This window comes from Nyctibius grandis, chromosome 12 (genome assembly GCF_013368605.1).
Source record: "Nyctibius grandis isolate bNycGra1 chromosome 12, bNycGra1.pri, whole genome shotgun sequence".
Taxonomy (NCBI): Eukaryota; Metazoa; Chordata; class Aves; order Nyctibiiformes; family Nyctibiidae; genus Nyctibius; species Nyctibius grandis.
In genome coordinates, this window is record NC_090669.1 from 781,874 (window position 1) to 903,769 (window position 121,896).

The following is a 121,896-nucleotide window of genomic DNA, read 5'->3' on the forward strand; positions in this document are numbered from 1 at the left end:
TTCGTGAGAATTTTAAAGAATGATGGGTTTGGCAGCCAAAATTATGTCACCTTTTTCACAGTATGTTTGCCTTCTCATCCTGAGGAAGTTACTAGGCAGGTTCTTGAACACTTGTGTGTGAATCTTTTAGTATAAAAATATGCATGATGAGCTCAGCCTCTGAAACCATATTATACTTTCATAAATATGATTTCAAGACCTTCCTGCAAGAAAAGGAATGTTCTGTGTCATAACTGAGCCTGTTTGTACTTGGAGCTTCATTCTCCTCCTGCATTTGTGTAAAGTCAAAACCCTTTATGTCACATGGAGCTACACTAGCAGAAGTAGTCTGAGAGGGGAATCAGACCCTGTAGCTTTACAGAGACAAAGAATAACAGAATCCCTCAATAACCAGAGTAAAGAAAGGAGCAAAAATGTGTGAGAAGAAGAAAGCGAAAGAGATGTTGAGAGAAGACAGTGGTGGAGCAGAAGAGGTGGAAGGCAAAGACATATGCCAAAAACTAAGCAATGACAGAGCAAAATATTACAGAAGTAAGTTTGAGCTGTGATGGGTAAAACTCAAATTGCTTCCAGGTACAGTAGATAAATTGAGAGGATTGCAAAGATGGGAAAGAATGAAACTTAGAAATCAAGGGACAGCTATTACATCCCATCTATGTACTTCTTAAATCTTGAATACCACAAAATTCCGGCAATTTAATATCTCAGATAAATTCAGGGAAGCAAAATTATGTTACCTGCTTCTTCTAGGGGCTTTCATTTGATCAGAGCAGGCTGGTGTCTATGTGTATTGCAGAGCTGCTGAGATGTGTCATGACAGCATGTGTATGCGATGTTATGACAGTCAGCTGATGCCATCATCGTGGGTAATTTAAGTAACATTAAATACAAGAAGTCAGACAACTGAAAAAGCTTCAGGATGTTGGTGGGAGGAGGAAGTACCCCTCCCTGTGACCTCTCCTTACCTTACTTTTTAAGGTCAAAGTGAGAGAGGAATCATCAGTGTCTATGTATTGGACTAAAGCACAGCACAAACTAAGGTTGATACTTTGTCGCCTCTCATGTAGAAACTCAGTTACCATGTAGGATTATAGTATGACTTGCTTTCTTATTTGTGCTTGTTATCAAGTAATCAGAAACGCTGGCAGGGTTTTTGGCTGTCTTAAGATCCCTTGATGAGACAACTGGCTTCAGTGGAGCCAGAAGCTCACTATAATCGTGACCGAAGGATCTTGAGTGCACACGTAAAGCTCAGGCATGCGGTGTGCACGCTTCTGAGAGCAGAGCTTTCTGTGTCGTGGTGTCCGGCTGATAGAAGGCACATGTCCTTCACCCACATCCCCAGGCTTTCTGATGCTGCTTAGATCATTCCTTTCCCTCTTGGAACTTTGACTCAACAAATTTGCATTTCCTAATTAGTTAACTTGCCTGCGGAAGTGGGAGTTCTTATTTGTAAGTAACGTCGTACTGTATCTTTGATATAAGCTTTTGCAACCCCTTTGTTGTGCAAATACGGGCAGATAACTCAAGTAAACCAATTGGCTTCAGTAGGATTATCATAAGAGAGTTAAGTGCTACGTCATATGAATAAATACTGCTCTCCAAGAGACAGATTCTGCAGTCCAGCACAACTTTATTTTTTGAAGAAAAAGGGGTAGCAGCACAAGTCAGTCATTAAACCAAGGAGATAATAACTTTCGAGTTCAGTTCATCTGCAAATGTGAGAGATTCAGCAATAGTATTAACAATACACCGTATTCGTATTTACATCTCCAAGTATCATTCATTTCCATGTGGAGGAAGGGAGGAGGATAGTGTCACGTTTTGCAGACAGGAGAACAGCCACAGAAGAAGTGAAAGGGATTTAGGGTAACCAAGCATCCTATGGGAAGGGTCTTCTGGCTTCCAGCTTCTAGCCAAGGGTCTCTTAGCCAGAAGGCAGCGATGTCAGCAGGGACTCTGGCTAGCGTGTACAATGGATTTCAAAATCGTTTAAGCACCTACTAAAAAAGGAGCATTGAAGTGATAAGATAAGCCAGATGCTATAGCTGGTGTTGCAAACAGCATTTTTTGACAACCAAAATGAAACCAGAAGCATTTCTAGAACTCTTCAATATTTTTTCCCCAGCTGTCATTCACTGTGTGAATCTGTTATTATGCCAGAGTGGATTCAGCAATTTCCAAGGCATTTTTAATCACTGTGTGGTTTTGCTGCTAAGTGGAAAGTCACAGGTAAATCAGCAGTAGGCATTTGATGAAGGTTTCTTGTTTTAAGGAGTGGGGCCATGTTGCTAAAACTTTTTATGATTTAGATTGGAATACTGCCAAAACTGTTGGTGTTTCTTGCATCTGGAGTTCCCTAGATGGCAATTTACTGTTGGTTTTGTTTAAAATTGTGGGAAAATTGTAATTGTGATAACTGCCTTCAGCAAGAAATTAAGGAAACTAATGATGACTCTGCAGAATTGTGTATCTGCAGTAAATTCCAAAGGGGTGAGATTTCTCAAACTTGTGGTGTCTCAGGGTGACTGTGATGATGTGAGTAGAAAACTCACATGTATTTTTATTTCATTCACATCCACTCACATGAGGCGGATGAAAGAAAAGTACTGTGTTCATTCTTGAGCGGGAGACCCTTTCCTACCTGTAAAGTACTTGAGCTGCTGAGCAAAACAATGAATCTTTTCCACAGTATAAAACATTAAACATCAGTGATTTCCTTTTTCTTACGTCTCACCATTCACAGTAAATATCCTAGGGAGATGTTGGAAATTATGCTCTTCCAGTTAAGTTGCATGCGCTCCAGCTCCATTCAGCAAAAGGCTGCTCAATGCCCAGAGACAAAAAACATCTAATGAATCAATCTTTGTGCACAGAAGAAAGCTTTTTTTTTTCTTAAGAAATTACGTAAAAGCTAGAAACTGATGACCTGTTTAAAAGGAAGGTTTGGGGGTGGGGTGCTCTATGAGCTTCACTCTCTAAATGATGTTGGGCTTTTTTTCTGAGCTGTCCAGGACATTTCCAGTAAAAGCAGGCTAAAATTTGCAAATTTTACCCCTGTAAAGAAAAGGTTATTCTTTGTCTTTTGGACTCAAATAAACAATTACATTATCTGACTACAGATATTTTTAGTATTTTTCTCTTTATATCCTGATAATCTTTTTCTTCATTCTAGGTTCTCACTCTTATTCACCTTACTCTGGAGAGTTTTATTAAGTGAGTGAGTTACTGAAAAAAAAGGGCAACATTACTTATTTCTCAAGATCTAGAATAAGAGCTTGAATTCTGAATTGCAGGGAGAGTAGGTTTGTATCAACTCACTTATGTGTAATCAGTAAGTTACCAAAACATGAATGCTACCGATTTCTTCACTGCCTTCATTAAGATTTCTTGTATCTGGCTTTTTTTCCCCCCCTTTATCTGCCATGTCGCCTATACCAGTGACCCAGGATCACTAGCTGGCGAGGATGGCAGTCATCTGCATTTCGTGTTTTCAACTGCCTGTGCTCTTTGAACCATGGTTTCAGTGTTACCAGCATTAGTCCAGCCCTTCATCCATCAGCATTAGCTGAGCAGAATGCTGATGTTCCAGGGTTCTTATGAAACAAAATCTCCCTTTGCTTTGTCAGAGTGTGAATGCTCCTCTTGGCCCGTGGCTTGCTGTCTTTGGCCAGCAGAATCTCTGAGTATCTTAAATCTGATTGCCTCTTGGCTGCTGCTTTTCATTTCTGGACCGTGGATATCTGCTCAGGCTGTCCCACGTTTTCGAGGCATGCTAGAATAGGGAAAGATCCAAACTGTTTCTTCTCTGGTTACATACGGGAAGTGAAATCTAACAGCACCTTGCTGGAGCACACTGCGTCATGTCAAAAAGTAGAGAATTATAGCTTGTGAAGAGGGTTTTTTCATCCTTCAATGTAAACAAATGCTATAAAAATGTCATGTTACACTGAATACATACTGAGAATTTGGCTAATGTAATGTGATTATAGTCAGAATTAGCACACCAAAGATGCTATGCCCCAGTGGGAAAGACTATTAGTATAATAACAACTAGGAGGTCCACGAGGAGCAGAGCAAAACCAGAGCTTCTTGCTTGCATTCCTGACATCTTTGGGAGACAGAGAGGTAGCTGCTGTGGATGAGAGGAGATCATCTAAGAGGTGGGCTGACAGCAGCATTATCTGAGCTGCTGAAAGGCTGCCTGTGGAGTCCTGCAGGATCCACCCTCTCTACCCACTATCACTTGCCAGACCAGACAAACGATCCCAGGTGGTGGGAGCTTGCAAAGCATGTGGGGAGAGTTTGAGATATTAATCCCTGGAGTGAAAGGATTAAGGGGATGATGCAGTTCATTTTGAACATCCTATCTGGAAGAAGCCCAGTGATTCACGGTGTGGGGGAATGTGAAGAAGAGACAAGACAGGCAGCTTGCATCGTCTGACAGTTGAGTGGCTCTGTAGTTCTGAGAACATCCTGTCACAGTGTATCCTCAAACCTGACAGCTTTTCTCTTTCAGGCATGGACCACACTTTGATCCTGTAAAGTTTATCTTGGTTTTCATGAAACACCCCTCTAAGTGGCCAGTAGTGTATCTCATTGCCGGTAAGTCAGCAGCGTGCAAGTGTCATCAGCTAAACATCCAGGAATGTTATATTCAAAAGTGACAAAACCCTGTGAGATATTTTAAAAGCAAATGTATTTTCTCTGGACCCTGTGGCGTGTACTCAGTGGCAGGCTTTATCACACAAACCCAGATGTGGATTTTTTGGCAGGGTTTTAACCTCTTTAGCAGAGACTGCCTATCTTTTGATTTTCTCGTTTTCTTATAATCCTGTATTTACAAGCAGAGCTAGTAAAATAACAGAAAAAGCACATTCAGTGAGGAAGGTTTGGCAAACCCAGAGTAATCTCGTTGAGATGAGTGGTGGCTTTAGACCTCACTTTCAAAATATGGAGTTCAAAAATCTATCTCCTTCTCACAGAATTTCAGGGCCAAATATCTCCATGGCATAAATAGATGTAAATCCACTCCAGAAAGTGCAGTTATATCTGTTCACCCACGATGATTTTTTTTTGGTTGATAGCACCTTTCAATATTACATTTAGCAGTCCTTAAAGGGATTGAAACCCTCTTTAATTGATGCTTCAGTGCTTTTCTTCTCTTTTGACTAATGGTCTCCATCCTGGAGCCTCTGAGTGCATTAAGTAATGTGTCGTATACATTTTACCTTCCCCTTATGTCCTTGCGTGCAACACAGAGTTGTTTCTCTGCTTCATTTCTAAATGCCCACAATTTATAGCTTTCCAGTAGAAATGTCAGACTGAACAACAGTCATTTTTACTTCAGGTGAAACATGATGGAGTTTGTGGTTCCTAACGAGCTCATTCCACAGACCAAGGCTCAGCTCTGCGACAGTTCTTAGATGCCTGACTCTGTTAGGAGGTAATTATCAACGGGACATGAGGTACCAAAGAGGAACTTCACAGCTCTGTAGCTATGGCTTATTGGTTTCCTGTAGGGATGAGCTTTGTTCACGTGGTAGAAAATTTTGTTCCAAACAGAACCAAGTGAAGGAGATGAGAATCTCCACCAGGTGAGACCTGCTGGTGTGTCTCAGCAGAGACAGTTCAGGCCAATGTCAGAATGACTGGTGAACTGGGATGCACCTGGGAACTTCTTGGTGCCCACAGCAGTTTGTTGCCCCTTTTCCACCAAGGGTGAAAACACAGAGATGCTTAGCATATCTGCAATGTTAGTGATGTGAAATGTGTGAGTCAGATCTTGAAGATAACAGTCTAATGCAATTGCTTAAATTGCAGCAGGTTGTCTATAACTTCCTTTGCATTCAAGCTTTGGATTTAAACATTAGGAATAATTTTATTACAGAGCATTGTACCGTGTCTGGGATGGAGTTAACTTTCTTCATAGCAACCTGTATGGTGCTCTGCTTTGCATTTGTGGCTAAAACTGTTGATAATGCACCAGTGTTTTAACTGTTGCAGAATAGTGCTTGCACAGTGGCAAGGCTTTCTCTGCTCCCTCCTCCAGTGAGTAGGCTGGGGGTGGGCAAGAGATGGAGAAGGGACATGGCTGGAACAGCAGACCAGGGGTATTCCATACCATATGATATTGTGCTCAGGGAAAGGAGGTGGAAGGGGGACTTTTGTGGTCATGGCATTTGTCTTCTCAGGCCATGGTTACGCGTGCTGAGACCCTGCTTCCCAGGCAGTGACTGGACATCTGCCTGCTGATGGGAAGTAGTGAATGAATTCCTCTTTTTGCTTTTGCTTTCCCTATTAAACTTTATCTGTGAGTCTTTTCACCTTCCTTCTGTTTTCTCCCCCTCCTGCAGGAGAGGGGAGTGAGCAAGAGGCTGGGTGGGTGTTTGGCTGCTGGCTGAGGTCAACCCATCGCAAGCACTAGAAAACAGACACTTAGCCCCTGTTCCTAATACACATTGCTCATCTTGTTTCCCTGCATGAGGATACATTTTTATTGCAGAATGTTCTTCTACTTTTAAATTTTCCCTTGCTTTCAGTTTCCTTCCAAATACTTAGTTGAGGAGGTAATGGCATCATCACAGTTCGCTCTGACTGTCCGCACCAAAACAGTTAGCTATTTCTGCAAAGCTGATTAGGAATTACACCCTTAAAAACATTGAATTTAAATTAGCATTTAGGTTTCAGAGTTAACGTCTAATGGAAACCCAGCCTCCTCAGATGTCAGAGAGGTGGTATTGATTCCCCTCCCTAATTCAGCAGGCTGGTGCAAAAAGGTTTGAAGAGCCACTCCTGGACTACACAGACAACTTTACAGAAGCAGTTTAAAACTGTAGATTAGATTCATATAGATTCTCTGCCCAGCTTTTTCATCTGATGCCAATGCATCATCCACAGAAGGTTCCTTACAAGAGACGTCTGACCTCCCCAGGTGGATGGCTTAGCAGCTGGCTGTGAATATGCTTTGTCTTATTTGCAGTCTCATCACTTCACTGCATCAGTTCTAGGTAACCTCTTCTGAGCCCGTCGGCTTCAGCTCCATAAGTGCAGCTCCCAACTTGCAGCAGCCTGATTGATGATCCCCAAAGGAGTTTTAGGTTGCCATTGCTACCAGACAGTTCAGCCTAGCCCAGCCTCTGAGCATACACACCAATGGTGTCTTCACACCAGTGTATAATAGCGTTATTTCTTGATTTTTTTTTGTTATTTTTTTAAATTTTATCTTATTATTTCATTCTTTTCAACTTCTCTCATGCCTGCGCTTCCTGCAGATTTTATAGAAAGGTATTTTTAAAAGATGGGTGAACTGATTCCTTATTGATTGTGCTTGCTCTGTTTAATGATGGGTGTTTCTAGCAGAATCCATCTTTTTAATCCAGCTCTTTGCCACAGAATACACTGAGCGGAACACAATGCCTTTAAGGCATCATATATTTGTAAAGAACATTAGTAATGCAGTGAGGTAGATCAGCTTCATACATTCATTTGAAGATTAGGGTCTAAATTTAGATTTATTCCCCAATAAGAAGGGTTTTGTGGCCTCAGTTTCAATAGCTGTTTCAATCCAAAACTACCACAGAAGTTGGTGCAATGACAAGGCTTTGATTTGGAGCCTGGGATTGAATGGTATGTTAGAAGCTACACCGCCAGCCTTTAGGGGAAATGCATGGCAGAAATTCCTTGCATGCTTGTCTTTGGTCTCTGTCCAGCCCTTCTGTGAGCTCTCAATTTCACCAAATTCCCCTTGATTTATGGCATAAAGCCAAGCTGTCCCTGGATAATGTAATAACAAACCATTTGTGTCCTTCGTAGGTTCGTGGTGCTGAAAGCACAGGCTTGGTGTTGCAGCCTCTTAACTTTCTTTCACTGTAACATTCCCTGCTGTCGTGGTCTGTAGAGTGAAAGCCATAACTCCAGGTGAGAGATTTGTTTCGGGCTAGAAGTGTTACCCTGATCTACCGTCAGCCCAGCAGCACGATGGCAACATGTCCCAGAACTGATGTGATTGTCACTGTACAAAAGCTGCTCTACTATCTTTAACACTCAAAATTACAAACATTTAAAAGTAAATGAGGCAGACTTGCTAAGTAACTCTTGTGTAGCTTATGAGCAGGTCTTGTGCAGCATGCAAAGCATAAGGGGTCAGTTCTTGAAGGCATTCTGTCTTTCTATATTAAGTGTAATAATCTCTGCCCCTCGTATATGTGTAGCCTCCAACAGGGAAAATGGTAATGAGTTTGCATACCAAGGAGACATTAAATCCCAATTCCCCTTCAGTAATGTGTAATGTCAACAGAAGCCTTTGATGAATGCAGCTTCTTCTTAATTAGATGCTTGAGCAGGATATTATTAATCCATTTATCTCAAATTCTAATTGTACCATGAATTGCTCGCTGTTTTATGCCTAAGTTTATGATCATAGTTTATTCCTAGAACCTTTGCAGAGTCATACTCATAAAGGAATGTATTTCTGGCAACTTGAATTGTTGTATTCTTATTTGTATTACTTTCTTCAATATGTGTGTGTAAATATTCTGTAAGCCTCACTCCATCAGCCAGGGGTATCCTGCAACACAGCAATTCAGCAATTGCAGCTATATGCCATTTCCATGGTAGTGACATCTGACCTTTAAAAAAATGGATTTTGGCACCAGTAAGGGGAACCAGCTGATTATCGTGGCAAAAGCTGGTCTTTATGTACCAGAATTACTGAGTGGGCATGATCTGGGGACATGCCAGCTTTCAAATGTGTATTAAAACCATAAGCTTAGGTTGTGATACTAATGTATAATTACTAACAATCCTGTAGGCCTAAAAATCAGTCCTAGGAGATTCAGGGCAAGCCAGTCCATTTGCTAAAAGAGCATGTAGTTGCCTGGATGACACACATTTGCCTGGATACAGCCAAGGATTCTTTTGAAAACATCCTCATAGCAGGCAGAAGCTTTTTTTCCTTTGAACATGTTGAATTGGCCTAGTTGGCAATTCATGGTGTATACTGCAATGGCTCCATCTGCTGAAACAACTCATAAATCACTAGAAACTTCAGAAAGTTGCAGCAAATGTGATTCTTTCTCCTATAGTATGTGCTGTTAATGCCCGCTGTGTTTCTGTGTCTAGGGTGGGCTGCTTAAGAATAGACTGAGAACACGTTGCAGTTTCTTTGCGTGTACATGTGCCCACACAACAGAGGGATGAGATCGACAGGCACGTGGCTGACAATCAGTCGAGTGGAATAATAAATGATCATTAGTGAAGGCACTTTCTCAGTGTCCCTCTTTTTGTATGGGCTGTTGTGTAGGGATTGAAAGGTTTAAATGGTACTGGGAAGTAGGGCTTGAAAGGTTTAAATGGTACTGGGAAGAGAGAAAGGTATTAGAGTGAGGGGGTTTTTTCTGCTGTGTTCTATGGTTTTAACTATCTATACTGGCTGCTATTAAAAAATACAAACCAACCCTACCACAGTTACTTCCTATTCTAAATACAGTGGCAGGTGATAGCTCTTCTGGCACCTATGGGCTCACGTGTTGTCAAACGATTGCTTTGCAGTGGTGTTCCTGATGTCCTAGCTGACAACATGTCCCAGTTGTCCTTTCCAGTGCAGAGTGTGTTTCTCGTTAAGGTCCCTGTATCTCAGTGCTGAATGAATTCAGACTGGGATGAGACTGGCTGCTCCCATCCTTTCAGTTCTGGGAGGACCCTTCATGACAGAGGCTGTATCTATGTTGACATGCAACTGGGCTGAGTTTAGTTCCAAGTATGTATAAAATATACATTATACATGCACAGCTGAGTATCATTGCATCTCGTTTTAGACAAGAGAATAGTTTGTAGATGTCTATTTCGGATGCAGCTGGCAGGCTGTATAAACAGAGATATCTGCTATCTGATTAGCAAACATAGAGGAGCTTCCTGCACTGTCTGCACTTAGGAAGCTACGCTAACTTGGTGTGTTATCTCCTGCTTCACTTTGATTTTCTTCTTTCTCTGGAGGGCTTCTGACCTTGTTTGTGTATCTCATCATTACCCTGAAACTGTTCTCCTACTCCCAGGCGAACGGATGGCATAGGGAGGGGAGCACCAAGTCTGTCAGAGGAACTGCCAGGACACAAAGTCAGAACATCCCAGAACCCTTCCGTCAGTGTGACTGGCAGAAGACATTAAAAATTATGATCTATTTATGTGTGGGCTGAGCTCAGAACTGGGATTTCTGCACCCTGCAGTTTTCTGAACCCCTCCCAGTTCCTCCAGGGATGTAGTTTGTGCCTCAGAGAAAGTCAGTTCTCTCTTTTTCAGTTTCCCTATCAGTGGAGAGAGCCTTTGGGCCATGTAGACATCTCTTGCCTCACCAAGACTGGAAGGATCAATTAACCTGTACATTTCAAGGCATAAATTGCTATGCAGGGCCAGACCCTGCATCAGCGCATCAAAGGGAGGTTTTATGATTGACTTTGAGGGGAGGAGGGCTGTGGTCCAAGTGCCTACGAATGGACAAACCTCACAGTGATGGGGCAAGTTAATGCATAAATTCGTTCCCCTCTCTCCCCCAAACCTCTCTGTTTGCTTTTCTTATTAACTTAATAATATTCCTGCTCAATCTTCAGGCTCAATTTTCTCCTGAGCATTGTTTGTTCCTGCCAGAGCTCTTCTGCTTGAAAAAGTCACTTTGATTCGTTCTGTGCTCTTGACTTGGAACTACTAGGACTCATCCGATCTGGTGAGTCAGAGTAAGTTCCTCTGCCTCTGCCTTTGTGGACTGAGTGAAGCAGAAGCTCCACAGAAAACAGACATGGGATCATATAAGTAAAGATTGGGCAAAGCGTATGAACAATGTGCCTGATTCAAGCTGGATAACTAATTCAGTATAAAAACATGCCTTTTTTGCCATGAAGGCGTAGCCTTAATGGGGAATAATGGCTAAAAATATTTCAGTTCCTCTCTGCCTTTGACAAATTTGAAAGCAGTGTTAAGCTGATGCTGAGCTTGTTTGAATACCACACTGCCTGCTTCTTTATAGTCTTATTTATTCTGCTTTTTAACCTCTCTCCTCTCCTCTTTTTAGAACATATGAATCTTTTTTAATGTAGTACACAATCTTGCAAGAAAATCCTGCCTTCTGGTTATACTACTAGTATTTTGTGAGGCACATAATCTCAAAGGGGAGTTTTTTTTATGACAGGATCTCCTTCCAAATTAGCCCAAGAATGACAGAGTCAGATCCAGGCTTCCCATACTGTCTGCATGTGGCACTGAAAAAGTCATTTATGCCAGAAGCCAAAGAGGTACCTAAGTGCCTAACTCACAGCTGAAACCTTAGAGACAAGAGGAAATGATGCTGAGCAGGAGCTCATAGTCAAATGCCAAAACACAATTAAACACCATTAAGAATTTGTGCAACAGCCTGGCTGCCCTTCTGTGCCCGATTTGTAAGAAAGGGTCAGCACCATTGTCCTAATTCCCAGGTGGGTTAAGAAGGTTCACCAGTTAGAGACTGTGGGGGCTCAGAGTCTGGGGTGGTGGAAGGGCCCATTGAATCCCAGAAGACAGAGGGAAGGGATCCCTGACCCAGTTTGCTGGAGGCTGCCCAGGGATCAAAGCAAAAGCAGAAGGGGATAAAATATTCATGCTGATGCCATCACCTTGACTTCATGCGAAGTTCACTGCTGCAATATCAGCTGTTCCTGGTTATGTAACAGCGTTTGTGGCCTCACATTCACCTGATCCCTATGATGCCTTTTATGCTTTTTGTTCGCAGCAGAACATTCCAGCCATCACTCCAGGAAGAATGAAAGAGGACAGTCAGAGCAGATCACATACCCAGTGAACCTGAAAGTGAAAGGTAACTAACTGTTCATCCTTTTACAGCGATTACCTCTTCTCTGTCAGCAGAATAGGATTTTTATAACAAATGCTACATCAAGTTGCTGAGATAGGCTAGCAAGTGGGTAGCTTCTGCTTCCACCAAAGGCACAATTGCTTTAATAATCTCTCAGATGTGACATTATTCCTTCAAAATCAAACCTTTGTTGGAAATTACTGGTTTTAGAAGTGACCTAAGATTGCCATCTTCAAGCTTGATGTTGTATATTTGGCAGCACTTCAGGTGTAAGAAGTACTGCTGTTTCCTCCTGTCTGGTCTTTTTTGTGTGTATGTGTCTTTCACTAGGCAATGGAGGCACAGAAAAAATTTTTCAAATGGGAAGCATTTTTATAAAAGCACAAGTGTTGGTGGCTAGTGAGTATTCCAGGGCACATGAAGTTCCTGGCAACATTTGCAGACACGTTTCTGTATCATCCCTTTTTGGTGGCTGATAAAATTAATTTGTATCTTTGAAAAATCCCTTCACTTGGACTCCTTGGGTGTTTATTAAAAATCCCCAAACTCTTCATGATGAGTTTCACATGTGATGCGTGTCGCACAAGCAAGCCAGTCTGTTTTGTAGAGGACTAGTAATAGTGCCTGCACACTGTACAGCTGTGCAAGAGTGCTCTTTGATCTACTGGTGCAGAGATAAGGCCCTGCTAAGAGGCTGTGTTTGCCTTAGAAGCTCTCTTTGATGGCTTCTCTCATTTATGAGAGTTGAGCTCTGTGTCTGCCGAATTCCACGGAACAAACACCGTATCAGCTGTGTAGCATGAGACTTTGGGGTGCTGTACCCTTGCACATTGCAAAAGGTTTTGTACCAAATGTGACAAGGCGGCAGGCAGTCCAAGTTACAAACGCAGTGAATTTTATCTGCCATGCAGTGCAATTTGTGCCTATGAGGCTCTTTTAGCTTTGTCCTTAGATCCAGGTTATAAATTTGATGAGTGCATGAGCACCCAGGATATGCAAAAAAAGAGAACAAATTCTTCACTGCTCCACCCTTTAATATCAAGAACATTCTCACTGACTTCAACAAGCCAGCAATCACTCTGTGTCAATACAGTGTAGATACTATTTTCTCTGTCCATCTCATTCAGCGTCACCCCATCAACGCGGAGGTCCTGCACTTGGCGTCATCTGCATCTCATTCTGTTTACTACCACATTATTAGTTCTGAAGGGAAGTTTAAAGTCCCTGTTCTTCTTTTTACATGAGATTAACTTACGATAGGGATTCAGTGATGTGCTGGTCATGGTTCTGTGCAGTCACAAGAGGAGTACATGCCCCATGGGCTGGGAATGGTCTTCACAAAGCCCGAGGCTCTACTTAAGATTGGTATATCTACGTGAGTTTCAACAACGCAGTGACTCCCATCTGTTTCCCAGCTACAGCTAGTGAAACCATGACAAGGTATGCACTGATATAGCACCCAGAACTCCATGGAACAAGCTGGGGTCTGAATGTTAGAGCAGGTTGGTTTTTCACTAGACTTTACACAAGAAAACCATGTGGTATTTCCCTTCTTTCCTCCCAGACGTGTACTACTTTCTGCTAGCCCCCACACTTTGCTACCACCTGAATTTCCCAAGAAATTCACAGTGCAGACACAGCTATATCAGCTATATATATCATTAAGAGGGTCCTAGTAGTGGTAAGAAAATGACACTGCACTTAAACCTGTCAACTTCTGAAACTCTCCTTGGATAGTAACACTTCTTGTATTGAGCCATGAGATTCATAACAAGGTTGACATTGCTCCCTTGGATGCTGACATTACAATTGTCTGACAAATATTGCCTTATCACACAGGCGTATCTCTCCTGATGTTTGACAAAAAGTGGGACGCTATTTCTGATATTACAAAACTATTTTCTTAAGTCTGCAGGGCCCTGAAGGAGTAAACAGATGTGCTACAGACTGTATGTGCACTCTGCTAAAAATGCAGCAATCACCAGAGCTGTCTGCGGTTTCCTTATGTCTAAGTCCAATGGTGATGCAATTATGCTGTGAAATAATGAAAATTTCAGACATCACACTGTGGTATTTTGCTAATCGTGGGGATTTCACACAGTCCTTTCTAATCCCCCTCCCCTTTTTCAGGATATTTGAGTGGAAGGTGATATTTGATCATCATGGATTAACCTTTAAAGGGGCTCTTGAAGAATCTGGCAGTTTCATAGAGTTGATATTAAGTGTGTGGGACTCTTTCACCTCCTGTTAATGAACAAGACCTGGTCTAGCAGCTCATCACAGATCCCTTGGCCCAGCCAGGCAAGGCTGAGCATGGTCCATTGTCAGTGCAGGCAGTGTGCATGGTGAATGCTCTGAAACACTGACAGTGAGAAGAGTCCTTGCGCTGAGATGTTGGCATCTTGTGTCAGAGGGAGTAATGTGCTGGGATGCTTGCCAGCCTCCGAGACCTTCACAGGATGGCTGCAGCATAAGCAATTTCAATGTCAGTTAATTACACTTGAAGACATTGTGGTGGTTGTGGTATCTAAACACAAAATAGATGGAGGTATGGGGTGATGCCTCAGGACATGGTGACTTTAGTGTGAGGGAATCAGTGAAGGTCTTTGAAGTCTCTTCTTGTTTTCTTTGCAGATATTTCTCTTTCATCTCATGCTGGTGCTATTTCAACAGGTTTTGGGGTTTTTGTTTAATGTTAAAACCGAGGGATTCAGTTGTCACACATCACAAGGACTGCGGGGATGCAGTTCTTAGCATCTAATATCATAGGAAAGTTGTGGCTGACCTACACCACTTTATTCTCCTAACCACCTCTGCAACTACCTTAATGCTTATGTACTGCAGAAGTGGCTCACTTTATCATGTCTGTGCTTAGCCTCATCTCTTTAAACACAGCAGCTACCCCCACAGATGATGATTCCAGTGTCTACTCAGTGTAAAGAAAGGAAAGGGAAGGCACTGCCTGCTAGATTATAGCCTGCTAGATGACACTTTGCATCTCTGGGTCTAAATTTTCTCTTCTCTGTGAAAGGCTGTAACTTTTTAAGGTACTTTAGGATCTGCAGAAAAGTTGTAGCTGTGTTAATACAAAGAATTTTTTCCCATGCTGCCCATGGCAGTTTCCCAGCAGCTGTCACCTGGTTTGTCCAGGATCCCCTGCAGAATTTCTCCAGCACCCTTTCTGCCAGCAGCGTGGGCAACCGAGAACAGTAAAGGAATATTTGTTCAAAGATTTTGGAGGGCATCAAGTATACTTTTCATGCCAGTATAAGCATGATACTGTTCTCATAAAGCCCTTGTTGTAATGAAGCACTTAAATAGCTACCCCCACAAGCTGTTCACCTCAGCTGGCAGATTTTCACACTAGAGGATGTGCTGTGGATGCTCTTCTCTGTTAACACATCCCAACAGAAGTCTTTTGTGCCTTTCTGTCCCAGGTAGAGAAGACTGGAGGACTTTGTCCTGTTGCCATTGGCCTGTCCTGCTTACACAAAGGGGTTTCAATGGTGAAGGCTTTACAGGTGCCACCCATGGGTTATCTGCTGGCTGTTTGCCAGTGCCAGCATCCCATCAGTCCCTATGGGCTCATATGCTGCAGAGGCTGCAGCTGTGTTTTCTCATCGTAGCAGACACAAAATAATGAGTCACTTTACAGAGCCTTCCAATCAAAACTGTGTGTACCTTAATTGCTCTCTATTTTTTCTTTCAGTGGATTTTACCAAATATACATGAATCAGTGAAGCTTATAAATGCGAGCAAATAATGCCAGTTTATTTTCTTTAAGCATATTTCACTTCATATTATTGCTAGAGGTAATGTTCTAGTTTGGTTTATTTATTTCTGCAGGAAATAAATATTCTGCCTTGCTTGCAGAATACATCTTGAAACTAGCAGTAAGGTCAATCTGCACGCTTTTTGTTGAACAGCTAGTCTGGTGTATGTTTCTTAGAGAGTTCACCTTGCAACACAAAGCAAAGGAGGTCAGGAATGCAAGCATGTTCGTTCTGTTGCCTTCCAAACACTGTCAAATACCATTCATTGCCCTTCATGGTGGCATTACTGAAATGCCTTCATCCAAAATACCAACATCAAAACCAGTGGATTTCATGGAGTCTCTGCTTGGTGTCTCTTGTGAGAACCATTACTTGTAGGGTGTTTCATCAGTTTTGACAAGGGGGGGTGAATAAAAAGGGCTTGAAGAGGTATCAGCGCTTTGCACTAGAAAGGCTTTTTTGGAGAAGAGGATTTTGCAGTATTTCCTAAAATCTGCCCTGGAACTTAATTCCCTAGCTGGACAGTATTTAATTTCCAGCTCTTCTCTGGCTCCTTTTTGGGCTGTTTTCTCCTGGAAGTGTAACTCTTTGGCGGTTTGGGGATGAAAATGCACTATCTGATACAGGAGTATTGTATGCATCGTGATGATCCTAAGGAACGAGATGTTAAGCTGGGCAGTGGTGGCCTGCACTGGCTGGAACACATGCCCCACATTCACAGCCAGCTTCGTGCAGTGACTTGTGGTGACACAGCCCAGAAGAGAGGAACACACAGATTCTGGACTGATAAGAAGAAACAGCATTTCTCAGAGCTGGAGAGAAAGTTCCAGCACTATTTAGCAGCCATGTCCCTTCTCCAAACACTTGTGCAGGAAGAACCATCCCATCTGGGGATCCCCAGCAGGGGAACAGCTGAGGGAGCTGGGGGTGTTTAGCCTGGAGAAGAGGAGGCTCAGAGGTGACCTTAGTGCAGTCTACAACTACCTGAAGGGAGGTTGTAGTGGAGTGGGAGTCGGCCTCTTCTCCCAGGCAACTAGCGATAGGACAAGAGGACACAGCCTCAAGCTTCGCCAGGGGAGGTTCAAGTTGGACATTAGGAAGCATTTCTTCTCAGCAAGGGTCATTAGGCATTGGAAGGGGCTGCCCAGGGAGGTGGTGGAGTCACCATCTCTGGAGGGGTTTAAGAAAAGACTGGACAAGGCACTTAGTGCCCTGGTCTAGTTGCCATGGTGGTGTCAGAGCAATGGTTGGACTCGATGATCCCAGAGGGCTCTTCCAACCTGATTGATTCTGTGATCCCTGAGGGAACCGTGTATGTTATTTTCTTCTTCCCTGTTTTTAGTCTACCCACTTCAGTCATGTCATTTGCCCTGTGCAAAGCCTCTCAGCAGTTCCCCAGCTGCTGGCACCATTCTTTGTGGGTCTGCAACCATTGCACGGTAATTTATGAACAAAGCTGCTGCTCAGGAGGAGTAAGGGATCTTCTGCTGCTGCACCTCTAAGCCCTAGTGACCTTTATGGCTGTTGATTGCCCTCCCAATCATTTGTATTATTTTAAGTGGACTTGGGCCCAGACTCAACAACCAATTTAATCTCCGAACTTCCTGCTGAAATTAGTGGGCTGCAAGATTCATATTGACTTTAGTGGGATTTATCTCTTGTGATTCATTCATTGCTCTTTTCTGGATCTGAACCTTTTCTGCTCTATCCAACGTGCACAGGGAACGAGCGCAGCTCTGCCGTCTCTGCTTGTTGCACAGTGCTCTTTGCACACCCTTCAGACTGTTAATTTCCATGGTATTTGTGAAAGAGTGTTAATAGCAAGGATTCTGCTGGGGGCCTGGCTTTGAAGGACGGCATTCAGACTGCATGCTCTGTGGGGCTGCCAGACACTGACCTCTCATGTGGCAGCTTCCCTGGATAAGCCTCCATCACCTGCTATCCCCATCACACCGTGAAACACTAGTCACCGGGAGGACTAATTTATAGGTGGCCTGGATAGAGCCCTTACACATCTGTCCGGACTCAAGGTATTTCCAGCTTTTACACCCAGATGTGAAGACAGAAATAACTGGCACTCAAGGTTTGCAGTTTGCCTTGGAGAGCTGTAGATCTTCAGTGAACAAGTCTTGTTAATTTTGGGGAAGCAGCTGCCACCATTGGTTTGGATGTTTTTACCCCACTGCCTCGTACACCGCTGTCAAGACATCAGAATTGATTTGCATTTGTGTGCCCTAACGTGCAGATGGAATTCAAAGGAGCTGAGAGTCTCGTTATAGGTATGTTTTCACAGCTAGGTTTCATCTGATTTCCTTTGCTGCTGCCTGCTTTTCTGCTGTGCACGTACAGTGAATCATAAGGCCAACAAAACCCAGACCTTTCGTTGTGTGAAGGTTGAGCCAGGTGCTGCTGGCTGCGTGTCCATGGGCAGGTTTTCTGAGAGCATAGTCAATGACAGTGTCAGGTAAAACCTTGGCTGACATCAGTGTTTCTCTTACAGCAGCCACCCTAGTGCATGTTTGCTTGAACAGTGCAAAGTGCACCTTGACATTGCACCCTGGTGTCTTTAGTTATTTTCCTTGCCCCAACACAATTCTTCAGCGTGCTCCAGAGTGGATTGCGATAGCAAAGATACCTAATGCTCTTTTCTGAGGGCTGCGGGGAGCGGCTTTTACCATTTGTTGCTTTCTCGAACTATTAGTTTTACACTGAGGGTCTGGCAGATATTTTCTGTCTGCAGCTTACCTAGCTTTTTCCTTAGCTCTAGCTCAGTTTCTTCCTTTACTCTGCCTGAGACATGCAGCAGAGGACCCTGCCCAGCCCTGCAAAGGGCAACACCCTTCCCAGTGTTGCAGTTTGATTTTATTGGCATTTTCCCCTTGTCTGAAGGATTTTCCTGCTCCCATGTTCCTGCTGAAAAACTAGGTGGTGTTTATCACTCGTCTAATCGTGGCAAGTTTTCAGTGCCTCTCCTTGTTTGCTTCCTTGCAGTTTTGCACTGTTTAACCTTTTAATGACACCTTTCACTTTTTTGCTTTGTGCCAGGATATCACAGGATCCAACAATGGCTGTTAAAGTCATTTTCCAAATGGGTAGTTTGTCATGGCATTAGCCCTTGTGCCTTAGAACACGCGCCTTGTGTTAAAAATGCCCTTTCTGCCCTTCCTTTTTTTTATTTTTGCCAATGCCAAGATCTTTCCCTGTTTAGCCTAGGAGCAGAAAATTGCAAAACCCTCCAGTGTATTCTTAGGAGACAGCAGGCATATCAACACAGCGAGGTGCAGACAGCGACGTGCCTGCCCCAGCCATGCCCGAAGCCTGCCAGACACGCGCCACTTCCAGTTAATCCTGCATTACGCAGTGCTGAGCTCAAGCTAATGTCACCTCTTGGCTCACACTGGCTCTAACTTCAAAGTTTGCCCTGCTTTGGGTAGGAGGCCAAGCCCAGGGACCTCCAAATTATTCCATGATTCATTGCCACGCTTACATGGCTGTATGACTCCCGGGGAGAAGGTGGCTTGTGTAGACGCTCAGATCATTATCTAAGCATGGGCAATCTCTGAAAAGAAGGTTCAAAAAATCACCCAGGCAATTCCTGTCTGATCCAGAGATGTGTCAGGGGAATGACTGAATTTCCTGGAAGCCTGACTTTAAAGCCCAAAGGCCCAATGCCTCCATCTACTTTTCCTGTGAAACCGTTTATAAAATGGGTTTTATACTATATCTTATATTCCCCTGCTTGTATCACCAGTACTGACATACAAGTAGTATGTTTAGTCTTGTATAACAGTGTCCATGCTGGGTGAGTAATATTGGTATAGTTCATGATAATTAAAGTGTTACAGCTTTTGTATGCAGGCAAGGTTTGGGTTGATGATACTCACTGAAGGTAATGCTGTGTTTAATGCACTCGCATTTCTGTACTAGAGGTCCTGGGTGGATGTGTTTGCCGTTATCCAGTTCACGTAATGAGGGCTCCTCTACTTAAAATAACAAATAGCACACACATTTGCCATCACCACAGGGCATCCCCTCTCGTTCGTGCCTGGAGAAGGGGGCTGAGGAACATGAGCAGAGAGCAAAGCTATCTTAGTTAGCCTTGTTCCCTGAAGGACTCTCTGTTTCTCATGCTCTCCATTCCAAAATTATCTCATTACACACCATAGACCCACATAGCTTTGCAATTTACTCTTAGTACCTTGCCCTCTATTGCTCTGTGAACTTATTTATATCGGAACCATTTTTCTTTGTCATCTTTTATATTAATGTCATATTTAAAAGCTTCTTGTGGTGCTTGGCCTGCAAATGGATACTTTAAATCAAGCCGAGGTAAATCTCTCTATAAGAACAGTTACTCTGGAAAGGGCACATTTAGATTAGATTATATTCAAACTGTGCTGAAGGAGTAGAATTGAACCAAGAGGGAAAGATTATTTTTATTGCCTGTTTCTCCTGTAAGCAGCAGATCATTTCATCTGGCTCACTTTTTTTTTATTGGTACTTTCACTCCTGCCTCAATTGCCTTGCAGAATTGCTGCTATTTGGAGACTGGGAATTTTACCTAGACTGGTGTCTTTCTGGTAAGGTGCCTTTCACCTCTTGCAAAAAAAGTGTGCTGCTGTGTTGTTTGGAGTAAGACCTAGGTGACATGTTCTAGGGTTATTGAGAACTGTAAATCAGTTTTCAAACAAGAACACTGATTAGCTGGTACGGGTCTAATTGAACACTGATTAGCTGGTACAGGTCTAATTGAACACTGTTTAGCTGGGACAGGTCTAATTTGACAGATCTCTAGCATGACTGAATGCTGTCTCAGAATTTAACAAGTCAGGTTCAGTGGGTAATACACATTCAGCAAAAGCAAGATAAGAAAAACAAAGTCATACGCCGTGTGTATCATCATCTATCTCACATTTAAGATTGTCATTTACATTGCTATGAAGAAGACAGTAAAGATTACTGACAGGGTGACAATGACTTCATGCCTGTTGTGGTATAAATGACTGCAACTATATACATTGTTCACATTAGGAGTAAGCATTAACTTTTACTGTCATTACTGTTTCTTCAGAAACAGACACTCAATTTACACAGTAAGGTATGGACAAGATCCAAAAATATCAAATCTTTACCTGTTTTAGCTGAGTGTATAATCCTGCACCTAATACTATTTTAGCCTCTGTTTCTTGTTTCCATTAGCACACCCATACAAGGAGATGGATCTGTGAAAAAAGGTACCAGAAGATTCTAAATGAAGTTTATATTTTTAGCTTTTGCTGGATTTTCTGTAATGTGAGCTCCTTTTTCAGTGCCATTGGCTAAGAAAAGCTAGACATCTTGGTATCACTAACAGATGACAAGGAGTCAGCAGCTGAACAAAAATGAGTGTATGTATGTTCAACTATTGATTCCTTGACTAGAACTGAAGTCATTCAGAAGCCTGCTGTGCTTCACATTGGGAAAAAACACTTCTGATTGATTGATAGGAAGTTTTTTTTTTTAAAAGTGAGACAACACTTTCTCAAAAATTCATTTTGGTCTCCCTTGTTGTCTATTTGATTTTGAAATGTTTATTTAATTTTCAAATGAACAGTTGCATCTTCTTTAGGGGTAGCTGAATTCATAACACTTTTATACTTTAGCCAGTAAAACTCCATTAATATATGTTGATACTATTTGCACATATATGTATAGACATATATTATGTATTTATACATTCTTTAGATACATATTTACCATGTATAGCACTAATTACTCTATTGAAAAAGCATATTAAAAAGTTAAACGTTGATGGCACAGAAGTTCTAATGTGGGTTGCCACAGAGAACAGGAACATGTATTGCCCTAAAAGGGAAACAGGATCTGCAATCACAGAATCACAGAATCACAGAATGTCAGGGATTGGAAGGGACCTCGAAAGATCATCTAGTCCAATCCCCCTGACAGAGTAGGATTGCCTAGACCATATCACACAGGAGCACATCCAGGAGGGTTTTGAATGTCTCCAGAGAAGGAGACTCCACAACCTCTCTGGGCAGCCTGTGCCAGTGTTCGGTCACCCTCACCGTAAAGAAGTTTTTCCTCATATTTATGTGGAACCTCCTGTGTTCCAGCTTGCACCCATTGCCCCTTGTCCTGTCAAGGGATGTCACTGAGAAGAGCCTGGCTCCATCCTCATGACACTTGCCCTTTACATACTTATAAACATTAATGAGGTCACCCCTCAGTCTCCTCTTCTCCAAGCTAAAGAGACCCAGCTCCCTCAGCCTCTCCTCATAAGGGAGATGTTCCACGCCCTTAATCATCTTCGTGGCTCTGCGCTGGACTCTCTCTAGCAGTTCCCTGTCCTTCTTGAACTGAGGGGCCCAGAACTGGACACAATATTCCAGATGCGGCCTCACCAGGGCAGAGTAGAGGGGGAGGAGAACCTCTCTTGACCTGCTAACCACACCCCTTCTAATCCACCCCAGGATGCCATTGGCCTTCTTGGCCACAAGGGCACATTGCTGGCTCATGGTCATCCTGCTGTCCACTAGGACCCCCAGGTCCCTTTCCCCTACGCTGCTCTCCAACAGGTCTGTCCCCAACTTATACTGGTACATGGAGTTGTTCTGGCCCAGATGCAGGACTCTACACTTGCTCTTGTTATATTTCATTAAATTTCTCCCCGCCCAACTCTCCAGCCTGTCCAGGTCTCTCTGAATGGCTGCGCAGCCTTCCGTTGTGTCAGCCACTCCTCCCAGTTTGGTGTCATCAGCGAACTTGCTGACAGTGCACTCTATTCCCTCATCCAAGTCATTAATGAATATATTGAATAGAACTGGTCCCAGTACCAACCCTTGAGGGACTCCACTAGATACAGGCCTCCAGCTGAACTCTGTCCCATTGACCACCACTCTCTAGCTTCTTTCCTTCAGCCAGTTCACAATCCACCTCACTACCCGATCATCCAGACCACAAAATGCATTAAAGGAATGGGTTTTAACCCGATATATACATATATGGATATTTACGTAAGATGTGATGTTAATAAAGTTGATTTTGATCTCTCAAGTAGTGTCACATTAGTCAAGAATACAGCCCTTTGCTTTCAAACATCGTTAAAAAACTGTAAAATGCATTCAAGCTTATTAATACTTAATGTTGATATTGTAGTATTGCTTTGTATGAAAAATAAAAATCAACTACACCTGCAGCAGGTGATACGTCAGGGCAGGGTGCAGGTCAGGCCTGCCCCGCTCCCCCACTGTGGCGGCAGCGGTAAGGGCAGACACGGGACAGGGAGCCCTGTGCCGAGGCAGCGCTGGTCAGTGGGATGCTGCGCAGCACGGTGTAGGCTGTGTCATTGTTGTTCGCTCATTTTCCGAGGTGCAGCGAGGAGCTTTGTGTCCTTGCCGTATCCTCTAAGCCAAAAAGATATCAGGTGTTAGTGTCTGCTCTCCGGGGATGGTCGCTACTAAAGCACTCTCCAGCTGGCTGGCAAGGACTGGTTTTTAAAAATAACCGAAACATAGGAGGTTACCAACTCCATTAACCCCGGGATGTGTCATTATCCCTAGAACAACAATCATTTTTATGAGATAAATTACAGCTTTGACAACAATATATTTTAGAAAATAATGAGTTGGGCCCTAAAAGTCATGAAGCTGGCTTAGAAGTCATAGATTTTTTTTTTCAGCAGGTCTTAGATTTTTTAAATATTTTTCTGATGTCTAATTCTTAACAATTTTTAAGTTTTCAAAAAGTACTAAATTTTTTTTCCCCTGTGCTGAAACATGGCTCCAGAGCTGGGGCTTTAAGGAAGCCAGTAAATATTGGAAGATGAAAACATGCCCCAGTCTTCTAAATCCTGACTGTTAATTATTAAGAAAGTATAAATTAAAGGTAAGTTTCTGATACAGGAACAGCATCTAAGAGAACTGCAAGATTACAGTCCCCAGAGTACAATCAGGAGATGCTGCTTGGATGCTTCATCCTCTTTCACCGCTGAAAGCGTTGTCAAGGAAGACGAAACGTTTATATTCTGGCAGAGTCAATGACAAGGCACCGTGCGGTGGTACCTCTCATCTAGCAGACATCCGTCACCTTCACTGACCAGCCATTCCAGTTCTCTCAGACTGCTGCAGCTGTGAAAGGGAAGCTGGGACTGGTGCCATTTAAATTACAGGCTCTGGAACCTTCCGCTCTGCAGCGACAGCACTGAACGTGCGTCACAGCTCGGGCGCATCGTCAGCCAGGTGTGGAGCCTGCGGAGAGACGTTTCCTTTTGTCCTCCTGGGAAGCACCTACAGCTGGCAGCTAATCTCCATCACACTTTCCAGCACCTGATTTTGCTGAAATCTGAAGCTGCCAGTTTTTAGGGGCTTTCTCTTGGTACCCAGGACTTCAGTCAGGTTTTCATAGCTAAGCCTGATACACCTTCATGGCTGACAAGGGCCAAAACTTATTTATTAGCTGTAAGTTAGGTGATTTGCCACATCAACACTGTAGCTGTTATCTTGTGTTTGAGGTCACGGTCTCTAAACTCTAAACCTGGAAAAAATATGGGATACCGCTATAGGAACACTGACATACCAATTGGCCTGGTTTGCAACAAACAGCGGTGTTGCCTTCATTTCTGGCTCCAAGGGTGGCCGGGAATCCAGCACGCTTACAGGAAGGTTTTCAGCTGTGCTGTGATAACCAGCACACATGCAATTCGATTTTTAATGCGCCTTTACCTCACCATGGGGAAGGATGTCCCTCCAGTAGGACGGGTGCGTGTTTTCTCTGGAGCTGTGTAATGAAGCCTGGTTTTACTCCTCCTCTTGCAGGAACACGGACTCACTCTTGCAGTTGTGGTCCAGGTGGAATACCCCAGCCCACAGATGGTACGACACTGGCTTCTGCACACTCCAGTTAACGTGCTCTGTGTTTGGAAGATTAAACACTGCTGCTGGGAAATCATTAACATTCATCATCATCATCATCATCACCTTTTTTGAAGGATTAGCTTGCTATGGCTATGTCTGTCTGTCTCCTGTATGGCTCTGAAAGTTTGGCTGGCTTGAAACTTAACTCAGAGGCATTGTAATTAAACCTTGACGTTTGAAGTAATTAATGAGCAAGCTCTACATTTTAGCATGGTCTCGAAGGCACAGCAGGGCGCTGACAGAAATGAAATAACTTTGTTAATTTAAAAGCGTCAAAGTTTCTGTAAGCATGTGGTTTCTTCTGCTGGGAGCAAGCTCTTCAGAAATAGTGCTGTAGCCCCAGTAATCTAAATCTCGGCCCTTCTCTAAGGAGGGGTCGAAGAGGGGAGTCCCACTGCAGGAAACTGAGGGCAGGAGTTAGTATTCCCCATCAGGGAACACATCTTACATCACCAGCTTTGCTCCTTCACCCCAAACTCAGGTCCCGGAAGCCCAGGCTGTGAGCATCTCCAGGAACTGTCTAGGAAGGAGGCAGATTCCAAACCACTGCTTAATATTTCAGCTGCAAACTGGATCTTGTTTACATCCATAAATAGCCAGAATGTGTTTCTTTCCATCAGTTCATCATCACATGCAGATTCAGAAATGAGTAAGGAATGATCATGTGTTTTAGCCCAAAAGCATCCAGGAGAGAGACACGGTCACCTGGTGACAGCCAGTGAGTGGGTACACAAGTCAGGATCGCTGCTGATGAGGTGACCTTAGTGCAGTCTACAACTACCTGAAGGGAGGTTGTAGCGCAGTGGGAGTCGGACCCTTCTCCCAGGCAACTAGCGATAGGACAAGAGGACACAGCCTCAAGCTTCGCCAGGGGAGGGTCAGGTTGGACATTAGGAAGCACTTCTTCTCAGCAAGGGTCATTAGGCATTGGAAGGGGCTGCCCAGGGAGGTGGTGGAGTCACCATCTCTGGAGGGGTTTAAGAAAAGCCTGGACATGGCACTTAGTGCCATGGTCTAGTTGACAGGGTGGTGTCAGAGCAATGGTTGGACTCGATGATCCCAGAGGGCTCTTCCAACCTGATTGGTTCTGTGATTCTGTGGTTTACTGCTTGAGCACTGTTGAAACGGCAGCAGCGTAAATACCAAGCCTTTTAAGTGAAGAGGTCAGGACTGGCAGTATCTGTGATGCTCTGATGACGACTCACCCCCTACAAAGTCACAAGCATTTTGTGGAGGACTCTTGTGTCAATCTCTTGGCGATAAGAGCTTTTGCTGAGCTGAGAAAAGTAGTTCATAAAATCAGGCTCCTGCGGCCAATAAATTGGAAGCCAAATAAATGGCCTCAGATATTTTCATGGCATCCAGTAAGTACTCAGCGCTCAGGAAAACCAGAAGTTACTTGTTTTCAGCGCCCTCAGTATGGACAGAGAGCCTAACTTAAGAAGTCCATTTTTTAAGTTCTCCTCCTCCTGCATTAATAGATTTCTGATGTGTGCAGAGTAAAAGATGCAAAGGAGGGGTTAAAACAGATCCAGTATCAAAGCACATGGGTCTGGGCAGCGTGTGAAGGCTCAGTGCATCCTCCTCCCTAGCTCCATCACTCAATGCCAAGGCCTTAGAAATGAACCGTGTTTCCACAGGTCACCTAAGCTTGTGAGATGCTCCCCTCACTCATTTGTGTGTGCATTTGAAGCGACTCCTTCGGCTTTGGTGGGCTGATTCATATAAACCACGTTATCTTGTTCTGTGTGGTTAATCCTGATGTTAATGACACAACAGCAGTGCACTGGGAACAATTTATCAAGCTTCTTCCCGTTTTTCTGTGCTCTGTAAACAGACACGTCTACAAGCCCTCACTGCATCACGGTTCTAACGAGCGGCAGGCCTGGCTGGCTGCGTTCCTTCTCTCGGTGAGGTAGGTCACAGCAGCAGCCGTCCTGGTCGTAGCCGTGACCTCTCGTTCATGTCAGCTCACAGCTTTATGTGAAGCAGCCAAGATTTTGAGATTTCCTCTGGCTGCCTACAGATCCCAACCTAAGCTGGGCGCCGTGTGCTGAGACCGGCATCTAGACCAAAGGGATAAGGTTTGGGGTTACGAGTTAGCTTGCAAAGGGTTTTAAATACTGATGTGAGTTCTAGTGAGAGGAGTCACATTGCAAAATAACACTTGAGCTGATTAGATTAGCACTCCTGCTTGTATTAGCAGTGCTGAGTGGCCGGGTCCCCACTGCATTAGTAGCTTGAGTGCTTGCAGTTCTTGACCTCCTGCCCATGCTGACAATCTGCTAGCTTGGGTTCAAAGTAAGCTTTGGATTAAGCTAGAAATGTCAATGGTTCGAGGAGAGACCTTTAGCTGACCTTTGAAGAACATTTTTCGTTTCCTAGGACCTAGGAAACCATAGCTGGGAAAGAGCATGGGGTCAGTTCCAAGGTAAGTATGGCTGAAGGGAAGTGGCACTGCGGCGGTTCAGCACCTGTGGATAGGCTGGGCCGGACTCTGCCTCCCACTGCAAAGGATCTGGTACCCAACAGGCAGAGCTGTTTGTACAAGTATCTGTGCACTGCATCTTGGCCCTCAGCTTTCTGTCACAGGCCATTGCAAACTATCGCATTAGTCATTGGATGCTCTATCAGTCGTTCATGTCTTCAGGCATCCTGCAGCTTTACAGGTGGTAGAACAGCCCAGTTCCCACAGGGATTAGGAATATGTCACACAAGAAAGTTTAGGGAGCTCTCATATCCTCACATCGATGAGGCAGGATAGCTGGATGTAGGCAGGGATGAAGGCAGAAACTGGAAGAGCCATCGGTCTGTATGGCATCTCCTTCTAAGACAGAAGAATTCGTAGCACAGATTACACCATCACTTCAACCAACACCATTGCTTTGTGACTTCCAGCTGTTTCTCTGGGGAAGCCCTGGGAAGCCCGTAGTGCCCAATCCAAGGCAGGGACTGGAGCGTTAAGGAGACTTCTCTTTGTATGCTCCTGATCCTTGCTGTTTGATGGGACCATCAGAAAAACAGATGAACAAACCTGGAAAAATCATACTTAGGACAGGTGTCCTGGCTGGCCAGCTCGGCTTTGCTCCACTTGGTGGAAACAGTGCCATACACTAGTGGCCTGGCTGAAGCTGTGAATCTCACAGAATCACAGAATCAATCAGGTTGGAAGAGCCCTCTGGGATCATCGAGTCCAACCATTGCCCTGACACCACCCTGTCAACTAGACCAGGGCACTAAGTGCCATGTCCAGGCTTTTCTTAAATCCCTCCAGAGATGGTGACTCCACCACCTCCCTGGGCAGCCCCTTCCAATGGCTAATGACCCTTGCTGAGAAGAAATGCTTCCTAATGTCCAACCTGAACCTCCCCTGGCGAAGCTTGAGGCTGTGTCCTCTTGTCCTATCGCTGGTTGCCTGGGAGAAGAGGCCGACTCCCACTGCGCTACAACCTCCCTTCAGGTAGTTGTAGGCTGCACTAAGGTCATCTCTGAGCCTCCTCTTCTCCAGGCTAAACACCCCCAGCTCCCTCAGCCATTCCTCGTAGGTCAGACCCTCCAGACCCTTCACAAGCTTGGTCGCCCTCCTCTGGACTCGCTCCAACACCTCAACAATCTCAAGGCTTTCTTTCCCCTTTTGAATTCCTTTTAACTTAAGTTTCACTCCAATATGAAGAAAACCTGTCAATGAAGTCCCACTAGTACTGGGTCCTTCATGCTCACTCAGCTATGCCTCACCTGCTGTTGTACAGAGCCAATACAACACATAATCACACAGGACGGTGCATGTCCAACTCTTGATCTTGTCTTTTTGTCCATGTTTGCAAGTCCATCAGGAAGGCACTTCCTCATTCTCTGGAGGCTTTGCCTAACATCTAGAGCCAGCGGCGAGGTGAGAAAACATAAATCAGATCTTTGTGCCATTTATACCTGAACTTCCAGTCTCAGCAAGTGAGACCAGAGCCAGAAGGGTTTTGGAACCAGCCCAGCGAGGGTGTACTAGGTCACCGGATCCACAATGAGCCTGCCACTAATTCAAAAGCTTTTGAGCATTGTCTGGGGACAGATTTCCTCAGTGTAACGCTGTCAAACAGTGATGACTTCTGAGTGCAATACCTGTGACTGTCTGTAACCCTTCCCATCTCATCTCTTCCAGCCTTTAAAAATAATTTCAAACTCTTTCCATTCCCATGATGCCTGTACATTTGGCACCTCTTGGCTCTGTGGGAAGGGAAAGACCCTTTCTTTCTCCTTTCTGTGCTAGCCTGGTAAGATTTTAGCATTAATGAGGTTTTAAATTGTTTTATTATGAAGCACACAGACACAGGGCCCTTTGGCAAGGGCACCCTTTAGAAATAAATTGAGTCATCATCCTTGTAATAGAAAAGCTGATTCCATATGGATCTGTCCTCCAGTTAAGGACATGCACATCCCTTAGGGAATGGTATTACCAACTGACCAGACTTTGCTAGTAACTGCTGTTTGCTTTTCCTGAGAGATCCCACTGTCCCGCCTGTGGAAATGGCTTTTTGATGGCCACTACAGTAACATGCTCATGTGGGATCAGCCTGGTCCTGAGCCCTCCTCTAACGGTGCTGCTGTACTTCCAGGACTACTACATCATCCACTGCTAGAAGGACTCAGCTTGGAGACTGTTTGTCCTCTAACCTGCCCAGAACCTAGTTCACAGAATCACAGAATCACAGAATGTCAGGGATTGGAAGGGACCTCGAAAGATCATCTAGTCCAATCCCCCTGCCGGAGCAGGATTGCCTAGACCATATCACACAGGAACGCGTCCAGGCGGGTTTTGAATGTCTCCAGAGAAGGAGACTCCACAACCTCTCTGGGCAGCCTGTGCCAGTGTTCGGTCACACTCACTGTAAAGAAGTTTTTCCTCATATTTATGTGGAACCTCCTGTGTTCCAGCTTGCACCCATTGCCCCTTGTCCTGTCAAGGGATGTCACTGAGAAGAGCCTGGCTCCATCCTCATGACACTTGCCCTTTACATATTTATAAACATTAATGAGGTCACCCCTCAGCCTCCTCTTCTCCAAGCTAAAGAGACCCAGCTCCCTCAACCTCTCCTCATAAGGGAGATGTTCCACCCCTTTAATCAACTTCGTGGCTCTGCGCTGGACTCTCTCTAGCAGTTCCCTGTTGCCCTCTACTTTCTGCCTTCCTTTCTACACAAACGTAGCTGGCAATACAACCCCAGCTTTGAAGTACCCTTATCCTTAGTATGGAAGAACCTACCAAAGCTGTAAAACTCCCATCTGGCTACAGAGAGGAAAATAAAGAATTGCAGGTTGGTCTCTGTCCATAGCGAAGGTGAGGGAGTCGAGCAGAGTTGTGGGAGCTGTAAGGATCTGTGTCTTGGTCACTTCTTGTGTGTAAGTGGCTGAAGGTGGCTGATACCTGCTCTGACATAAAGCCTCCCAGTGAAACGTTAGCCCACTGACACGTGTAAGCAAATCTGAGCCAGCACAGGGGGTTTATCCTGGATCAGCTCTTTGCACCATTGTTATCACGTTGAATAAAGGCCTCCTCAGACAGTTCGTCTTCTGCCTTGGCTTTCTTAATACCTTCCCTCTCTTTTTATTTCCTGTCCTCTGTTCTTATTGGGAGGGAGGGATTTCGTGTGGAGTAGGACTGGAAGGGATTTTAAGGGTCCGCTGATTCCAGTGTCCTTCGAAAGGTATTGAGCCAATTCACAAAATATCTCTTGGGTCACTTGGTGCCCTCTCTGTCACCAGGCTGCTCCATGCAAACTCCAGCCAAATGGCTCCACTGAGCTGCTACAGCTCTTGCACCAGGGCACCATGGGTCACACCAGGGTGTGTGCCCTGCCACAGCTGCTGCAGGCACCACCCTCAACGGCCTTTGTGTGTGCTTTGATAAAAAAGCAAGGTTCCCTTCCTGAGATGTGTTCAAGCCATGGAGCTGGCTAAGCGAGCCGTGCAGCAGATCTCCTGTGCAATAGCTCTGCTTGCCTGGAGTCATTCACTGCCAACCGCCCAGTCCCAGGCCACCTTCTCTGAAGATGGCAACCACCATCATCTCTGGGTGTTAGATGGGTTTGCTCACGCGTGCTCGCTGTCTGTTGAAATGAATTCAACCAAGAGGAACGTGCTAGTGGCCTCATTCTGCCATGCGTGCTGGTACCTGACCCATCCAGGCCGTGCATACATTCACCTTGGGAGCCTCCGTTGCAGCTGCTGCCTCCAGCACAGAACCAAAAACGTCTGTCACGGCACTGGAATTCTTACAGGATTACTCGCAGGTGGTTCAAATCTTGCCTTGGAGACAAATCTTCAAGACAAGATTTGTCTCCAAGACTAGTTTTGAACCACCTGTGAGTAATCCTGTAAGACTTGAAGGCACCAATGGCCAAAAGTTGCTTTCTCACAGAGTTCCTCAGCAAGGACAAGGTGCATCATTCCTCCTGGGTACCCAGACAGAAGGGCTGTCACCAGAAGCCAGGAGTCAGGACCTCACCAGAACCAGGAGTCAGGACCTCAGCGCTAAGGCCGGCAGCAAGGGGAGCAGTGTGATCTGGAGACAAAAGGAGAAGCACAAAATGCCAAGGAGATGACTTAAGAGACATGTCATTGCACAGCACGGAACTGGGCGCTCGGCTCTCAAACATCTCACTGCGCTTTGGTAACACGAGCTTTAATCAAAGCCTTCGCACTGGCGGTGGGGCAAGTACCACACAGCGTTTGTTTTTCTAGGTGGGAACCGAATGAACGTGTCTCAAAGGCTGCGAAGGTCGCGCTGTACAGACTGGTTTGGCTGGGTTGGTGTTTTATTGCAGTCAATAGATTTTTATCAGATGCTTTTACTTGTTAAATTTTCCTTGGTAGTGGGAACAATCCAGCAAATAATATAAATGATGGAGACACGCAGCCAAGGAGATGGCTTGTTTGGCTGGATTCCCCTCCCGCACAAGGGAGGCTTTGTGCGAGCCCGCAGAAGCGCCATGTTCAGCTTGCTGTGGGCAGAGCTGGAGGCAGGCTTCGGGCTTTGTCTCTCCGCAGAGTTGGGCCGGCTTCATTAACCACGGGGCTTAAAACTCATTAGTTCCGAGGTTGCGGTCAGGCTGCTGGGAGGCTGCGGTTCCTTGCGAGGGGTGCCTGTCTCCCAACAGCAGTGGCGAGGAGGCAGCTGGTCCTTTGGGCAAAGGAAGAGGCTCGGGGAGGGTCCCAACATCGCTGGCCTCGGGGAGGGTCCTGCGCTGCCTGTGAGAGCTGCCATGGGGTCATGCTGCTTTGGCAGTGCTGACCTTCTTGAGACCTGCAAAGCAGGAAGGGACCAGCATCACAAAACTGTCCGACCCACAGCTCATGAGTCAAGGACATGGTTCCACCAGCACCTGGTCTCATGCAAGTTGGCTTTGACCGCTGTGGATCCAGATAGCATGAAGTGATGCTCGCAGTGAGTTGGGTGCCAGGCACCTCTGGCCCAGGCAGTGCCACTGTCAGCTGCCAGGGTCACCTTTGGAAACATTCTGTGACACCAGCATCACGTTGGAACAGCCCAGCTGGTGATCAGGGACCAGCCTGGCAGTGGCACCCCCATAGGGAGACACACAGAAAGGAAGCTCCAGGGCAGGACAGGCTGTCCCAGGCAGAAACCACCCAGCAGCGCCCAGGGCAGGAGGAGCTGTGCCTCAGAGATCCTTCCTGTGCAGGCAGGTCGTCAGCTCAGCTCTGGGGCTGATCGATGCATTTTCCAGCTGTGAAAGAACTGGCCTGGGTTCCTCAGGCTGTAACTCTTTGCTCCCTTTGCAGAATAAATGTTTGACTGCTTGGCTTGCACTGCAGATGCACAGGAGCAACGCCATGAACGCATGTGGGGCAGCAAAGGGCTAACGCACACCAGGGGCTGGGACGGGCTCTGCTTCCAACCCTGCAATGGCAGAGACCTGATCTCTAGGAGGAGGGTGAAAAAGAGAACACGTGGGATCCCAGCATGGAGTTAGTGCACAGCTGTGAGGAGGGATGGATGAAAACCTCCAGGAAGGGAAAAAAAATACTCCTTGCCTTTGTGCTTCAGAAAAGCAGTGCTGGGCTGTGCCGCACAGATTGAGGCCATCGGCAGCTCCATTCCAGCGCTGACCGTCAGCGCAGCTCGATCCACCCTTCGTGTCCCTACATCATGGCATAATAAATACAGACACAGCCCTCAAAACCCAGACTGGAGCTGTGGTTACCTCTGAATCACCATGTACTCGTGGAGAAGCAAAGCAAAGATAAATTGTATAAAAAAGAAACACTTTCTAAATACAGTGGATCTGAAGGGGATGCATGTAAAAATTTCTGGAACAATGTTTCTCCTGCTCCCTCCTAGTGGATTAAGATCTATTTTTAAACACAAAAACAGGTATAAAAGGGTCATTGACACAGTTTTTGTAAATAGTAACAATAAAATTTAATAAATTATTTATTTTTCTTCCGATTGAGAAGCAATTAGCCAGGGACAGCTCGCCAAAAGTCTATGGACTACACTGACTGCTCACCTGAGCTGGCCGACAGCAGAACATTTCTGTTACTCAGTTAGTTTGTTACAATCCTCCTTTCTGTATCCTTTAGACTGAGCCACTGCAGGAGGATTTTGATCAGCTCCATAAGGAATATAAAACACTGCTGGAAACCCACAGAGAGACTGCGGGAGAGCGAGACAACCGCGCTGAACTCCAGCGAGTCGGGCACAACCGCACGCACTGGCCCCACAGGGCAAAGCTTTCAGGTGCCAAACACACTCCGCAGCGGTTTGCTCAAGGCAGCTCATCTTCAAACACTTCACCACGGTGCATTTCTCACCTGCGATGCCCCATTTTCTCCTGGGCTTTTAGGCCCAACAGACAGGAGCTTGCAGCGTTGTCCATTTTGCCTCAGACATCTTAGGAGACGAACGAGCTGGCTGGAGATCTGCATCTACCGTCAGGCTCCTGGGGGGATTCACACAAAACCAGGGTGCGTTGTCCCCTTCTAGCAGCTCGGTGGGTTTTTGCTGTTGCAGAGGTGATTCCTGGTGGAGCTGACTGGTGGGGCTGTCTGGCTGAGGGCAAGACCAGCAAAGCAGCTGGCAGATGTGCTTCTGGAAGGAACAGGACCAGGAGCTCTGAAAGAGAGAAACATCTTCCCTGGATGGGTATGTGCAAGTGTCCCCGTTCAGCCCGCACCCAGGGCTAAACAATAACCGGTTCTATCACCCGGTGTCCCCTCCCCGACTGAGAAAGGGAATTGGGAAAAGGAGGGAGACTGGGTTGAAAGTTAAACAGATTTAATAAAATAAGAAAACCAATATTGATACTAATACAAAAGACACAAAGTTATACTTAGCTCATAGAGTGGTGGCAAGTCCCTCCAGGGATAGGGAGGAGAAGGGAGGAGAAGGGAGGAGAAGGGAGGAGAAGGGAGGAGAAGGGAGCAGGAATGCCAGCAGCATCCTGCGAGCTGCTGCAGTGACGGGGAGCTCACAGAGTGGCTGGTGCCCGCATCCTGCTGCCTGGGCACCGCGGCAGCATCAGGGTGCTGAGCAGGGCAGGCAGCACATTGGCAGGGGTGTGATGGAGCAGGCAGAGTGCAGCAGGAAGAGGCCCACGGAGAGCAGGTGGGAGCTGGGAATGGTCCCATTGGGTCTCCCTGTGTCCCTGCCCGCTGCCAGGGCGCTTGGGACATGCACCCAGCGACGTGCCCCCTGTTTCCCTGCAGCCTGCGGGATCCAGGCCAGCCCATCCCCCTGGAGATCGGTGCAGGAGTTTGTGGCCACGGATCAGTTCCCGTGGGTGGTGGCACTGCAGGACACGCAGCGCAACCTCCTGGCCTTCGGCTGCATCCTGAATGAGCGCTGGATCCTCAGCGCTGCACCCAGCCTGCGGAGCAGGTCTGTGCCCTGTGAGGGGCCCTGTGTCACCCTGGGCAAAGCTTGGGAATCAGCAGGGATAACACCACCTCCCCGTGCTCTGGAGGGTCCTGTCGCCGCCCAGCACCTGGGCGAGCATCCTTCAGTCAGAGCAGGGGCGGGCAGTTTGCCCCAGGCTTTTCCTTGCACCCAGTCCCCTCCGTCCCCCACCACCGGCAGCAGGTGCTGGCCTTGGTTGGGCTGGGTGCCATGAAGAGGTGACAGAAGGACCAGCCCCAGTATCTGGTCAGCTCTGTCATCCCCCACGAGGACTTTCACGAGGTGACGCTCTATAACAATGTCGCTCTGCTCAGGCCAGCCACCCCACTGGGGTTCAGCAGTGTCATTCAGCCCATCTGCTTCCCCCACGGGAGCCTCTCTGCCACCGACCTCATGAACTGCTGGGTCTCTCCATCCCATCGCAGGTAACCCCCAGCTCCTGCGGCAAAGGGCTCCCTCCGGCAGGGCGGAGAGCCGCCTTCCCACTCCCTCCTGCCCACAGCCCCAATGGGACAAAGGGGAACAGGGCTTGTCCTGGGACAAAGAAGAACCCACTGGTCACCCATCCCTGTTTTTTGAAGGCCAGGCGCTGTCCAGAGCCACAGGCTCACGGTGGTCCGTCGGCCAGGCAGGGGAAAGTGCTGCAGCGACTTCCTGAGGATGGTCTCTGTGGTGGACGTGGATCCCTGCCCACTGAAAAGGATCGCTGCAACCCCATGCTGCAGCCTCAGGGACGCCGACGAAGTGGCAGGCTGTTTGGTAAGGGACAGAGTGCCAACCCAGACTGGGCAGACCTTTAGCCAAACCACCTCCTCCCTGTTCTGCTCGTCTCCGACTCCAGGCTGGGAGAGCAGCCAAAACACTTGTTGGGCTTCTCCTGCTCAGGCCTTACAGGAAAAGATCCCTTCCATGCAGCTTGCAAATAGCAGGCGTGGGAGGCTGAACGTGGGACTCCCGTCTCTGCAGGAGCTGTGGGCTCCTGCTCCCTGCACCTCTCCTGCTGCCAGGGCCTCCAAAGGGCTGTTGGTGTGGCCAGGGTCAAAGATGCTCAGGAGGCAAAACGCAGAGGGATTCCTTGTGGTACGTACCACAGGATCATTGCTAGTTGCCTGGGAGAAGAGGCCAACTCCCACCTCGCTACACTCTCCTTTCAGGCAGTTGTAGAGATAGTGAGCGAGAAGGTCTCCCCTCAGCCTTCTTTTCTCCAGGCTAAACAATCCCAGCTCCCTCAGCCGCTCCTCCCAGGACATACCCTCTACACCCTTCACCAGCTTTGTTGCCCTTGATAAAGGCCCGCACTGGTGCGATCTGCCCTCCTCTCACCCTGGTGAAGCCCACAGCCACCAAGAGCGATGGCAGAAGGGGCACTGCCGAGACACAACCCTGCCTTTTTTGTCTCTCAAAAGGGTGATGCTGGCAACCCCGTCACGTGCCAGATTAGAGGGACTGAGAAATGGGTCCTGAAAGGTGTTCTCAGTGAGGACAGCATGAGGTGCTACGGACCATTCCTGTACCTTTTGCAATCAGAAAGCCTGCTTGGTTCACGCACGCCACGTTGAAATGATTTGCCCTATATGCTCACACTGCTCTGCTCTCTTCTATTGTCGGTTCACACTCAGAGATGTTGAACTCCATCTCCCAGGGAACCCTCTCTGGTTCCTCCTGCATTAAGTGATCACTTGCCCAGAGAGAAAGGACAGTTCCTGTGAACGTGTCAGATTTAATCACCAGAGAACAACTGCTTGTGGTGATGGAGTGAGGCAGGGGCACACCCAGAGCTTCCCTGGTGGAAGCCAGCACATGCTGGGACAGACCAAAGGGATGGCCTCACAACAGAGCCATGGGTTTCTTTATTATTTCATGCAGGAGTGGTTTCATCTCACTGCAGCTTGCAGGGTGCTACATTCACCCGCTTGACAGCAAACTTCCCCACAGGGTTGGCTCCTTCTGCAGCTTCCACTGCCCGCCTTGCAGCATCAGACATGCCTAGTGCTGGTTACCAGACTTCTTGATCTGGTTCCATGCTCTGCGGTAACTTTTCAAGGACATCTGCAAGACGAGAAAGGAGAAGGCCTTAATATGTTCAGTCAGCAGTGATATGTTGTGGAGAAAGCTGCAAGGCTGGAATCTAGCCTGGCCTGAGCTGCTGCCCCTTCATCCCCCCCTGCTCCCACCTGAGATCGGTGCTTGTGGCATGCTGAGGAGAGCTCCTGCAGGTCTACACCAGCTTTGGTTGCTCCCCTGAATGCCACAGGAAGCCTGGAGACCCCACACAACAGCACTGTATAGAAACCTACGGCCCCTTGCATGGCAGCAGGCCACACAAGCCCTGTCCATTGCAGACTGGGATGCTGGGGGGGCTAAGTGCTGGACAGGCGCAAGTCCAGAGCCCTTTCCAGCCCAGCCACAGCGAAGCCCATCTCCACTCGAGGATGAGCATGATGTCAAGGTGCAGGACCACACTGTCTGTCCCATCTAACCCAGCCACTTCTGTCCCCACGCTGCTGCGCACACAGACATCCTGCACGGGGCAGGGGTACCGACATGTCCTGCTACCTCCAGGCTTTGACTATGCTCCTCTATGTTATCTCTCCATCTCCTCCCAGGCTACAGGAGTTGGGGCAGGAGAAGAGTCAAAGATATTCTTGCAACTTTGCCATGAACTCATGTTTGGATCTTGGCAAGCCTCTCCTTATCAGGGAAGAGTCAAGACACAAGTCAGTAAGAAATGTTTGAGATCATCAGAGAGGACTACAAACACTGAGGAGCCATCAAGGGTGCTGGAAAAGGCTGGTGCAGGTTGCACACGCGGAGCCAGAAACGTATCGGGCTGCCGTACGTCCCCTTCTCCTCACACACACGACAGGTTTCAGTAGAGCAACAGCCCGATGGTGCTTCCTGTCAAATTACAAGCTGTGTCCTTGCCTTGGCTTCCCGCTTGAGCTCAGTCATTAAAATTCAGCCTCCGTCCTCGGGGTAGGGAGCGATTGCTGCTCCAGAGCCTCCGGCTCTGCCAGGCACCGGAGAAACAGCCACGCGAGAACCCTCACGCAGCTTCCCGGTGGGTCAGGAGCCAGCACTCCAGTCCCCAGGGTGGCTGCAGGTGGGCAGGCACAGATGTGGCTCCACCGGGACCCAGTGCCCATCTGGCACTTGTCCGGCCTCCTGCACACCCAGCCCAGTCTCACCTCGGCAGCTGCCACCTTCCTCTCCCAAACCTTGACGCTCTTTTCGAGCTCAGCAACATCCATCTTCTTCTGCACGTAACTCAGCACAGGAGGGGCGTTGTAGTCTGAGAGCAGCTTCCGCAGCCGCAAATTCTTGCGCTCAGCTTCAGCTCGTTGCTGTCGGAGGAATAGGGACAGAGGGCAAGGAGATCCCAGGGAGATGTCCCTCTGCCAGCTGGTGGCCAGCCCTCCAGGGAAGCTGGCAGGCAGGATAAATTCAACCCCCGGCACTGCAGGGGAGCAGTGGGCTGCATCCACCGGTGCCTCCACCCCTGCCAGGCAGCACTGCTAGGGAGCCCCTTGAACCCGCTTCCCAAAGCTGTGGTGTCCCCACCAGGCTAGGCGTCCCCAGGCTGGTATGACAGCAGTGCTGTTTCCCCCTGAGGAGGACACTGCTGATGAAAAGTTCAAGGAAACAGAATTTCAAGAAGCCAGTGCCAGGTCCCTGTGGAGCCAGGGCCAAAATCCACAAGATGGTCTGTTCTGCAAGCCTGGCCGTGCTCACTGGCACTGGCAGGAGCCCCGGGACTTGCTCAGACCCGGAAAGGCACACAGGTATCCAGCTCATTGCTGGGCCTTGGATGGGCATCAGTATCCCACACACCACAGAAAGTACCTCAAGAGAGTCCTCCCAAGGGAAGTCTCAGGGCCTCCCAAATCGCTCCCTTACCTCCTCCACCAGAGCAATTTCTCTTTCAGTTTTCTCCAGCAGCTCCTTCTTCTGGGAGATCTCTTTCGTCAGAGACTTGGACGTTTCCATGGCGTCTTGCAGCTTACTCTGCAACATGAGAGCAGGACAGCATCAGCGGGCGCAGCAGTAGCTCCCAGCTGCCTGCAAAGCCACCCCTCTACTCCTCCAGCTTGGTCTGGTGTGGGAGCTTTGCTCCCAAGGGAGCTCTGCGGCACCGCTCGTCCCCTGCAGAAGGCAGCATCATGCCCTGCTCACGCAGCTACTGCTTCGTTACGTCCTCTGTGTCACGCTGCAGCACAGCCCACGGCACAGCAGCCGGGGTTCAGGACTGACCCAGGAGAGAAGCAAACACACCCACTGATGAGAGCAGGGACTCAGGGCGACTGCAGCTCATGGCATCTTTTCAAATGTCACAGGTTATGTAAAAAAAATGTCTTTTCCTGGGCAAGTCAGCACCAAAGCTCTTTCCTACTGGAATTTTCCCTTGGGGTGTAAAATAACCACGCTGCAAAGCATGAATCCCATCGTCAGGCTGCAGCCGAACACGAATGAGGGCATTGCTGCTTTTGGTGTGTCAGGCAAACCTCCCAACTGAACAGTCAGTGGGAAGGCAGAGGGTGTTCAGCATCCTCTGACTGAGAAAGGGAAGGATGCAAGAGCTGTTAATCACCTTGTGTGTGACCCTCGGAACCAGGAGAAAGGCAAAACAGAGGTGCTGGGAAGTTTACTTACTTTATAGAAGTTGAGGACCTGGAAAACCTTCCCTGAGGTCAGTCTTAGGTGTGACAGCTCCTGCTTCTTATTATCAATTATCTCCTTGTATTGGGCATTTTTAATCTGCAGCCTCTGCAAACGGACCTCACGGGATATTTCTCCCACCTGCTCCTTCTGCAAACCCCAAGAGAGCAGAGCTGTAGGTTGCTGGCCAAAGCTGCATCCCAAGTAAGAGTGCTTTGCTCTGTGGGAAAAGCAGCCACTTCAGCCTGGCTCCAAACCTGGGGCTCGGGAAGGAATGCGAGACACAGCGTGCCACTGAGCCTGTGCCCCGTGTCCTAGCTCACAGGGTCCAAGCAGTGCAGACAGGTCCCCTCTGGCGAGGCTCCTGCCATGCCAGCAGCAGCAGTTGCCCAGGGAACTGCTCTGATCCACCATACATCTTTTCCAGGGCACAAAGAGATCTGCCAGCTTCCACTCTGTGAGACTGCTGGTCTCATCCCATGCACGCAGACACGTGCCAGGTCTACGCAGATGACAGTGCCCTTTGACAAAGGCAGCAGCCCAGGAGCAAACGAGGAAGGGGAGGTGGAGGAAGGCCACACACCTCTACACAGAGCAGGCCCTGTGTCTACACTGAGCGGTATCCTTTCATTCTTCAAGGGGCCATCTAGTCCCTGCTTCTCCTAAGCTGCCACACGCACCTGCCTGAGCTGCTGCTGAAGCTGCTTCTTGTAACCCTTGAGGAAAAAATTTTCTGCGCGCAACCTCTCTGCCAGCAGACCCTAAAGAAAGACAGCAGATTATAGTGGAACAGGAGAGCCCGGGAGGAGAAAGAGCACCCGGACCCCACTCCTTACGGTGCAATTCCCCTTCATCTCATCCACACTGCAGCCTTCACTACTGGCTTAGAAAGGAACCCAGCGAGAAATGCTGCTCGGCATCGCCCTGCCCCAAACGCGGGGGCTTGGCCACGTGCTTCCCCAGGCTCCGCGAAGGGCCCTGCACTGTCTGTGCTCACAGCTGTGCTGCAGCTCAGCGGCCTGAGGAGCACCTGGGCTACTCACCAACTGACAAGTGTGACAAGGGCTGTCCCAAACGACTTGCTAAGACAGTCTGCAAACATGGCGTAGGCCACACAGGAGTATGGGAACTAGGATTTTCCCTAGCCACCATACTTGTCAGATGACAGACCAGCCTCAGAATTTGCCATGATGCACTGACCCTCTGGCGGTTCCTCTTCTCCATGTATCTCAGCAGCTTCTCAGGCGCCGTGATAGTCCCTTTCTTGTTGGAGATGGTGCTGACAAAGTACTCAAAGTCACTGGTGGCTTTCTTAGCATCAGTCGACCAAATATCTGCTTCTTCTATGCGTGCCTGTAGAAATAAAGTCACGTAACAGTCAAGAGGTGCTAACTTCCCTTATTCAAACAGCTTTGGGAACACAGAACACCAGAAAGGACCAGGCATGCTCTCTGCTGGTGTTACTAGCATTTCTCCTGTAGGAGCACTGAGTTTCACCCTGTGCAGTCCAGGGCACGTGGTGCAGGCTCACAGAGCGCTGCTACTTCACTGACTCAAAAAGAACAACAAAAAACCTCTCACGTGCCTGAGCTTCAATACCTGTCACTCCATCCTGACCTACAAACATCGCCAGTCTGACTAAGCCAACACAAGATAAATTACCACGCTGTGGCCACACGAGAGGGATGGGCTGCCCGCCTGCTTCACCTCTCCTGGCCACTGCAGGCAGCGTCAGTGGTCTGAACCGAATGCAGAGGCCTCTCCTTCCCCAAAAGCTCCTGAGCATCCTGGCTAGAAGGAAGTCTTGGTTGGCAGCCAGCACAGAGAGCAGGCAGAGATGGTTATACAGCCGGCCCCAAGGAGCCTTCAAGAGGAACACAGTCTTGGAGGCTCAGAGGAGGATGCTCTGAAGAAATCCCAGAGACAGTGGAATCACAGAATCATTTTGGTTGGAAAGGACCATTAAGATCATCAAGCCCAACCGTTAACCCAGCACTGCCAAGCCCACCACTAACCCGTGTCCCTCAGCACCACATCTACACATCTTTTAAATCCCCCCAGGGATGGGGAATCCACCACTGCCCTGGGCAGCCTGTTCCAATGTTTGATAACCCTTTTGGTGAAGAAATTTTTCCTGATATCCAATCTGAAAAAAGGAAAGGCAGACCCCAGAGAGGACTGCGTGGAGCCCACCCAAATCAGGAAGCTTCTGCAAGCTGCTAGAATGAAAAATACGTCTGGCACAAAGGGCACACCTTCAAGAAGCTGACAAAAAGATTTTTCTTTCGAGCACTGACTTCTTCATCTCACACAGCAGATCTGAGCTTCTCTACCTAAAAATCTTCCCCTTGCCTGTATTATTATTAGTTCCTGCCATAAGATCCACCTTTAGAGACTGGGCACCTCTGGTCTCTGTTGGTGTACTCGCCTTCGAGAAAGGGGTGAGAGGACAGTTCTGGCTCCCACTCTCAACTCAGGACCGCTCACAGCAATGCTCTGCTATGAACAGCCCTCACCAAGCAAGTCTGTCTCACTGCCCGAGGGATGGCGTGTTGAAAGAGGTGTGAAAAGTAACAGGACTGTCTGACACCTAGGTGATCATAAGGGTCCTGGAGAGCCATACCTCGAGGTCCTGCAAGGTCTGCTCCATGTCCTCCTTCATCCTCCGAATCTCTTTCTTCGTCTCAGTCAGCTCCCGGTCAGCCAACTCACATTTCTCCGCCACTGACAGGCCTGCAAAATAGTCCGTCGACCTGTGCAACTTGGACTTGAACCTGACACGTGTCTGCAACAACCAAGGAACAATGAAGATGCTGTTAGAAAGCCAGCACTGGCCAACTGTTGCTGCATATTCCTGTATTCCAAAAGAAAATAATCTCAATGGTCATGTCAGCGGGATTCCAGCTTACAGCAAGGACAAGGAGGCCTCTCCAGAGCAGAGGTAACCTCAGGGCCACACCTGGGCTGACCCCATCTGTCCTCCCATCCACCTACAAAGCACTTTCAGGTCAATTCAACAGGCAAATCCAGGGCTAGAGGTTAAAGCCAATGTGATGGCTTTATGTGGGCACGTAAAATACCTCCTCGTAGCAAAGATGCTAATTGTTGTATAGGACAAATGAGGTCTCCTACCACTGCCTGGGTCAGATGCCCTGAGGAGCTGAGCTTACTGAGCACGGGCAGGCTGGAGTGTGCTCTCGGAAGAACTGACACCACTGGGGAGCAATTCCCAGCGCTGTGGGGACACAGTGAGGCAGGCACTGCTTTGCAGAGGGCAAGTGCCCACCTGGCCAAAGGCAAAGTTTCGAAGGGCTTAGTCTGGGACTAACCAGAAAGCGGCTACTTTGGGCTCAGGCAGGCAATAAACCCCAGTGCAGGACGCTGGCTGAAAGGAGCTCCACCGCAAAGGGTCTAGAGCTTCTGTTCACTCTGTCTCTGGTGAAAAGGCGACATTCAGGCCAGGAGGTAAAAATCTGCTCCAAAAGCCTGTTCATGGGTCCAGTAAGAAGGAAGAGAGCAACGTGCACTCAGCGGAGGTACCCAAGTGTGGATGCACACAGGTCTGAGCCCACGTGAATTTCCCCAGGGTGGAGGAGAGGAGAAGAGCGTCCCGTCACAGACCTGGCACAGCCTTGGGCAAGTCAACTCTTCTTCCAGATAACAAGTGACAGGATGAGAGGAAATGGCCTCAAGTTGTGCCAGGGGAGGTTTAGGTTGGAGATCAGGGACAATTTCTTCCCCGAAAGGGTTGTCAAGCACTGGCACAGGCTGCCCAGGGCAGTGGTGGAGTCCCCATCCCTGAAGGGATTTAAAAGCCGTGTAGATGTGGTGCTGAGGGACATGGGTTAGTGGTGGCCTTGGCAGTGCTGGGTTAACGGTTGGACTTGTTGATCTTAAAGGTCCTTTCCAACCAAAATTATTCTATGATTCTAAGTCTCCTTGTTTCTTGGCACCAGCCTCCCTATTTGTTTAACTTCTACTTCAAATTATGCTGTGTGGGGGTTAACTCATTCCAAATCTCCCTGGCACTGCTGTTCAGGAGAACACAGTGCTGTCACGCAGGGAAGAGACAGCATCAGCTGGAGAAGGAGAAGTGAGAAGGCAGCCTGGCCTTTACACCGAGCACAGGAACGACAAGGCAGCCCAAGCCTACAACACCAGCAGCACCTTTTGCAAGCAGGTGTTGAGGTTAAGGGGTAATCACTGCGAAGGCCAAGGGCAGAGGGCTGTTGGGGGACTCTTCATCCCATTTCAAACTGGGGAGCTCGCCTGCTGACCTCCTGTCACATGAGCGCTGAGACAGGGAGGCCGGGGGGGCTGCAGAGGGAGGAAGGGTCATGGCTCTGTGCGGTAAGGCGGCAGCCAGACCCGAACACGGCCGCTGCCCTGGCTCCAGAGCAGTACCCGTGCCAGTACCCGTGCCAGCAGTACCTGTGTCACCGGTGGGAGCGACGAGCTGCTCGGTTCCAACTTACGGCACCATTTCTCGAACAATTCCACCTCCGTCTGGAGCAGGGCGTTGGCGTGGCTGCAAGGAGGGAGGAGAGGGTCAGGCTGAGCCCCCAGCACTGCCTCGGGGAGCGGCTGGGCCAGAGCAGGGGTCTGCAGGGCACGGGCCACCCCAAGCGGGGCAGCAGGGCCCGTGGTCACACTGGCCGGACACCGGGGCTTGGCCAGACCTGCTCCGTCCCCCACCCGAAGCAGCCGGCAGAGCCCCGGGCACCGGCTCCTCCCGGGGGCCTGGGGTGGGAGGGCAGCCAGCCTGGCTCCGGGCCCCAACCACGGCGAGGCAGCACCCATGGCCCAGCGGGACCACCGGGGCCTCTGGGGATGGTGCCCAGAGCGGGGGGCAGCCGGGGCACCCTGCCCGGCCCGGCCTCGCCGGGGTTAAGGCCCAGCGGCGCCCCCGGCCCCGGCCCGGCCCCGCCGGGGTTAAGGCCCCGCGGCGCCCCCGGCCCCGGCCCGGCCCCGCAGCCCTCCCAGGGCCCCGCAGCCCGAGGACCCCCAGCCCCGCCCGGCCGCCGGTACCGGGCCTCCTGCAGCCTCTCCCGGAGCTCCGGCAGCGGCAGCGCCGCCAGTCCCAGCACCGCCATGGCCGTCTCCTAGCAACGGCCGGGGGGCACGAGCGGGAGCATGGCGGGGGCACGGGGATGAGGCACGGGATACGGGGGCGGCACGGGCTGGCATGGGATATGCGGGCAGGAGACATGGGACATGGGGGGACACGGGCCCAGGGGGACATGGGGACACATAGGACACAGGGGGACACAGGGGGACATGGGGACGGGGGGCACGGAGGACACAGGGACAGGGGGCATGGGGGCACAGGGACTTGGGACATGGGGGGACATGGGATGTGAGGCACGGGATATGGGGACACATGGGGACAGGAGACATGGGGGGGACACAGGAACACAGGGACACAGGAAAGCTGGAGAGGGGCTTTTGACAAGGGCATGGAGTGACAGGACGAGGGGGAACGGTTTTAAACTGAAAGAGGGGAGATTGAGATGAGATATTAGGAAGAAATTCTTTGCTGTGAGGGTGGTGAGACCCTGGCCCAGGTTGCCCAGAGAAGCTGTGGCTGCCCCCTCCCTGGCAGTGTTCAAGGAGCTTTGTGGGGGTGTGGAGTGTCATTTCTAAGTGTCCGTGATGCTGGATCCAGAGCACAGCACAGTGATGTCCCCTGACTTCCCTGTGCTGGATGCTCAGGACCAATGGTGGCGGGTGGCAGGTCTGTTTAAACGTGCATCTCTCCCCCCGAAAGCTGGTGATGTGGCCAATGATGTGTCTCCACGGCTTTTCTGGGATGAGGGATACAAGTCAACCTAATTATACAAACAGGAGAAAAATCAATGCCTTGGCAATGCTGGTCCTATTTCTGGCCATAACATGTCAAAACTCATCTTCAAAATGCATCTTGATTCATAACTATGTCCGATCCATGGGAGCAACCAGGCTTCCTGGCCTCGTTGGGTACAGAGATGAACACCCCCCATTGCAGGATCTTCATCACATACAGAACTCAATGCCAGAAATTAAGCGTTTCGAGATGAGGAGGAGAGGACAGGATGTGTGTGACACAGCCTGGAAGTCCACTTTGCATGCAGGGTGGGACAGGAATCCCATGAAAAAGCTTACGTGGGGTCATGAATTAAAACCTGTGGTAAAAGCAGTGCTTGTGTGAGCTTTTTCATTAAGACCACAGAGATAATTATAACACCAGACTGTCGGTCTCTGCATTGGCCCACGTTTTGTGGTGCTCCAACCTGAGACAGACAGTATTTTATCATTCGGTAGGATGGGGAGAGGCCACTGAGTGACCCAGGGGAGCCAGGTTGAGGGAGGTGATTCTGCCCCTCTGCTCTGCTCTTGTGCAGTGCTGCGTCCCCCTCTGGGGCCCCCAACATCAGAAGGACACGGAGCTGTTGGAGCGAGTCCAGAGGAGGCCACAGAGATGCTCAGAGGGCTGGAGACCCTCTGCTATGGAGACAGGCTGAGAGAGCTAGGGCTGTTCAGCCTGGAGAAGAGAAGGCTCCAGGGAGACCTTCTAGCACCTTCCAGTACCTGAAGGGGCTACAGGAAAGGTGGAGAGGGGCTTTTGACAAGGGCATGGAGTGACAGGACAAGAGGGAACAGTTTTAAACTGAAAGAGGGGAGATTGAGGTGAGATCTGAGGAAGAAATTCTTTGCTGTGAGGGTGGTGAGAGCCTGGCCCAGGTTGCCCAGAGAAGCTGTGGCTGCCCCCTCCCTGGCAGTGTTCAAGGCCAGGTTGGATGGGGCTTGGAGCACCCTGGTCTGGTGAAAGGTGTGGCAGGGGGTTGGAACTAGATGATCTTCAAAGTCCCTTCCAACCCAAACCATTCTGTGATTCTATGATTTTAGGATGGGATGGTGGACAGGGATGGCATCTCCAGAGGGTCCCGCAATGTTGTGCCGGAGGTTTTGCAGCTGCAGGAATGTGGGGTGCAGATTTCAAGAAGTTTGTAGCTCAGTCCAGCTGCACAAAGCTTTTCAGAAGTCAGCAGGAGACTCAGCGCATCTCTGCCAGGAGATTTGTCCCTTGCCAAATGCCGAGCTCCAGAGCTCTGAAGTACCTTCAGGACAAGATCTCCAGGTGTTTTTAATGGCCAAAAAAATATTTTCCCTGACTTTGCTCTGGGAAACAGCTGGACCTTACTGACCAGATTTGAAAACAGTGATAATAATAATAATAAAAACAGCTCTCTAGCATTTCAGAGAAAGTAGATAAAGCTTGGCAAGCTTCTCTGTGACTGCAAACGGCTTTTTGCTGTGGGAAGTGCCGGGCAGCATCAGAAAGCCGCAGGCAGCCCCGGTGCCCGCAGCCGGGCAGCCGAGGTGTCAGCTGGAGGAGCTGGCAGCACATGGCTGGCTTTCCTGCCAGGAACCAGCCTGGCAAGCCGGTTCCGTAGCCTGCCTGTGTCTCGCTGGAAAGCGCTGAGGAAGATGTCACCGGTGATGAAACTGCTGACAACTCGGCATACTCCACAGGGAAAATGATCCTTCAGAAAAATTTTAGCCAAGTCGATGTTTGAGCACCCATGCCCAAATGGCAGCCCCCTGTGGAAGGAAAATCTTCCTTTTAATGTGGGATTTTACCCTGGTGCCATGCAGAATTTATTGGGAGAGACGAGTGTCTCTGCTGTGCAGTGGTGCAGGTCGAGCCATACGCACATGCAGGTGTCATGGTGCCACTTTAACCCCGTGACTCAAGGCCTTTGCACATGTTGTCATCAGTTGTAGTTTCTGCAAGGGCTGATGCTTTGCTTATGCATTTCCGCATCTCCTCCGGGCCGTGGTAGATGATGTTCATCTTCGCTCTGCAGTCCTAGGAGGAAGAGGCCAGTAAGCTGCTAGAAGGTCTCCCCTGGAGAAGAGAAGGCTCCAGGGAGACCTTCTAGCACCTTCCAGTACCTGAAGGGGCTACAGGAAAGCTGGAGAGGGGCTTTTGACAAGGGCATGGAGTGACAGGACGAGGGGGAACGGTTTTAAACTGAAAGAGGGGAGATTGAGATGAGATGTGAGGAAGAAATTCTTTGGTGTGAGGGTGGTGAGAGCCTGGCCCAGGTTGCCCAGAGAAGCTGTGGCTGCCCCCTCCCTGGCAGTGTTCAAGGCCAGGTTGGATGGGGCTTGGAGCAAGCTGGTCTGGTGGAAGGTGTCCCTGCCCAAGGCAGGGGGGTTGGGACTGGATGGGCTTTAAGGTCCCTTCCAACCCAAACCCTTCTATGATTCTATGATTCTAAGCTGGACTCTGGACGTGGCCAGCTTCCCCTAGGACAGCTGATTTTCATCTCGCCTTGTCCTGTGTTCCAGCTTGCACCCGTTGCCCCTTGTCCTGTCAATGGATGTCCCTGAGAAGAGCCTGGCTCCATCCTCATGACACTTGCCCTTTACATATTTATAAACATTAATGAGGTCACCCCTCAGTCTCCTCTTCTCCAAGCTGAAGAGACCCAGCTCCCTCAGCCTCTCCTCATAAGGGAGATGTTCCACTCACCGGGCAGTGGGAGGTGAGGCCAGGAGGTGGGTTGAAAACTGTCCCAGAGGGTGGTTATTAGTGGCATGAAGTCTAGTTGGGGGCCAGTCACTAGTGGTGTACCCCAGGGGTCAATATTGGGCCCAGCCCTGTTGAGAAGCAGCTTTTCTGAAAAGGACCTGGGGGTCCCGGTGGACACCAAGGTGAACATGAGCCAGCAGTGTGCCCTTGCTGCAGAAGTGAATGGTGTCCTGGGCTCTGCATTAGGTGAAGCATTGCCAGTCCGATCATCAATCATCTTCATTAATGATCTGGATGGCGGGGCAGGACGCACCCTCAGCAGGTTTACAGATGACACCAAAGCAGCAGGAGTGGCTGACACTCCAGAAGGTTGTGCTGCCATCCGGAGGGATCTGGACAGGCTGGAGAAATGGGCTGACAGGAACCTCCTGAAGTTCTCCTGAACAAGGAGATGTGCAAAGTCCTGCCCCTGAGGAGGAACAACCCCAGGCACCAATATACACTGGGGGCCACCCAGCTGGGCAGCAGATTGGCTGAAAAGGACCTGAGGGTCTTGGTGGACACAATCTGAACATAAGCTGCAAAGAAGACTAATGATAATGCAAAGAGGACACTGAGCTGCTGGAGCATGTCCAAAGAAGGGCAACGAAGGTGGTGAAGGGTCTGGAGCACAAGTGTGATGAGGAGCGGCTGAGGGACCTGGGGTTGTTTAGTTTGCAGAAGAGGAGGCTGAGGGGAGACCTTCTCACTCCCTACAACTGCCTTAAAGGATGGTGTAGTGAGGTGGGGGTTGGTCTCTTCTCCTGGGTAACAAGCGATAGGACGAGAGGAGACGGCCTCAAGTTGTGCTAGGAGAGGTTCAGGCTGGATCTTAGGAAGAATTTCTTCACTGAAAGAGTCATTAGGCATTGGAACAGGCTGCCCAGGGCAGTGGTGGAGTCACCATCCCTGGAGGTGTTCAAAAAATGTCTAGATGTGGCGCTTCAGGACACAGTTTAGCGGGGATAGTGGCATTGGGTCGATGGTTGGACTTGATGATCTTTTAGGTCTTTTCCAACCTTAATAATTCTATGATTCTATGAATGGTGTCCTGGGCTGCGTTAGGCAAAATATGGCCAGGAGGTGGAGGGAGGAGATGCCTACCCTCTGCTCAGCAATGGTGGGGCCACCCCTGGGTGTGCTGTGCGCGGTCCTGGGCTCCCCAGTACAAGAGAGACAGGGACGTACTGGGGAGACCCCAGTGAAGGGCCATGAAGATGAGTGAGGGACTGGAGGGAGGGTGTAAAGAAGAGGGAGCCAGGCTATTCCCAGTGGTGCCCAGTGCCAGGGCCAGAGGCCATGGGCACAAAGTGACACGCAGGAGGGTCCCTCTGAACATCAGCAGACGCTTTGTGAGGGTGCCCAAGGCGCCAAGGGAGGCTGTGGAGCCTCCGTCCCTGGAGGCATTCAGAAGCCATCTGGACACGGTCCTGGGCAACCAGCTCCAGGTGGCCCTTGCTTGAGCGGAGGGGTTGGACCAGCTGATCCTTGGAGGTGCCTCACCCCACCCAGTCTGTCCCTCCAGAGGAACATGGAGCCTGTCCTCCAGCCAGGGTCCCTCCTTGCGGGTGACAAGAGGCGACGGGGTGACGGGGGTCATGAGGGACTGTGACAGGTGATGATGGGGGTGACGGTGTAACGGGGGACTGACCAGGGCTGTGACGGGACGGAGCTGGGGTGACAGGTGACAGGGTCTGCGACAGGGTGTGAGGGGGTGACAAGGGTGTCGGGGTGTGTCTGACGGGGGTGTGTCGGGGTGTGACAGGGCGCGACGAAGCCGTGACGCGGACAGGAGGAGGCTGGGGGGTGCCGGGGCCGAGGGGGGTGACGGGCTCTGACGGGCGAGTGACGGCTGCCGCGGGGGGGGTGACGAGGCGTGACGGCATCCGCGCGCCGGGCGGGCACCGAGCGCCGGCCCTCCAGGCCGCCGGGGGGGCGCTGCGCGGCGGGCGGCGCGAGCGGGCGCCTCTCGCGCCGGCGGCCGCGGCGCCTTTTCCGGGTTGGGTGCGCGGCGCTCGGGGCCGGCCCAGGCTGCAGCCGCCGCCGCCGCCGGCACCGGGCCCGGGCCTCGGGCACGCTCCGCGCGGGCCCCGCGCCCGCCGCCCCCGGGCCGGCCCCGCCCCAGTCCCGGCCCCGCTCCGGCCTGGCCCTGCCGCCTCCCGCCGCCGCCGCCCTCCTGCGCGCCGCGCCCCGCCTCGCCAGCCTTCCGCGCCGGCCCCGCGCCCTCCTCCTCCTCCTCCTGCAGCCGCCGCCCGGCGCCGCCATGCCCGGCCCGGCCGCCGGCAGCCGGGCGCGGGTGTACGCCGAGGTGAACAGCCTGAGGAGCCGCGAGTACTGGGACTACGAGGCGCACGTCCCGAGCTGGGGGTAAAGCGCCCCGCGGGAACCCCCCCACCTTCCCCGGGCCACCGGCGGCCCCGCTCCCTCTTGCGGGCCTCACCCCACGGGGAGGGTTCCCTGTGTCCCCCGCCCCATTTTGGGGTGTCCCCGGGGATCTGCGGGCGGCTTGGGGGGGGGGTGTGCTGGGAGAGGACCCCCCCCCGGCCTGCTGCCCTGTCAGTTATCTTCCTCCCCCCCCACCTCCTCCTCCTCCACCTCCTCCTCCTCTCTCCTCTTGGTGCCCGCAGCAATCAGGACGACTACCAGCTGGTTCGCAAGCTCGGGCGAGGGAAGTACAGTGAGGTCTTCGAGGCCATCAACATCACCAACAACGAGAGGGTCGTCGTGAAGATCCTCAAGGTGAGTGTCCCGTTGTGGTGTAGGGGCTTGTGGTGGCTGGAAGCGAGGGGGTGAGGAGCTGGGTTGGTGGGGCCCAAGGACTGCCGGATCTCCTTCACCCCACAACTCTTGGTTTGTCGTTAAGGACACTGGGACGGTGGGTTTGGAAATGGATTTGGTGTCCTGTGTGCTGTAGCGATGTTTTGATGTCTCCTGTCCAGAGGGCAGAGGGCTCCTCTGGAGGAGGAGAGCTGTGAGTCCTGACATTTGAGCAGCGTTGCGTGTGCTGCGTGCGTTTGGTAAATCGTATCTGGCAATGCCTGTCTCAAAGAGCCCAGGGACTGCCATGTCACCAGGAATGCGAAGCCTGGAGGGGGGAATCCTTCTATTGCTGGCACGTGGCGTTATCAGAGCCAGGCTGTGGGATGCTCAGCAGTCAGAAAAAAAGGAAGCAAAATTTTATATTCAGTCCTTTAGAGGATCTTACATGGAAAAGGACTTCACCGCAGGCAGGCCAAAAACACCATGGCAACTTGAGGAGACTGAAAGAGGCCGTCTGAAGTTTGGCAGCGTTGGTGACCTGTATTCTGGTGTGTTGGCCCTAGTGGGGTCAGGCTGTGGGGACCTTCACACAGCAGTAACAGGTTGTGGTTTGGGATGGCTGAACGCACGGGTTAGCCGCTGCAGGGCGTGCCGTGCCGTGTTTGGTGCCGAAGCAGCACGCTCACGGCGAGCTGTGGTAACTGTCCGGGCAGCAGCCTGCGTTGGGGATCTGGGGGTGGACAGACAGAGGGGTTAAAAAAACAGAAATTAAAGGTTAGAGTTGAGGTGCTTTTGGTTTGGGCTTGGCTGACACTTGTGACTGTCACTTGTTGGACCAGCAACACTTGTCACTTGTTCCCAAAGAGCACGTGGGAGCCGGTGTCTGACCATGGGTGTTTTAAGAATTTGGGCACTTGTTGATCTGCAGCGTGCAGGGGGATCTGAGCTTAACCTGCCCTTGCAGCCACTAAGACTAGCAGCTGCCGCAGGGCTGTAGCCTGAAGGCATTTGCTAGATCCCCTCCGATAGCGTGGCGTGCTGAACGTGCTGTCTCGTTTCGTCTTTGCCGGTATCCCCGCTCGCTCACTGCGCCTGCTTCCTTGGGATCTTCCTTGGCTTCCCAGGGAACTCGTCACGGTTTGTCTGACCACTGCTCCTAGGCAAGGCGTGATGTCCTGTCTGCCTTCGGGAGGAGGGGCGCACACCCCTGCTTTGGCTGTGGTCAGGGTGGTGGCCAGGTGAGCCTTTCGGGAGAGCCCCTGTGGCTGAGCCTGACGTCAGGGCAGAGGGGTGAGGCTCGCGTGTTCTCGCCGAGCTGAGTTCCTCTGGCATGCTGTTTGGGGCTCCCCCTCCTTTGGATGCTTTATGTGGGTTTGGGGTTTTTGTAAGTAGAGACAGGTGGGAGTTTTTGCTATGAGAGAGTAGTCAAAGGTAGCCAGTGCAGAGCTGGGTTTTATGGCAGGGTGGCTTGTGGCTGGGGAAACTGTGTACTTCTGCACGCTGCTCTGGAGCCCCTGATGGTCTCTTCAGGACTGCTGTGGTTTGTCAAGACCCTAGGTTTTGTCCCACATAGAAAGGCACCATGAGGCTGAGAAGAGACTGCGGGGAAAGTCGTCAGATATCTTCCTCCTTGCCTCTTCCCAGCCTAAAGAGCCTCCCCTGGGGTGATGCTCCTCTCCCTGTGGCAGCCGAACTCTGTCACGTCTAGGGAGCCTCTCAGTGTTGGACTGAGTCAGCTGGCAAGAGTCATCTGAGGGCGGCTGGGTGCTCCTTCTCCTTGGGGCCTGAATTTGTTGCCTTAATGCCCTGCGAGCAGGGGACTGGATTGTCCCAGATTTGAAGCGGATGGTGTTGCCACAACTTCCCCTGGCTCCCCACACTTGTATTAACATGCAGACAGCATTCCTGCGAGTGAGCAAGGGGAAGCAGAACGTCCAGATAAATAAAGATGAACTTTCTTCTCCGTGGAAAGTGGGTCAGTGAAAAGTGAGTTTCAGAGCACCGCGTTGGTACGTTATGAAAACCTGTGAAATGTGGCAATAACATCACTGATCTGTGGAAAGTGCCTCTGGTTTCCTGTAGTTAGACTCAAACTTAATTGCAAATGTAATTGTGTGTATCTACAGCGGGGCCTTAGCGAAGAGGCTGGGGCTGTCTGTGCCTCCTGATTCAGGCTGGATCCTGTGAGGTGGGAAAGGCAACCAAAAGTCTTCAGGTTTTTGTGTGGCTGTCGGGATGGGACAAGGGGGAAGGCTGTTGCTGGGTGATGGATGTGGTTCTTTAGCACAGTTGTTCCTTTCTCCTTAAGGTATTTTGAGAGGACAAGTTGTGTTATGTGTTAGAGCGATTTTTAGCAAGGGTCACTGTTTCAATGTCTGTGCCTCATGGGAGGTGACTGGTCTCTTCCCAGCCTTGCTCTTTGAAGCAGCTTACCCTTACCGAGCTCAAATGAGCACGTAGCAAGTACTTCCCCTGCCTTTTTTCCTCCCCTTCTTTGGTGTTGTGCTACCTGAACATCTTGTACCCTCCTTCAGAGAGGTCAGGAAATTTTATCACCCTTTCTCTGATGCAGAACTGAGCCACAAAGATTTCCTGTGTGACTTTGGGCAAGTCCCTTAGCCTCAACAAAGCTGAGACTAGAGCATAGGTCCTAGTCTAGTGCTGCATGAAGGAGATAACTGCTCTTCCTCTTCTGGTAGCCACTTGCCTTGTTTGTTGAAGTGCCCTATGAAGACTTTAGCATTGGACAGGACCGGGGAACGAATGGCTCTGATTGATTGGTATCCCAGTACCCCCGGCCTTGTGGGTTTGCATAAAGCAAGATTTCCCTGGCCAGCACCCAGCATTGCCTTCCTCTTCTGCTACCCCAAGTGCAGGACCAGGCGTAACCCTGCAGGAAAATGGGATGTGCTCATGCCACTAGTTGTGGTCATAACGTGTCAGCAAAGGAGCAGATTTAAGATCGTGCAGATGACTATAACGTTACCATTTCCTGGGTCAAGTGCCTTTCTTTGCAAATATGATGCCCTTAATGTCACTTTTTCCAGGAAGATTCTGCAGCTCTTTAAAAAAGGGCAAACGAAGCAAGCAGGTTGTTTCTCGCTCCACTGCAGCAAGCCATCAGGACGCGCCGTGTAGGACAGTGTGTGCAAAGCAGCGAGGCAGGAGCCCTGGTTTGCCACACAGACACCCCCTGCCAGGTGTCCTCCAAAAGCCTTTATCTTGACTCCCCACCTCTTCAACCTGTTCAGGGAGCAAAGATTCGGCAAAAACAGCCACGGGGCTGAAGTCATCTTGGTAGGTAGTGGAGGACTCTGCACTGTACTGACCTCCCTACCCCTCATGGGTAGTAGGGCATGGGGTTAGCCAGCAGCTGTGCTCCTGCAGTCCCTGGCTGGTGTAGGAGGCTCTTGTGGCCTTTTTGATCTGGCTGCCCTCGGCACAGCTGTGGGCATGCTTCCTGCATGCTCTGGGGAGGGCCAAGCCAGGAAGAGGGAACGTGTGAACATGGCCTGTACGTGCTTCCGTGTCTTGCTTGAATTTGATGCTAAGGTTTGACTCCCAGGATGAGGTCTGGCGTTCCTCAGCACGTACAAAGGAAGTTTAAGACATCTTTGTTTCCAGTGAGTCACGTATCGTCTGCATCCAATGCAGGTATCTAAAGCCCAGGTCTGCTCTTTCATATCTAACCACGCAGATTTTTGGTGGACCGCTGAGGTCGGGCTGCAACCTTTGTGCTGTCTCTTTGATGAACTTCTCATTTTGCTTCTCCGCTAACGCAGCCCCAAAGTGTCTGCCAAGTCTCCTCGTGTGCCTTAAAAGTGAATCCTCTGTTCTGGGGTAACAGTGTTCCTGGGGGATGTGAACAGCATCGCAAGTTGCCACTCTAAAAGCCAAAGATAAACTTTCCACATGGCTTGTAACTTTTGTGAGAGACGCTTTGTGGTGAGAATGCTGTTGTTAAAGTGACCTGCAGTTATGGTGGTTGGGGAGCTTCAGCTGTACCGCGGCGTCCTTCACCCCCGTTCTCTTGGACTGGTTACCACCCCAGGTAGAGAGTACAGCATCCATATTGTCAGCTCTGTGCAGGAGGCCTCCTGCTTTCCTGAGGCACACGAGTGTCTACGTACGCTCTACTTGCCTGCGAAGCGTTGAACCCATCACGTAAAGACTGTTCTGTCTCCTTGTATAGTTACTATCTGCATAGTAACTTGTATTGAGGCTTTGAGCAACCTGGTCTGGTGGAAGGTGTCCCTGCCCGTGGCAGGGGGGTTGGAACTGCATGATCTTTAAGGTCCCTTCCAACCCAAACCAGCCTGTGATTCTATAGGCACAACACGCGGGTGGAGGTTAGGGGAAGAACGCAGTTACAAGGAGAGGGACCAGTGAAATGGAGGCTCTGCAGCAGTGATGAAATAGCCCTTTTCTCTTTGGTGGCTTTTGTCCCTCTGTGCTGAGTCCATGAGCTGGAACTTTCAACCATGTGCGTGGTTTCACAAGTGCATTCTTGTTTGTTTGGCTTTGTTTCTCCCTTGTTCCCCCTTTTGGGCTGTGTGAACCCTCCAGAGCTGCTGCTCGTACCAGGCACTGCTGCAAGGTCCTTCCAGTGTCGAACTCCAATTATTGCTCTAGTAACTAGAGAACCATTTGGGAGAGGTATCCCTGTGGCTAATTTTCTTCTGTCTCTAAAAGCTTTAGAGCCCACATACGTCAGCATGTTCTAGATGGGGGCTGAAATGACTCCCATGCTGGTGTGCAGAAGGGATTGCCCAGGGAAACAGGACTGGATGGTGTTGGTCCCTCAGGCTGGAGCTTTTGACTGCCTCGGTGACCTCCCACCGAAGCCGTTCAATGCCCGCTCCTGGTAGCTGTGTCTCTTGCTCCTCCTGCGTTTGCGTGCACTGAATCAGCTCTCCCTGGCCCACTTCCTCCTCTGGCAGTCTTGAAATGAGCCTTTTTGCAAGAGAGCCGCGTACACGGCTCTTCTCTTTTAAACACCAGTTGCCCACACTGAGCTTGGCACAGTTGGCTGCTGGAGTCCAGCCTTGTTTGGAGCCGAGACCGACTGGGAGGGTACCAGGTGTCTCGCAGAGGCCTGGAGCTGCAGCCAGTAACTCTCGCGGTGCTGTTCTAGCACCGAGGGATGGGTGAGCTGCGAGGAGGAGGGTGAGTTACGGTGCTGTGGCTGCTCACAGTGGCCTAGGGCAGAATGAATGATTCTCATCCCTTGTAACGGTGGTGGTGGGAATCGGGGCTTGGTCCTTCTGCATCTCCCTTTTCAGTTGACTGCAGAAGTCTTGATGCATCGCGGGAGGTCTTGAAGCCCCAGGAGGGCTGTTTCGGGATGTGCTGTGGGGGGAGGAATGGCATCCTGCAGGAAAGAAGGGCACTGCCCTCCAAACGTGCTGGTATATTCTACCAAACTTAAATAAAAAAGCAAAAGCGCTTTAGTAGTTTCAGGGTAGTTTTTTCCCCCCCTTCTTTTCTAAAATTCAGCTTGGGAAAGTTTGAATTCGCATAATGGGAGCTGTAAGACGCAAACAACCAACAGACTATTAACACAAGTGGGCTCCTTGATTTTGTAGCTCTTTTGAGTCCGATCATTTGGTTTCCCAGCTGATGTCTGGCACAATAAGCACTGCTGCTCCGAAGCCAATTTTCCTATTGAGCAATTGGCATCAGACTTTATAGGCCGATTATTGTGATCCTTTCAATAATACTTGCTAGAGACGAATGAGCTTCTAGTGCCAGCTTTTAAATGTTTAAAGCCTGTCATAAAGATGCTGCTCGAGCACTTTGCTAGTCCTGGATGTTGCGTGTTGAGATTTCCCTGCTCATTCACTGGAAGCATCGTGGTGTTTCCGGGCTATTTGGGTTTGGTGAACAGAGAATAGGTCTTTTTCTTTACAGGGTGGTGGAATAAATGACTTTAGTGTCTCGTGGATGTGTATCTTTTGACTGCTAAACCTCCTCCCCTGCTGCGCTAACCCCAGGTTTTTTTCAGAGCATCTGCTGGGCAAAACCCAGCACCTTCTGTGACTCCTTCAGAGCAGCACGTGTGCTCCTCAGCTGGCAGCGTGTGCGCGCTGCCGGCTTTGGGCTAATGTAAAATGATTTTCATGCTTTGGATTTAACTCGTGTTTCACATGCCTTCCTGGTCACTGCTTTTCTTTCTCGGTGTGGAAATGCGCAGAGAACTTTGGATAACAAATTTATTTTCTCTCTTTGCTTGAATTCAAGCGGTGGGTCCCCAGGTTGTTGGGGAAGGCTGGAACTGAAGCATCTGACAGAAGAGTGTACTCCCTTTGCTCTAGAAACCAAGCAAAAAAGATGATTAACCCCGCAGCCATTTATTTGTTCAAGCCAGGAAGTGATGGTTGCAGCCTTGTATTTAAAGGTTTATTTTAGCAAACAATGTTAATTCTCCCAGCTGGTGTTTGCTGCAGCTGGTCTCCTTCCCTGCTTACCAGTTTACATGATCTCACGGAAAATGACCCAGGATCTGATCTCTCTGTCACAGAGAGGCGTTTTCTTCTGCGTCTACCTGACTGCAAAGCAGCTACTTATCCCACGCCATTTCTCACCTCTGCAGCGGGGTGGCATCGCATGATGCTCCCTGATCTTTGGGCATAGGCAGTTGGGATGGTGCTGGCCACTGCCTCTTCTGCCTGACTTTCAAGTGGATTGAAGCACCCTCACAGACTCCCAGCCTGGTTGGGGTTGGAAGGCACCTCTGGAGATCATCCAGCCCAACCCCTGCCCAAGCAGGGTCACCCAGAGCACGTTGCACAGGGTCGTGTCCAGGCGGGTTTGAATATCTCCAGAGAAGGAGACTCCCCACCCTCCCTGGGCAGCCTGTGCCCGGGCTCTGACACCCTCCAAGTCAAGAAGTTTTCCCTCATATTCAGATGGAACTTCCCATGTCTCAGTTTGTGTCCGTTGCCCCTTGTCCTGTCGCTGGGCACCACTGAGAAGAGTCTGCCCCCATCCCCTTGACACCCCCCCTAAGGTATCTGTGAGCACTGATCAGATCCCCCCTCAGTCTGCTCTTCTCCAGCTGAACAGCCCCAGCCCCCTCAGCCTCTCCTCGGAGCAGAGATGCTTCAGCCCTCTGACCATCTTTGTAGCCCTCGTGGGATCCTTTTTGGCTGGTAGGGTGGGAAGCCTGCAGCAAAGGGTGGCCGGCTGGGGACAGTGGAGCAAGAGCTGCCGGGTCCAGCAGAGACCATCCTCCTGTGGCTGGTGGTCACCTTGTCCCTCTGCTCTGGGCGCTCAGCGTGGCGGACAGCCATGAGCTGCATTTCATCTCCACAGTCTACAGCCACCTCACTTCCAGTCTGCCTGAGGAAGGAAGCAATTTCCTGGGAAACTGGCAAACTGGCTTGTGCTAGACAGACGTGTTGTTCTGAGGGTACTGCTGCAGTTGAAGGAATTAAACCCCTCCCAGCGTAGACACGGTTAAACTGAGCCGTGTCTTTCAGCCCAGTTTCCTATGGAAACGAGCCTTATGCAATCCTGCTGTCTGTCAGCCCTTCTCCCCCTCCTCCCCTCCCCAGGAGTTTTTTGCACCGGTTGGCCAATTTCAACCGAATGCGACAGAAGTCTTCAAGCTGTCAAGTTTTGAGAGATTTACTGGAAATAGGTGTTTGCATAGAGCAGAGGGACGGTGTCGGAGCCTGTCTCCGAGGGAAAGGCTGCAGTGAGGGTTTGACTCATACTGGTCACTGAAGAATCCCAGCGTGGAGGAAAGCTTTGAAATGCCTCTGCCATGGGAACAGATGGAGTTGGAGTCTGCACCTCTATAAAACGTTGCCTTGCAAACACAGGCAGATCAAACTTGGGAGCAGTTAATTTTGTCTAGGTGCCTCCTCCATTCCTCTGCTGGAAATGCCCCTCCCAGGGCAGGGGGACTGAGCCAGGTAGGAAACATAACCTGAAACACCGCTGTTCATAGCCTGGTTTAATAAAATAGCCTTAAATGAGTACTGTTATAGTACTGTGGCTGCAAGGGCTGGTGCCTTAGAAGCTATCCCTGCTGGGAGAGGCAGATGGTTGGAGGCCATAATAGCTTCAGTTCACATTTAATCCGTGTGTGTTTGGAGTCAACATCCTTGGAGAGACAGATCGGGTGACTCCGAGAGACAGTTGTAGCAACCCAGACTTAATCCCGGTGCTTGGAGGATACGCTGCTGGTTGCCTGTGGTTTAAGAAGTCTGGGGACAGGAGGGAAGTCAGCAGAGTTTTTGTGGTTGTGACCAGTTAGCTCCAGTGCGGTACTGGCCGTGTGCTGGAGTGGTTTGCACCAAGGTGTTTGACTTGCCAGATGCAAGAGCCTGGGCTTGGAATCAGTTACTGGGCAAAAACTGAGCCCCGGTGTTGTGCTCTTGGGTAGCAGACGGCGTTTGTGGTGGAGCAGTGGCGCGGGACGGCGTGTGGGTAGGAGGTGGCGTGTGGCTGGGTAGGCCGGTGAGGTGGAAGCTGTGCGGGGTGGGATGCAGGCCAGTGATCACCTCTGTTTTCTCCTGCAAATCTGGAATGGGGAAATGATGCGTTCCCCTGCACTGCTCTCTGAGGAAACTGCCAGGCAATAGCTTTTCCTCTGAGGCAACATTACTTCAGCCCGTGGCATTTCTCCCCTGTCATCCCTGTGTACTTAGTGGTGGAAAAGTCCTTCCCCGTGGCTGCAGGCAGGGAGAGCGCTCGGACGATGCATCGCGATGAGCAGGGCTTCCCGTACCCCCACCCTGCCCAGAGGCTTGCGGGGCCCTTGTCCCGGCATCATTTTCCCATCCTGAACAAGGTGGAAACGTGGAAGTGACTGGAAGGGAAGCCAACATCTTCTGCCCCGGTGGGAGTGGTGGTTGCTACAGAAGGGGAGATGGAAATCTCAGAGGGATAACCTCCCCTACCTAGCTGAGGCAAAAGGCCCTTGAAATAACTCCAGTACAAAGGAAAAGGTTTTTCAAAGTGGGCTTGTGTCCTCTCGGCTGTGTTCAGGCGCTGTTTCAGCTCCTGATCGGTGCAAGTGTTGCAGCAGAGAGGCTGTGATGTGTGTCTGTCACTAGCCAGGCCATTCAGCGAGCGCTTCAGGATGGCCGTGGCTCAGCTCCCTCTTTGAAGGTCCTTGGAGAACAGCTTGTGTGTGCATCTGCCTCGCTGGGCGAGCGGAGTAACCAAATTACATCGTCTAATTCCATCTTGGCCTTCTGGTAAGATCCGTGCACGTGGGTGACACAAGGGTGGTGTCTGTCCCCATGCTGACATCAATGAAATTAGTCCCTAATGAAGAATCTTCCTCTCTGTTTTCCATCCCCCTGCTCTGGCTGTCCCACTTCCCACCCATCCCCCTGCTCTGGCTGTTTCTCCCTGTCTGTCCCACCTCCCACCGGCTCCAGCCATGTCTGGGTGCTGCCCCGGGGCTGCTGGTCACCCCCTCCCCAGCAAACCCTGCCCCATATTGCTCCAGCTCTGGCTGACAGCTGCAGTGGCCTTGCTGCCATTTTCCACAGTGCCTTTCTGAGGTGCTGACGCTCCCTGTGCCCGGATCCGTGTTATTTTTGGCACTTTGCTTCGGGCTGAGATTCTCATCTTTTGGCTTGAAAGTCTAGTTCCTGCCTTTTAACTTGGAAAAGGGCAGGAAGGTTTCAGCCACCTGAAGAGCCTAAAAAGACAGCATATTTTATCACTTATATAAACGCCATATTTTCCCACTATATAAAAAGCATCTGTTCCTTCTCCCGCCTGCTCATACATTCCTGTGAGAGGTCTGGAACCAGGGATTGCCTCGGATTCGCCTGTCACGGGGATGTGAGTTGCCCCATTGGCATTCTGCAGCCATCATCGGAGTGGGAGGCTGTGGGAGAAGCGAGGTGGTGAGCACGAGCTGTTGAGCTCTCGGGGCTCCTCGTCCTTCACGTAGACATCTGATAACGCGTGTCGCTTTGATAAGGTGCCTCGTACCTCTTTGGTGTTCCCCGTTACTCCCCTCCTCGCACACCAGACTCTGTGCCGGATGGCGAATGTTCTAGAAAGCTAAATGGAGAGGAGTGTTTTCATCAGCAAACCTCAGAGACAGGGCAAGGGCTTTACCAGTCCCTGCAGGATGCCTCTGCAGCTCTCTGCGATGGTGCCGGTGGTGCAGGAGGGGATGTCCCAGCTCCGCAATGGAGGGCTGCTGGACTCAGTGACTCGCAACCCGTGATGCCCACACCGCTCACTAGCCAAGGCTCATTAAAAAAGTCTCACCTCTTAGCTGCTCTAAGCTGCCTTTCCTTTCAAGCAGGCCCAGAGCTAGAGCTGTCCTGGGAGCAGATGAGTTACAGAAATGATCGTTCCTTTGCGTTGAAGCGAAGCGCTGGGTCAGCAGAGTGTAAAACTAACCCAACCTCCAAGCCCCTGCCTTGGGAGCAGCTGTTCTTTGTCACTCTCTGCAGGGAGATGTCCAGAGAAAAGCTTACTTTGCAAAGGGAATTCCTGGGGCTGCACAGCTTCGAGGAGGAGTCAAAGACTCTTTAAAATGTCTAGGTTTTCAAAATCCTCATGGTATATGGATGCGATGGCACGCTGTGCAGTTGGGTCTGTGCTCGGGGGGTGGTTGCAAAAGGCACGTGCACGTAGTTAGGGGTAGCAGTGTCTGAGCTTACTAGAAATCTTGGTGTGGGAGTCTCTCAGGTTGTTGTTTCATTGGACTAAAGTACTCCTTGGGAAAGGGGTTGGCATTAAGGAGTAAAAAACTGGTTTGTGCTGGTAAACAAAAGCGGAGATACGAGGTTCACCATGCTTGTCCTGTGGCTCCAAATGCAGAACGCAGAATGAGTGTGCTGAGATTTCCACGGAGCAGCCCAAGGCGCTTTTAACCACAGTTACTGGAGTCACAATCATGTTTGTCTGGAGTGGTTTGATTTTCGCCCGATGAGTGGAAAGCTTTCACTGATGAGAGGGAAATCCTAGTTCATGCGAGGTGTCCGTCTCTTCTTTGAAGCTTAAAATGTTCCCTTGTGAGGGTGGGAGCAGAGAGAGGAGGGGAGGTGATGTGATCCAGTCAAAATCGGTGGCAGAAATCCGTGTTAATTTCTGAAAGGACTCTCACTTCTAATTTCTTTTGTCTATTTAAGCCAGTGAAGAAAAAGAAGATAAAACGCGAGGTTAAGATTCTGGAGAATCTACGTGGTGGCACCAACATCATTAATCTGATCGACACAGTCAAGGATCCGGTGGTAGGTGCCTGCGTGTCACGGTGGGTGTGCTGGGCTTGGCGGCAGGCACGGGGCAGGCGCTGCCCCGTGGCTTCTGCTCTCAGCTCAGGTTAGGTGCTGCCTGTGCCTTTGTGCCAGCTCATTAGGGTCTCCTGAGGTGGGTTGGTTTGGATGGGCCAAACCGTGTTCCCCAGACTCTTTTACACCCCTTCTGTGAGTTTCCCGTGGCTGATGGGGGAGAAGGTTTGCAGCCCGACACATTCTCTGTAAGAAAGCAGAGCCTGTAGCCTTCCAGCTTCTGTCTGGGATCCAGAACAGAAGTATCTGCCAGGGCAATTGGATGTTAAGCACTTCTCATCCTTCTGGTTGCTCTCCTGCCCAATGACCAGAGGTCGTATCCTTTGTCTGTGTTGCCACAATTACCCCATTCCCGGGAAGTTTTCTCTGACCAGCAGCTGGCTGAGGTCCGTGACTCCCGGCCTGCTGGCAGCCGCGGAGGGGAAATGATGCTGCGGTAGCGTTAGCAGCCCTGGCTGACCTTCCTCCTGCGATGGGCTGTGAGGCCTTGGCCCCTGGTGACACCTTGGCCTTGCCCAGTGCTGTCTCTGCTCCGTGGCATGGGGAGGAGCAGCAGCTTGCTGCGTGGGGTGTAAGCGAGGCTCGCCTCCGCCTGCTGCTCTCCGCAGCAGAGGTTGGGTAGGAAGCAAAAGCTTTCTCAGGTCTCTTGGGGCAAAGAAGGGTCAAGAGGGTGTTTTAAACTATGACTTTCTCTCCCTCTCTTGCAGTCAAAGACCCCTGCTCTGGTGTTCGAGTACATCAATAACACAGATTTTAAGGTGAGTCTGCCTGAGTGTGGAGGGGGAAGCCTTCCCATTTCTGTTAAGAGTGGGTTGTCAGCTACTCCTGGAGAGCTAGGGGGGCAGTTTGGAGTTTTCACCTATGTCAGCTTCACTTTCCTGTCCCCATGTAAGTCAGAAACCTGTGAATAGGCTCTAGATGAGAAGGAATAAAAAGCTTGTGTGCTGAATCTCCTCCTGACTTGGAGGAGTAAGTTCAACAGGTTAGATATTCTTACACCCCTCTCGATTTAGTAATCACTGCTGTGCTGTATATTCAGCCCCAGTTAATCCCTGTGCTGCGATGCTCTATTTACAGCAGTGCAGTTGATGGAGCAGGTGACGCTGATTTGGGCTGGAATCCTTCAGACCTGGGGACTTTGGGGTGGCAGAGGCTGGAGAGCACATCTGCCGCTGCCGGTGGGCCTGGTAGCAGGGGACTGAGCAGTCTTGAACACATCTTAAGAGTTTTTCTGCTTGCCTGAGGCTGCAGCGTATTCCCTGGCCTTTCTGATTTCTGAGGAGCTCCAAGTGGTGTTATTCCTTCCCGAAACAGGGGTCCTTCTGTCTGTGGCTACGACTGCCTGTGCTGCTGAAACGCTGCTGGCTGGCAGCAGCGAGGTGATACACAAAACGGACATATAATTAGCAACCACACCTATTTTAATGGTATCTTTGCTTCCCCCATGTGAATTTTTACCCTAAGTCATTAAGTCAGTGGTGGAGAATTAATTGAGCAGTTGCCATTGGAAAGCCAGCAGTCTTCCCCCCTGCGCTGCTCAGAGAACTCTTCCGTCCTCCGTTACGTTTTTCTGCCTGTCTGTGCCAGGTGTTATGTAGGTACACGCCTTGTAGGATGCAGCTTCAGCAGATACACCAAACACCCAGAGAAGGACCCTGGGCTGGTGTTGGTGGAAAGGAGGCAGCTTGTCAGCTGGCCCACGGACCGTCTCACCTGCAGCCCGGCACGCTGCGAGGCAGCACACGTTGTTTCTGTCCCTCTGGGCTCGGTCTGGCAAGCTGAATCCTGCTGGGTGGGCTGCTGTGCATAGCCAGAGCTGCAGCCGTGCTGGCGGAGGTGGTGTTAGTGCTGTTTAATCTCATGTAGGGACTGATTGCAGAGGCTAGAATAACTTGGAGCAGCGTCTGCCCTGACAGCCCTGGGCGAGGAGATGAGTGTTGCCTCCACCAAGTAAACAGCCATGAGAGGAGCGCTGTGTGGTGACCTTTCCGGGCTAATTAAAGCACGCTTGGTTTGTCTGGGCTTCGTTGGCATCAGCTGGGCTGTTCCAGTGCTGTATGTATGTTGGGAATGTGCCCCTGTGCTTCTCCTGGTGACCCAGGGACTTTTCATAAGGCGGATCCTGGAAGTTTTTAACTTCCTATTTAGAGATTATTTATTTATTCATTTATATTTTAAGTATATGGCTTGAATAAAATAGGTTGCTAGGGCAGAGGCACACCTTGCTGAGGATCGCTGTGTATGTCTCCTAGTCAGAATGGGATTACACCACTCAGTCATGTCCTTAGAGGAAAAAATTATCATCAAAGATATCACCCAGTAACTGAAACACATTCACAAAGTGGAGCATTAAGTAGTAACTTGAGGCTGGTGGCCAATAGGGACCCTTAACTGAAAAATGCAGGGCTTGGAGAACATGGTAGGTCAGCTGTCCCAGCCACGCCGTGGTCTGGCCACAGCAGAAGCAGCACTGCTCAGCTCTGGCTGCAGCGTTAGAAACAACTCTGTGAGTTTGCAGCAGATCATTTGTAGGCTCCCAGGAGAAAGCCTGGCTCCTTGAGGAAGTCCACATCACAGCTGTACAAGTGCAAGACAGAAAGTCTTGATGCTTTTGATGCTGATTGGTGCAAGGCAGGAATAACTTGTCTTGGGAATGCAAGTGTGTCCCCCAGGGCATGCTCGTGTTCAGAGCGTATTTGTAATCTGAATTTCACCAGCTATGTATGGGGCGTGGGGGTTATTTGAGCTACGCTCCCATGAGCTCTGCTGCCTGTTTGGGTAGGTTCTTGGGGCTGCAGCTAACTGGCAGATTACCGAGCTGCTGCTACTCACAGGGGCCTGTGGATATCTTCTTCTAGACAGAGGCTCCCAAGCTGTCTCTTCCCTTGCTCTGAAGCGCCCTTGCCCAGCAGAACGCTCAGAGTAGATGAGACCGCTTGTGTTGGAGGTCTTGGTTTGCCCTGTCCCTCCATACATGAAGCAGCTGGAGAGCACCCAGTGATTGTCCCCTCTGCTCCACAGTCCTGATCTCTCCGGGCAGCCAAATTCTGCTGGAGTTAAGTGCCACGTGAGCTAATCCTGGTGACAGGGACCTCTTCTCTTTGTTTTGAGGTGGCTGCTGCTCATCTGCCCATCTCTGCATTGACTTCTGGTTCAGCAGTACTGATGAGTACCATGCAAATACCACTGCCAAATCACCTTTGGGGGTGTGAGGGCGTTCCCAGGGCAGCTTGGGTACAGCAGGTGGTTGCTGACCACTTTACAGGATTGTGTTTTTCTCTGTCCTGTTGGCAATAGTTGCTCACCACCTTGGATGTCTCCTCAGTTTTCTCCTTTCTGGCAGTTTCTTTCCTTCAACATTATTATTTTTTTGCTTAATGTTAATATTTTCACCCCTTTGCCCATTCAAATGGCAGGACACTATTCTGTGCGCCCATGAAAATGGCTGCTGGGTTTCCTCAGCAGAGGCACCTGCAGTTCTGTGGGGCCTAAGCCATGGCTGTGGATGATTCCAGGTCAGAAACACAAGCTTTTATTCCACATAGTTTGGCTATTTTTAAATGACTATTAACAGGAGACTTAGGTGATACCTCCCTAGAGCTGATTACATTTTCTTAGATGACCTGGCTGGGTCCCTTCTGAAAGTGGTGGCTCAGTTCTCCCAGGGATGATGAGTTGGAACTAGACTAAATGCATATTCTCCTGCGTGAGGACAGCAGCTTGTGTGTGGGGCTGGTGTTTCTCTTCAGACCTGCTGCATTGTTATCTGTGAGCGCTCAAGCTCCCCACGGTCACCTGCCTTATATGATAGCTGCACTGCAGAGCCACGCGGTCAATTGAGTAATTCACCCCCAGTGAAATTAAAGGTCTTTTGCTAATTGGTTTCAAACTAGAAATGAGGCACCTGTCCTTCAGCCACCGTCAGCTGTCACGTATGTTGTGTAGTCCCTGAGTATACTGTGCCTTTCGTCGCCCTGAAGAGGCAAATCCCTGGGTAAAGGAGGGGAAAGAGCCACATCTCCAGGAGCAGTGCTGGGTTGGGTTTGCTATTTCCTTCTTAAAACAGGCCTTGTGCGATCCTGAGTGCTGGCAACCAGCTGAGCAGATGTTGGAGCTGATCTGAGTGATCCCCACAGTGATGGTTCTGATAGTTTCGCTCCAAAGTGCCAGCTGTAAGAGCAGAGCATGGGACGTGGCTGTAAAGGGGGTGTCCGCTCTCCCCTGCCAGGCTGGGCAGAGGGGATTTGGAGTCCACTGTTAAAGCCTTCTTGGGGCAGCTGCTGTGTGGGACCCATTTGCAGTGGAAACCTTGGCTCTGTCCTTCAAAGCCTTCTGCGTTCACTGGCTGCCTGCAGTGGGGCTGAGCACAATCCTGCAGGGACTGTGGCCCACAGCAAGCAGAGCCTGGGCGCTGTTAGCCACACTGTTGGCCTTGGCACAGCGAGAGGGTCAGAGGTGCTGGGTTTCACAAGCAGCTCTTCTAGGGAAGTCAGTTGAAAGCTGGTTGCCCAACGGCTGCCTCTGCTGAAGGCTACGAGTCGTAGAAGTGACAGCATCATGGGCCTGAGAAGAAAGGCTTCGGTGACCTCCCTTCCGTCCCCTCCCCGCTTCCAGGCAGTGAGAGGCAGAGGAGCCAGGGAATGGGGAAAATGGGGTCTAGCCTTGTTCTGCTGCTGCCTCTCCTGCCCTCCTCCTTCCCCGGGTGCACTGATGTTGCCCAGGTGAAGTTGAACAGGGTAGTGATTCTCAGAAAGACATATTTTAAGCATCTCTGTCCCCCCATGGTGTTTGTTACCTAACAAGCCATTTAAACAAGCTCCTGGAAGGGCTCAGCTGTCCTCTGCCAGCCCTGGGTCGTGCGCCAGAGCCGTGTGCAGGCGAGTCAGGAAATCTGTCCCTGCCGTAGCTTGTGGCTGTGTCTTTTTTGCTCCCTACTCACTTGTCTGCTTCAGTGTGTTGCTCCGAAGCGTTAGGATCATCCCAGCTCATGAGAATACGATGCAGCTTGTGTCGTGGAGGCTGTTAAAGCTCTGTGTGTGTAAGTGACACTTGTATGTTGTCAAATGATTTCCCAGAGCAGTGTTGGGGGTGGTGGGGCTGTTTGGAGCTTGGCCCTAAGGCAGGATCCTGAGGATCTCGGCATGGGCCTGGATGGGATCTGGGGCCAGAGCTGCTTTCTTAGAATGTGAATTTCAATCCCTCGCTCTGGGATTTTTTCCTGAAGCTGCCAAGTGGTGCCCGTGATGGGCAGCTGGCTCCAGTGCTGATGCAATCGGTGATTTGACTGAGCTGTGAGATGATCCTTGTTTGTTAGAAAGGGCAGAGGGGTCTGGTCCTGCTGCTGCCCTGTGAGTGTCCTTCCTTGCCCTGCCCGGGCGTCTCGCTTTACTTTCCCTGGGCGAGAGCACAGCCCAAAGCGGTCGGGCTGGCACCGCTGCCAGTGACAGATATAGAGCAGAAGGCAAATTTGGGGCCAGTTGTGACCTGGCGTGGGAGCAGCAGGATGATGAGTTCTCCAGTGACGGTGCTGGTGGCACGGTGTAGGTTAAAGTGCACCCTGGATCTTTGTCACTTCCGCGTGAGTAGCCGCAGAAGGACACAGAGAAGAGGAGGGTGGCGAACATGTGCTGGCAACAGACACCTCACTGAGACTCCGAGCTGTGCTCTCCTTGGCCCCACAACCATTTCTGTGCTGTTGAGTTGCCTTTACCCTGAGACAGAGGGGAGCCTCCACGGCTCTGAGGCCGTCTCTACTCTTTGTGCTTCCCCACCCCATGCTCCTTTAGGTTGTTTTCCTCTCCCTGCCCCACCTTGAGCACTTGGAAGCCTTGCCCATGTGGTCCCAGCCTGCCTGCCCTGAGTGCTGTTATCCATGTTGTCAAGTCACCATGATCACTTTGCATGTGAACAGAGAGTCAAGATCATCTGTGCCAACTCCAGCATGTTCTGAAGGGCTTGCTGTCTTCTCCTTGGACAGACAGCCTGCCTGGCTCCTGCTGGAAAGAAGTCATGACAGGTCTGAATGATCCCAGTAGCATTTCGCAGGAGCTCTTGCATCCTTTCTGGGTTTCCTAGCGTGTAGCCCTGGCAGGTCTGAGACCAGGACAGCCCTCAGGAGTGGCAGCATTCACAGGGGGTCTGGAATGGGGTCAGTGATTGGAGGCAGGTGGGGTGCAGGAAATGAAACTAATCCAAATCTGGAATATTTATTTTTGTTTCTCTCTTTTTTTTCCCCTCCCTCCCCAAATCTGTTTCAGCAATTGTACCAGATCCTGACAGACTTTGATATTCGGTTTTATATGTATGAGCTGCTGAAGGTGAGTGGCATCGCGTACGGCAGTCTGGGTGTGGAGACCAGGAATGAGAGGGGCAGTAGTGGGGCTCACGGGGCAGTGCTGCTGAGCGGTTACTTCTCTTGTGTTCGATGAAGAATCCATGTCTCATAACTCAGGAAGGTTTGGGAAGAGATCTGGTTACCTGCCTTGTTGCTGTGAGGTCTTACAGCCAAACTAGGGACCTTAGGTCACCTTCAAAGAGTCTCTGATCCTCTGGGGTCTGTTCTTTCCCCGTGAAGCGTTTGTGATTGTTAGTGGCCAGGTAGGACTGTGCTTGGTCTCCCTGTGTCTCTAGCACTTTGAGGCTGCTATGAGGAAAACCAGCTCCCTCCCAGACAGACCCAGTACGAGCACAGAGAGGCATCTGCAGGGCTGGGGAACCAGGGACTCTTTAGCACACTAAGGAGAGCAGAAGAGAGGGATTGCCAGCTCCAGGCATTCTTCTCCTGCAGTATTCAGCTGCAGCCCCAGAAGGTGACTTCTGCCCACTTGGTCTTAGACCCCTGTGTCTCTGGGTGGGGAGAATCTAGGACACTTGAAGAACAAGCTGGCCAGCTCGGTGCCCTGTGGTCGCAGAACCCCATGAATGTGGTTTTGGGGAACAAAGCTTCTGGTTATGCTGGCTGTTACGTGTTGATATAACGCTGGTATTTTCCTTTGAGACCTCCCAGCCAAAGCTTTCCCTGCCCCTCTGACTGAGGCCAAGGGGTGCCCTGAATACCTCCTCTTAACTAGCCTGGCTTGCACCTCCCCATGGAAACGCTCACGGAGCCGTACGGCAGATCTGGGAGATCGGCTGCGCTGCCTCTCTGGGATCTCTGGCTGCAGGACACCGGAGGCAGCGGGGCGTTAGGGAGAGCTTACAGGTTTCGGCTCATCCCAGGGCTGTTCTGTGCTGACCTGCTGGAGCAGCAGCTTGGCTGTGTCAGGTTCTAGCAGGGCCTCGGGACTTCTGGGCTGGCACTTTGCAGGTCCCCTGCCCCTGGAAGTGAGTGGTACAGGCTAGGGAAAGCCCTTTGTGCTCCACGACTTGGTGACTGCAGGAGACTTCCTGAAATAGATCTAGTGAGCTTGGGGGACGCTTTCTTCTCTGCATCTGTCTGCAAGGGAAGGACTCTCCTGCTGAAGCTCGGAGGGAGCCTGAGGCAGCCCAGGATTAGGGTGGGAAGGGTTGATGACTTTAGATGATCCAGCCTTGGGACAAGCAAGACTTCAGAACAGCTTCATCCCTAGAAGCAGTTTGTCCAACCTGGTATAGATCTCCTGTACTGGAGATCCCAGGACCACCGTTTGCTACGACTCCTGTTGGTTGTGAGGCCACGTGTCAGTGCAGGGATAATCCCTGAGGCCTTGCAGTGATGGATGCTGCAGCCTCCGACGCTTCCTGCTGCGGCAGGGGCCCAAGGACAGTGTTACTACCCTGGCACTGATGTCTTGGATATTGAATGACTGCAGACTCTACCCTCCTTCCGTGCTGCTGGAGATCTCAGAGCATCTGATACGTGTTGATGGATGGATCTCTCTTCCCCTTGGAGATGAGAAAACAACATTCTCCCCCCCTTGCTCAAGGGAACAGCTGCGAGGTGGCGGGAGTGGTGCAAGGTCACGGAGCTGGAGAGCTTCTGTGTGCTCCTGCCTTCGAGCTTTAAGCAGCATCGCTCTCCCTCATGCTATCGCTTGTCTTTTGTAAGTGCAGGTTTGGCTTAAGCGAGCAGGGCAGAGGTGGCTTTCTAGCTTGTGTTTTGGGACACAGGTGGAAAGCTGCACCAGAATCACAGAATCAATCAGGTTGGAAGAGCCCTCTGGGATCATCAAGTCCAACCATGGCCCTGACACCACCATGGCAACTAGACCATGGCACTAAGTGCCATGTCCAGTCTTTTCTTAAACCCCTCCAGAGATGGTGACTCCACCACCTCCCCGGGCAGCCCCTTCCAATGGCTAATGACCCTTGCTGAGAAGAAATGCTTCCTAATGTCCAACCTGACCCTCCCCTGGTGAAGCTTGAGGCTGTGTCCTCTTGTCCTATCAGTAGTTGCCTGGGAGAAGAGGCCGACTCCCACTTCACTACAACCTCCCGTCAGGTAGTTGTAGACTGCACTAAGGTCACCTCTGAGCCTCCTCTTCTCCAGGCTAAACACCCCCAGCTCCCTCAGCCGTTCCTCGTAGGTCAGACCCTCCAGACCCTTCACCAGCTTGGTCGCCCTCCTCTGGACTCGCTCCAACACCTCAACATCTCTCTTGAAGTGCGGGGCCCAGAACTGGACACAGGATTCATGGCACAATATTCACTGGCCTCACCAGTGCCGAGTGCAGAGAGAAAAGTCTGGTTTATGACCAGAAGGCCATAAAACTGTGTGTGTGTAAGAATCATCCCCTTCTGGGGAAGAGAGCGTGACCTAGGAAGCACAGGGCTACCCAGGTTGGAGCGTTGGGCTTGTCACCAGGTGGGACACCTCTCTGCATTGTATTCTTCAAAGACTCTGCAGGGAACACGGTTCCAGGCCCTGTGACTGCAGTAGGATGTGAGATCAATACAGTCTTGTTGCCAGCTTGTCACTTCATCACGTGCAGCGTAAGAGCTGAACATGCCAGTTCCTCGTGCCAGGGTTGCAGCACTTCCTCATGGATGGGGCACTCTTGCTCCTGCCTGAGGCCTGTCTGTTTTATTGCTAACACTGTGCCTGTGGTTCCAGACGTGTCTAATGTATGTGCGTGTGTCTGCCAGGCCCTGGATTACTGTCACAGCATGGGGATCATGCACAGGGACGTCAAACCCCACAACGTCATGATAGACCACCAACAGAAAAAGGTACCGTGGCACCAGGGCTTACAAGGGGGGTTTTTCCAGGGCAACCTGAAACTCTGCTGCCCCTGTACCCGTAGCCTGGGCAGCTGTACTCACCCCTTTAACCTTTCTTTACCCGCTCCCCTCCACTTGTGCCTGTGTCAGGCAAAAGTCCCACCGGGGAGTCCATCGCTTGGAGGTTGCTCTTCCCCCCAGCCACACTGGGTTTCTTTGCTGAGAGGAGCAGGTCTGGGCCATTAATATCCACGTGGGGAGGTGTGGCAGTAGGGTGCAGAGGCCCTGGGCAGAAGGGTGGCCTTGTCTGAAATACACTTGGATATTTTTACCTAGGGGACATAAGCTCCTCCTGCAATACAGCCTGCTTGTCCAGCCGTGGCTTCCTCACTGCTGGGTCACGGGAAACATTTGTACCCGGCTGGCTACCATGGAAATGGGCAGCACAGGGAGCTTCCCCACCCCCTCATGGTACTTGTACCTCGTCGGGTGCTGTGTGTACTTGTCTCTGCAGGGACCTGGGATTTGCAGCAGCATATTAGTTGCTGGTCCACAGGTCCCTCCCTGTCAATCAGCAGTGGCTGTACAGGCAAGGCAAGGCTTATAAGGAGGTGGAAATCTCTTGCTAGACCTGCTGTCCTTCAGTAACACGGCAGGTCATCCGTCCCTGCGACTGCGGAGGAGATGGCCTGCCTCGCAGGCTGTGGTGGGCCACCCTCCTGCCTCGTTTCCTGCTCTCAGCCCCCAGGTAAAATCAACGCTGCCTTCGGCCCAGCCCTTCTAAAGAGCGGGATAAGACAGTTGGATTTTGCCTGTTCTCTAGTATGCAACGACCTGTCTGCTGTGGCTGGTGGTGCTGGTAAGGAGCCAGTTGCCCAGCAGTAACAGTGTGCTTGGACTCAGGAGGCAGAGGAGCTCTCTAAGCTGGGCTTTGCCCCACCAGCGAGCCTGACCAGAGCACTGCTGAGAGCATCTCCTCTCCTCAGAGCACCTCCCTGCATCCTGGGCTCCACGCTTGCATCGCAGCATTGAGAGGTTTGGCCAACATGGCTTCACCTAACGAGCTCATACTGAGGCTCCTGACTCTGTGTCTCTTTATCCATGTTCAGCTGCGGCTCATAGACTGGGGTCTGGCCGAATTCTACCACCCAGCTCAGGAATACAACGTCCGTGTGGCCTCTAGGTACTTCAAAGGACCGGAGCTCCTTGTGGACTACCAAGTAAGAGTCTTGCCGCCTCCTTGGCTAGCCAGTGCTACCACTTGTGGTTGCACTTTGGCCACCTTTGGGTTGTCTGGTTTTGCCTGCCAGGGCATCGCTGGGTTGGGAGGAGGCTGGCTGTGAAGCGAACAGGCGGAGGTTGCCTGTGCGGTGGGGGAACCGGGCTGTGGTGAGCGTCCCTTTTCTGACAGCTTCTCCTTTGTCCCCTCAGATGTATGACTACAGCTTAGACATGTGGAGTTTAGGCTGTATGCTAGCAAGCATGATCTTCCGAAAGGAGCCCTTCTTCCACGGCCAGGACAATTATGACCAAGTAAAGACTTTGCTACCTGGCTTATTTCATGAGACGTTTGTCACCGCCTCATCTCTGTGTGTACAGTGGGGAGGTTCTGGGGACTGGGCCATCAGGCTGGGAGGATGTTGCTGTGTGCTTAGTTAAGCCACCTGGGATTATGCTTCACTACCTTGTACAGGAGACTTGTTTCCTGCACATATTGCAAAAACAAGTTTCAAGGGAGATGTTCCTTCCATCTGGGATGTTTCCAGAAGGAGAGCTCTTAGATTTGGGCAGCTCTGTCTCTGCAAAAGAGCGGTGGCCTGCCCTTCTGCTCGCTCTCAACATGCCTCTTGTTCCAGCTGGTTCGCATCGCAAAGGTCCTGGGCACAGACGAGCTGTATGGGTATCTGAAGAAGTACCACATAGAACTGGACCCGCACTTCAATGATATCCTGGGCCAGTAAGTGGAGAAGTGAAATGCTGCCTTTTTTCCTTGTTACACAGAGAGGGAGATAAACTGATGTCCATCCCCTTGAAGGACTCTCAGCAAAGGCCTGCTTTGATATTCTGGGTCACAGTGCTGCCTGCAGGCCTCCCATCTGGCTGCTCATGCCATCTCAGGAGGTCACCGAAACGCAGGCTCTTTCCTTTTGCCTCTCCCGTGATCCACGAGCCATCCCCTGTTTCTTCCTTCTCCTGCTCATTGACATCCTAGAAGTGGAGATGTAGACACTGGAGTTGAGTGTGGGCTGAGGGGCTCAAAATCTCCCAGCTGAGATTTCTGAAAAGGACGAGAGGTGGATGGGAGAGCAAGGACAGCTTCTGTGAGGCTGGCTGGCAAGCCAGAGCACTTCTGCTCCCGAGGGTGTCACCCTTCCTGCTGCGTGCTGTTGGCTGGTCCCTGTAGACAGAAGGCAACGTGCAATATTGTGCCTTTCCCAGGCGTTAGGACCTCCACACACTTGTGTAACTGAAGAAGAGGGTTTTCCCTCTTCAGCAAGTGCTTGTGCAAGGAAGAGCTGTAGGCACTGTCGGTCGCAGCCATCTCTTCTTAGAAGGGGATGGTGGCAGGTGATTCCCCTGGGAGCTCTGGGCACTGCTGGGCTGGTCAGAGCTGGGCAGTGACAGCCGGTCCCTTTGCAGGCATTCCCGGAAGCGCTGGGAGAACTTCATCCACAGTGAGAACAGACACCTGGTCAGTCCTGAAGTCCTAGACCTCCTGGACAAGCTGCTGCGATATGACCATCAACAGAGGCTGACCGCCAAGGAGGCGATGGAGCACCCTTATTTCTGTGAGTCTGTGGAGAAGCTGCTGCCAGCTGGGATGGAGAGGGGTCTTGGGGTGTGGGGGCAAATTTTGGCTTCCCGCTCTGTGGAAGCCTTAGCAGCTCTGTGGGTTTTGAGGGCAGTTTCTCTGGAAGGGTTTGCCAGGGTGGAGCTTCCGCTTTATTAAATGCTGTTTCCCCTTCCTGCCTGCTCTGTGTCTCCTGCAGATCCAGTGGTGAAGGAGCAGTCCCAGCCCAGCTCAGAAAACGCTGTGCTCTCCAGTGGCCTGACAACAGCGCGATGAAGACTGGAAAACGACGGGTAATTCAAGATGTTTACAAATAAAAGCAAAACCTTCGGTCACACAGTGAAGGGAAAAGAACCAAGGACCCCCCCCTCCTTCCCCTCCCCTTTATACTCGGCAGAAATCTAACCTTGGGGGGGGGGTCATAAACCTCAGTTCCTCTCTGGTGGTTGTGGTTAATGTAACTCTAACCCTGTGGTACCAAAGCCCTGGGCAAATGGTCTTGCAAGAGCTAAACATGTAGTGATATCCCCAGGGCTCAACACAACTGATTCTGGTTCACATCTCTATGGATCCTTCTCTTCCTTCCCAGTCCAGTCTTCCCCACCATGCTGGTGGGGACAAATTGGTCGTTCCACCATCAGCCCTTAGCATGCCTCTTTCTAAACATGCCTTTCTGACTTGTAGACTCTGGATGAACCAAATTCAGGCTGGGGGTCAGCAGGTGCAACTCTTGTTTTGAGGTCTAAATCCTACTGCTCACTCTGGGCTTGAATTTGGCCCTTGAATTCCAGTTTCGATTGCGAATGCCGGGGGCGGTTGGGGGGGGAGGTTCGACAAAAAAAAAACAGCCCACAAACCCAGCAGCATCTCAGGAGGGGTTGGGAGCGTTAAAACGAAGGCACTGAGGCGAGTTGCTGGGGAGAGGTGAGATCCCCCCCTCCAGGCTCGCTCTGAGAAGAAACCTCAATAGACCTGCTTTGGAAACGTGTGAATGTGAGGGCTGCTCTCGGGGCAGGAGCGGGGAGGGACTGGCCAGGCTTTCCCACGGAGCTCAGGAAAGTCAAGTGTTGCAAGACTTCTTGTGATAGGTGTGCAACCACGTACCTCACGGCGTGGCTCCCATGAGAATTCGTGCCAGACGCAGACTTGTGCCAGAGCGCGGCTCTGGGGCGGTTCAATCCAGCGCCGCAGGACGGAGGAGCGGAGAGGAGGCCGGGGAGGAGAGCACGGGGAGGGGGGGAGGATCAGCAAACAGCGGCGTGGTCTGTCGGGGAGGGGGCTGTGCAGCTACTGATCCAGGACTTGGGATCCCACGGAGTGTTCTAACGAAGTCAGGCATTTGTTGAATTCTGGGGTGCCGAGCCTGTGGCGGGGGGTGGGGGGTTCGTCTTGCGGGTTCTTTCATCAGATCCCTCAATGGCTTTAGAGCCCCACAGTTCACAGTTGCCTCCTCTACTTGTTCTGTGTGTAACTTCATCAAGTGGTTCTGGTGACACTCAAACCTAGAAGCTGGAGATAGTGTTTTCCCACCAGCACCTAAACACAGAATTTCCTTCTGCGGCATTGTTGAAATAGTTAATTTTTTATAAGGTTGCAATGTTTCTATTTGAAACATCTGTTTACATTCCATATTCCAATAAAGTTCTATTGGCATTGATAGCAGGTCAATCCATTTGTATAAATCACTGAAACCAATAAATATCTATACGTCTGAACGTCTGCCGTCTCCAATCTATGGGCTAGCCAGAAGGAGGGAGAGCTGAAGGCATTGCCTCCTCAAGGAGGTCACGTTGGCTCTTCCAACCCCTCTTGGCTGAGTATTTTTGGGAGCTCTTAGTCTTTGGGTGCAGTTCATGCTGTCAGCCCTGAGGGTTTCATTGTGGCAGATTGTCTCTGCCTCCACGAGGCTGCAGAGGAGGTGCGAGGTTTTGGGTACGGCTGTTGTGGGTACCGGTCTGGGTCTGTCTGTTATGTGGCTGGTCAGAGGAGAAGTCACCGATGCATGGCTGGGAGTTGAGGGTTCTCCCTGTGCTGGTCTCCTCTCGCCCTGCGTGGATGGCTTTTCCTAAAGGTGTGCTGAGCGGGGAGGAGCTCTTCTTTCCTCCCACCCTGGGCTACGGCCAGTGCATGAGCTCAGTGATCAGTGTCCAGGCTGAGGAGCCGTCTGCGGTGTTGCTGCCGTGCCGTAGGGCCCTTGCTAACGTTACCTCTCCTGCAGATGCTGCCGAAGGCTTTGGCGAGTGTTTCCAGCCCTCTGGCCTGAGAGGCCTGGGGGTCTTTTGGAGCGAGTCCAGAGGAGGCCACGAAGATGCTCAGAGGGCTGGAGCCCCTCTGCTCTGGAGACAGGCTGAGAGAGCTGGGGCTGTTCAGCCTGGAGAAGAGAAGGCTCCAGGGAGACCTTCTAGCACCTTCCAGTACCTGAAGGGGCTGCAGGAAAGCTGGAGAGGGGCTTTTGACAAGGGCATGGAGTGACAGGACGAGGGGGAACGGTTTTAAACTGAAAGAGGGGAGATTGAGATGAGATGTGAGGAAGAAATTCTTTGCTGTGAGGGTGATGAAACCCTGGCCCAGGTTGCCCAGAGAAGCTGTGGCTGCCCCCTCCCTGGCAGTGTTCAAGGGCAGGTTGGATGGGGCTTGGAGCAACCTGGTCTGGGGGAAGGTGTCCCTGCCCATGGCAGGGGGTTGGGACTGGATGGGCTTTAAGGTCCCTTCCAACCCAAACCAGTCTGTGACTGTATGATATGATTCTACGATTTTGTGCTCTTAAGCTGTGCCAATACCAGCAGGATTGGTTTGGGTTCTTAACATCAATCTCTGAACTGATTTGAAACATGTATTGAAGTGCTCCGTCGAGAAGAGGCAGGAGTGGGTGGATGTTTCTCATGGCCTCTCCAAGTTGCTGTGGGGGAAACTTGCCCGTTTTCCAGCTCTTGTGTGTTGGCATTTCCGGCTTGCGGAGAGCTGAGGCAGAAGAGGGGTGGGGGAGAAGAACGAGTTCAGTGTGGAAATTTCAATAGGTGAAAAATGGTCGTCGTTGTATATGAGCGTTTGACAGGGTCCAAACCTGACGGTGGAGTTTCAAAGTGGTGCTTCGGGAAGTATCAGTAAACCTGAGTCACAAATTCCTGCCTCAAGCAGAGGAAGAGAGATGCTCTTCCCAGCGAGCGACATGGGTAAATGGCTTTCCGTGGTTGCAGTAACCAGAGAGGCTGGAACAACCTACCCCATATCTCCCCACATCCCCAGCCCAGCTCTAGGGTAGGATGAGCTGTGACAGATTCATGCCGGAGGGAATCATGGCAGTTGAGCAAGCGTAGCCTGGGAGCGAGGAGGGTGCGGAGTCTCCTGATCCCAGGGCAGTGTGGACGCTTGGATGCAGCTCAGGCCAGTTCCTCTCGGCACCTGTTGGCCCTTCCAGCGCTCAGAGCAGGAAACCCTGCTCTCCTCTGGCCCTTAACGAAGCGTTGCCCTGCCTGTAGGGACAGCTGGGAGCTGGAGAAGACAGTGCCTTGTCCTTTGGAAGGAAGGAGACTGGGGAACGTGCATCTTCATATGCTTTCTCCTGGAGAAAGTTGGGAGAGTCCTGGTGCACGTCCTGGCCTTTCAGGTTTCTAGCAGACGTAGAGCGCAGGTTGGCTGAACGCCTTGTAAGAGGAAAGGCTCAAAACTAGAACCACGGCAGCCATTGAGGGATGCGGGAAGCAACTTCCCCGGCTCGTCTGTGCCGGTGTGTGCTGTGGCATGACGGGAGCCTTCAGCGGGGCTAGAGGAGATGCTTGTGGCAGCAGAGGGAGACTTAACAGAGGAGGTTGGGGAGTAAAAAGTCCCAAGTTGTGTCTGGCTGCCCATCAAAGTGCTGCTTTGCTGAGCTGCGTCTCTCCCTTGCCTTGCTTGGCCCTGCCTTCCCCTCTCACCCTGCCCTCCCTCCCAAAGCAGGCTGAGGAGGCCCCGCTGTCCCCACCTCCAGAGGGGCAAGGAGGGTACAGCGGGGCCTGGCTGGCAGCGGGGTGGCAGGACATGGGGCAGTGTCCCCAGCCATCTCCTCGTCACCTGGGCTGGAGGAGCTCTGTGTGGAGCTGGCAGTGCCCCGCGACGCTCACTTCCCTCCTCCCGTCTCTCCTCAGGTCCGATGCTGTTGCTCCCAATTTTCCATAAGCAGAATGAGAACCAAACCAAACGTCCTGTCGGCGCGCGTAGAGGGACGGCGGGCAGGGCTGAGAGCGGGCAGCACGCCTGGCTGGACAGCACTCACCTCTGTAGGACCCTCCGAGTGTTAAAGGTTCTTCTGCCTTTGGTTCCTTGTTGAGCTCTTCCTGACCCAGAAAGCGTGGAAATGAGAAGGGTGCGAAGCAGTTGTTGGTTAGTTGTTCCTCCCTCCGTTCTGGCTGTTCCCGCTCCAACCTCTGACGGACCACGGTTAGCCAGCTCGCGCCTGTCCCTGCCAGGGCACGGGGGTGGCAGGGGATGGAGTTTCACGATGGACAGTTCTATATTATAATTAACAGAATTCTATATTGTTGAATAAAAGTTTTAAAAGAAGCATATGAGGAGGAGTGTTCAGTGGGGAGGTGTGGGGCAGGACCGGCCGTGCTGGAGAACGCTGGCAGCGTGAGCCATTCCCTGTGCCCTCTGAGGACAGGCTGGGCGAGGAGAGCAGGAGGCAAAGGAGCCGCCTTTGGAGGTGGGTGTCCCTCCTTAGGCCCCCACACTCTTCTGGAGGTACCTGCCTGGGTGGTGGCCTGAGTGCTAATGCTGGTACCTGCTTTTCCCAGCCTGTGGGGCTTGGCCATGGCTCTGTCTCTGCACCCCAGGAGCTCCCACCTCTTCCTCTTCCTTGAGCTGCAACTCTCCTCCTCCTCCCCAGCACCATCACCGCAAAGCCCTGAGCTTAGAGCTCCTGCCCGCGGGCCTCTGCATCGCAGGAGTTCCCCTACAGATGTGGTGCTTCACCAGCAGCTCTCAGGAGAGCCTGGCTGCAATGCTGGTGGTTGTCCAACCTGTGCTCTGCACACTTGACTCGGACTACTTGAAACTCTGGTCTAAAAACTCCAGCTGGACTCTGTATGACTGTACATGGTCATTTCTCTTCTGTTGTCCCATTCCTTCATCACCCATGTGTTTTTCCCTACAGTTTTCCCTTGTACTGAAGCTGCCCAGGTTAAGGGCACCTCTGAGGCGAGGCTCCTGACTGGGAAAGACAGACCTGTTGCCGGTTCCCAGGGAGGGGAGCTCAGGTCAGGGGAGCTGTGGGCTCCTGCTGGCACAGCACCCCACGGTGCTGGTGGCCGAAGTGGAGATGCAGGACTGAGTCCTCACACAAAGCCTGTGAGTGGTACGGGTGGAAATTTGCCAACACCGTCCTTGCACGTCACTCCTGGAGATGTGCTGATGTGGGGCCAGATGTGGACGTGTACATCAGGTGAGTTCAAGCTGCTGGTGCTGTGAGGCGGGGCTTGGTCCGCTGCCGGGGCACAGTGTAATGATGGCCCTGTTGTATCCAGGACTGTGCTGATCTCTGGCGCCTAAATTCAGCAAGGCTTTCTTGGCTCGTGTAGATCTGGCCAGTGGTGAGAGCCTGTCCCTGCAGGGAAGAGTCCATGATGGAGTCCACCTGAGGTCCACGAGTGCTGGGTGGGAGCAGTGCTGCGAGCATACGCCAAACTGAGGTCCCTGCAGCACGGTGGCACATCCAAGTGCTGTTGCTACCTCAGCCGTTCTCCTGACGCTGCTGGGTCATGCCCCCCATTCCCACCTGCTGCAGCCCAGGTCCTCTCCAAGTCAACAGCTTGTCTCTAAAGGATGCTCTCAATGACTCTTTTTAACTTGCTTGTCAGAAATAAGCTCTTCTTTGCCTGCCCAGTTTTTGTGTCCAGTTTGTCCAGAGTCAGAAAGGTTTTGTTCATTCTCGCCCCTTGCTCCACCATGACATCCATTGCACGGTGGTCCCACCAAGGCAGTCTGTCCTGCTTCCTTGACTTTCTCTGCCAAAGAGCTCCAGCACACACTGGCACTACCTTCTCCTGCACCCACTGATGTTTATGTCCCCGTTCTCTTCTGCTCAGCAGCAGCCCAGCTCCCTCCTCCTCCTCCTGCACTGCTCAGAGTTCAGCCAGCATGAGGTCCAAAGCCTTCGTCCGGGTTCCCTGAGCACTTGAAGACACTTTTGCATCTTGCCTCCCCTTGCATGTGGTGGCTATGGATCTCCTGCCCAATTCCCTTTTTGGTTTCCTTGTTACAGCTGCCCTTCATCCAGTCCTGCTCCCGTAGGAAAATCCAGGCTGGGAGAGGCAGCTGGTGTCACAGAATCAGAGAATCATTAGGGTTGAAAGGGCCCTCTGGAGATCATCCAGCCCAGCCCCTGCCAAAGCAGGGTCACCCAGAGCACGTTGCACAGGGTCGTGTCCAGGCGGGTTTGAATATCTCCAGAGCAGGAGCCTCCCCACCCTCCCTGGGCAGCCTGTGCCCGGGCTCTGGCACCCTCCAAGTCAAGAAGTTTTTCCTCATATTCAGATGGAACTTCCCATGTCTCAGTTTGTGCCCATTGCACCTTGTCCTGTCGCTGGGCACCACTGAGAAGAGTCTGGCCCCATCCCCTTGACACTCGCCCCTGAGGTATCTGTGAGCATTGATAAGATCCCCCTCAGTCTGCTCTTCTCCAGCTGAACAGCCCCAGCTCCCTCAGCCTCTCGTAGCAGAGATGCTCCAGCCCTCTGACCATCTCCATACCCCTCCGCTGGACTCTCTCCAGTAGCTCCTTGTCTGTCTTGAACTGGGGGGCCCAGAACTGCCCACAGTTACTCCAGATGTGGCCTCACCAGGGCAGTGTAGAGGGGCAGGAGAACCTCCCTCGACCTGCTGCCCACACTCTTCCTCACACACCCCAGGACACCATTGGCCTTCCTGGCCCCAAGGGCACATTGTTGGCTTATGGGGAACTTGTCCACTAGAACTCCCAGGTCCTTCTCTGCAGAGTCATCTGGACAAATCCCGGGATCTCACACTCCTTGCAGAAATCATTGCTGTGTTCTTGTTTTTGCCATGCAGCGAAGGCTTTTGGCTCATAAAGGTACTGACTGAATCCGATTCTGGTTTTACTGGTCCAAGCACCGTCCTTTCAGCTGGCCCACTGGGCCATGCAGCCAGCCCTAGGCATCTGCTCTCCAGCAATGGCTTAAGCCGAGAGGGCGACAGTCCAGGTTAGAATTTCCCAGGCCATGAACCTGGACTGTGTGCTCCAAGGCAAGAACAGACTTGGTGATACTGGAGGGAGCTGCTACGGTTTGCTCCAGTAACTGCACCCAGCAATGTGAAACCTCAGAGGAGCAACATTTCAGGAGCTTCCTGAAGATCTCATTCCTCTGAAGGCATCGGGTTGCTGGGAACTCTGAGGGGCAGGAAATGCTTTTGTGGACAGTTATTTCTGGAGCACGCAACCTCTGCTCACCTCTTGGACCAGATCATTTTCTGAGGCTGGGCCTTTTTCTCCACCTGCTCCCCAAACTCCAATCCCTTACACCCTGGGAACTGGGAACGGGGGTGATGTATCATGCCGACATCTTCCTAGTGATCTTCCAGGTGGGTAACGTCAGTGAGTCTCATTGAACCACAACTCCCAGAGGCCTCTTTCCAAATGTCAGCCTCAACTGTTAACGTGTGTTAATGTCTCATTAGGCTTCACAGAATCAATCAGGTTGGAAGAGACCTCTGGGATCATCAAGTCCAACCATTGCCCTGACACTGCCCTCTCCTTTAGCCCGCACATGCCTGGGGAAGGAGGAGAGGCAACGGGTATTATTTTTCGTTAAAATTCATTGAGAAACAGGGACCATTTGAAACCACAACATATTTCCATGTACATCCCTTGCAGCAAAACATGCCATTAACATGGTAAGTGGAGAGCGCGGGAATGAGCAGGCTGGTCAGGAATGGCAGCTGGATATTTGTCCCAGTTGTCTCTTACCATCCCATTAAGCTGTTGGAGCGAGTCCAGAGGAGGCCACGGAGATGCTCAGAGGGCTGGAGCACCTCTGCTCTGGAGACAGGCTGAGAGAGCTGGGGCTGTTCAGCCTGGAGAAGAGAAGGCTCCAGCGAGACCTTCTAGCACCTTCCAGTGCCTGAAGGGGCTACAGGAAAGCTGGAGAGGGGCTTTTGACAAGGGCATGGAGTGACAGGACGAGGGGGAACGGTTTTAAACTGAAAGAGGGGAGATTGAGATGAGATGTGAGGAAGAAATTCTTTGCTGTGAGGGTGGTGAGACCCTGGCCCAGGTTGCCCAGAGAAGCTGTGGCTGCCCCCTCCCTGGCAGTGTTCAAGGCCAGGTTGGATGGGGCTTGGAGCAACCTGGTGTGGTGGAAGGTGTCCCTGCCCGTGGCAGGGGGTTGGGACTGGATGGGCTTTAAGGTCCCTTCCAACCCAAACCATTCCCTGATTCTATGATTCTAAGGGAACAAGTTGTTTAATCGTGGCATATGAAGTGTACTCTAACCCACTGACTAAATACAGCTGATCATTTCTAAATGACACCTCGCTTTTTGTGTGCTCCACTTGTTTGTGCGAGGAATTGTAAACGAAGGAGGCAGTGTGGGTAACCCAGGTGCTGCGAGGGACCGGGCGGCTGGGACAGTCGGAGCATCGGTAGCCCAAGGGGGAGCCAGGCACAACTAGCAGACGACGTTGTGGCTGTCAGGGGGGTTTGGATGGGGCATTAGTTAGCAACAAGCACTGCACGGGGGCCTGGAGTTACACTGCAGGACCATAAAGCTGACGCAGGGTGGTAATTTTTATGCTGTTTAGCGTCTGTACATTGAAAATAGACGCTACGGGTGTTATTACAGCAGGAACAACTGTAATATATTCCAGTTTAAAGATGTAATTTCTAGCCCAAGCTGTGCCTGTTAAGCCTCTTCAGCTGTGCAAGGCTCCGTCCGTACTCGAAAGCATTTTCACACCAGTAAAGCTGCACATCAGCCCCCCCTTATATCGGTAAAGGTGCTGCACCTTATCCCAGCTCACAAAAAGGAAAAAATAAAGCATGTTTCTTTGCAGTCACGCAGTAAGAGACAAGGGTTGCTGCTGGCACAGTTATCTTAGATGAACATAGAATCACAGTCTGGTTTGGGTGGGAAGGGACCTTAAAGCCCGTCCAGTTCCACCCCCCTGCCATGGGCAGGGACACCTTCCACCAGACCAGGTTGCTCCAAGCCCCATCCAGCCTGGCCTTGAACACTGCCAGGGAGGGGGCAGCCACAGCTTCTCTGGGCAACCTGGGCCAGGCTCTCACCACCCTCACAGCAAAGAATTTCTTCCTCAGATCTCATCTCAATCTCCCCTCTGTCAGTTTAAAACCGTTCCCCCTCCAACAGATAAAGCTTTCTACTGGAGGCTGGGCCAGAGCTGAAAGCAATAACAATTTAAAAGGAGTAAGTAAACAGCATGAAAAATTAAGGTTGTACAGTGCACTCTGCCACTTCTTGCTCGTGCACAGATAAGGGCTGCTTCTGAAGAGGAACTGGGTTTGGCTCGTGTCCCCGTGCCACAGAGATTTCCTGGACAAATAAATGGTCCCTGGGCAGCCAGGCAGCAGAGGCAGCAGGGACACGGCTCTGCCCACCTGTGTGCTGGTGTGCAAGGAGTGTTGTGAAACCTCATGGCAGAGGGTTTCACTGACTGGTACCGGCGAAGGGCAGAGGCACCGTTTTGGCTTGAGTAGAGGCAGCTGGTGGAGGGCAGGGAGGGAGAGCATGTGCGGCCACATCACACACACAGAGTCACACACAGAATCAATCAGGTTGGAAGAGCCCTCTGGGACCATCAAGTCCAACCATTGACCTGACATCACCCTGTCAACTAGACCACGGCACTAAGTGCCATGTCCAGTCTTTTCTTAAACACCTCCAGAGATGGTGACTCCACCACCTCCCTGGGCAGCCCCTTCCAATGGCTAATGACCCTTGCTGAGAAGAAATGCTTCCTAATGTCCAACCTGACCCTCCCCTGGCAAAGCTTGAGGCTGTGTCCTCTTGTCCTATCGCTGGTTGCCCGGGAGAAGAGGCCGACTCCCACTTTACTACAGCCTCCCTTCAGGTCGTTGTAGACTGCACTAAGGTCACTTCTGAGCCTCCTCTTCTCCAGGCTAAACACCCCCAGCTCCCTCAGCTGTTCCTCGTAGGTCAGACCCTCCAGACCCTTCACCAGCTTGATCGCCCTCCTCTGGACTCGCTCCAACACCTCAGTGCTCATCTGTACACCAGATGGAGCAGTTCTGGCCTGAAATGCTGTCTGAGGAAATGCCACCATGACAGCAAGCATGCCACAGGACTGGGACAACCTTCTGCCCTGCTTGATGCGCAGGAGGCTCCTCTGGAAAGCACGGATTTGCAGATGTCCCAGCGGTTTCTGACCCAACGAGGCAGCACGAACGTGTCCGTTGTTAGTGCCATATCAGTGCGTGGCAGAAACAGAGAGCACCAAGCACATGGCTGCAGCCAGCTCCAGCCTGGGTGGCATCAGCTTGGCGGAGGGGGAGATGTGCCCACTGCCATTGTGTGACCAAAACATCCTTCCCTTCCAGTCCCATCAAAGGTGTTTGCTGTTCTCTTGGCCACAGAGATACAGGAAAGGGCCTGGCCATGTCTTGGAAGACCCGAGTCAGGAAACAGCTTGGGAGTGACAGGAGCTGCTTTCCTGCACTCCCACCTCACGGTAGCGCTACCCAAAAGCGCAGGTCTGCAGGCACAGGGCTAAGCTGTGAGCATTTATCAGTCATGTTTTCATGGAGCCGCTGGCATTAAGTCACGCAGGATTGCCAACGAGTGTGCGTACGTGCTGATGCGCACAGGGTGCTCCGGGCAGCTCCGGACTGGGATGGATGGATGGATGGATGGATGGATGTCACCGACCAGGGCAAGTGAAGCTTGGGAATGTGGGAGCCAGATTGGGGCTAAAGGAAGCAGCAAAGCAGAGCAAACACCGTCCGGCCACTCCAGTCCTGTAAAACTGGCACAAAGGGAAACAGAGGAGAAAACAGCAGAGCCCAAACCAAGAAACACACCATGAGCCCAGAGCATCATCACAAACAGAAAACCAAAACGTCGCCTTTTGTCTGATGGTTGTGAATTGCAGGGGGAGAACTGGGACATTTAAAAATGTCATTTAGGCCAACTGTGTGAGGGTCAACAGGCCAAGTGTCGGGTCCTGCACTTGGGGCACAACAACCCCACGCACCGCTACAGGCTGGGGGAAGAGTGGGTGGAAGGTGCCTGGTGGGAAAGGACCTGGGGGTGTTGGTCGATGGTGGCTGGATATGAGCCAGCAGTGTGCCCAGGTGGCCAAGAAGGCCACCAGCATCCTGGCTTGTATCAGCACTAGTGTGGCCAGCAGGACTAGGGCAGGGATCATTCCCCTGGACTCAGCACTGCTGAGGCCGCTCCTCGAATCCTGGGTGCAGTTTTGGGCCCCTCACTGCAAGAAAGACCTTGAGGTGCTGGAGCGAGTCCAGAGAAGGGCAACGGAGCTGGTGAAGAGTCTGGAGCACAAGTGTGATGGGGAACGGCTGAGGGACCTGGGGGTGTTTAGCCTGGAGAAAAGGAGGCTGAGGGGAGACCTTCTCGCTCTCTACAACTGCCTGAAAGGAGGGTATAGGTGGGGGTCGGTCTCTTCTCCCAGGTAACAAGCGATATGACAAGAGGAAATGGCCTCAAGTTGTGCCAGGGGAGGTTTAGGTTGGAGATCAGGGGCAATTTCTTCACGGAAAGGGTTGTCAAGCACTGGCACAGGCTGCCCAGGGCAGTGGTGGAGTCCCCATCCCTGGGGGGATTTAAAAGCTGTGTAGATGTGGTACTGAGGGACATGGGTTAGTGGTGGCCTTGGCAGTGCTGGGTTAATGGTTAGGCTTGATGATCTTAAGGGTCCTTCCCAACCAAAACTGTTCTGTGATTTGATGAGCTACAGCAGACTGGTCACGGGCACGTGGCCTTAAACAGTCTTGGCTTCAGTAACGTACTTTGCTGCGTGCATGAGGGAAGGGGACGGAGCCGGTGCTCCTGCAACTCCTGCCCAGTGAGACGCACACCCTCATCGCGCAAGCAGAGCATTCAGCAGGGGTCTGTCGGGGTGATCTGATCCCAACTTCTGCCTCCCCTCCTGCTCGGAACCCCCCCTGTTGCCCCCCACCGAGAGGTCACCGTGCCCAGCACCCGGAAACAGCCCCTCTGTGACATCAGCCCCGGGGCCAAGGGCACCACGGGCACCGCCAGTGCTGCCAGCACTACGTCAGCTGCTGCACTGATGGCGACCAGCCCTCGGTTCTTGCAGCAGACATGTGCTGATGGCAGCGATGGATTTGCTCCCCCTCATCGTCCTGCTGGCCGTGTGCTGGCCCGCACATGGCACATGGGACAGCTGTGGGTAAGTGGCCCGAGGCTCTGGGAGGGAGCTTGGGTGACTCTTATGGGGTTCACTGGGGGGTGCCCGCCTGTCCCCCATGGCCACGCCACAGCTTCCCCAAGCCCATGGGGGAGCCTCAGTTCCTTGCCAGCACCCAGGATGCTGGCACAGCTTGTCTGCGGGGCTAAAGCAGAACCAGGCGCGGGCAGACGCACACCTCGGGGTTCCCTGGCCCTGCTGTCCATGTGGCACCTGGTGGGGAGGGAAGGCAGCTGACCTTCAGCCTGAACAGCAGCAAGCCCTCGAGCAGGACACTGATGAGTTTCTGCTTACAGAGGGACCTGCGGGCTGCGGCCCATGGCTTATTACTACGGGACATCGCGCGTCATGGGTGGCACAGATGCCCAGCCGGGAGCCTGGCCCTGGATCGTCAGCATCCAGGATCCCTGGCGAGCAGGCACGGGGCACGTGTGCGGAGGGTCCCTCATCAGCCCACAGTGGGTCCTCACAGAAGCCCACTGCTTCATCGAGGCCAGGTGAGGAGGACCAGGGAACGGGCATGTCCCCCCAACACCAGCAGGTGCCCTGCCCGCAGCACCACGTGCTGCTCCCATCCCTTTCCCTTGCAGTACGCCCAGTGCCCAGGCACTCCCGAGCCCAGCAAGAGGCTGCTCAGGAGAAGGCTGGGCTCGTGCCACTGCTGCCCAGCAGCCTCTGGCTTGACGTTCCTTGTGCCCAAGGCTTGCTGGGGCACTCGCACCCTCCGTACCGCTGCTTTCCCCTCTCCCTCGTGAAGCAGGAGGCAGGGAGCTGCTGGGCTGCTGCAGCACGCGGCTCCGCTCCCTCTGACCCCTCTCTCCGTCCCCCTTCCAGGCACATCGGCATGTGGCGCGTGGTGATCGGGGCCACCCAGTTGACTCAGCTGGGCCCTGAGGCCCAAGTGCGCCATATTAGGCGCCTGCTGGTGCACGAGCACTACAGTAACGTCACCCAGAGGAACGACATCGCCTTGCTGGAATTGGACCAGCCTGTCCAGTGCGGCTACTACATACAGCTGGCCTGCGTGCCCGACGCCTCGCTGAGAGTGTCGGAGCTGACCAACTGCTACGTCAGTGGTTGGGGGTCCACGACTGCAAGATGTGAGTTCCCAAAAGCGCTCGTGTCCTGAGGGCCAGCTTGGCACGCTGGGGAGGCGGGTTGGGCTTCCTGAGAGCAGAGGCGACAGCCCGAGTCAGGCTGCAGGGCCATGTGCCTGTAGAGACGTGGGCCTGAGCCATTGCCCAAAGCAAGAGAGAAGGGAAAGCCCGGTACGATGCCTCTGCAGAGGCCAAGGCAGGCCCTAGGGAAGGGGTTCGCCCAGACAGGGCAGGAGAACTGCCCATGAGCTGCTGGCTGTTAATTCCTTTCTGTGCTCACAGCTGGAGGACCCAGCGACGTCCTGCAGGAGGCCAGGGTGCGCCTCATCAATGCCAAGCTCTGTAACAGCCGCCGGTGGTACAGAGCGGCCATCCACAGCCACAACTTGTGTGCTGGCTACCCGCAGCGTGGCATCGACACCTGCCAGGTAGGAGCGTGCTACAAGTCACCCCCAGCAGCACAGGCAGCCCTGTCACAGCCGCCCAAATGCACCCCGGCGCGTGCTGGGCCTGGCAAGCCACCCTCCCACCGCTGGGTCCCCACCGCTGTCGGGGCTCACCTCCCCTTGCCCATCTGCAGGCCCTTGCCCGGTGTCCCCTTGTCCCAGAGGCCCACAAAGCCCAGCCAGTGCTCTTGGCAGCCCACGGGCCCAGATCCCAGCCCTGCAACATGCGTCTCCCACGCACCCAGGATCCCTGTGCAGAGATGAGAGAGCCCCACCTGACAGGCCCCCGACCCCCTCCCAGACAAGGCTCTGCAGGCCCCGGCACCAGAGCAGAGCCTTTCTGCGCAGTGAACACGGCTCCGGCAGGTGCTGGGAGAGAGAAGGAGCCAGCCGGAGCGCTGGCAGCGGCCACCCAACACCACCTCGTCCTCTCTCCCCCGCTGCAGCGTGACAGCGGTGTTCCCCTCGTGTGCCAAGACAACAGCGCTGACTACTTCTGGCTTGTTGGGGTGACCAGCTGGGGGAGAGGCTGTGCGAGACCAAGGCAGCCTGGAGTCTACACCTCCACTCAGCACTTCTATGACTGGATCCTGGTCCAGATGGGACTGCGCCGAGCAGGAACAGTGACTCCAGCGCCACAGCCAGTCCTCACCACACCACCTGTGCAGAGGCCAAGGCCAATCCCAACACAATCGGGCAGGTTTACACCCTGTCCATTTCCATACCAGAAGCTGGTGGAATTCATTGCTTGGGCACAGAAGCTCCTGCAGTACCTACGAGGAAATAAGGTTTGACCAGCAGGATGGACAAGATGCTGTGCAGGCTGCAGTGCACCACCACCATCTCCCCCTGGGGCAATGCCTGCCCATCCACAGGAAGCCTCGGTCTCAAAGGCCTGCTCGGTCCTGCCCGCGCTCCTCCGAGTGCACACAACGTCTGAAGCTGACTTAGTTCTTGAAATAAAGTTGCCAGTTTTCACAGCTAACCATGCTTCAGTCCAATTCAGTCTCCTGTGCCAGGCAAAGACTTCCATGCCCGGCGCCTGCAAAATGAGGCTGCAGGCAGAGAGTAGGGCACAAAGGGCCAGAGTCACCCCAAAGGGCTGGAACCGCGCCTGCTCGGAGAGGAGGGTGAGGGTGCAGTGGAAGAAGGTAACACAGGTCATGGGGGCTAGAGGTCTTGGGGACAGCAGCTGGAAACACCAAGTGTCTTAGGCCGGCTACTGGTGGGATCCCTGTGTGTGTGTGTACAGTGCACCAGTGAACTTGGAGCTGGACGTTCTCGTGACCCAGGAGACACGGATCTAGAAAGACCCAAGGTGTGCACCAATGGCTGGGTAAGGAGCTTGACATCCAGCCACAGATACTACATGGGACTGATTTCCACACTGTTCTTTGAGGAATCTATGAACATGTTGTTCTTCTGGAGTGAGGGAGTGAAGGTGTGTTTGTGTTTCACTAGTAAACATCCAATCCTGATCACCTGGAAAGGCAGAGCAGGACTGCACTGTGTTCATGTTGATGTAAGTGGTGGTTACGTACACATGGGTGCTGGTAAAGGTGTTGCTCGGGCTCTGTCGATTTGTTTCACCGCTCACATTAACCGTGTAAGTCTGTGTTCGTGTTTGTGTATCTGGCTGCAGCACCATCACTTGCCGGGGCCAGGAGCACAGCAACAGGAGGATGGGATGGATGGTCCTGGCAGCTTCCGAGGCAGGACCTTGTGCAGCTGGTGCAGAGGGGACGTGCCTAGGTGGGAAGCAGCTCGGGGAATGCATGCTCAAGCACCTCCAAGTCCTTCGTGACTCCTGGAGGTGCAGATGTGGCCAGTGGTTGGCAGGCCTGTCTTCTTGGAAGGTCTGTGGATGCTGGGGCTGATCAATCACATGAGCTGCAACCACGTGCCATCCACATGACTGCATGGGTCTCTCTCCTCTTGCTCGTGAGCTAGTCCAGCTTCAAGTTCACCTTCTGCCGTTGCCAGCAGCCAGGCCTCTGGACCCACCCCCTCACCGGGTACACAGTGGGGCCACACAGAAAAGGATTGAGAATCGCCCTCAGAAAGAAGGTAGGATGGACTGTGGTGATTCGGTGCAGGGCTCAGTCAAACAAGGAAACCAACCAGCAGTTTGCTCATGTGTGACTAGCTCCTTGATCCCCCTTCTCTCCATTTTCCATCCTTATGCATATCATAGAATCGCAGAAGGGTTTGGGTTGGAAGGGACCTTAAAGCCCATCCAGTCCCAACCCCCCTGCCATGGGCAGGGACACCTTCTACCAGACCAGGTTGCTCCAAGCCCCGTCCAACCTGGCTTGAACACTGCCAGGGAGGGGGCAGCCACAGCTTCTCTGGGCAACCTGGGCCAGGCTCTCACCACCCTCACACCAAAGAATTTCTTCCTCAGATCTCATCTCAATCTCCCCTCTTTCAGTTTAAAACCGTTCCCCCTCGCCCTGTCACTCCATGCCCTTGTCAAAAGCCCCTCTCCAGCTTTCCTGTAGCCCCTTCAGGTACTGGAAGGTGCTAGAAGGTCTCCCCGCAGCCTTCTCTTCTCCAGGCTGAACAGCCCCAGCTCTCTCAGCCTGTCTCCAGAGCAGAGGGGCTCCAGCCCTCTGAGCATCTCCATGGCCTCCTCTGGACTCGCCCCAACAGCTCCGTGTCCTTCTGATGTTGGGCCCCAGAGCTGGACGCAGCACTGCAGGGGGGGTCTCACGGGAGCGGAGCAGAGGGGCAGAATCCCCTCCCTCGCCCTGCTGGCCACGCTGCTGGGGATGCAGCCCAGGACACGGGTGGCTTTCTGGGCTGCCAGCGCACGTTGCCGGCTCATGGTGAGCTTCTCATCACCCATCACCCCAAGTCCTTCTCCTCAGGGCTGCTCTCCATCCATTCTCCGCCCACCCTGTGTTTGTGCTTGGGATTGCCCCTACCCACGGGCAGGACCTTGCACTTGGCCTTGGTGAACTCCATGTGGTTCACACACTTCTCCAGCCCATCCAGGTCCCTCTGGATGCCATCCCTGCCCTCCAGCGTGTCACCGCACCGCACAGCTCGGTGTCGTCGGCGAACGTGCTGAGGACACACTCAATCCCACTGTCCATGTCGCCGACAGAGGCGTTAAACAGCGCCGGTCCCGATACCGGCCCCTGAGGGACGCCGCTCCTCACCGGTGTCCGCTTGGGCACCGACCCCCCGCGGGGCTGCACCGCCGGGCGCCAGGGCGGGCCCTGCCCGGGGCCTCCGCCCCCCGCCCCCGCCCGCCACCGGCCGCGCCCGCCCCCGTTGCCACGGCAGCGCGCGCTCCCACAACACCCGGTCCCTCGCGGAAGTAGATCCGGCGGCAACCTGACGGCGGCGGAAAGTAGTTCCTTGGTGACGGCGGCGGCGGCGGCGCCGCGACCCGGCAGCGCGGGAGGGCGGCGCGGAGGGATCGCGAGGAGGCGCCATATCCTTGCGCGGAGCGGAGGCGCCGGCGGGGGAGCAGTGCCCGGCCCGGCATGTTCAAGAACACGTTCCAGAGCGGGTTCCTCTCGGTGCTCTACAGCATCGGCAGCAAACCGCTGCAGATCTGGGACAAGAAGGTGAGGCGGCACCGGGGGCGGCGGGGCCGGGGGAGCAGCGCGGCCGCTCGCCTCAGCCTCCCGGGGCTGCGCGGCGGCACGACGGACCGCGGCCTACCGGGAAGCAGCCGGTGGGGCCTGGGCAGCCGTGGGGCCGATCGTGGCGGGTTACCGGGACCCTCCCCTGGGGTTGTTTGTTTGTTTTTGAGGGAAATGTGTTTTTATACAGTATCTTTTCTGCCCGTGCCGAGCAGCAGAGCCCCGCCCGGGAGCGGGCCCGGCCCGGTGTCAGGAGCTGCAGCGCTGCAAGAGCTGCGTTCTCCAGCGTTCTCCCGGAGAAACGGGCTGCTCCTGGCCTGGACGGGCGGACGCTTCCCTGGGTAAAAAACTGGCTGGATGGCCGGGCCCAAAGAGTTGTGGGGAATGGAGTTAAATCCAGCTGGTGGCCGGTCACCAGGGGTGTTCCCCAGGGCTCAGCGTTGGGGCCGGTTCTGTTCAATGTCTTTATCAATGACCTGGACGAGGGGATCGAGTGCACCCTCAGTCAGGTCACAGATGGCACCAGGTTGGGTGGGAGTGTTGCTGTGCTGGAGGGCAGGAGGCTCTGCAGAGGGGTCTGGACAGGCCGGATCCATGGGCTGAGGCCACTGTGTGAGGGTCAACAAGGCCAAGTGTCGGGTCCTGCACTTGGACACAACAACCCCACACACCGCTACAGGCTGGGGGAGAGTGGCTGGAAAGTGCCTGGTGGGAAAGGACCTGGGGGTGTTGGTCGATGGTGGCTGGATATGAGCCAGCAGTGTGCCCAGGTGGCCAAGAAGGCCACCAGCATCCTGGCTTGTATCAGCACCAGTGTGGCCAGCAGGACTAGGGCAGGGATCGTCCCCCTGGACTCGGCACTGGTGAGGCCACACCTCGAATCCTGGGTGCAGTTTTGGGCCCCTCACTACAAGAAAGACCTTGAGGTGCTGGAGCGAGTCCAGAGAAGGGCAACGGAGCTGGTGGAGGGTCTGGAGCACAAGTGTGATGAGGAGCGGCTGAGGGACCTGGGGGGGTTTAGCCTGGAGAAAAGGAGGCTGAGGGGAGACCTTCTCGCTCTCTACAACTGCCTGAAAGGAGGGTGTAGAGGGGTGGGGGTCGGTCTCTTCTCCCAGGTGACAAGTGACAGGACAAGAGGAAACAGCCTCAGGTTGCACCAGGGGAGGTTTAGGTTGGAGATCAGGGACAATTTCTTCCCCCAAAGGATTGTCAAGCGCTGGCACAGGCTGCCCAGGGCAGTGGTGGAGTGCCCATCCCTGGGGGGATTTAAAAGCCGTGTAGATGTGGTGCTGAGGGACATGGGTTAGTGGTGGGCTTGGCAGTGCTGGGTTAACGGTTGGACTCGATGATCTTAAAGGTCCTTTCCAACCTAAACGATTCTATAAGAGGCTACAAAAAATGTCAAACGCTGGCCATAGGCAGCAGAAACCAAACCAGCCCTTTGCCCCATCCGGCGGTTTCCCCACCGTGGCTGGGTGTAACTGGGATGGGGATCTTCCCTCCTACCTGACCCATTTTTTTCTACAGGCTTGCTAAAGGTATTTAAGGGTAGGCTGCGTGGTGGCTTTTAGGGTGTACAAGAAGTCACGAATGTTACGTTTGTTTTTCCTTCCTGTCTGTTCCCAGAGTGGTTCTGTTGGGATGGGGGACGGGCAGCGCAGACCCATCCCGTGTCCCATCCATCGGTCACCCGCGCAGCTCTGCGAAGAGCTGGGTTGCCTCGCGTAGCCTGGCTGTGCGCACGCGTCTGTGTTAGGGCTTTTGCACAAACATTTGTGACTTCAAAAAAGGATTGGCACCTTATTTGAGCGGTGTGGGGACGGGACACGTTAAAGACTTAGACAAAGGGATGTAGCCTGCCTCCAGACTGGATAAAACCACGAGCAATCTGGGCTGACCCTGCTTGGAGGTGGAGGTTGGACTGGAGACCTCCTGAGGTACCTTCTACCGTGAATTGTCCCGTGCAGGGTGATACCGTTTTGATCCTGCAGCTCGTGGGGTGGCCAGCAGGAACCTTGCTTGCAGGGTGGACGTAAGCAGCGGTCCAGTCGGGTGCAAGAGTTGTTGGATTGGCCAGAAAAGACTGATGAAGAATGTGGGGTTTCTGGTTTCTCTGCCTGTGTATGTCGGCGTGGCTCGCTCTTTCACCTCGCTTGTCCATTTAAAAGGAGTTGGGGTGGTGGGTTTGTGGTATCTTCAGCATTCCTGATCCGGTGCCCATGGTGTGTTTGCAGCAGCACGAGGCGAAGGGCAGCACTTAGGAGCTGAGAAAGAGAAGTCCCTCAGGTCTTTACTCCACTGCGTGTGGGTGTCATCTCCCCTGCTCAGCCCCTTCAGAAAGTCCTGCCCGTGCTGCTGACTCGCGTGTGGAGCGGTGTAGGGTTGGGGTTTCTGGAAGGGGGGAGAGCAACCAAAACTTTGCAGTAAGTGATCGCTGCTCTCTTCAGGAGAGCATGAAATGCACCCGTAGTTTTGGTGAGAATTGGAAACGAGGGGTTTGATGTTCTCCCCCGTCCTGGATGAATGCCCTGACGGCTGGATTTGGAGCTGTCCTAGTGTGGACTCACTTTGCAAAAGGTACCAGCAGATGGTGATTTCTTTTTTTTTTTTTAGATCTTAGGGAATCTCAAGCTTTTGTGACGTGGGGAAAACCATTTCTTATTTGGCTCTGGTAGGATGTGCACTGCTTGTGCTGACGGGGAGCGTGTGAAGTAGAGGCTTCTTCATTTGATACAGGTGTAGGAATGAGGCACTGGAAGCCTTTCCTTGTTGTGAGCATTTGTAACCTCCCTCGCAGTAGTAGGATACGTCCTTCCCTTCTCTCCCTTCTCCCTCTGGGCAGGCCTTGGCAGCAAACCCTGCCAAGCCCAATCTGTCCTGGTCACCAGCATCCTGTCCCAGGGGACTGTGGCAGGACTGAAGTGTCCAGGCCTCGGGAAGAGCACAGTGACTTTCCCACCATCCCTGCAGGCAGAGGTTCCTCACTCAGCCTCGTCCGCAGAGAGCCGGTAACTGCTGGGCTGTGCTCTCTTCTCCTGCCTTCCAGCGCTGCGTGTGCCTGGTTTGGAGACCCGTTTGCAAGGTGTTTTCTGTCTGCCTTCCAGCGCTTCGTTGTGCAGAGTCCTCTGTTTATTCCTGCAGCGTCCTGCCACCATGGTCCCCCCGCCGACGCGTGGACACACGCCAGCCGGTCTCCAGGGGACACGCTAACGCTTTTCCGCAGAGCAGATGGGAACGGTTTGATGAAACTTGTCAAACCTATCGATCCTCTTGCTAATTTCTCCATATTCCTTCTGCTGCTGCGTCGACACGGGATGTCGGTAGCGATTCCAAATGCCGTTGGGAGGACACGAGGTCAGCGAGCGTTCAATACCCGTCTGAATGTCGACTGTGTGCTCTGCCACCAGCGTGCAGATAGCGATCGCCCTGCTGAACGCAGCCAGGATCAAGCCCCTGCGAACGCTGGGGCGGGTTCCTCCCTTGCAGCCCTTCTCGGAATCGTTAGTTCTCTCGCACAGCGTCCTTGGCTGGGTTGCCCCAGATGTCTGCATCTCAAATAGAGCAGGCCGGGCTGCTCCCTCCTCCTCCCCGACCCTCTGTGCACCAGGTGCTACAGCAGAGCCAGGCAGCTCCTGCTTTTTCCTCTTCTTTTGCTCCTTTTCCCTTCCTGGGGCAGGGAGGTGGCACAAGGCGCCTGTTCTGGACCCACCACTGGCTTCCAGAAGTGCTGGCCTGTCCCGAGGTGAGGATGCACCCATGCCTACTGTAGTCTGGGTGATGGCACCACCCGTGCCGTTACAGCTTGCTGTTGCTGGCCCAAGCCCATCACCTAACGATGGGGTGGCCACAACGATGCGGGAGCGAGCCTCCAGAGGTCGGCCGTGGACCATGGCATCCCCTCCACCAGCGGGTGGGCGGCTGGGCCTGGGGAGGATTGCTCCTTCCTGCTTTTCCTCTGGTCTTTGTTACGTTTGACTAGTGTTGCTAGCAGCAACGGCGGCATCAAGAAATACGTGTGTTGAGATGCAGCTGTCTGCGAGGCTGCTGCTCCCTCCAAACCCTGTGAGATCTGAGGTTTCCATCTGCCAAAAAAAGCTTTTTCGGTTTGTCTTTGGACAGCAGGTAACTTGCCTAATATCCACTGCATCAGGATAACTGGGATGTGAAGAGCTTTTATTTTCTAAGAAGGTCTATAACCCTTTTTTCCAGCTTCAAAAATCCACCTTCTTAGGCTTAAGGTGGCTAGAAGGTATTGGCCAAGTAAAAATGTGGAGTGTTTTGTTTAGATTTCTAAAATTTTCTTATATCTTCCCTTTCTGATCTTCTGTGAGGTAGGGGAAAGCCCCTGAAGACCAGGAGCTCTGGCTGAGCTGCCACTGCGAGCACGGCAGGACTGTCCCTCCCGCCCTGCACGGCACAGAGCTGGCGGCTGTGCCTGATGGAGCTGGAGGTCGCCTCTTGGTCCGTGTGAGCCTGTTGGGAAGGGACTCCCAGAGCTGGCGGGGGAAGAGAAGTGCTCCTCTGGCTGTGACCAAAGTGTGTCCCCCATCAGGGAGGCAGGAGGTGAGCTCAGCCCCCAGCGGGGATCCAGGCTCTGGAGCGAGCTGAGGGGCTGAGCTGGGACGTGTGGCACCACCGAGTCCCACAGAGCAGCACTTTGAGCCCCTGTTGGAGGTGAGCACTTCTGATGCCCTGCAGCCTTATCTTACCGAAATGGTGAGGCTGCTGGCACTGCTGATGCAGCCGGTGCTGGATCACAGACTCCCAGCATGGCTGGGGTGGGAAGGGCCCTCTGGAGATCATCCAACCCAGCCCCTGCCCAAGCAGGGTCACCCACAGCATGTTGCACAGAGTCGTATCCAGGTAGGTTTGAATATCTCCAGAGCAGGAGCCTCCCCACCCTCCCTGGGCAGCCTGTGCCCGGGCTCTGGCACCCTCCAAGTCAAGAAGTTTTCCCTCATATTCAGATGGAACTTCCCATGTCTCAGTTTGTGCCCGTTGCCCCTTGTCCTGGTGCTGGGCACCACTGAGAAGAGTCTGGCCCCATCCCCTTGACACCCCCCCTAAGGTATCTGTAAGCATTGATCAGATCCCCCCCTCAGGCTGCTCTTCTCCAGCTGAACAGCCCCAGCTCCCTCAGCCTCTCCTCGGAGCAGAGATGCTCCAGTCCAGACGAGTTGGATGTCATGCTCCAAACGTCTGTGCGTCTGTCCTGCCGCCTGCTGTTGTGCAGAAGGGCGCCTGCGCGACCCAGCTGCTCTCTCCCTGCAGCTGGGCAGTAGTGCAGCTCACAAAAACTTATCCCGAGCTAGGTGGGACTGGGAGGAAGGGCTCTGCTGCAGTCCGGCCCCGTTCTGTACTTACCTCCTCTCTTTTCTGCTGTCTTTCATCCTGTTTCTGGCAATGCTGAGGACGAAGAGTTGCTTCTTTTCATTGTCCCTGTGATCTGGGGAAGGAAAGCCTGGGTGCAGATAGAAACGCTGCTGACTAATTGGTTTAAAGCATGTTTAGCTGTTTTCTCTCTTACTGTTAATCCTGTAAGGATCCTCTCTCTGAGCTTAATGTTTTCTGGAAGTATCTGTGCAGGCTCGAGGCAGAGTTAGGAGCAGCCTGGCAGGGTGAGCTGCACTCAGGCTCAGCAGCAGCAGCTGGGTGATGCAGGCTGAGGTGTCTTGGAAGTGCTTAGTGCAGAGACAGGCCAGGGGGGTGGGCTGCTCACAGGGCTTCTCTCTCTCTTCCAGCAAATGTGTGCGACGTCACCCCAGTAGGTCCCTCTGAAGAAATGAACTTTGAAGATGAATTGCTAAACCTGTAAATGGTTTTGACTGGAACCATCCCATTAGAAGCTTAATGTATCCTGTGTATTAGCAGCGGTGAGAGGTGCTGAAGAAATGAATTCATGGAGCCGGAAAGAGCATTGCAATTTGCTGATGTAGCATTGAGGGCTTCATTAGCAAAAGAGCCTTTTAAATGGAGATAAATTTGATGGGAAGTGAGCTGCTTCGTTAAAAAAAATAAATCCTCAGGCCCTGGGATTCAGCCATGTTGCTCGTGGAGAAAAATGAATTTGTGTTGGCTCCTGGTTCTGGCCCTGGCCTCCCTGAGCTCTGTGGGGAGCTGGCTGCGTCCGAGGAGCCAAATCCCCGTGCCCCTCAGCAGGGCAGACGATGGCCCTGCGCTTGCGTGCGCTGTAATTATGAAGAATTTTAACCAGTCTCTCATCTGGTCCTGCTCTTCCACAGAGGCAGTCGGCCATGCCCAGCAGTAGAGGCTAAGACCCCTCGGTGACCAGTGGCTGGCTCGTGGCTCCCTTTGCTTGCCCCTGTAGTGCTCGTACTTGTTTTTACCCTTTATCCCACTCCAGTTTGATCTCGCTCTGACACTTTTCTGTTTGTTTATTTGGGCCTCTAACACGAGGCGTGAGTCACGTGTGTTCACTGTAGCGTGTTTTGAGAGATCCAAGTCTTGCACTCGGTGTCCATAAACTCGTGCTTGGAGTCCTGACCCTCTGGGGTGGTGATCAAAGCCTTGGAAACAGCGATGTCCAGGACAAGAGGAACCAAGTGAACGTTGATGGGTCCTCCTGGGATCTTTTCCCCCCTCTTGATGGAGCTGTGGGCACCTCTTGTTTCCCTCTCCAGTAACATCTGTGCTCTCTGCTCCACTTCCAGGTGCGCAATGGCCACATCAAGCGAATCACTGACAATGACATTCAGTCGCTGGTGCTGGAGATCGAAGGAACTAACGTCAGGTAGGAGAAGGCATCATCTTCTACCCTAGTGTGCCCAGGGGTCTTGGCCCTCGAGCAGAGAGGAAGGTGTTGGTGCCCAGCAGACAGCTCCTTCAGACTCTGCTGCAATCTCTGTGTCAATAAATTGAAGAATATGATCTGGGGTCACTGTGGCACTGTACCGTGCCTTTCCCTGGACGTGCTTGTAGAGCTCTCTGTCATCCTCAGCGGGACTAAGATAAAAAGTAAAAAAGTCCCGTTATTTTTCCATCACTTAGGGGGGAAAAAAGCAATATTTGATACCCAGTCTCCAGTCAGTGCCGCCAATTACTGAGAAAGCAGCGCTCTGCCTTCTGCATCTTTTATTGTCCTGCTCTGCAGCTCTCCTGACAGCAGGAAGATCAAAGGGAGATTTATGAGGGGAGTTGCTTATGGAGCTTCACTTAGCAACCTCGTCTCCATCGACCGAGGAGAGAGACAGCAGCTCCAGGAGCGGGTTCAGAGTCTCCAAGGCTCCTCCAGGGGTGATTCAGTGCAGGGCGCTCCTTATAAGGGCAGCGGAGACTCCTCTCCTGCAGACAGCCTGAGCCAACGCTTCTCTTCCTCCCAAGATGTGTTGATACAGACCTTGCCAGGCGTGACGTGTACTTCTAGGGCTCATGACCTCTGTTTTCCCAACCATATAGAGCACACAGGGCCTCTGCTGTGTTCTGGAGGGCTCTACCTGTTCAGTCAAGGGTAAGAGGAGGTTGTGTTGAGAAACAGTGCTGACGTGGCCTTGAAATTGGGGAGGTGAAGCTGTCCAGGAAGGTGTTTCATGCCCTGGGTGAGAGAAGTGGGATTTGAAATTCATTCTTCGGGCCTTTTATCTTATTCTCCCTGCAGCTACCTCTGAAACTCTTCCTCCTGTTACAGGAGGCCCTGATTGCTGCTGAGATCTTACAATCACAGCTGTTTGTTTCTCTGCCTGTCCTCCAAGACTGTGTCAGGTCAAGGGAGAGACCTGGGACTCGGGCTGCTTTGTGCCATGTCCTAAAGCATTTTTCTGTCCCTCTCAGTACCACGTACATCACGTGCCCTGCAGACCCAAAGAAGACCCTGGGCATCAAACTACCTTTCCTAGTGATGATCATCAAGAACCTGAAGAAATACTTCACTTTTGAAGTGCAGGTGAGGAGCGTGCAGCGGGGAGGCCCCTCGAGGGACCAGCGAGGAAGGTGCCAGGCAGCCCGCAGCCTTATGTTGGAACTTGTCCCAGGCAGCCCGTGGTCCCCAAAGCAATTTGGCCTTTTTGGCCATGGGATGTGTCAGGTCTTCTGCTCTGGGGGCATCAGCCAGCTCACAAGCACGTCGTTGCTATTCCTGAAAATGGGTCTGTTTCCTGTGTTAAAAATATTTCTGCTGTGAAATGGAGGGGTGGGAGCAGGAGAGCCGGGCAGAGCCTGAGCCTAGAGCAGCGGCTGTCTGGGGGAGCTGGGGCCCCGCCACCTGGGTCAGCAGCCTGTCTCCTTGCCCCAGGTGCTCGATGACAAGAACGTACGGCGACGGTTCCGGGCCAGTAACTACCAGAGCACGACTCGGGTGAAGCCCTTCATCTGCACCATGCCCATGCGGCTGGACGATGGCTGGAACCAAATCCAGTTCAACCTGTCGGACTTCACGCGCCGGGCTTACGGGACAAATTACATCGAGACCCTGCGAGTCCAGGTGAGAAGCGGGTGTGTCCTGCCCACAGAAACCAGTGGTGGGGAACCTTCCTGCTGGCTGGGACAGCCTTCCTGTAAACTGGGAATCCGGGTTTAGCCCTGACTGGTTGCAGGAGGGGAGCAAAGGCCCAACTGAGGCAGCAGAGCTCTTGGGCTCCTTCATCCCAGTCTAGTCCAGTGAAGCAAAACACTCAGCAAACACTCAGCAAATTTGCTGATGACACCAAACTGGGAGGGGTGGCCGATACACCAGCAGGCTGCACTGCCATTCAGCGAGACCTGGCCAGGCTGGAGAGCTGGGCAGGGAGGAACCTTGTGAAGTTCAACCAAGGCAAGTGTAGGGTCCTGCACCTTGGGAGGAATAACCCCATGCACCGGTACAGGTTGGGGGCTGATCTACTGGAGAGCAGCTCTGAGAGAAGGACCTGGGAGTTCTGGTGGACAGCAAGTTCACCGTGAGCCAACAATGTGCCCTTGAGGCCAGGAAGGCCAATGGTGTCCTGGGGTGCGTGAGGAAGAGTGTGGCCAACAGGTCAAGGGAGGTTATCCTGCCCCTCTACACGGCCCTGGTGAGGCCACATCTGGAGTAACTGTGGGCAGTTCTGGGCCCCCCAGTTCAAGACAGACAAGGAGCTGCTGGAGAGAGTCCAGCGGAGGGGTATGGAGATGGTCAGAGGGCTGGAGCATCTCTGCTCCGAGGAGAGGCTGAGGGAGCTGGGGCTGTTCAGCTGGAGAAGAGCAGACTGAGGGGGGATCTGATCAATGCTTACAGATACCTTAGGGGGGGTGTCAAGGGGATGGGGCCAGACTCTTCTCAGTGGTGCCCAGCGCCAGGACAAGGGGCAACGGGCACAAACTGAGACATGGGAAGTTCCACCTGAAAATGAGGGAAAACTCCTTGACTTGGAGGGTGCCAGAGCCCTGGCACAGGCTGCCCAGGGAAGGTGGGGAGGCTCCTGCTCTGGAGATATTCAAAACCGCCTGGACACGACCCTGTGCAACGTGCATCTAACGCAAAGCAGAGGGCATGGGCCAACGTTTCTTCTCTGATGGCCTGTCAGATTCAGAGAGGGGCAGTGAGGTCTCGTCTCCAGCTGCTGAGCCAAGGAATCCAGGCTGCTGCATGTCAGCAAAGCTGAATGTGGAAAGAGCACATGGAAAATGGACTGACTCTTTGTTTTGACTCTCAGATCCACGCCAACTGTCGCATCCGACGCGTGTACTTCTCTGACCGGCTCTACTCAGAGGATGAGCTCCCAGCTGAGTTCAAGCTGTATCTGCCTGTCCAGAACAAGGCCAAGGTGAGCTAGCCATGGGCAAGGAGGGTGGGAGCAGCAGCTGGGCCAGGCTAGTATTCCCTTTCCTCCTCCCACTGCCTTCCCAGTCCAGAGTCTCCTCTAGCAGCAGAGCTCTTACCAGCTTTGGCCACCAGCCCAGGAGCCCCCTCCCTGCTGCCGGGGGGGGGAGCAGTCTGTCGGGGGTGCCTTGCTGAGTGGCTTTCCTGCCAGAACATGTGGCAGTTGTCATTCCCATCTAGGAGCAAGGCGGGCTGTGCAGGTGCTCCCCACGTCCTTCCTCTTCATGTGGAAGGACCCTGGGCAGGGTGGCAGCCTCCCGGCGTCTCTCCGGAGCTTTCACCCGTGACTCAGCACAGCAGCTTCGCTCTTCAGAGCTAGCTGCAGCTCCACACTTGCCTTCCAGGAGAGATGCTGTTTGTGTCCCTCTAGCCCAAATTTCCTCCCCTCTGATCTCTTCCCTGCCCAGTGCAGACGGTGGTGCTGTGAGGTGGGAAGGGGGTAGGCAAGGTTGTGGCTGCCCAGCAGCCAAGCTCTGCTCTTACGGTGATGGAGGAGGAGTCCCTGGCATATTGACAGCAGTCTTGAAACTTGTGAGGAAGCACCTTCTTTGCCAGGGCCAGCCTGTCCCAGTGCAGAGGATGCTTTTAGCAGAGAAGATTCCAGGAGCTGAGGGAGGATGGTGGGTGCTGGTCTTACTGGGAGGTAGAAGGCAGCGTTAACAGGAGGTAACGCCTCTGGGGAACCTCTCGCTGCCTTCTGGGCTGTAGCAGCCTCCTGGGGGTGTCTGGGGAATGCTTGGAGCCCTCCCAGTACAGTTGTCTTGGTGCTGCTGAGTCTAATAAGTGTCTCCTTTCTTCTCCCTGCTCTGTCCAGCAATAACAGCACGTCGGGAAGAGATGCAAGAAATGTTGGGGTCAGTAGGAAAACAAAAGCAGGTGGAAGAGAAGGCCCTGCTGAGACCAAGTCTTAGATCAGCTCACCTTGCCTAGGGTAACTTTGATTCCTCTGATATCCCTCGTCTGGACAGGACACAGTTCACCATGTAGTCTGGGACTGTGGTGTTGGTGTGCAGGTTGTACAGAACCAGGGTTTTCCTAGCTGTTCTAACGTGCTGAGCCTGAACTCTGCGAGTGGCCTGGTACCCGATCTCGTGTTGCACAGAGGGGTTGGTTAAGTGTGCCCTCTTGAAGATACCAGGTTTTTTTTTTCTTTCCTTGTTTTCCACCTCTTGTTTTATATATGTTCTAAATATGGATGTAATACTCCCTGTTGGAAAGTTATTAAACGTTTGACTCTGTAAGGCTGCTTCTGGCTTCTTCCTCCTTTGATGGATCCTTTAACACATGTTAACGCTTCAGAAAGTGCCGAAGAATTTCTTTAGGAGCCCAGATGTTAGAATTTGCCTCTGAATTTGACTTGGATTGGCAGCCTCGCTGTTTAAGGGACAGCACGGACGTGAACAGCAGCAATCTGGAGAGAGGGAAAATAGTGAGGTTTCCAGAGAGGAGACAGGGTCTGTCTGCAGTCCGGGAGGTTTGTGGTGCTCTGCCTGTGACAGAAACTCGTGCTGTTCACTTTTAGTACATGGAAGTGTTTTTTTTTATTCCCTTCCTACTTTAAGCCATTTTTCCCAGCAGTGACAAATTGGTGTTACCTGCCTGTCAGGGCACAGCTCTGTCCGCAGTGTAGTTAAACAACTCCAGCTCTCAGCCAAGCCTGTAGCAGCTACTTATAGCAAGAGGCACACAATAGTCTTCCAGCTGCCAAATTGTCCCTTTCCCCCAGGGGATCAAAGGGGAGGTTTAGCAAAGCAGCGTTAACAGGAGCGGAAAGTCTTTTCCTGTGCTGGAGCTGCCCTTCTCTGCCTCAAACCCATCTGCCTTTGTTGTGGAAAGGCTCGTGGAGGGGAGGCCGGAGACCTCCACCAGTAACAGAGAGGGGCTGGGAGTAGCTGAGGCCTTTCCTCCCTGGAGCCAAGCCCCCCACAGCTACTCCCATGGGCAGGTACCTAAGGCAGGGACTGATCCTTCCCTGGTGTTGGGCTGGGCGGTGAATTGGGAAGACTTCACTTTCGTTATTGTCCCGTAAAACAAAGCTGGTCGGTCCTAGGAGAAGGAGAGCTTGTTGGGGAACATCTGCCCCAGACTCTGGGTTTAATCCTGACCACTGGCTTTCCACCTGGTTTAAAGGTTTGGCGTGTCCGTGCACAGTCACGAGCAGCAGCAGCTCTGTACGGACCCAGCTTCACCTCTGCGGCCGGCTCTCGGGACGCCTGTAACGCCGCTGCCTTATTTACACCGTTAAAGCTGGTGGGCTTTGAACTGGAGCTGCTGACCCCGTGCTGCCACGTGGTGCTGGACTTGCAGAAGGCTTTCTGGAGCAGACCTTCCCAGTTCTTATAGCGGCTGAAGAGCTTGGTAGCTCTAAGGAACCACGTGGGAAGGCACCATCCATCTTGCTTTGACGTCTGTCAAGGCTTGGCTGGACTTGAGATTTGTGAAGTGGAATCACACTGTGTCATGTGCCAAGGATCGGCCCTAATGAAGTCCAGGGCGAGGCTTTCCTGCCACGTTCGCAGAGCTTGCCAGGCCTGGGGGAGCTGCCGAGGGCATCCCTCAGACCCCGGCAGGGTAGAGCGTGCGTCCTTTCCCACAAGCCCTCGCTCATGAGCGTGTGTTTTTGGCAGCTGAGCAGTCCCCAGGAGCTGCTGCTGCCTTTCCCTGCCCCGCTGGGGCCCGAGCTCGACTCGCCTCTTGTCCTCGAGGAGTTGGGCTTGCTCTGAGTGAGTGACCTTAATGTGTTAAGAGGGACTGGGCTCCCCAGGGCCCCGAGCTGGCTGCCTCTGCTGAGAGATTAGATGGGCCCTGCTGCCAGTTCCTGCCAATTCTCGGAGCTGTGCCAGCGGATTTGCTGGAATAAACTCCCAGCCCCAAACCCTTCCATCCACGGGGACCCTCTGTGTATTTTTTAATATGAAACAAACTGCTGAATCTTCCTGTTTACATGCTGCAGCATCAGATACTGGCTCTTTCCTTTAGGGCCAGACGGTGGTGGATTGATGTGGTGTTCTTCAAAACTCTTCTAATCCCCCTCTCCCATCAAACTGTAACCACCTCGCTGAAGGTGATGCTCTCCCTGTGGGAGAACAGGACGGTGCTGGCGGAGAGGTGTCCTGGCAGTGGTCATTTCCCAGAGTAAACGTGCACCAGCAAAACCCCGGTGATGCAGCACCCAACTTCTTACTGCTTTGCTTATGGCTCTTGACCCGGCTGGGACACAACGTCCTCCTCCATGGAAAGAGAGAAGGAAGGACGTGGGTGCAGAGATGGGAGCGTGGCCCCAAGGACAGGTACCCCCTGCGTGCTCCTGGGGCGGCCCCAGCCTGGTGCGAGGGGTGAGCAGAGGGGGAGTCCTGCGGAGAAAAGGTCTTAAATATCTCCTCGTTCACCTTTCCGTGGGTGCCCTCCTCCTTCCTTCCTGCTTAAGTCCTTATTGCAGTTCATGTCTGGTGGGAGAGAGAGGAATCTTTCTTCACGGGGAGTCCTGGATTCAACCGGGGGCAGAGCGGCGCCCACCCCAAGGTGAGTTTTCCTTCCCTCCGCCGGCTTTGCGCCTGCCTCTTCCACAGGCTGGGACAAGGTCCCTGCACTTGGGCACTTTGATCAGGACCTAAGTACCGGGAGCCTGCTCTCGACATCAAAGGCAAAGCTTCCCTCTGAAATCATCTCGGCCGCTGAAGGACGGTGAGCGCGGGGGCTGCAGCACCTCGGGGCAGGGGACGGGAGAGTGCCCGTCCCCAGGCTGGGCCGGGGAGTGGACACGCTCGGACGGAGCTGGGGCGGCTGCCGGTGGCCGTGGGGTGTGAGCCGAGGCTGGGACAGCCCCGGGCTCCGGTGGCTCTGGGGGCAGAAGCAGCCCCGGTGAGGGTCTGGCCCAGCAGAGTGGCATGACAGTGACACGACACTGTCCCTGCCTGTGGCCTTCCCCTTGTTCTTTGTCCCCTTCCTATGAAGTGGAGCCTGACACAAAGCCCAGAGCTCTGATCACAGAGGTGACACGCAGGAATCAAAAACAATCTGGGCCAAACTCTGCTCCTTGCCCTCTCCACCTCCCGTTCTGCATCTCCTGGATGTCTTGGGCCAGACGTCGTCTCTGGAGCAGGATGACACCTCCAGGGCGACGCTAATCCCCTGCAGCTGCTGTCTAGCGTGGGGCGGGCGGTGCTGGGGGTGAGGGAAATATTTATTTTGAGTTTTGCCATTGGCCACTGCCCAGGAAAAATGAGTGACGGTCCTGGGGACTTTGGCCACTTCAGCACGCAGGGAGACCTGATCTTCCTGCCCCGCTGGCGCCTGCGGGAGAGGGGTGAGAGCTTCCCTCAGGGGGCTGCGAAATGGGACCACCCAAGCAAGAGTTTATTTGGATGAGGGAGCGGCTGTGCACCCTGAGAGCTCCCCTGGGATGTGGTGGGGAAAGCCCCAGAGCCACCAGAGGTGAGAAGATGATGGATGCCAAGTTGTGGTGAAGCAGACCTGCAGAGCGGCTGCTCCGCCATCAACCCCTGCGTTGCCCCTGCGGCCCCAGAAATGCTTTTCCTCCCTGTGACACGAAGGGTCTGGCACCACGGGGAGCGGGCTGGCGGCTGTGGGGTGAGTGCAAGGGGCACGAGCAGCACACACGTGTGCTGAGCTCAGCGTGGCCAGCGGGCGCATCCCACCCACAGCAGGGCTGTGCTGGTACCGACCCCTGCCCGGGCAGCAGGTCCAACCCCTCCCAGGGCCCCGCTGCTCTTCCCTCCGTCCCCAGCATCGTTTCCTCTGGCCTTGAGGCCGGCCGGTCGCTGCTCGGCGTATCCCAGCCCCAGTCCTTCCTCTGCTTCCTCTCTGCTTTCCGGGTCCTCTCCTCAGCAGTGCATGGGGGACCATGCCCTGGAGGCAGGAGGAAGAGGAGGAGGCAGGAGGAAGCATGTTTCTCTCTGCGGGCAGAGCGAGCCCCTGCCAGCCCTGGTCACCCCATCAGCCACGCTCCAGTGGCACGTGGAGCCCCATCCCGCAGCAACCAGCGTGGCAGAGCCCGGAGGCCGCTGAGCTCCTGTGGTCTTTTCCAGGTCGGGCTTCTCCAGACTATTTTTGGGAAGCTGGGAGCTGCCTGGTGGGGGTGGATCCTGGCAGGGCTGCCTGGTGTCTGCCACGGCCAGGCTGAGTGGGACTCACAGCTCCTCCGAGCCACCAAAAGCCCTGTCCCGTGCAGCGGGTGCGGCCCTGCCCTCCCCGGGGTCTTGCAGCCCTGGGTGGCCAGAGGCAAGCCAACCCCGCTGTGGGCACGCGGGGCCGAGCGGGAGCCTCCGGCAAAGAGCCCGGGCCCTGCCGAAACACCGGGCTTTGTCTGCAGCGGGGTCCCTCGCTGCTGTCCATGAGCGTTTCCAGATGGCCCCGGGCTCCTGGCACCGCTGCAGCATCCGGGGAAAAGCGGGAGGGGGTGGGAAGTGATGTCCCTGCTCCCCACCCCAGGCAGCCGGGACCTCTGCTCCCAGCGCTGCTAATTCCCCCCGGGGAATTGCTCCCAGCCCCCATCCCACCCTGAATCAGCAAGGAGCCCCCTCCCCTGCCACGGCAGGGCTGCCCCGGGAAGGGGATGCCACGAGCATCCGACCTTGGCCATCCCTGCCCAGCTCAGCTGGCTTTGACCTTGGCCATCACTGCCCAGCTCAGCTGGCTTTGACCTTGGCCATCCCTGCCCAGCTCAGCTGGCTTTCCCTGCGAGCCAGGCTTCTCTCCGGGTACCGGGCTTTGGGGGTCCCCACGCCTGCATCCCGCCGAGCCCTCAGCACTCCCGGGAGAGAGGGGAAACAACACGGCTGCCGTGGGAAATAAATCCCGTTGGCGGAAATGCATCTGCCGTGGGAAGTGCAGCTACTGTGGGAAATGCATCTGCCGTGGGAAATGGCCCCTGGAGCCGCCTCTGCGGGGGCGAGGAGGGGCAAATCCCAGCCACGCTTCCCTCCTGCCTCGCCTCTCGGCCAGGTTTGTGCCTTTTGGGAGCGCCCGGTGCCGGTGTGGCCGCGGTTCGGGGCAGGCCGGGGTTCTTCTCTCCCTGATTTTGGCTCCTCGCTTGGCTGCGGTGACGTGCTGGGTCTGAGCCAAGCGTGTTTCCCAGGGAATGGGCTAACGGCCAGGAATCGCTGCCCAGGGTGGGCAGGGATGGAGGCCGGGGCAGGGGACGGGTGGCCCAGGCCATGGGGTCCCCCCCTGCCCCTGGGAAAGCGGGGCGAGAGCCAGCATCGGTCCTTCCCTTTTAAAGTAATTAGTGGCTGACGAGTGGCGGGGCAGCTTGGGGTAATTTAGTGCTGGGAAGTGGCTGCAGCCAAGTCTCGGGCGCTGAGCCAGCAGCTCTGGGTGCTGGGGAGGGGGAAGGATGGGGTGGGGGGCAGGCACAAAGGCTTCGTCCCTACCGTGAAGTGGGGGATCCCCTCTCACCGGGGCTGGCAGGGTGGGGATGGGGGCAGAGGGACAGCCGGAGCCCCAGGGACGGGGACGGAGGGGGAGGTCCCTGCATCAAGCCACCAGCCCCGGGGGAAGAGGCAGGGCCCGGGTGCTGGTCCTGTGAATCCATACCTCCCCCTCCCCCACCACCCCATAGGGTCATCCCCACAGCGCTGGGTCAGCCCCACACCACCCCACTGGGGTATTAACTGCGCCAGGCCTCTGCTGCCCATCCCCAGGCAGCTCAAACCCGGCCGGGCTCCCACCCCGCTGAGCACCACCAGCGCAGGCCGGGCCCCCGCTGCCTCCATCGCCACCGCTGCCGCCCGCTCGGGTTTGGTTTTTCCTTCCCCTTAAAGGCTGAGCAACATTTTTCCCTGGATAAAGCCAATTTCCTACCCCCGGGTCTAATCTTTCCCACTCCCACGATTATTTCCCTCATCTCCCCAGCGGTCGCGGCTCCTCCTGCTTTCCTCTGCCGAGACAGGATACGGCCACCCCCTTCCCCCCAGGAACCACGCCGGGGCCGCCCGGGGACACAGAGCCGAAGCACCCGGTAAACCGGCTCCGGGACGGACCGTGCACCGGCCCCCGGTGGCCCCTGCCCAGGGCCGGGAGGTGGCCACCCCAGGGCTGGCCGGGGGAGAACAAGGCGCGCTGTGTTCCCGGCCAGGCCGTGGCCGCTGCCGTGGGAGCTGGTGAATGGCGGCTCTGTCCGCTGCCGGGGTGCAGCTGCTTCGCTGACACCCCCCCCCCCAAAATGGCAGCCCCAGGGTGGGGGCCGCTGCGGGGCCATCGCCTTCCCCACATCCCCCGGCGCAGCGCCCAGCCCCCGTGGGTGCCAGGCAAGGTGGCACCCCCAGGCAAGCCCCCGTCACCACAAAATCCACCACTGCCCCCCCCGGCACGGCTCCTGTCCCCATCCCGCGGCACAAAGGACGGCACCACGGTTCTCCACGCGCCCGACCCCTTTAATACACACGTACAAGGCCCTGCCGTGGGACCACGTGGCTGCGGCGGCGGCAGGGTGGGGGCCGAGCTGAGCCCAGCGAGGGGGGTGGCAAAGGTGGCGTCTCCCCCTCCTCGTGCTGCCTTTAGGCACCACGTCCCCGTATCCCCGGGGTTCAGCGGGAGCCACGGCCGCCAGCTCGGCCCTCCCCTGCCCTGGCAGGCGGCAGCAGCTGAGACCTGCCAGCTCGTAGCACTTGTGAGCAGCCCCCGACCCGCTCAGCACAGGCACAGCCCAGCGGGTTCACGCGGGATGAAGGGACCCTGCTGGGACCCCGTCACAGAGGTGGGTGTAAGATGATGGGTGACAACCTGAGGGTCACGGCCAGGGGCGGGGGGCAGGCGCCGGGGAGCAGGCAGGACCTCGCCGCCCTCCACTCCCCCCAGTGACCACCCCCTGGTCCCAGCCCAGCTGCTCCGGAGGGGCTGGGGGAGGGCACGAGGGGAGGGACAAGGGGAGGGGGAGGTCAGGTCCATCGTTAGCACCATGGTGGTGGGGGAGGCTCGGGGAGGGGTCAGACCCACTCCTGCAGGGAGCGCTTGCAGTACAAGAGCATTCGGGGCGCGCCCTTCCTCTGCATCTGCACGATGACATAGATGAGGCCGAGGATGCAGAGCAGCAGCACCAGCAGCACCAGCACCATGACGACGCTCATGGTACGCGTGTACTCATCGATCTGCACCACCACGTCCACGTCGCCGCCCGGCTGGCGGCCGCCCTCGCCGTAATCCTCCTCGTCTTCCTCCTCCTCCTCCTCTTCCTCCTCCTCCTCGCCTTCAACCCGCCCGTCCCCGTCGGGGTTGAAGGGGGGTCGGTCCACATCGGGCCAGCGGGGGTGGGGGTCCGGGACCAGCTCCGTGTGACAGCCCATGAAGTCCCGCAGGATGGATTTGGGATAACCCGGCTCCGTCCTGAGCCGCTCGTTGTCGAATTTCCAGTACTTTGTGCCTCTGTAGAAGTAAGTGGAGGCTGGAGGTGGGGGGAGAAGACGGAGGTGAGGGGTAAGCGGGCAGGCGCAGGGCACCCCACAACCCGGGTACGCCCGCAGGCGCCCAGGACAGCGGGTTTTACTCCGGGACCGGTGAAACCCTTCAGAAAGGGCTTCACCGCTGACTCCCGGGCACCCTCCCAGGGTGGCCAGGCCACCACCCCTCTGGTCCCCCCGCCACCACCCAGCCCTCTCCTCCTCCTCTACTTACAGGCATCCGGGCTGAGGAAGGCACCCTTGGGTGAGGGAGGGATGCCCACCCACACGGAGATGGGTTTCGGGTACCCGGGGTCCACTGAGCGGGTGTCTTCATTAAAGCGCCAGTATCTGGGGGAAAAGGGGGTTGAGGAGCATGGGGGGGGCTCCACCACCCACCATGCCCACCCCTGCCAGGGGCCAGGAGGTGGCAGAGCAGGGAGGAGGACCCCAGAGCCACTCACCTGTCCCCACGGAAGAAGAAGGTGTGCCCCGTGGGTTCCCACCAGACGGCCGTGTCGATGCTGTCGTAGGGGATGCCCTGCCCGTAGGTGACCAGGGGTTGTGGGTACCCGGGCTCCAGGTTGGCTTCACGGAAGAGCCAGTACCGGTCACCTGGAGAGGGGCAAGATGGAGAAGGGGGGGATGAGGTGGCAACGTGGGGTACGATGCCTGCGGCCACCCCGTCCTTTTGGGATCAGGCATCGGCTCCGGCTGGGGAGGTGGCTCAGGCTGGGGTAAAGCCAACCAGCCCTCAGCAGCGTAGGGGGGCACTGGGGTCCCCCCTCCACCTCGGCCCTCCCACCCAGTTTCCCTGCTCACCTTTAAAGAAGACGAACCTCCCATCGTGCCTCTCGTAGGCAGCATCGATGTCCCCGGGGAGGCCCCGCCAGAAGTGCCCGATGGGCATGGGGTAGTTGTCCAGCACCCGATTGTGCCGGACCCTCCAGAACCACCGGCCCTGGTGGGAAACGGGGAGTTGGCAGAGGATGGAGGGGACACGGGGACACAGTCCCAGTGCCAGGCATCTCACTGGGGGATCTTCCCACCCAGGGACCCGCCACATCCCCAGGGAAGGGGCAGGAGGGGGTCCCGGCACGTACCTTGAACACAAACATCTCCCCACGCAGCACCGCCACCGTGTCGAAGTTCCCATCGCAGATGTTGGGGCCGTACTGGTCAGGTCGGTCTGGGCCGCCGGGTTTGGGGGGTCGCTCCGGTTTCCCCGGGGAGGGTGGTTTAGGGGGTCTCTGATCTGGCCTGCCAGGTCTCCGGGGTGTCACGGTGGGCAAAGGCTTGGTGGGCTGAGGTTGCCCATCTGCGGTACCTGGATCGGGCAGGCGAGAGAAGGGATGGGCTGATGCAGACCAGAAGCACCCGTGCCTCAGTTTCCCCACACACGGGCCCAGCATCCCACCTCTGGGCTGATCCTCCACCCAGCTCCTCACCGTACAGCTGCTGGATGCCCTTGAGGTCATCCTCGGGCAGCTGGAAGTTCTCCGTGTCCATCCACTGGTAGAAGGGAGCCATGATAGCGCTGGGGTTGCTGGAGTGCTCCAGGCCCAGCGAGTGCCCCAGCTCATGCACGGCCACCAAGAAAAGGTTGTTCCCTGCAGGGAAAGGCACCGTCAGCAAGACGGGGTGGAGGACACAACGCATTGGGCGGGCCCTTGACCCCAACACCCTGCGATGAGGGTGCTCCCACGGTGGAGCTGCTCTCCCTGCCCACACCGGCGCATCCCCCTGCCCTCAAACCCAGGGACCCACCAGGTTCCTCTGGTTGCCTTCACCACCCGCCTTGACCCTCAACTCACCAGACACATCCGCGTTTTCCAGCGTCCAGGGCTCATCCGAGTCAAAATGCGTGTCCCCCCCCATGCCAGGCCCGGGAAAATAGGCGTGAGCCAAGAACCCGCCGACGCCGTCGAAGGGGGAGCTGTCTCCGTGGAAGCCGGAGGCGAAGAGCACCATGATGTCGGCCTCCTTCTTCCGTTTCTGCCGGATGTCCTCGTAGGGCACCTCCCGGAAAGCCAGCGGCGTGGCTTGCTCCCACACCCGGAAAGCTCGGCGGACGGCCTCGTACGAGTGGTACCGACCCAGCTTCTCCGTGTAGTTTTGGATGCTGGGGGGGGGGTAACAGAGCTCGCTGGGACCGGCTGGGGACAGTGCTTGCTCCCCAAGGGGGTCCATGGGTGGGGGGGGAGCCCTTGGAGATGTTGGGTACCTGAAGGTGAGATGGCTCTGGCTCCAGCGCCGCCCCGTCAGCGCGTACCGCTTCCGTCGCATGTTGGATTTCATCCGCGTCCCAAACTGGTCCGGGACGCCGCAGCGGGGACGTTTCATCCACCTGCCAGGAGGGCATCGAGCCAGGGCTCAGGCCGAGGTCCCCGAGGGGTTACGGCAGCCGCGGACGGCGAGGGAGGTGTCCCGGGTGCAGCCCCCAAGAAGGGGAGATGCAGCTCCCACGCGAGACAGAGCTCCGGGGCCAGCGGGCGAAGGCCGGGAGCGAGAGGACACGGAGAAACTCACGCCTTGGTCTCCTCGTCCAGGACGCCGGTGACGGTGATGCCGTAAAACTTCTGCATCTCGGCGAGGGCCGAGGCGAAGGTCTGAGCCGAGCGCATGGTGGAGAGCTGCCGGCTGGGCTGCGGCAGGTACCCGTAGAGCCGCAGCCAGGCCTGCGCCGCGGAGAGCCGCGCGTGAGAGCCCCGCGGGGACACCGGGAGCGCCCCGGGGGGACGCAGCTCCCCGAGACCCCGCTGCCACCCCAGCCCTACCGCCTGTCACCCGTGCGCCAGGTGCCGGGGGCGAGCGCCGCGCCCAGCACGGGCAGGGCAGGGCAGGGCAGGCCGGGGCACGCGGGCGGGAGCGGAGCCCCGGCCCTGCCCGAAATTGGGGTGTGTGGGGGGGGGATCCTCTGATCTCGGGGGGCCGCCCTGCCCCCGGGGAGAAGGCAGCTGGCAGGGGCCGGCCCGCCCAGCCCCCGGCCTCTTCCGGAGGGGTCCCCTGGGAGCTGCGGACGGACGTGGGGCCAGGCCACCCCACCCCGCGGCCCCGGGACCCCCGCCCCGGCCTCCACCCACAAAGGGGCTTCTGTCCTGCGGGGCCGGCAGCCCCCCGGGGCGGGAGGGGGGTGCTGGGCCGCGCCGGGGCTCTTCCTTCCTGCGCCAGCCTCCGCCTCCTCTTGGCTTTTTAAATTACTTTTTTCTTTCTAATTTTTATTTTTCTTTCTAATTTTTGTATTTTATTTTTCCTTTTAATTCTTATTTTTAATTTTTTCTTTTTCACTCTTTTATTTTTCCTTTTAATTTCTGTATTTCATTTTTCCTTTTAATTTTCATTTTTAAGTTTGTTTCTTTTTCATTTATTTTTCCTTTTAATTTTCATTTTCTGTCTTTTTTCCTTTTACTTTTTAATACTTTTTTCCTTTTAATACTTTTTTTTTCTAAATTCCTTTTTTTTTTCATTTTCCAATTGTTTTCATTTTCCAATTTTTCCATTATTCTCCCATTTTTTCCATTACTCTCCAATCTTTTTCATTCTCCAATATTTCTCCTTCTCCAATTTTCGATAACAATAATTTAACCTTTCCATTCCGAAACATTTTTCACCTTTTATTCATTTTTTTACCCCCCCCCGCACCCCTCACTATAGCAAAGACGTTTCTCAAAGGCCCTTTCACCCCCCCCTTCCCCGCCGCGGCCCCGCGTGGGCACAAAGCGCTTCCTCTCCCCCGCCGCCCCCGGGGGACACGCCGGTCCCCCCCCGCCCCGCCTGCACCTGCGGCCGCCGGCGCTGCCCGCCCCGAGGGGCAGGTGCAGGCAGGGCGCGGGCAGGGCGCGGGCAGCGCGTCCCGGGGACCCCCCCCCCGCACCGCACCCCGCGCCCCCCCCGCTCACCTCCGCGTTGATCTCCTCGCCCGCCGCCCCCACCAGCAGCACCAGCAACACCAGCAGCGGCGGGGGGCGCCCGCCCGCCCGGCAGGGGGCGCCGCCACCTCCGGCCATAGCGCGCTGCCGCCGCCGCCGCCGCCGGGTCGCGGCTGCCCTGGGGCCGCGCCGGGCCGAGCGCGGCGGTGCGGGAGCTACGCGGTCCTCATGGCCCGGGGCCGGGGGGCTGCGCGCCCTGCATGGGGCGGCGCTGCCAAGCGCGGCCCTTCGCCTCCCGGCCCGCCTTTGTGGGGGAGATCAGGCCGGCGGCGCACGGCACATGGGCGGCCACCGCGGCGCGGCGCGGCGCGGCTCGGCTCGGCTCGGCGCGGCTCGGCTCGGCTCCCGTGCCCGGCCCTGCCCGCGGGAGCAGCGCAGCGGAGCGGGGCGGCAGCGGTGCGCCTCGGCGGGGAGCGGGCGGGGCGGGGCCGCGCCGAGGGGCGGGGCCGCGGGGAGGGGGCGGGGCTGCGGCGGAGAGGGGCGGAGTCACAGGCTCCCACCATGGTGGGGTGGGAAGGGCCCTCTGGAGATCATCCAGCCCAGCCCCTGCCAGAGCAGGGACACCCAGAGCACGTCGCACAGGGTCGTGTCCAGGTGGGTTTGAATATCTCCAGAGCAGGAGCCTCCCCACCCTCCCTGGGCAGCCTGTGCCCGGGCTCTGGCACCCTCCAAGTCAAGAAGTTTTCCCTCATATTCAGATGGAACTTCCCGTGTCTCAGTTTGTGCCCGTTGCCCCTTGTCCTGGCGCTGGGCACCACTGAGAAGAGTCTGGCCCCATCCCCTTGACACCCCCCCTAAGGTATCTGTAAGCATTGATCAGATCCCCCTCAGTCTGCTCTTCTCCAGCTGAACAGCCCCAGCTCCCTCAGCCTCTCCTCATAGCAGAGATGCTCCAGCCCTCTGACCATCTCCGTACCCCTCTGCTGGACTCTCTCCAGTAGCTCCTTGTCTGTCTTGAACTGGGGGGCCCAGAACTGCACACAGTTACTCCAGGTGTGGCCTCACCAGGGCCGTGTAGAGGGGGAGGAGAACCTCCCTTGACCTGCTGCCCACACTCGTCCTCACACACCCCAGGACACCATTGGCCTTCCTGGCCCCAAGGGCACATTGTTGGCTCATGGGGAACTTGGTGTCCACCAGAACTCCCAGGTCCTTCTCCACAGAGCTGCTTCCCAGCAGGTCACCCCCAGCCTGTACTGGTGTGTGGGGTTATTCCTCCCAAGGTGCAGGACCCTACACTTGCCTTGGTTGAACTTCATGAGGTTCCTCTCTGCCCAGGTCTCCAGCCTGGCCAGGTCGTGGGTGCCCTCACACCGACACCCCCCACCCCAGCCCAGTGTGCACAGCCGGAGCCATCGCCTGTCCCGCGCAGGCACCACCCCAGGCCCTGCCCGCCGCACCCGCCCGCTCACCCCCCCCACTCGGGGCTGCACCACCACCCGCCCATCCCCGGACTTTGTCCCCACAGCCCCACCGCCGAGCCTGGCTCCTTCCCCCACCCCAAAGCCACGAGGGGGGTCCCTGACACCCGCCGGAGTTACAACACAGGGAGATGTGCCAAGGCGGGCCCTGCCGGGGAGGGAGCGGGGCCGCGGGTTGAGCATTAACCTGGCACTGCTGGACTCGGACCACGGCGAAACCGGTCGTGCCGGAGCCAGTTTCACTGGAAGTCCCCAGAGGCTAAATATATCCCTCGTTGTTTGTCTTTCCTTCCCCAAAAGAAAACTCGGGGTGTAGGCACACGCAGATCCCCATCTCAGAAACTAATTGGCTACAGGATTTTGTTGAGGGTTTTGAAACGACCGGTGCCGAGATGCTCCCAGGGCCACGAAGCCCCCAGGCTCTCGGCGTGCGAGGACGGGCAGCGCTTGCAGGCGTCGCCTCATCTGAAGCCTGCAGGAGCTGGGCCTGTCTGAAAGGGAACGGCTGAAATACACCACGGCAGCAGCTTTGTGACACGAGGAGACGGATTTTTACTGCTCAGAAGTCTTGGAGTCTTTCATCAGACAGACACGGAATGAAAGATTGAGGGCAGCGCATCAGCACCCTGCTCCGAATACCCGAGAGGCTGCAGCCACCTCCCCGCAGGAATAAAAGGATTAAAAAGGAGCTTCGCCCAGGGAACAAGGTCCAGCCTGCCCTCCCCAGGGCCACCACGGCACCGGGGGTTCTGCTCCCATGGGGAAGAAGCGTGGAGCCCGGGCAGGAGCTGCTGCCCCTGGACTCGCCCATGGGCACTGCCCTCCCTTGGGCTGGCAGCTCCTCGGGAGGAGCAGCCCACCACAAAAGTTCTGGGCTGATGGCACACACAAGCTTAAACCAAAGCTCTTCTTTTAGACCCAGCCTGGAGCACAGAGGGGTTTCCAACCTCTCCCTTCCACATTTCATCTTGTGCTGTTTGGCAAAAGGATCAGATACTGAAATTTCTCTATAGAGCAGGGCGAGAGGGACCCAGAACATGACCCAGGAGCTTGTCTGAGCTGGCTTACAGCAGGGAGATGTTCTGGTGAGAAAGTCCAGCGCAGTGTCCTTGCCTCTCGCTACTCAAAGCACGCTCAGAGCCCCCTGACAATCAGGCAGTGCGAGCGTGCGAGACACTCTCCCTTTAGCAACAGCTTCCCACGCTACCTTCTTCCTCCTTCCCAAAAGGCATCTATGGCTTTTATAGAGATTTTTTTTCTCTTTTTTTTTTAAAAAAAAAAAAAAAAAAATCAGCAAAAGTAGCGACCGTGGGATGGCTGGAACCGCCGGTGCTGACTGCAGCACATACAGCAGCGAGGATGAAATCTGCTACAAACACATTTCTTCAGTCAGCAACTCAAACTTGGAAGTAGCCCGACTTGAGGCCACAAACACCCCCGAGATGCTGAGCAGGCAAGAAGAGCGTGGGAGGTGCGTGACAGCCTGCACCGGTCAGAGCTGCGCTGGAGAACGTGGTTGAACATCAGGGTCTTTGAGGCTCTGAAATCACAGTCCCAGCGGCCCCTACCTCAAGGGGAAGGAGAAGTACTTGTTCCCCGACTTGCAGCGGATTTCCTCCCACTGGACACGCAGCAGGAGAGCTGAGTCCTCAAACCCGTCCACGATGTCCTGGAAAACAGACGCCGGAGTCAGTACCCAGAGGTGGATCTGCCAGAGGATGGACTTACAGAACCACAGACTGGGTTGTGTTGGAAGGGACCTTAAAGCCCATCCAGTCCCAACCCCCTGCCACGGGCAGGGACACCTTCCACCACACCAGGTTGCTCCAAGTCCCATCCAACCTGGCCTTGAACACTGCCACGGAGGGGGCAGCCACAGCTTCTCTGGGCAACCTGGGCCAGGGTCTCACCACCCTCACAGCAAAGAATTTCTTCCTCACATCTCATCTCAATCTCCCCTCTTTCAGTTTAAAACTGTTCCCCCTTGTCCTGTCACTCCATGCCCTTGTCAAAAGCCCCTCTCCAGCTTTCCTGTAGCCCCTTCAGGCACTGGAAGGTGCTAGAAGGTCTCCCCAGAGCCTTCTCTTCTCCAGGCTGAACAGCCCCAGCTCTCTCAGCCTGTCTCCACAGCAGAGGGGCTCCAGCCCTCTGAGCATCTCCGTGGCCTCCTCTGGACTCGCTCCAACAGCTCCGTGTCCTTCTGATGTTGGTGCCCCAGAGCTGGACGCAGCACTGCAGGGGGGGTCTCCCGAGAGCGGAGCAGAGGGGCAGAATCCCCTCCCTCGCCCTGCTGGCCACGCTGCTGGGGATGCAGCCCAGGACACGGGTGGCTTTCTGGGCTGCCAGCGCACGTTGCCAGCTCATGGTGAGCTTCTCGTCACCCTCCACCCCCAAGTCCTTCTCCTCAGGGCTGCTCTCAATCCATTCTCCAATGGATTGTGAGTCGGCAGCTCCTTCTCTGAACCAAGCCAGAGACGAGGCCATTTGTGGCTGGAAGCCTCTGACTTCCCTCTGGAGAGTGATTTAACTCATGTTCCCCCCAAAAGCTTCTCTTCTTTCAACCCAGTGAACTTTGTCTTGCTCAGTGAAGAGAATTTCCTGCTCTCCACCCTCAGCAGGGAGACGTGGCCGGACACCAGCTCTGCTCTCGCCCTGCTCTCCACGCTGCGTGGGGACGCACCTGCAGCGCCCGCAGACATGGCCCTTCCAGCCTGCCAGACAGGTCCCCCACGCACCAGGCCAAGCTGATGTGGAACGACGGCTCCTGAAGACAAAACAGGGATGAGATCGTGAGGGCTACGGGAGGCTTTGCTCAACGCACGGAGCCGCAGTGGCAGATCTGGTGTGATGCCACCCTGCCTGGGATGGCAAAGGTAGGAGGACCCCAAAGCTGGGAGCCCCCCTTGCCATTGGCCAAGCTGATATGGACAGTGCTGGAGGCGAGATGAGCCCCGGCTTCCCCACCCTTTTTGGACACCAGTGGACAAGGCTGCCTCATTCCCAGCCTCCCCGTGGTCAGCTCTGCAGAAGCTTTTCCAACTGCACAGAGAACCTGTCATGGACGGTCCTGGAGCAGGTAGGTGGGTCACTTCTGAAGAACTCACAAGAGCCCCCTGCTCAGCTCCGGAGACGGAGAAATCTGGGTTTGGCCCTTCAAAACCCAAAACCTGTCCCCAAAGCTAGTACCAAGCAAAGAGGCTGGACCCGTGCCCCAGGAAACTGCCCAAGGAAGAGGCACAAGCATCGCCCTCAGTCCCACAGTGCTCACCCTAAGCCCATTCTGCCCTGGGACAACCCTGCTTCCACGCACAGTGGGGCACCAACCATGACGTTCATCATTCACCCCAGAAACCCGATTCTCAGGAGGCCACCAGAGAGTTAACACCCTCACTCTCCTGCGCAGGACGTGACACAGAAGTCATAGACCTGCGCTGGTCCCCTTCTCAGCAAGAGCATGTTCAGGGTGGTATGAACATCACCAACCGGCCCTGAGGAGACCATTTCAGGGTGTAACCTCCCCGCTCCTGTTTATTTGATCATTCCAAGGACCTCTCGCAGGGAACCAGCCAGCATGTCTGGACCGGCAGAGAAATATGTGGGAGAGCCCTCACCTTGTAGAATGTGGGAAGATCAAATTCCTCCAGAACTCTGTCCACTTCTGAGACCAGCTCCAGCAGCTGGAAATGCCCAGCAGAGACCTCCAAGCCAATGAAGGTCCTAAAGAAAGACAAGGAGAGACAGCAAGCACCCTTTTACGGTGGGAGAGGAAGAGGGGAACATGGGGAACTGGAAGTACCAAGCTGGAGAGATGTGACAAAGAGCTGCCTCCTCAAGGACTGTCTGGATGACGCTTTCTAGGCTCCAGGAGGGGAGGGGAAGACTAAGTCTCACCCAGGATCTGCTTCATCCCACCCGTGACCATCGTGGGCTGCAGTATGTGCCAGATTCAGCAACTTTTTTTGCAATTTTAGTCACCTTTCCTTTGACTTTTAAACTCCTTAATTGCATTCAATTGGAATCAGGCTTCTGAGCTGACACACAGGAGAATTAGCACCGTCTGAGCTATTTCTCTCCAGCTCTTGGAAGACCTGCACTGCAACTTCATGACCAGCTGCCAAAAGAGGTGGCCCCCAGCCCTGCTCGCCCCGGGCTGCTCACGCTGGCACGAGGGTTTGCACAACCACAGAACAAACCAGACGGGAGATGGCAGAATCTAACCCCAGCAGAAAGGCCTGCCTCAGGTCACGCTGTCAACCCATCTCCGCTCTTTGGAAGACTGAAATCCTGCAGCCTGAGGGTCGGCCACTGCTAACGAGACCAACGGCTTGCAGAGAATCAGCGCTGAAGCTAAAAATTCGTGTAAGTGGCTGGGGAAAAGTGTGAAACCTCCGGACACAAGGTGATGGCGTGCTGCCCCGTCACACGGCTCAGCCCGGTCGCCACGGGACGGGCAGGGTGATGCTTCCCATCCACCCAGCACCTCGCCCAGCTTTCTCCCCAGGCTGGACGGCTGCCCCGCCGCTCGCTCACCTGGTTTTGTTCTCGTTGGTGTAAATCTTCACTTGGTCAGCCACGCAGAAGAACCTGAAATAAAAAAGATCCTGTTTCAGCTGGTCAGGGAGAAAAAAAAATAATGAAAAAAGCAGAAGATGGGGAAGGGACAGGATTTCTGCCGAGCTGTAGAAAGATAATGGCAAACGTATGCCGCAATCGGACCGAATCGATGTAACCAGAACCTTTTTGGGCTCAAATTAATTCATTCCCCACCCCAGTTTGCAGCCTTCCAAAGCCCAGACGGTGACAGAAGCCCTGAAGCAGCTCGATGGGTGCCTGAGCCAGATGTGATGAAACCATCCCTGGTTTGCAGGATGGCGCAGCTCCGGCCTCGTCCTTGAGAGCCGAGACCCGACTTGCCTGGTGCCGGGTCCTGAGGCAGAGAGGAAAACTCCCCAGGGCTTTACTGGTGAAGCACCAGGTCCCAGAGAAGACTTTAGGTGCGGATAGTGGTGAAACCCAGGCGCCGAGGGAGGGGGAAGGGTGTGAGGAGGGCTGTCCCGGGGTCCCCACCTGTGGAAGGAGGCCAGGCGCTCCTTGAGGGAGCGGACGAAGGGGTCGATCCAGTGGTAGCGCAGGACCACGCACTGCGAGAGGCTGAGGTGGAACTCCTCCATGGCAGCCAGCGAGGGGACGTAGGTGCGAGCGCGGGACATCAGGAGCTCCAGCAGCTCCAGGAATTCCTCCTGGACTCTGTCTGCGGGGCAGCGCGGTCACAGCCACGTCCCAGCCAGGTCCCACCGGCCACGGATCCCCACCGGGGACAGACGGGTCCCCCCGGGGCTTCCGTCCCCGCCGTGCTCGTCGGGCCTCACCCGGCTGGGCTCCGTCCCGCCCTCCCGGTCCCGTCCCGGTTCCCCGGTACCTACAGGGCAGGTAGACGTGGGTGGCCCAGTTGCCCCGCTCGTGGGGGAAGCCGCGGACGCGGCCGCCGTGCCGGGAGCTGTCGTCGCTAACGGCCTCGTCCGGCTCCGCATCGCCCGGCAGGTCGGCGGGGACGGGCAGGCGGGGGCGGCCGGCGCTGCGGGGACCGGGGAGGAGGATGAGGAAGAGGAGGAGGATGAGGAGGAGGAAGGCCGCGCGCTCCCGCCGCCCCCCCCCCAAGGGCCCGTCCCGCCGCACCCACCTGGCCCGGGGGGGCCCCTGCGCGCCGCCGCCCCGGCGCCCCTCTTCCCCCTCCTCCTCCTCCTCCTCCTCCGAGCTGCTGTACCCCACCAGCGCGGCCCTCATGGCCGGCCCGGCCCCGCCTGCGCCCGCCGGGCCCTTCCGGGCCGGCGCCTCCGCCTCCCCTGGCCCCGCGGCGGTGCCGGTGCGGGCGGGCGGCGGCGGGGGCGCTGTTGTCGGCGCGGCCCGGCAGGGGGCAGCCGCCGCGGCCCGCCCCGCCCCGCCTCCTGCCGCCGCGGCCGGCCCGGCCCGGCCCGCTCCGCTCCCTCCCGCACCCCGCGGCCGCCGCCCGCCCGCCCGCCCGCCTCCGGCACCGGCACCCCCCTTCCCTTCCCTTCCTCCCGGCTCCCGCCGCCACGCCAGCGCGGGGCTCGGGCGGAGCGCGCAGGCCGCGGTCCCGCCGCCGGGGAGCGGGGCTGACAGGGGCCTCCCTCGCTCCCGCCGCAGGTGAGGGGCCCGGCCGCCGCCGCCGCCCTTTGTGTGGGCCCTCGCCGCGGCGGGGGCGGCCCCGGCCGGGCAGGGACCCCCCCCCGCACCCCACCGCGGGGCCTCCCGGCGCGGCGGTGAAAGGCCTCGGGGCGCCGTCGCCGCGGTTGCCCCGCAGGCCGGAGGAGCCCGTCCCATGGGGAGAGGCGGGCGGCGGGCCGGGCCTCGCCGCGGGCTGTGGCGGAGGCGGCGGCTGGCCTGCGAGCTCCCGGGCCGCCCCCGCGCCCCGCGGCCCCGCCGCGCCTCTCTCTGAGGCGGCCTCGGCCCGGCTGCGGGAGGCCCGGACGGCGGCGGAGGGCGGCGGGAGTCGGGCCGGCCCGTGGCGGAGCGGGCCGTGCCGTGGGCCGCTTCTCCAGTTTGAAAGTACCTCTGCTCTGCCGTCTGCTCTCCTTAAATGGTTGTCGCTTCCCACCTCCCACGGAGGGATGAGTTAGGCTCGGAGCTGGCGCCGGCTCGGGTACCCGTGCAGAGCCCTCGGTAAGCCAAGGTTGGTATTTCTTATTCTTCCCTACCAGGGGGGACACAAGCTTCCCCTCCCCGTTAGGCCGGAGGGTCTGCGATGCCAGCGCCGTTGGGTTGCTCCTGCCACGGTTAACGTTGCCCGCGGGGGAAGGTGGTGACTGGGCTGCAGGGAAGTTTTGTATCCCGTCGAGCTCGGGTTCGTAGCTGCGAGCCCTCCCTTCGTGGTGACAGCCAAGGTGAGCTACGTAGGAGAAAGAGGGGATCCAGCGTGCTGGCAGGGCTGCGGTGGGGCCTTTGGGCATTTTACTGCCTGAAATTGTGCCTGTGGACAAAGTACCGCAGCGTCCCCGTAGGCAGAAGCGTGGGCTGGCACTGCCCGAGCGGTGGGGCACGGTCCGGTGTCAGCTGAGCGCTGGGGGAGGTGGGGATGCTGGGAAGGGGGTTTCTCCGATGTCCTTTATAGCTTTGTTTTAAATACAACAAACGCTGTCCTGGCAGACCAAGGTTTTCCTGACCCTGGGTG

General features: G+C 54.0%; 7 protein-coding genes across 8 annotated transcripts; 4 read left to right on the top strand and 3 right to left on the bottom strand.

Annotated features, from left to right (window-relative positions):
- The first annotated feature begins 32,366 nt into the window (after positions 1-32,366).
- Positions 32,367-35,990, top strand: PRSS54 (serine protease 54). The gene is made up of 5 exons (XM_068411575.1): positions 32,367-32,376; positions 34,242-34,537; positions 34,657-34,856; positions 35,013-35,190; positions 35,838-35,990. The coding sequence occupies exons 1-5, from the start codon at positions 32,367-32,369 to the stop codon at positions 35,988-35,990; spliced, it is 837 nt and encodes a 278-aa protein (XP_068267676.1).
- A 346-nt stretch (positions 35,991-36,336) lies between these two features.
- Positions 36,337-44,180, bottom strand: CFAP263 (cilia and flagella associated protein 263). The gene is given in 9 exon segments (XM_068411576.1): positions 36,337-36,480; positions 37,620-37,775; positions 38,329-38,436; positions 39,082-39,237; positions 39,768-39,848; positions 40,288-40,440; positions 41,711-41,872; positions 43,519-43,615; positions 44,116-44,180. Coding segments are annotated over 9 exon segments (1,122 nt in total).
- Positions 44,181-49,838: 5,658 nt separating this feature from the next.
- CSNK2A2 (casein kinase 2 alpha 2) lies at positions 49,839-78,145 on the top strand. The gene is made up of 12 exons (XM_068411300.1): positions 49,839-50,011; positions 50,272-50,383; positions 61,519-61,620; positions 62,385-62,435; positions 67,935-67,994; positions 70,741-70,824; positions 71,925-72,035; positions 72,247-72,348; positions 72,672-72,772; positions 73,456-73,604; positions 73,806-73,899; positions 77,731-78,145. The coding sequence occupies exons 1-11, from the start codon at positions 49,908-49,910 to the stop codon at positions 73,880-73,882; spliced, it is 1,053 nt and encodes a 350-aa protein (XP_068267401.1). The 5' UTR covers positions 49,839-49,907; the 3' UTR covers positions 73,883-73,899; positions 77,731-78,145.
- Positions 78,146-85,792: 7,647 nt separating this feature from the next.
- Positions 85,793-88,366, top strand: LOC137669476 (acrosin-like). The gene is made up of 5 exons (XM_068411577.1): positions 85,793-86,011; positions 86,326-86,526; positions 86,864-87,129; positions 87,409-87,554; positions 88,019-88,366. The coding sequence occupies exons 1-5, from the start codon at positions 85,932-85,934 to the stop codon at positions 88,364-88,366; spliced, it is 1,041 nt and encodes a 346-aa protein (XP_068267678.1). The 5' UTR covers positions 85,793-85,931.
- Positions 88,367-90,984: 2,618 nt separating this feature from the next.
- On the top strand, positions 90,985-102,202 carry CFAP20 (cilia and flagella associated protein 20). Of its 2 annotated transcripts, XM_068411417.1 has the most exons (6): positions 90,986-91,150; positions 97,840-97,919; positions 98,957-99,068; positions 99,417-99,605; positions 100,795-100,905; positions 101,776-102,202. In XM_068411417.1, the coding sequence occupies exons 1-6, from the start codon at positions 91,067-91,069 to the stop codon at positions 101,779-101,781; spliced, it is 582 nt and encodes a 193-aa protein (XP_068267518.1). In that variant the 5' UTR covers positions 90,986-91,066; the 3' UTR covers positions 101,782-102,202. The 2 variants fall into 2 exon arrangements, with proteins under 2 accessions (XP_068267517.1, XP_068267518.1); XM_068411416.1 differs by lacking the exon at positions 101,776-102,202 and having other exon boundaries at positions 90,985-91,150; positions 100,795-100,914.
- A 6,132-nt stretch (positions 102,203-108,334) lies between these two features.
- MMP15 (matrix metallopeptidase 15) lies at positions 108,335-113,375 on the bottom strand. The gene is made up of 10 exons (XM_068411462.1): positions 113,257-113,375; positions 111,887-112,035; positions 111,582-111,704; positions 111,172-111,479; positions 110,806-110,967; positions 110,461-110,684; positions 110,180-110,318; positions 109,822-109,972; positions 109,593-109,708; positions 108,335-109,362 (listed from the first exon to the last, which is right to left on the bottom strand). Exons 1-10 carry the CDS (start codon positions 113,362-113,364, stop codon positions 108,908-108,910), a joined length of 1,935 nt encoding a protein of 644 aa, XP_068267563.1. The 5' UTR covers positions 113,365-113,375; the 3' UTR covers positions 108,335-108,907.
- A 2,608-nt stretch (positions 113,376-115,983) lies between these two features.
- Positions 115,984-120,568, bottom strand: USB1 (U6 snRNA biogenesis phosphodiesterase 1). The gene is made up of 7 exons (XM_068411296.1): positions 120,388-120,568; positions 120,131-120,282; positions 119,775-119,958; positions 119,238-119,291; positions 118,319-118,424; positions 117,388-117,471; positions 115,984-116,376 (listed from the first exon to the last, which is right to left on the bottom strand). The coding sequence occupies exons 1-7, from the start codon at positions 120,489-120,491 to the stop codon at positions 116,272-116,274; spliced, it is 789 nt and encodes a 262-aa protein (XP_068267397.1). The 5' UTR covers positions 120,492-120,568; the 3' UTR covers positions 115,984-116,271.
- Positions 120,569-121,896: the final 1,328 nt, after the last annotated feature.

What these genes read in the sequence shown, in the direction of transcription:
- USB1 (XM_068411296.1), bottom strand. Translation starts at nt 120,491, where the DNA reads ATGAGGGCCGCGCTGGTGGGGTACAGCAGCTCGGAGGAGGAGGAGGAG. An exon ending in CACCCACGTCTACCTGCCCT is followed by an intron (nt 119,959 to 120,130) that starts GTAGGTACCGGG and finishes GCTGCCCCGCAG; the next exon opens with ACAGAGTCCAGGAGGAATTC. An exon ending in CATGTCTGCGGGCGCTGCAG is followed by an intron (nt 116,377 to 117,387) that starts GTGCGTCCCCAC and finishes TCTGTTTTCCAG; the next exon opens with GACATCGTGGACGGGTTTGA.
- CSNK2A2 (XM_068411300.1), top strand. Translation starts at nt 49,908, where the DNA reads ATGCCCGGCCCGGCCGCCGGCAGCCGGGCGCGGGTGTACGCCGAGGTG. An exon ending in ATATGTATGAGCTGCTGAAG is followed by an intron (nt 67,995 to 70,740) that starts GTGAGTGGCATC and finishes TGTGTCTGCCAG; the next exon opens with GCCCTGGATTACTGTCACAG. An exon ending in TTCAATGATATCCTGGGCCA is followed by an intron (nt 72,773 to 73,455) that starts GTAAGTGGAGAA and finishes GTCCCTTTGCAG; the next exon opens with GCATTCCCGGAAGCGCTGGG.
- LOC137669476 (XM_068411577.1), top strand. Translation starts at nt 85,932, where the DNA reads ATGGCAGCGATGGATTTGCTCCCCCTCATCGTCCTGCTGGCCGTGTGC. An exon ending in GGCACATGGGACAGCTGTGG is followed by an intron (nt 86,012 to 86,325) that starts GTAAGTGGCCCG and finishes TTCTGCTTACAG; the next exon opens with AGGGACCTGCGGGCTGCGGC. An exon ending in GGGGTCCACGACTGCAAGAT is followed by an intron (nt 87,130 to 87,408) that starts GTGAGTTCCCAA and finishes CTGTGCTCACAG; the next exon opens with CTGGAGGACCCAGCGACGTC.
- PRSS54 (XM_068411575.1), top strand. An exon ending in ACCTGGGCGAGCATCCTTCA is followed by an intron (nt 34,538 to 34,656) that starts GTCAGAGCAGGG and finishes AAGAGGTGACAG; the next exon opens with AAGGACCAGCCCCAGTATCT. An exon ending in GTCTCTCCATCCCATCGCAG is followed by an intron (nt 34,857 to 35,012) that starts GTAACCCCCAGC and finishes TGTTTTTTGAAG; the next exon opens with GCCAGGCGCTGTCCAGAGCC.
- MMP15 (XM_068411462.1), bottom strand. Translation starts at nt 113,364, where the DNA reads ATGGCCGGAGGTGGCGGCGCCCCCTGCCGGGCGGGCGGGCGCCCCCCG. An exon ending in GAGGTTCGTCTTCTTTAAAG is followed by an intron (nt 109,973 to 110,179) that starts GTGAGCAGGGAA and finishes GCCCCTCTCCAG; the next exon opens with GTGACCGGTACTGGCTCTTC. An exon ending in CTTCCTCAGCCCGGATGCCT is followed by an intron (nt 109,363 to 109,592) that starts GTAAGTAGAGGA and finishes CCCCACCTCCAG; the next exon opens with CCTCCACTTACTTCTACAGA.
- CFAP20 (XM_068411416.1), top strand. Translation starts at nt 91,067, where the DNA reads ATGTTCAAGAACACGTTCCAGAGCGGGTTCCTCTCGGTGCTCTACAGC. An exon ending in ACTTCACTTTTGAAGTGCAG is followed by an intron (nt 99,069 to 99,416) that starts GTGAGGAGCGTG and finishes TCCTTGCCCCAG; the next exon opens with GTGCTCGATGACAAGAACGT. An exon ending in TCGAGACCCTGCGAGTCCAG is followed by an intron (nt 99,606 to 100,794) that starts GTGAGAAGCGGG and finishes TTTGACTCTCAG; the next exon opens with ATCCACGCCAACTGTCGCAT.